Source organism: Haliotis rufescens, unplaced genomic scaffold (genome assembly GCF_023055435.1).
Source record: "Haliotis rufescens isolate VD_foot unplaced genomic scaffold, xgHalRufe1.0.p SCAF_5, whole genome shotgun sequence".
In the NCBI taxonomy this organism is placed as follows: domain Eukaryota; kingdom Metazoa; phylum Mollusca; class Gastropoda; order Lepetellida; family Haliotidae; genus Haliotis; species Haliotis rufescens.
In genome coordinates, this window is record NW_025964223.1 from 44242529 (window position 1) to 44385841 (window position 143313).

The 143313-nt window shown below is 39.4% G+C and overlaps 8 protein-coding genes across 19 annotated transcripts in view; all 8 read right to left on the reverse strand.

The window, feature by feature from the left end:
- LOC124139998 overlaps positions 1-3635 on the reverse strand; it is a 5017-nt gene extending 1382 nt beyond the window's left edge. Inside the window, exons 1-3 of one of the 2 annotated variants that reach the window (XM_046507321.2) lie at positions 3503-3635; positions 2138-2219; positions 1-761 (exon numbers count right to left, since the gene is read on the reverse strand). The exon at positions 1-761 is cut by the window's left edge and continues 1382 nt beyond it. In XM_046507321.2, the coding sequence (XP_046363277.2) occupies positions 1-761; positions 2138-2219; positions 3503-3536 (877 nt within the window). In that variant the 5' untranslated portion in view covers positions 3537-3635. Of the gene's footprint in view, positions 762-1918; positions 1953-2137; positions 2220-3502 lie in introns of those variants that run through there. The other variant, XM_046507322.2, reaches the window with a different exon arrangement.
- Positions 3636-11048: 7413 nt separating this feature from the next.
- On the reverse strand, positions 11049-16366 carry LOC124139996. Its single transcript, XM_048384583.1, has 6 exons — positions 16246-16366; positions 15217-15540; positions 13978-14349; positions 13659-13712; positions 12259-12364; positions 11049-11758 (listed from the first exon to the last, which is right to left on the reverse strand). Exons 1-6 carry the CDS (start codon positions 16322-16324, stop codon positions 11311-11313), a joined length of 1383 nt encoding a protein of 460 aa, XP_048240540.1. The 5' UTR covers positions 16325-16366; the 3' UTR covers positions 11049-11310.
- A 10174-nt stretch (positions 16367-26540) lies between these two features.
- Positions 26541-44183, reverse strand: LOC124139990. The gene is made up of 9 exons (XM_048384465.1): positions 44165-44183; positions 43645-43730; positions 41001-41315; positions 40451-40474; positions 39482-39847; positions 39240-39290; positions 37433-37495; positions 27840-27921; positions 26541-27537 (listed from the first exon to the last, which is right to left on the reverse strand). The coding sequence occupies exons 2-9, from the start codon at positions 43712-43714 to the stop codon at positions 27354-27356; spliced, it is 1155 nt and encodes a 384-aa protein (XP_048240422.1). The 5' UTR covers positions 43715-43730; positions 44165-44183; the 3' UTR covers positions 26541-27353.
- A 4955-nt stretch (positions 44184-49138) lies between these two features.
- Positions 49139-62167, reverse strand: LOC124139987. Of its 9 annotated transcripts, none has more exons than XM_048384453.1 (9): positions 62035-62167; positions 60803-60907; positions 58181-58495; positions 52932-53297; positions 52553-52603; positions 52348-52413; positions 51632-51703; positions 50690-50792; positions 49139-50214 (listed from the first exon to the last, which is right to left on the reverse strand). In XM_048384453.1, the coding sequence occupies exons 2-9, from the start codon at positions 60870-60872 to the stop codon at positions 49611-49613; spliced, it is 1647 nt and encodes a 548-aa protein (XP_048240410.1). In that variant the 5' UTR covers positions 60873-60907; positions 62035-62167; the 3' UTR covers positions 49139-49610. The 9 variants fall into 9 exon arrangements, with proteins under 9 accessions (XP_048240410.1, XP_048240411.1, XP_048240416.1 ...); XM_048384454.1 differs by having other exon boundaries at positions 61856-62167; XM_048384459.1 differs by having other exon boundaries at positions 58181-58353; positions 62035-62162.
- Positions 62168-62572: 405 nt separating this feature from the next.
- On the reverse strand, positions 62573-79250 carry LOC124139989. 3 transcript variants are annotated; one of them, XM_048384462.1, is made up of 8 exons: positions 79008-79250; positions 74245-74349; positions 71687-72007; positions 66475-66519; positions 66286-66342; positions 66024-66038; positions 64908-64998; positions 62573-64411 (listed from the first exon to the last, which is right to left on the reverse strand). In XM_048384462.1, the coding sequence occupies exons 2-8, from the start codon at positions 74312-74314 to the stop codon at positions 63802-63804; spliced, it is 1209 nt and encodes a 402-aa protein (XP_048240419.1). In that variant the 5' UTR covers positions 74315-74349; positions 79008-79250; the 3' UTR covers positions 62573-63801. The 3 variants fall into 3 exon arrangements, with proteins under 3 accessions (XP_048240419.1, XP_048240421.1, XP_048240420.1); XM_048384464.1 differs by lacking the exon at positions 66286-66342; XM_048384463.1 differs by lacking the exon at positions 66024-66038 and having other exon boundaries at positions 64908-64996; positions 66284-66342.
- Positions 74466-76571, reverse strand: LOC125373305 (proline-rich protein 36-like). The gene has a single exon (XM_048384305.1). It carries the CDS (start codon positions 76569-76571, stop codon positions 74466-74468), a length of 2106 nt encoding a protein of 701 aa, XP_048240262.1.
- A 3910-nt stretch (positions 79251-83160) lies between the features above and the next one.
- On the reverse strand, positions 83161-93256 carry LOC124139992. Its single transcript, XM_048384306.1, has 8 exons — positions 93253-93256; positions 92486-92800; positions 88825-89190; positions 87304-87348; positions 85956-86018; positions 85550-85612; positions 85112-85193; positions 83161-84841 (listed from the first exon to the last, which is right to left on the reverse strand). Exons 1-8 carry the CDS (start codon positions 93254-93256, stop codon positions 84658-84660), a joined length of 1122 nt encoding a protein of 373 aa, XP_048240263.1. The 3' UTR covers positions 83161-84657.
- Positions 93257-115316: 22060 nt separating this feature from the next.
- Positions 115317-128443, reverse strand: LOC124139984. The gene is made up of 4 exons (XM_048384585.1): positions 128188-128443; positions 120017-120340; positions 116897-117023; positions 115317-116509 (listed from the first exon to the last, which is right to left on the reverse strand). Exons 1-4 carry the CDS (start codon positions 128264-128266, stop codon positions 115987-115989), a joined length of 1053 nt encoding a protein of 350 aa, XP_048240542.1. The 5' UTR covers positions 128267-128443; the 3' UTR covers positions 115317-115986.
- Positions 128444-143313: the final 14870 nt, after the last annotated feature.

Genomic DNA, 143313 nt, shown 5'->3' on the forward strand with positions numbered 1-143313 from the left:
GAGACAACGGTAGCGTCGGGATGTCATATATCTGAGACGTACTTTCCTGTGGCGGCATTATGGTACCTAATGCATACACGAGATGATTGTCATCCTGATTTAGTTCATCGCCAAGAGATAGGTTATCCTCTTGAAATTCTAATCTGATCCCGGCATTGTTAAAATAATAGTTTTCATCTGTATCAAAATCGGCTTTTTCTTCATCGGAACTGTCGTAGTTCACGTCAGTTTCTGATGGCTGTGTGGCATGACCAGGTCTTTGTATCGTGGCTACGGAATAAATCTGTTGCGAGACCCTCGCAACGTCATATTCATTCCTCAATTGTGGTTGCACCTGTGCTGAACCAAGAATGTTGTACGTAGAACTTGCTGTCGTTGTAGATGGCAACACAGCTTCTTGACTTTTGGGAACGACAACCTCATATCGATGGTTGAGGACTTTAGGCTTAGGTTTGTGGTTCAGGTGGTTATAGCCATAGTTGGTATTGTCTTGGCTGGTATTCATCGTGTTGCTCGATTGGCGTCCTAAGGAGGAGGTATGATCATACACACCCGGGGCGTTACCAATGTGATCATATCTGTCTGTCCTTCTCTGGCCAGATGTTGGCCCGTTACTCTCGCCTGGGTCTTCCACGCTTGCATAGGCGTAGGCGTCGGCGTCGTCAAGGTCGAGCTCCACGCCGTATTCGCTGTGATACCTAGCAACGGGATTCCTGTAGAGTGTGCGTCGTTTCGGCACCAGCCGCGGCAGTTTTAATCCTCTGAAAAAACACATCGAATAGTTCACGTCTTATAATGGAGGTTGATTACAGAGATAGAAATCTCGTTTCGAAAAAGGACGATTCAAATATTTATCTCCGTAACAATGTTACATATTGTAAAGCTATTGTCCATTAACCAGTATTTTAATTCTATTAATGCGCTGGCGATACTGAACTTACACCATAGCAAGTAAAAATGACGCAAATATAGGTAATAATTATTTATCAAACATGGAACACTCCAGTCTGTTGATTTCACCATATTCTTATGATATCCCCATTAGGTACATGTATGTGGCTGCATTGAAAAATACTTCAGATACAACAATAGGAACAATACGAATCTGTCACAGAATGGTGTGGAATACATATTGTAACATAATTAATAACTTTCCGAATTTTCGAATCAAATGTGCATAATATCATTGCCCTTCTGTTATATATGTAAATGTCAAAGTGTAAAATGTGATTCATTTAGGAAATGTACAAAATGCCTAAATATTTCAGCCACTTCACAGACAGACTGACATATCTTTGGACGTATTGACAAAAGTATATTAAGAGTTCAAAGGGCTTAAAACATCCCAATAGACTTATTATCCTAGGAACAGAAGCAGAACAAAAACATATACATTTAATTTGTGTTTCGTTTAATCCTATCATTTTCAGTCACTAGGTGAAAAAACATGTTTGGAATTCATTATCATAATAAAATAAATAGACAGATGTTTCAGTCAATTCGTATTTTGTAATAAATTTTGGAAATGTGAGTCATTTTATACACTGACTGTAACATATATAAGTGTAACACAGTGGTCACCAGGGGACAAGGTTCTTGACTCATGAGGTTCCATTGTAATCCAAGTAGGTCATGCTTCTTTTAAGAGGCGACGTAAAATGTTTTTGCTTGTTTGTTTGTGTGTGTGTGTTGTTTAACGCCGCAATATTCAAGCTATATTCTTAATCTGATGGACAGGCTCTTTGGATAATAACCAGGATAATTATATGTCATCGCACCCAGATGGATAGGATCAATGTCATGCATGCAGTGACGTCTATATCTCGTACAGGTTCGATTATCAATGTGGCACCGATATCTTGCTGTATTGCTCTGTGTGGCAACACACAACATTCACTCACTCACTATGGATACGTACCTGAACCACATGCAGTACATGAGTAGAACGACAACACACAACATTCACTCACTCACTCACTATGGATAAGTACCTGAACCACATGCAGTACATGAGTAGAACGACAACACACAACATTCACTCACTCACTCACTATGGATACGTACCTGAACCACATGCAGTACATGAGTAGAACGACAACACACAACATTCACTCACTCACTCACTATGGATACGTACCTGAACCACATGCAGTACATGAGTAGAACGACAACACACACCGCCGCAACGATTGCTACAGCGCCCTGGACGGCGGCTCCACCTGCAAATTAGAAAACGTTAAGTTACTTTTTAAATAATATATGCTCGACAATATGTTTCTGTTTACTTTACAATGGAGGAAGTATCACGCAGAAAATGTAGTGATTTTACAATATATCAAAAACAAATTAAATTATTAAGCTGAAAGCAGTTATGCGGTGTTTAAAGTCATCTTCCCGAGATATTAAAATAGAAAGGTAATTCGAACCAGATACGAACCAGATACTGGTTTCTCACATACGTGCTATGTGTACAGCCCGTTTGTTATGACCTTTAGTCATGGTATTCACAAATTTGGGGTGCCGCGTCCGTGGTCTTGTGGTAGAGCGTCCGCCCGGAGAGCGGAAGGTCCGGGGTTCGCTCCCCGGCCGCGTCATACCAAAAGACGTTAAAAGATGGTACTTGTTGTTACCCTGTCTGGCGCTCGGCATTAAGGGGCTCAAACAAGGACTGGTCGGCTCGGAGTCAGTATACTGTGTCTGAGTGGGGTATTCATGTTAAACTGCGGCATGGTATCTCAGTGAGCTAGCACTATAAATCAGCATCAGTCCGGACAAGTACAAGCAGCCACACACACACACGTGCATGCACGTCGCTATATAAGTGCAATAGTCTTGGACGCGACGTTAAACCCAATTTCACCTCACCTCACCTCACAAATAGGGAACAAGGAAGCTTTCATAGGATCGGTTAAAATAAATGAGATGCATGAACCGAAACTTGTTCATGGCATTCTAAATGTATCTATTCAAAATCAGAACTAAATGTAATGTCAGCATTATATAACCGATTAGAGTTAAATGTGCCGTTTTAATAAGCATTGATGTGATCAAAAGTCAAATCTCTCTTAAAAACTGCTATAAATCTCTAATTGGGAATGGCAATAACCAGATAATTTATTAACAGGGATTAGAGTTCATTGTGCCATTTTAATGTGTATTGACCGAATCAAAAATCAAATCTCTCTTCAACATTGCTGTAAATAGTATAGTAACCGAGTATGACAATAACCAGATATTTACCAAAACCTTTTCACCGAACAAAATTAGAACCACTCAGAATAAATCTCCCACTGAATCAATACACAACCGAAGTTCAACACCACTACTCCTTGAATCATCAAAGCAGAGGAGACTTGTGAATTAATGTGCTTCTAAAATGTTTTGTTTATATATATCATGATCACAGTTAGTTTTGTTTTAGCACTATAAAATCGTTAAACCCCATTTCAGCTCACCTCACTTCTTTGAGTAAAAGACTCCGATATGAAATAATTCATCTCACCTGTGGTTGCAGCTACCCTGAGAGGGAACATCATGAGCGAGGTAACACCTACACGGTATATACACTACATCACAGCGGTTTCTGGCGGGTATACATTGAGTAAACGTGTAATGAAACCGTAACTTATGTTACTGGGCACATTGTTAAAGGCGGAAACAAAAATGTTCGTAGCAATTTCTTGTTTCGAATTGTTCTTTAAACTTCCTTGTATAAACTGCGTCCCCGTTAACGCTGATACAACGTCAAGTAAATGTAAATGAAGTGGTTTCAGTACATTCGGGATGTATAAATGAATATAATTTAAGTTAACGCAGACTTAATACATATGAACGCCGATTGCCATTCACTTATTTAATTATTATATTTTAATAACTGCCATTTAATGCTAGCTTATCGGGTGATTTTTGCATTATATTCCCTTTCAGACTTTGAAATGTTTTGGGTATGCTTGTATTGGTCTTTATAGCTGGTGGCGGAAATAAGAATTAATATACAATAATTATAATCAAGGGAACACCTTTTCGCGGAATTACGGTATGCTGTACAGGGATCCAGAAGGTTTGCACATACAGGCTGTGTTACAACGTGGCCACGTTCATGAATCCTCAATACAACACGATAATGTTTTTTACCATCTTCTAATCATGATAGTCATGTGGTAACATCCTCTTTCATACGTGGTTTTATAGGAAAGGTGTCAAAACAGTCCTGCAACATCAATAATGATGTCACAGCAAGTGTTGATGAGTTTCTGGCACTTTATAGTCAGGCATATGCAATTACACGTTTAAAAACGTGTACTTCAAGTGTACTACACGAGAAATAGGTTCCCAAATGAGTGGACCGCCTCCGTGGTCTAGTGGTAGAGCGTCCGCCCGGAGAGCGGAAGATTCAGGGTTTCGATCCCCAGCCGCGTCATACCAAAAGACGTTTAAAGATGGTACTTACCCTGTCTGGCGCTCGGCATTAAGGGGCTAAAGCAAGGACTGGTCGGCTCGGACTCAGTATACTGTGTCTGAGTGGGGTATTCGTGTTAAACTGCGGCATGGTATGTCAGTGAGCTAGCACTATAAATCGGTACCAGTCCGGACTAGTACAAGCAGCCACACACACACGTACATGCACCTCGCTATATAAGTACAATAATCTTGGACGCGACGTTAAACCCCATTTCACCTCACCTCACCACCCATATGAGTGACTGAGTGAGTAAGTAGGGTTTTACGGCGTTCTTAGCAATATTCCAGCAATATTCCAGCAATATCACGGCGGGGGACACCAGAAACGGGCTTCACACATTGTATTCCCATATGAAGCACGAGTGTCTCCGTGATGGGTTTCAGCAATTTGGAGCAATTGGCAGTAGTGACGTTCTACCAGAAAGATTTGTGTTTTGTGTTTGTTTGTTTCTTTGTGTTTTGTTTAGCGCTACACTAATCAATATTCCATTAATATGTGATTGTTGTCTGGAACAATCAAGAAACCCGTGAACCAACTGACCGACCAGATCCATTTATTCACCTCTTTCGACAAGTACCAGCGACTGCTTATCTCACCAGGAATCCCAACAGACCAAGGTAGGGTGAACACAGGAAACTACTTTAGAAATAATGATAGATTAATGAAATACACAAATGACCTTCATTACACAACGTTGAAACGATTGACTGGACCGTTAAAACATGATACACAGACCCTCGGTCAGGAAGACGCTCCAATGTGATAAATCCTGATATGAAAGCTGCTGTGAGAAGATGACAATGAATGCTTGATGGGCTGTGGCACAAGGTCCTGAATTTGAGGGTTCAGTGGGTAGGATGGATAACATCTTTCAGTGAGTGAGTGAGTATGGTTTTACGGCGCTTTTAGCAATATTCCAGCAATATCACAGCGGAGACACCAGGAATGGGCTTCACACATTGTACCCATGTGGGAAATCGAACCCGGGCCTTCAGCGTGACGAACGAACGCTTTGACCACTAGGCTACCCCACCGCCCCCGAAAACATCTTTCAACAACATCCAGATATGTATAAGGTGTCAGCAAGGTGGGTACCAGCAACCTTACTGTGCTAGATCCTCACACAGGATGCAATGCATCTAATATAAATGCATAATTATGGAGCTGTTTTTTATGTCTTCAGTTACACTCTTTTCATGCTTAGCCAACGTCAAAAAACATTCAAACAATATTTGTCTCCACTGACAACATGTAAGCTTGTCGTAAGTGGCGAATACAATGAATGACATTTTCAGATTGGGTTTGGTAGTCTAAGCGTACTCACTCGCTTACTCTCGCTCCCTCTCGGACACTCCTTTGCTCTTCAATCCGTCACTCATTCTGTCATTTCATCACTCATTCCTCCACTCACCCTTCACTAAGGTGGTTAATAGCGTACTCCCTCGCTCCCACTCCCTCCCTCATTCACTTACTCATTACCTCACTCACTCCTTTATCACTCATTGCTCCACTCTTCGCACAATCATGCCTTTACTCATCCTTCATTCACTGACACCTTCACTCACTCCTTCACTCACCCCTTCATTCAATTCTTTCCTCCATCACCCCTTCCTTCACTCACTCCTACACTCCTTCACTCAATCACTCCTTTACTCACCACTTCATTTACTCACTCCTTCACTCTTCCCGTTATTCACGCTTTCACCCAGGGGCGGTCGGGAAGCCTAGTGGTTAAGGCGTACGGTCGTCACGCCGAAGACCCGGGTTCGATTTCCGACATGGGTACAATGTGTCAAGCCCATTTCTGGTGTCCCCCGCCGTGATATAGCTGGAATATTGCTAAAAGCGGCGTAAAACCGCACTCACTCACTCACTCACTTCTCACAGTTCTTGTTTAGAAGCTGGAAAGCTGGATGGAAAGCTGAATAGTGGCAGACTCACTCACTTCTTCACTCACTACTTCACCCACTCCTTCATTCACTCACTCATTCACTTACTCATTCACTCACTCCTTCACTCAACCCTTCACTCCTTCAGTCACTCACTCCTCAAACCACCCCTTCATGCACTCACTCCTTCAATCAGCCCTTCATTCTTTCACTCAATCACTCCTTCACTCACCTCCTTCACTCCCTCCTTTTCATACTTCACACACCCTTCACTCCAATCACTCCTTCACTCACCCCCTTCACTCCTTCCTTCTCATACGTCTTCACACACCCTTCACTCAATCACTCCTTCACTCCCCTCCTTCACTCCCTCCTTCTCATACGTCTTCACACACCCTTCACTCAATCACTCCTTCACTCACCTCCTTCACTCCCTCCTTCTCATACGTCTTCACACACCCTTCACTCAATCACTCCTTCACTCCCTCCTTCACTCCTTCCTTCTCATACGTCTTCACACACCCTTCACTCAATCACTCCTTCACTCACCTCCTTCACTCCCTCCTTCTCATACGTCTTCACACACCCTTCACTCCAATCACTCCTTCACTCACCTCCTTCACTCCTTCCTTCTCATACGTCTTCACACACCCTTCACTCCATCACTCCTTCACTCACCTCCTTCACTCCTTCCTTCTCATACGTCTTCATACACCCTTCACTCAATCACTCCTTCACTCATCTCCTGCACTCCCTCCTTCTCATACGTCTTCACACATCCTTCACTCAATCACTCCTTCACTCACCTCCTTCACTCCTTCCTTCTCATACGTCTTCACACACCCTTCACTCCAATCACTCCTTCACTCACCTCCTTCAGTCCCTCCTTCTCATACGTCTTCACACACCCTTCACTCCAATCACTCCTTCACTCACCTCCTTCACTCCTTCCTTCTCATACGTCTTCACACACCCTTCACTCCAATCACTCCTTCACTCACCTCCTTCACTCCTTCCTTCTTATACGTCTTCACACACCCTTCACTCCAATCACTCCTTCACTCACCTCCTTCACTCCCTCCTTCTCATACGTCTTCACACACCCTTCACTCCAATCACTCCTTCACTCACCTCCTTCACTTCTTCCTTCTCATACGTCTTCACACACCCTAACTCTAATCACTCCTTCACTCACCTCCTTCACTCCTTCCTTCTTATACTTTTTCACTCACCCTAACTCCATTCACTCACTTCACTCAATCACTCCTTCACTCACTCCGTCACGCAATCACTCATTCACTCAATCACCCACTCCTTCAGTAACTTACTCAGAATTGTGTTTGAAAAGACAAACCAGAGCGACCGCCACCTTTAAGTGGAAGGTAGTAAGTTCACATCCGTTAATGTCGTGAGTCAACACTGGGATAAGATTCCTGTCGTTTATGCTTAATCTTCCTGAATGTTTAGAAGGCATAAGTGTTACTCATGCTTGTGACTGTGATCGACAGATTTGGGAATTTATACTATTCGCTCGTTTTATATCGAACAAATCAAATGTCTGCATTTCTTGATGTTTCTATTCTACTGCACTCCATGTTAGATGGGTATAACCACGGATATAGAACAATACATTGACATTCCTATTACCTTGATAACGCTTTTTTTTAAATGTACTTTTTATCATCATTATTTGACTATAAATTATAATCATCTTGCTTAATATTACAATGTACATGTATTTCTTGCCCTTTTGTTTCTCAAGTCGTTCTATAACTGATGTCTGGTACACGGATGTTCCGACACTGACAATGCTTTATGAAACCGTTAACTTCCAGACTGGTTCTTATTGTCCAACAATGCCGTCACGATGACTTTCATTCAGGCATTGGGGACACGGGTGACCAAGTCGTCTAAGGCGCCGCGATTCGCTGTGCAGAGTTGCGTCCCTTGGGCACGCCAGAAACCTATGATTGTGGGTTTGAATCCTGGTTCGCCCCGATTATGTTTCTAGGTTTGTCAGCACCATATCCGTGCTCGTGGGTTTCACCGAAGTGGTAAACGTCTGAGACCTGAATCACTTCGGTCTTTCCTCCCACATTAAGCTGATACGCTGCGATATAACTGGAATACTGTTAAAGGTGGCGTTAAACCCAACTCATTCATTCATGCAGGCATTCTCGTTTCGTGCGTTTATGTTCTTCAATAATAGAATCTTATGTCTTGAACAAATTGTTCCCGACATGGGTACAATGTGTGAAGCCCATTTCTGGTGTCCTCCGCAGTGATATTGCTGGAATATTGCTAAAAGCGGCGTAAAATCAAACTCACTCACTCACTCACTCCTCTTGGGACGGGCTTACGAATAATGGACCCTGCTGAGGTCAACAAACAACAAACAAACAAACAAATACAATCAATAGACACGTAGATGTTGCTTCTTGTTTTAATATTCAAGTCGAATATATCAGCGGTGTTACAATGTCCTCAAGGAAGTCAGTTTCACAGGGAAGGATGCAATACGACATGTTTCCTGCTTCGTGGTGTGACCTGGCGAGTCAACACATGGTCCCAGTTACAATGCAGTCGTCCGGCTGTCTGATATGTTTAGGTCATGCCCTTCATGGGCCTTCAGGACATGGGCCTTCAGGTCATGGTCCTTCAGGTCATGGGCCTGTGGGGTAGCCCAGAGTATGTAAACAAACTAAATCCCAACTCACTCACTCTACATATTTTACATTTGTACGTGCATCACTAGCAGTTTTATTGGGTGATATTGTCTTGCTTGATTTATATGTGTGAGTGTCCGATGTTTCCACGCAAATGGAAACGACGATCGTTTCAGGATTTTAAAGCTGACGCCGAGAAATGACCTCCTCCTAATTTTCTGTGAAAATAGCTTGTGAGTGTCTGTGTCTGTGAGTGATGTGTTTGCCTGAATCAACATGTGTTAAGGTATGTTTTGATTTGTGTGTATGATGCATACTTGTTGAACACGTGAGGGGTGGTTGAAAAGCCTAACTCTGAAGGCCTTGGTTCATGGAATGGTTGCTAGTTATTTTCAATCATAATCCCCTCTGAGGTCCACAGCGATGGTGGTGAGCCTGGAGGATAATGCGTGAGTGAGTATTGTTTTACGCCGCTTTTGGCAATATTCCAGCAATATCACGGCGGAGGACACCAGAAACTGGCTTGACACATTGTGTCCATGTTGGGAATCGAACCCGGGTCTTCGGCGTGACGAGCGAACGCTTTAACCACTAGGCTACCCGACCGCCCCTCTAGAGGATAATGAATACAAAGCCACAGTCATGTATTGTAGCGACGGTCTCATGACAGATGGTGAACCTGGAGCGTTTCTGATCAGGAGTCAGAAGCCTTGGAACCCAGCATGCGGAAACCTTTATAATGCTAACTTAATTCCTCAGAATGTTCCCAACTCTCTCATGAGAGATGACTTCTGTATTGGCTATGCCACGTGTGATGTGTCGTCAATCATCAATAATCAGATCATGTATTTTCTCAAAGTTTGCATTGGCGATGGTACTTGACGATGTTCCACTTGCACAAAGCGATCTTAGCGCTACGACTATCTTAAGTCCATGTTAGAGTATGGGAGTTACGATCATCGTAGCGCTAAGATCGCTTTATGCAAGTGGGCCCTGATCTTGGGTCATCTTCGAGGATAACTCATCTGACACCCGGTGCCCACCTTTTAACAATGACAAAGAAACCGTATCCCAAAAACACCATGTCCCAAAGGATGGCATTTAGCCACTTTTGTCCATTCTCATCATCAGAGTGAATGAGTGAGTTGGGTTTAACGTCGCTTTTAACAGTATTCCAGCTATATCGCGGCGTGTCAGCTTATTGAGGGAGGAAAGTCCGAAGTGATGCGGGTTTCAGGCGTTTACCACTTCGGTGAAACCCACGAGCACAGGTATGGTGCTGACAAACCTAGATAATAATATATAAATATAAATATATATATATATATATATATATATATATATATATATATATATATATATATATATATATATATATATATATATATATTATAAGATAGGATAAGATAATCGGGGCGAACCGGGATTCGAACCCACAATCATAGGTTTCTGGCGTGCCCAAGGGACGCAACTCTGCACAGCGAATCGCGGCGCCTTAGACGACTAGGCCACCCGTGCCCCCTTCTCATCATCAGAGAATACCTCTGATGCCTGCCTGTGTATTGGGACACAATGCAGCCAGGAAGCATGTAAACTATTGTACTTTGAGGTAAACTTTGAGGGTGTATCATACATCCTTCGTATTTAGGTTCAGAACATTTGAGCCATCATTCGTCGTATTTAAGCACTTAAACATGGGATGATTGATGTGCGTGTTGGGGCAACTGTACGTGAACCAATTTCAGTCAGTATTCAGTCTTTAATTTTCTGGCCGGACGCCTGACGTGAAACAACTGTTTCGGTTTACATGCTCACGGATAGTGCAATGAAATAGATATCTGAAGACGACGTCAGCATCTAGAATATTACTGATAGAAGGAAATGAAACACTTGTGACAACATAATCTAGAGGAAGGAAAACGTGCTATTCTGACAAGGCTGTTCATAATTGTATCCATCCATATATTTTCGAAACGTACATGTTATAATGGGTACGTTCATATAGTCGATCGGTCGTGAAAATTAAGCATGTCACTCTTAAGTCGAAGGTGATATATTTATTAAAGCAGTATACAATATCTGAAACTTACTTGCTTAAATGTATATAACCATCATTGAAACGCATAATCAGCATTTATCGAATCGCCTTATATTGATCTAGCCCATCAGCCGTATAGCCACACACGCTCTAGATGTATTGTATTAGCACTAAAGATGACACACCTGTGCAATTGGCAGGAGTTTGTTTCTGAAAAGAACTAGAACCTTAAAACTGATCTTCCATCTTGTTATACTAGTTCAGTTTCACATGTTTCTCTGTTACATCATAGTCGTTGCTGACTTTTTCAGTGGGTGTCGCTTGTTTCAGATGATCATAGGCATTTTCATCTTGAATGTCACCCGCTACCTGCAAGGATTTCTCTGCTGAGGCTGTAGTGTCATAATTTCCAGCTGGGGGACTCCTAGATAATCCATCCCGCATATGGTTGTAGTCATCTTCTTTGTTTGATCCTTCATTGCTTCTGAAGGGATGTTCCCCAGATTCGAGAATGAAATATGCATTCGAATTTATCACATCATTGGCAGTTACATAATCATAATTACTCGCAAGATGTTGCCGCAAGTCGTCAATTTCATCATAGTTGCCCTGTTGAGCACTGTCCGCTGGCGGGTATGATGTGTTTGCTTGTCCATCTGGGGTTGTCTTCCTTGGGGTTCTTCGGATAGGCTTTTTATCATTTCTAAAGACATATGAAACAACGCATACATTAAAAAATATCAAAAGAAATGCTTAAACCTGTTAACGTACAATGTGCATTTGAATGTAGATTTCATTTTTGAACACCGTCGTCATGCCATGTACTAAATTTATAATCGGTGAACATAATTGAAGACCATCATGATCCACTTAAGCTGTGCCTATATTGTAATCACATGACTCTTGTTTGAACAGGGTTACATTCAAAGCCATTATAAAGCTTTAAAGAAGCGTTATGTTAGACATCAAGTGGACGTTTACAAATTTGACTCATCAGTGATCATGATGATGTCCGATGCAATTCCCTATGTTGACTTGTAGCATATGTTCGTATTTCTTTTGCTGGAGACATTCGACATCGGATACTCACCGTTTCGCGAAACATTAATAGTGATTCCTTGCTTTCTAGTCGGAATCGTACAAGGGACTCTTTCAGCAGAGATTTCTTATGATTATTGAAATGGTTGTGTCTCTTCTATTTACCTGTTTCTCCAAAACCATATAAATATGACAACTGCTGCTACACATAGAAGTATGCCCACAACAGCTCCTGAAATAACACTGGTTGTGTCGGGGTTGGAGTTGGGGTCTGTAATTAGAACAAAAATCATTATTACTCAGAATAATATCAGACTGTCTTTACTATTAAAACATTTAAACTACTTGTAAATACTAGTGCCTGCCTATATGTTTTTCTTTTTGTGCAAGGCAGGGACTATATATATGTATATATGTATACACCTTCCATGTCTGTTGTATCGTACTCTAGATTTGTGTTATCAGTTTTGTGATCCGGCCTTTGTGTGGCGAGTGAATGTTTTAGCCGCTGTAAGCAATGTTCCAGTCGGTAAATAACATGGCAAACATGGGATTAAAACCATGAGCAGCAATCCACGCCATAGGGGCACAATGACACGCAAACAGACTGATTACAAAGACTGATCCCCTCAATCCAATTTATCGCCCCTTACAACAAGCAACACAACTTTGGGGATATATCCTAATCGAGGAATCCGAGAAAGTGTATAAGAACGCGACAGTATTCTATCTTGACAAATAGTGGATAGTATTTGCTTGTTGTTTATCACCACACTAGGCACTATTCCAGCTATATGACGGCGTAAAGCTTTAAAGGATGTTATGTAAATAACATGGAAAACAGGTGATTGAAACCATGAGCAACAATATTAATCCACACCAAAGGGGCATGATGACACGCAAACAACCTGGTCACAAAGTCTGTTCCCTAAATCCAATTTATTTAAAACAAGTAGACTGTAACGTGACTGCTGTGTGTGGTGTATATTCATCTGTATACTAACTTTTTACATATAGTTATCAATATGTTACTTTTAAATGTGCTAGTATAAGTGTAATTACCTGGCGTGTTTGGACGCACAGTACCTCTCCCCTCCGTCACCCTGGTGGTACATGTAATTGTGGACACAATGAGGGCGTTAACTAACAAGGGCCATTGTACCTGGGGAACATACGTTCAGTTGACATGCTTCAACTGAAATACTGCTCAAAGGGTTTTACTCACTAATTCACTGAGGTAAGTTGTTGTAATATCGAGATACATGTATTTGATACCATCATATATATTTCGTATGTTATATCAATATGTAATATTTCGTTGCTATCAAAAGACAAGGGCTGCTTAAATGTTAATATAGCAATCATTTGGGTGAAGCTATGATGTGATGGATTAACAGGGGCTAGAACAACGACCCGAGTGAGAGGGCATGCCATGCAAATCCAAGTGTGATTTCATGATATTGATAGAACCAGTCACTCTAAAACATCAGACTATATGACTAAAACGTACACACCGACAAACATTATGACTCGTCATGCTTCAAAAGAAGGCAAACCGTACTCACGAGGTCTTCTTGTCAAACCTTTCATATTACAGCTGATAAAGAAAGTGCTGATAGCTGAAATATACATGCACTACTTTAAATAACAGTACAGAATCGGCTATACTCACTATTTGACTGTCCTGGTCTTAGTTTATTCACATTGCATTTGCATTTCGTTACGAGACAGCATATGATGAGAAACAGAATCATATTCATTTGGATCTTGTGCTCTTCAAAAATTGTTTGCGCATACGTTGCAATAAAATGGTTGTTCCAGGTGAAGATATTCATGCAGAAGAATGTTTACCGTAAGGATAGCATGACTTTAGCGGATACTTACACTTGATTCGAAGCCAGACAATTGTATGCGTTCCTTGTTGGACGTCGAGTGTTATAAATACACATGCTTGTTTTTTTTGGAGCTGTACACCATCACATGCATGTTTTATCTGGAGCTGTCTGTAGTGCTGTATCTCGACGCAGTCATACGTGCGTGCTACAATGGTCAGGCGGGAACAATTTTGACTTTCATCCACGGGACCAAGACGTATATCAAGAGCGGTAATGTTTACAGGCATTAGTGACTGAATCATACATGTGTATTTATAATCTTTCATCTTAGCTAGATGAGTTGAGCCACTTTGCTTGTAGACAACTGTGATGTCAGAAGCATTCTGTCCTGAGGCTGTACTGATGTTTACAATGGAATCTCCTGTAACATATTGAATGTTGAACGATAAAGTAGATCAAACTGCAAACAGGCTGGTTAAACGAACTTGTGCTTGTTTCTAACAACATATTTTCAAAACTAGTAGTTGGAGGATTATGTTTTTGTCTGTTATACATCTGTTGAAAACCTGATTCTAATGTACAACCTGGCCTCTTTGGCCAGTGCTCCTGAAGCGAAAAAAGGGAGGTATAGCCACGAAGCCACAGTCAATTTGATTCCTGGCGAATCTGACACACTACAAATGAAATAAGCAAAATATAGGAACCTGGTGCACACAGGAATTGCTGTTAAAACAATCATTTCTTAGAAAGGATTACGGGCAGGAGCAATGTTAGCGGCCAATTGGTGATGAGAAGCAAGAAATATATTTTAACAAGCCTTGTGAAGGTCTAACAAATCCAGAACAAATATGACTCACACAAGGTACATTTCTGTAGACTTAACGAGATGCATCTCCCACATACTTGAACACGGAAGTAGTTACACTTTCGAGAGAATCCCATACTTAGATGTGGCGTTTTACGAGAAATACCAAATAGTTTTGATATTGTGTTTCTTGGATTACAACTCATGAATATTAATATGTCATTTTATTACGTTTGTTGTTATTATGATGATTATTCACTAACTCCCCTTGGCAAAATTACCATCAATACATCGATATTCCAAAACAGAAAAAAACAACAACGTTTCTCCTTCCGACTCGGTCCATGAATATGACATGTTGTATGTGTTGAAAAGTTGATGAAGATGGACGTCATTTCTGAATTGATAAACGTGTAATGTTATTATTATAATGTAATGTAACGTTATTACTAAATTGTTGAGAGTCGAGAAAAACACACTTACTTTCAAAACACTGATATTTGACAATAGAGAATGTAAGAGCTGCACTACGCCGGGGAGCAGGATACACACACTGAGTCTCTGTAGAGCATTTGTTGTAGAGGGAGACCAGTTCAGTGTTGTTGAACCTGTTCATGTTACTTCCATGTTCTGTCACATTGTCTGGGTTCACTGTGCAACTGGAGAGACCTGCACCACACTCTGTATTGCCAGTGTAGTAGGCGTCATAGATGGCGATCTTCTGGGTGCTGTTGCAGCTGATGTCATGTTTAGTACAGGGAAGGCCAAAAGTACCATAACATCCTTTACTTGTCTGTGTCGAGATCTCTACATGAAACAATATTCAAGCTTTTATCAATTTCACAAAGTTGTATTCGAGGTTTATCAGAGCAACGGGTAGTTTGGTCAGTTAGCTAACATGTTTGCCATTAGTTCCGATTAATACCAATTTAATCATAATTCGTAATTGAAAGACAAATACCATCACAACTGATGGTAGTTCAATAAACAAAAAATAACATGATACTGGATCACTTTCCAAATTACTACTACATTGTAAATAATCGTGACAGTGACCTCTTGCCAAAGGAATATATTCATATATATGAGGTGAGAATTTAATCAACTCACGTCGATGTCATCAGATATTTCACACTCGTATTTTATCATGAGCTAATTCCGATTTTAAAACGCAAATGGTCAGGGACAGGCAATTGGCACGATTACAATTCCTGCCTCACATGGATTGACCTGCTTATCTTACAATCACTAGCAAATTGTAATAAAAGTACGAAATAGAGTATACATCAACACGCCACATGCACGTACACATCTTCATGAACATTTTTGAAAGATAACTCATTGCGAATCACATCAGTATGAACAGTGAGGCTGTAGTTGGTATATGTCACAATAATATTGAACGAATGAAAGTGTGGTTAACTGTTTTACGTACATTCGAAGCATTTGTTATTAACATTGTAAATATTTTGTTAAATAGTTGCTTTAAAGTCGTGGTTTTGAAGCACTTACCCATAGGTACCACACCAAGAACAGGAAGACACAGTGCCACGCATACGGCACTCCAGTGGTTGAGTGTTGTGACTGACATGATCAGCTGTTGAGTTATGCTCGTGTTTGTTACATTCACGCTTATGCCCATATGGATGTTATATATATATATATATATATATAGATGAACCAGGATGTGGAACTGTCGTTCTAATGTAGTAGCATGTCGACTGGGTTTCCTGATATGAGTTGTACATGTAATGAGACTAGTTCAATTTGCAACCACATGTACCTCCTTATTTGTTTGATACTGTGGTCTTCCAAATTCCTCATGTCAGTGTTCAAATGTGTACCTTTACCATAAATTATGTGTCGTCTTGAAGATTGACATCATTTGTCTTTTTTTTATTAAAATTAAATTGTCAAATGTATGCCAGGGGGACATACTTCGTTCATCCTATACAATGCACTTGGTCCCGTGGTATGCGCCAGCAACTTGTGCTTGTCGTTCGAGGAGACCTAAAGGATCGCGTGGTCCGGCTCAGTCACTTGATCTCGTACCCCGACAACGTAAGTCATTGATCATTTTATCAGTCAGTGTTTTGACTGGTCGTGACTCGGTTATTTAGAAGCCGCCGTCAGATAGCTTGTGTATTGCTGATTGCAGCGTTCAACAAACAATAAGTGTTGATAAGTTTTCTCCTGACTGGAAGAGAAACTGAAGGAGTTTGGATATCTTGATATTCAGTAGAACTATAATGATGTTCAGTGATTTACGATTACACCTTTCACGGTCTACCAGCTGATATATTTAGTCGTCTCTTACAAGCAGTATAAGGTGTAAGAAACCTAATGTAACCCAGAATCCATGGGTACAATGTGTGGAGGCCATTTATGGTTTTCCCCTCCGTGATATTGCTGGAATATTATTACAGGCGACGTAAAGTCATACTCACTCAGTCATCCCCACTGGGGACAGATCTAAAAGATGTGGTCACAACGACAAAACTAACAAATGTGACATTAAACTACAACATTGACTGGACAAAATGAATTTAAGTGTCCAAGACAAGGAATACACATTTCCCAGAGAGAACACGTGTTGTTAGATAATACCATAGATGTAGCAGGCTGTCGTGTAGACATTGTAGATGCTTCCGGCAGACCAGGACATGCCCTCTCACCACATCATTTTGTGACTGAGTATTTTGGGAATTCTACTTGGAACATTGTTACTCCTGCTTGTGTTATAATGCGTAATAGATCATACTTATTATTTGTCGTCAAACTGTACACAAATGTCAATTGATCTAGAATGGACAAAATGCTTGTATTCACGTTATATCATGTTGGTTTGTTACTTTGTTGTTTAACGCCGCAATAGTCCTGCTATATGACGGCGGGCTGTAAATAATCAAGTCCGGAACAGACACTCCAGTGATTGACATAATCAGCATCGATCAACGCAATTGGAATACGATGACATGCATCAACCAAGTCAGCGAGCCTGACCAGCCGATCCCGTAAGTCGCCTCTTACGACTAGCATAGTGGCCTTTTACGGCAAGCATGGATTGCTGAAGACCTATTCTACCCTGGATCTTCACGGGCCCGATTATTAAGGATCTGCCGTCATGTTGAAATCGCTGATCATTACATCATCAATCGTTACATCATGTATACCTAGTTAATGTTTGAAGTGAATGGTACTGAGCGATCCAGGTATGAAGTGAGTGAGTGAGTGAGTGAGTATGGTTTTACGCCGCTTTTAGCAATATTTCAGCAATATCACGGCGGGGGACACCAGAAATGGGCTTCACACATTGTACCCATGTCGGGAATCGAACCCGGGTCTTCTGCGTGACGAGCGAACACTTTAACCACTAGGCTACCCGACCGCCCCCCAGGTATGAAGATCAAAGTCATGTAGTATCAGTACATAATATGATTATGATTTATATTATTATTATTAAAAATAATGAAAACTATCTAAATATAATCGCGCTACAGTTTGACCACGTACACAAGTGTTATTGTAGAATAATTGTGTGTAAGTGTTTATATAATCAAAGCATTAGTTAAATCATTATATACACGTTTACGTGCAATATGGCTTAATATCTCTCATACCTTAGAACATCACTTCCTAACGAATGCGACTCCGAATGGCCTGAGGATACTGGTTTCAGCTGAATGTGGGATATTTCAGGCAATGGTTCTTAATGACTGACTTCCTTTATTTTACACTAAAATGAGGGTTTCATTAGGAAACGGGTTTTGTTCGCGATTGTAACGAGAATCAAAGGCGGTTACATAACGAATGGAGTCATATTACATTTTAATGACTAAAATCGCCATTGTGCCAATTTCAAATACGATCAGTTATGCCACAGATTCCCCACACCACTTGAATCGTTTCAATAGTAAATAGTCTGCAATGAACTGATGTATATCAACTAATGTTGTGAGGCATCAACTTAATGCTCGGGCAGAGAACAGAAGAATCTCCGAGTGAGAAATTATTGTGTTACGTCCCAGTCAGCATTATCTCAATAGACCCCAGCAACATCACACATATGGCACAGCAACATCACACCAATAGCACAGCAACATCACACCAATAGCACAGCAACATCACAACAATAGCACAGAAACATCACACCAATAGCACAGAAACATCACATCAATATGACATCAATATTACATCAATATCCAAGCAACTTCACGAATATATCACGACAATATCATGGCAATATCACAGCATTATCTCTGCAATATCACGGCATTATCACAGCAATATCTCAGCATTATCTTGGCAATATGACATCAATTTCACAGCATTATCTCTGCATTATCAAAGCAAAATCACAGAAATGTCACAGCAACATCTCTGCAATATGACATCAAAATCACAGCATTATCTCTACAGCATGACACTAATATCACAACATTATCACTGCAATATCACAGCAACATCACAACATTATCTCAGCAGTATCACAACATTATCTCTGCAATATCACAGCAATATCACAACATTATCTCTGCAATATCACAGCAATATTACAACATTATCTCTGCAATATCACAGCAATATCACAACATTATCTCTGCAATATCACAGCAATATCACAACATTATCACTGCAATATCACAGCAATATCACAACATTATCACTGCAATATCACAGCAATATCACAACATTATCTCTGCAATATCACAGCAATATCACAACATTATCTCTGCAATATCACAGCAATATCACAACATTATCTCTGCAATATCTCAACAATATCACATTATCTCTGTAATATCACATCAATATCACAACATTATCACTGCAATATCACAGCAATATCACGACAGCCCTGTAAATAATTGAGTTTGGCAAACAACGTGTAGAGCAACGAGACACGACTGTGGGATACAATGACACAGTTCTATGACAATTCGATCCTTTTTGAGGTCGGTCCTGCGAGGACTATTGAGAACAGGTGATCTTGGGTCCATAGGGATCACTCTTCATCGGAGTGGCGTTGGCGTAGCCTAGTGGTTAAAGCGTTCGCTCGTCATGCCGAAGCCCCGGGTTCGATTCCCACATGGGTACAATGTATGAAGCCCATTTCCGGTGTCCCCTGTCGTGATATTGCTGGAATATTGCCAACAGCGGCGTAAAACCAAACTCACTCATTCACTCACTCGTCATCGGAATCTTACTCTATCAAATTAAGTTCGGAGCAAACTAATCATCAGTTTTAAATAGTCCAGGATGGACAGTATGTTGGCCCACTTGTGTCACAACAACTATGCAAATATAACCTCCCTATTTCTTCCAGCCACATAAACTATTCCGTTGACACATGGGTTAGGCTGTGTACGGCTATTTTGTATCCACAAACAGCTTCCAGGGGAAATGTAACTTGGGTGAGATCGATGAAATTGCACCACACCACTGTGAGAATCATTGTGACGTCACCAGGTACGTCACAATCAAATGACATCACTAATCTCTCTGTCACGGGTTATCAGTGTTCACAAACTGAAAAGGATTTTGGATGACAAATATAATTTCACCCTCGTGTCTCTCGATAAAATATACCAACACCAGTTGATAACATTCGGCAAGCCTTGGAGTTCTAGACTTTTATCGAATCATGCTGATATATTTGATAGTGAAAGACATTCGGGTGCTATTCACTATATATCGCTCCGTATAATAAACGTCAGTTGCCGTGGACCGACTCTTAACCATGTTAGGTCACTGTACCATACCGTAAATACACTTTAAATCATACTGGCAGACAACATGTCCTATCATGAGATTCACATATTATACAGACCTTTAAATTTTATACCTTGATTCCGATGTCAGCCAATCGTATGCGAGTAACCAGACCCCTAATAATGCAAATGATGATTAAGTGATCAGCAGAAGTGTGACGATGCTAAAAGTATGAGTTGAGGCATGGAATGCTTAAACATATCTTCATACCTATTTTACAGGAAAACAATTGTGTAATATGTTACAGTATTGCCATACTCATCAACAACTTTCACAACGCCGCTTTTAATATTCTGATACAATTTTATTCACAAAAAATATTAACAATGTTACTCAGTATAATTTTTTTGTATTTATCCACGCAAATTAGAAGAATATGTTGTGTGATTTATAGACTGGTTCAACCTACATCTAACCGCAGCAACCGGCTCAACAACAGTTTCACGAAAGCGGCAATATTGGGTTCATTTTGCATTGAAATACCAAATGATGTGACAGATTTAGGTGGGTTTAAGGACAATTTGCACATTATTTCAAGGTGTTTTAGTTGAATGTAGGGGGATGGCAAGAGTCTCAGACGTTTACCCTGCTGGTGAAACCTATGAGCACCATAATCAAGAGATCATAATCAGGGGCATCGGGTATTCGAGCCCACTTTCATAAGATACGTACTTCTTCAAGGACTGAAAGACGAACCGCAAATTTTCGAGGCAAACGTTTCTCTATTCTATTCTATTCTATACGTATATTAATAAACTCTATAATTTTTCTATATTTTTCTATATTCTATATTGTGAATAGTAGCAATTGAAACGTTACATCTACAGATACAAATGCGATCGTCACAAAATATATCACGTTATGATTTATGCCCATCTGCTTGGGTGACAAAATAAAGCAGCCACTCGAGTCCTTGACGAGTTCACTTGAGTTTTTGTTGAAATGGGTGTTTCTGAATGATTAAGCACTGACAAGGAAAAGAACGCCTAAAGGCTTTGTTAAAGCTATACGAGGAAATTTCAATTATTAATAGCACCAAACACACGTTACCACTGATGATTAAGAAGAAACAGGCTTCAAGTTTGTGTTGTATTTCGTATTTATTAGGTTTTTTAACATACGTGGATATCAAGCAAGCATAACTCGTTAAAATGAGTCTAAAACCAGACTTTCGTCCATATAATGCTAAATCAAATAAAAATTACATTGCATAGTCTACTTTGCAAAAAGTTAAATCGTTATGCTTGTGCTATTACACTTTGTTCACAGTGCACCTCTGACATCATCTTCAAATGTATGAATAACGCATATACGTCGTGGGCACGGGTGGCCCCGTCTTTTCAGGCACCGCTATTCGCAATTGCGTCAGTTAGTCGCGCTCGGAAACTATGCCCATGCTTTTCATCAAAGTGTAAACGTTAAAGACCTGCATCATTTCGCCCTGTAATTAAGCTGCCACGCTATGCAATAACTGCAATACTGTTTGAAGCTGCGCAAAAGGTCACTCATACACACGGGCATATTATTAAAACAAGTACAATGTTCACATTAAATCATCAAAGTCAACATTAGCTCCTACAATCATGGCCACAAAAACAATCATATATACTTGTTATATGTGATAAATCCGCGGGGATTCCAGGGATGAATTATAGGTCTCCGACAACCTGTGCTTGCCTTAAGGGGCGGCTGAATGGATGGAGGGGTCAGGCTCACTGGCATGGTTCACATGATTAGAAGTCACCGTATCACAATTGCGTGGATGATGTGCTGTGTTACACGTGCATTGATACAATAGATCATTTAATGTTGCACGTGATGGTGATGGTGCTATATCATCAATCAATGTTTTAGTGATCTTGTTCTCTTTCCCGTCTTAAGGTGAGTCATGTTGAGGATATTGGTGGCGTAAAATCAATAGACTTCTAAATAATAGTCCAATTTAGTATGATTTAAGCCTCTGCTATCACTTTAAGATAATACTGTGGCAAGTATATGACACTGATACGATTCCATAAATCGATCTTAGTGCGAATGCGAACTGAACTCGAATGCTTTAACATTGTAGCTCCAAGATTGCTTAGTGGAGCGAATCACTGGTCTGTACCACTGATAGCAGCCAATCTCAACTATCGGGTTATTTGTCACCGTCTGTAAGGTGAACATAGATGTTGTCTTCAATTCAACTGTCCAACTTTACTTCATCTTCAAACGTAGCAGGCGAAGCAGGGTTTCATCTGACAAATGCGATCATAGTCGCAATCGGGGCGTACCGACGTTTCTCTTGAGTCTTGGGTAGAATAAGTTCGATCATTTGACGCGGACTTATAGAACGAAACATGATCTTTCTCGATCGAGTTCTTGTCATTCAACACGTCTGTGTGGCCAGATGGGTTGGCAGACATACAATCACAGGCAGTGACCCGAACAGATGTGTTCTCACAGATGTTTGATACAGTACAAAGACAATTATGCTGTTATTATACGGTACAAAGACCATTATGCTTTGGGGCGGTGGAATAGCCTAATAGATAAAGCATTCTCTCGTCACGCCAAAGGCCCGGGTTCGATTCCCAACATATGTGTACAATGTGTGAATACAATTTCTGATGTCCTCCTCCGTGATATTGTTGGAACATTGCTAAAAGCGGCGTAAAACCATACTCACACATTATGACATCATGCCATTACATAGGGACCCACGAAGTGCGGAGAGATACTCTGTGGCACAATGCGTATTGATTTGTGTTTAAAACGAAACATAAGGAAATAGTTATTGCCTCCACACCATTCAAACCCAAACTTAACAAAAATATAGAATAAATTATGTTCAATCATGGAATGTCCATATCGGTAAAATACGCATGCATCTTTCATACTCTAAATATATGTTCAACAACATGTTGTAAAAAAACATTCCGAAGAATAAATATATGAAGGATAATTCTATTAAAGAACAATTTTTTTTTTTCTGGTAAGGATGTTCTGACACAAGTTAGCGATAGAGGTTGAATGATTGTATGAGCGCATCATAGGTGTCGCCATTGATCAAACCTGTTGGGAGTTCAGAAAGTGAGTTGAAATATACTTCGACGGCTGTAAACCTCACCTGTATACACTAGGATCCTTTACATATATGTGTATATAGCTAGGTAGGGTGTACATCAGTTTGGTTACTATATATTCGGTCTCGAAACTACCGATGCCTGTGGGTGGATACAAGCAGAGTATATACATGTACATGAAGGTGTATTTCGTTTTGCAGTGCTTTTAGCTTGTATTCAGGAAAGCGAATTTTTTTAAAAGAATTGTGCAATGTCAGTCCTCTCTCCTCTCTCTCTTTATCTCTCTCTCACTCACTCTCTTTCTCTCTCTCTCCCTCTCTCTCTCTTCATCACTCTCTCTCTCTCTCTCCCTCCGAGGTTGTGAACAAATTTTATGTGCAAACTCTTATATCACCTGACACTGTATGTTCGTTATTTCTGTTTTTACAAATGAACCCACTCAGGCATATATGAAGAGTGAACGTATGTGTGTGTGTGTGTGTATCAACACGCGAGTTGTATAATCACAAAGCAGTTCTTTGAGTAGTATTATGCTCTTGTTTTCCCCCAGCTGAAAATGTAGCATTAATCAGTACCCAACTGCTGGGTATCTATTCTCGAAACTTTCGTGGCACTACGAATTCTCAGGCCCGAACGACACCATTGGCGATAACTTAAAAACTAAGATAAGAAGTATTCTCGAATCGTTGTTATCGTTTTCACAAGTGTGTGTCTCTTAGTAAAACATTCGTAAGTTAAAATAAGAACTCAGAGTAACAATTCGTCCGTATTTTTTCATGCGAAGTCACACGCACTGTTGAATTCCCCTCGTGCCGCCGACACTCGGCCAGAGTGTCATAGTGTCGCCTCATCAGCAATAGATTGAAATCAGCCCCTACAAAATTCCATGCAAATTGAAACATCTACCGTTAAAACCGGCCTCTGTGCAATCCACCTATAAGTAAGGCGTCTTGTGACGCATGTAACCTAAACAGCTTACCATACATGAAGGCCGCAAAGTTTCGGGTGGTCTCCGCGTTACACGTGCACCATGTTTAGAGACGAATTAAGATTTTACCTGCGATTCACAGCTGATAGACAACGTTTTTGGAGACGTAGCGGCGAGGGCTACAATTCTTGACCATGTTCGGTATGGGGTCGGGAGTGTCATGGTGTGGGGCAGTATTACTCTATCAGTATTATTGCTGAATTGGTTATCATGAATGCCTTGGACATTTGACTGGCCAGGGAAATATTTGGCACAATTTCGCGTCGTTGTTCCATTCGCTAGAATTATCGGCAGAAATTGTGAACTGCAAGATGACAATATTAGATCACATCGTGCCCAGGCCGTCACCTTTTATCTCCGACGAGAAGGCATACGAACATTGGACTGGCCCGCTTAATTAGTCCCCTGATCACGACATGTCCCGATCTGTGGGATGTTCTCAAACGGAGAGAGTACTCAATTGGTCCAACTTGGAGTAGCTCTTCAGGAGGAATGACGGGCAATAAATACCAAGGGCAACTATACGCAGGTTAATCAACGGTATGCCATCAAGATGTCATGCATGTATCGCCCAACATAGTGAACACACTATATATTGATCTTCTCGCCCAAAATGTATTTTACAAACATTCATCGTCATTACACCTTTACTATGATTTCATCAGTTCTCCTGTTTTGTCGGTAGTATATATATTGACTGGTCAGCGAGCAACATATTGGAGAAACTAATACATTGCCAACGACAAAGGAAATGAGAAGGACGAAGTCATGTTAAATCAGATATCAAAAGCCACGTCGATTTACCGAACTCGGCAAATATCTTTGAATACATATTTTCGTAGAATCATTCAGACAATGTCGTTTCTTTGTGTTCATATAGAAAGCGTATCACCTTTGTGATTATGGGATAAATTCATGCGTTTTTCCTGAACACATGGCTACAACAGTAGCGTTCGGCTGGATTGATTGACACGTAACAATATCTGCAAAGATCATAAGGCTATTTGTTGGCCTAATAAGGATTAAATGGTACTACATTTTTCGTAGATTATAAACATATGATATCAATGCGTGCCATCAAATGTAATATTATGCTCTGAATTTGAGGAGAGGCCCATTAATTCTACACAGTGCATTAATTATACACAGATTTATCTATCTACCAAATGGTGCGATTTATAATATAACTCAACTAACAAAAAGGATGCCGCAAAATTATATGCAAGAAACATAACCATATCATATCCTTGCATTATCAACTGTTTTGTAATGATTTATGGCAAAATGCCATTCGCGCGTTACAAGTATGATTCCGTTTAGCTACCGCATTTAAAATTTTCCTGTTGCGATATCGCATTTTATTTTACACAATGTACAGTATACAGCTACAGACAATATTTGAAAAGCCAATGTCTCTATTTTCCTTACACATGTATATGTAGATGACAACTACAATATCGCTTGCCCTGTTATTGTGACGTGTGTATGGCTGTTCTTGATAGGCTTACTTGATAAAACAGCACAATCGTCACAATTATCATTCCCCTTCCTGCTTTATGATAACGCGTGTTTGATTTGCAAGCATAGGTATGGCAAAAATGCACCATGATTTTATGCAACAGATAATTGTCCATAACCTACGTGGCCGCACAGTTAACTATCACTTAGTCTCGAGTACCGCATAAATACGGACTACGTATTTGATATACAAACAAATTATGGGCCGGTTTCGCTGGTTTCTTATATGGTGGTGAGAAGCTTCACTCTGAACACTTCTACCTCTTCTGCTTTAAATTGCATGATGACATGTATCGTCATGCACAGTCGATTGGCTTGTTTACATGCATTATATAGTCAGGGAAGCAAATACCGGCCTGTGTCTGAATGAGGAAAGTGTGGAGATTACCACACAATACTGTTCCTCCTTGCCCTCAAACGACAAACACTGTCATTGTGCTTGAAATAATTGTAATGCTCAGGCGTACATGTAGTGTCGGTATTTATTTCAAGCATTATTAAAAAGGCCGATTACAGTATACATATGGAGTTATAGCCAATATTACAAAAATATACAAATTGTAGAAACAGCTACTGCGAAATGGCGAAAACGTTTAAATATATAATACACTTATATATTGTGATCTCAATAAGATTTGAGGTAAGTCCTTAAAAAATAGTCAAAGGCGCGGCAATAAACTGTAGAGTTGTGTCCCTTACGTCCGCCAACATCCGCATTTCGCGGGTTTGAATCCAGATTTTTTCCTTACTATCCTTATCAGCACCACACCGTTGTTCCTGGGTTTCAGATCAGTGGTTAATATATGGCTTTCCCCCTCACATGGAGCTAGAATATTGTTGCAACTTAAATACTGTTCAATAAATCAGAGCGACAAAATTATTTCCATAATTATACGAAATATCTGCAGTAAGCGAAACCATTGTACGATTCCGACTATATCATGACTATGTGATTCTGAATGACTATAAAATAGTGATGCTACCAGTTTTCGCGAAATCATTCAATTCACACACTGGCTGAGATCCATATAGTACACAATCATAGTGGTAACAGCCTAACAGTAATTTAGAAGAAGAAAATCTAGGGGTGTGACATATACATTTCAAGGGCATACAGCCCTACTTTTCTCTCGGGATTACTCCAAGACCAGATACTAATTGCACATGTGCTGGAGCCAAACTGAAACCAGTACATGACACGAATGAGCATAACATGATTATCATAGAGTCATTATCTTGTCTGTGTTACATTTACAGAATGATTGACTGGTGATAAATCAAAGGTTTTGGTAATCTTGAGTAGCCGCCACCTCATGTGCAGTTTCCCCTTTAAACTTGGAAGTCTGTTCAATAATGTCACAGTTGTTGACATCAGCTCCCGCTGACAGTCCTGAGTAGGTGGGGTGTTCAATGGAAGCTGGGGCGTCTCCTTGTTTCTTCACAGTAAGATCGTACCGACGCCTGAAAAGACACGTAATTGGAAACTATAATCTGTAGGATAAGGGAATGAAGACGTCAGATCAGTTTCAGTTGAGGGTAAAATATCTGATCATCATGGCGAATATCCCATTGCGATTCCCCACATCTGTAAATTGGTAAATCCCAATCGTGGTGTCATCTGCTTTGATATGACAGGAGGGATTTGCAATAGTAAATCACATTTCACAGCTCAGATGGGTGTTATTACTGGGCGTCCTTTCAAAGTACAGTGTTTCACTACATGATCCCGGAAAGGTAGCTTGTGAATGTGCTTTGAAATATACCTTACAACGAAGACGTACACTGCAAGACCGATCAGGATGACAATAACAACCCCGACAGCCACCCCTCCCACAAACACACCGGCTGAAACACGAAATAGACCATGTTTACCACAGAGAACAAGAACGGGAATACTGTTAATAATTCAATGACATTCAATGAAAAAACCCATTTGAAAACAAAACATTTTAGAAAACTTCCATACACTACACTTGATCTTCAATGGATGCATGCAATATCTCAACTTCACAAGTACAAATACCAACAAAACCTGACCAACCATTGAGTACAGTATGCAACGTTGCACGTAGCCAAAACCTTTTCTATATGTACAGGTACAAGTCGGTTTGTAAGTTGCATCGACGATACATTAAGCTATCACAGCAAAAAAAATGCGGTTTCCGGTATCCGGATACCTGCCGGATACCACCGGACACTTACCCAAAACGCGTCCGGGTATCCGGTGGCAGATACCTTGCCGGATACCAGATCCGTGGTATCCGGCATGGACACCTCACCGGAAAGTATGCCACCTGGAATCCGGGTATCCGGCACGGATACCTCACCGGATACCTCAATCTGGGTGTCCAAGGATCCGGCATGCATACCAAGGATCCGGCACCGGATACCTCATTCTGAGTTTCCAAAAACATGTCACAATTTGGGGGTGCATTTTGTTCAATTATGTGTGAAACACCTAAATGTATATTGGAAACTAACCAAGAAAATTGAACATTGCTGAAGGTATCCGGAAGGTATCCGGCAGGTATCCGGATGCAATTTTTCGAGATGTCTTATTTCTGGTAAATAATGTTAGCCTGGGCATAGCAGATAGCTGTAGTAATATTCTGTGTCATTTTAGTTGTAAATATCCCCTTAAAGTTGAGATCTATGGGGATGTACTTTTGGAGAAGACACTTTTTTCAATTTCATCTATAATTCTTTTTAATGAACAAACATCAGTTCTAATACATGTATGATGATATCCTTAAATTTCATGTTCAGACTTCCAGATTGTTCTAAGTGAAAGTATAAACTCATCGACTGTGTGTTCTCTTGGGCCTTTGGTCCTAGTGAGATGATAATATGATTATTTGTAAAGGTACAAGTACTTGTTACGAGCACACCAGCTTCAAGTTTGAAACACAATATGCCTCACTCTGAGGGTGGCATGTACCAGATTTCATCACACTACAGAGAGCTGTTCCTCAGTTACTGTGAAATTTTTTACTGAAAGACATTGAAAGCTAATTTGACCCTCAATATCAGTTGCGACTAATTCAAAAACAATTGTAAATTGGTTCATTCAGTGTAATATTGACAAACATATGACAATGATAAACAACTATATGTATAAGAGTTATTTACACTTCTGCAGGAAAAGGCACATTAGAGAACAAGAGTCATCAGAAAGATGACATATCCCCCCGGCAGCTGTCTGTAAAGTAACCACTAGTAAATGTGCAATTCTGTATGTAATGAGTCAACAGTTTAAAGTTCTTTAAGAAGCATACATTGTTTACCCACAAAAAAATCCATCATGGTCGCATCCATATGAATGCAAAGTTTCAATCAAATACATTGAATGGTTTTCGAATTCTGCCCCAGAAACGAACCTCATCCCCAATTGAGTCTATGTCCAACTTCAACCCATAAAAAGTTAAAAAAATAAAAATTAGAAAAATCCAAAAATATCAAAAGGCACCACTTCAGTATATGCCTGATAGCTTTGCCAAGTTTCGATCAAATACACTGAATGGTTTTCGAATTCTGCCCCGGAAACGAACCCCATCCCCAATTGAGCCTATGTCCAACTTCATTCCATAAACATTTTAAAAAATAAAAATTATAAAAATCCCAAAATATCAAAAGGCACCACTTCAGTATGTGCCTGGTAGATTTGCCAAATTTCAATCAAATACACTGAATGGTTTGGGAATCCTGCCCCGGAAAAGGAAATGATAACGGACGGACAGACGGACTGCCGGGGGATAAAATGTAAGTGTATGACCTTTTGCCAACTTCTATCCCTACCCTAAGGAACAGTTTCGTCATTAACAATTTTTTGTCTGGCTATGACATTGACCTTTGACATAGCAGATCAATGTGTTATTCCAAAGATGTCCAAGCAATGCATGGTTTCATACGATAACTGTGGCTATCAAACTGAGGCAAAATATTGGAAAATCCCCATTTACACAGCTGGCTAAAGAAACATAAACAACAAACAAATTATCAATTTCTTTTATTTATATGCCTATATCACACATTGAACAGTGTTAACATGATGGTTCCTGATGCAGTATGCAATTTCCTCCTTTTCTTCAATACTCATAACACAGCGGGATAACTGTTTGCTTGAAAGCATCAGCAGACCATGCTCACCAGTTCAGAGTTACTTGCCCTCAAACCTCCTTTTCCTTCTATATTGCCATGGAAAAACAGGAACCAGGATGAGGGGAGGCCAGATTGGCTCTATCCCTGTTGCATTGTGTTAGTAGAATTGTGAACATTCTATTTGGTGTTTGGGTCCACATTTATAGACAAGTAGTCGCAAACATCATTCCTTTCAAGTGATTACCACATGGCCAAAGACAATAATTTCTTCAACGTCCTTGAAGGGTCCCACTCCGACTTGGCATTGGTTGGTCTTCTCACATTAGCCAGACCAGCCTTTGTAAGTTTGTCCCAGTGTCAATTGGGATATAACTTCTTGGTAGGACCCCATTGAAATAACAGGACTCTCCTCATCGCTGTCTACCAATCACTTCGGATATCTGGAAGGGGCCTCCCAGACTGTCAACCTGTCATCCGGGTATCTCAAGCTGGACTTCAGTTTCTGCAAAATTATGTATAAAGATTGTAGCAATAGAAAAGAATTGTCGCAACATGTACTTACAGATAAAAGGCAGCAAATTCACTTAATTTATCATCTTTGAGTTTTGTTATATACCAAACACTTGAGATATATATTGTTCCATGCTGATGAGTTGAAACGATCATTAACTGACATCTCTTAACAATGTTCCTAGCAACCTATGCTTGCCATACAAGCCAAAGTAATAGATGAGGTAGCAAGTGGGCTCATTGATCGCTCGTAATCGTCTCCAATAACATGGGATGTTGTCATCATCGGTGCGTCTGGATCGAGCTCATAACATTAATCACTGGTTTGTCTAGTTGAGATTTGATTATTTATAATCCTTGTCATTTAGCTGAACTATTGCTGGATGTGGTGTTAAATGAGTGAATTGGGTTTAACGCCTCTTTGAACAATATTCCAGTTATATCATGGCATGTAAGCTTGATTTTGGAAGAAAGCCCGAAGTGATGCAGGTCTTACATGTTTACCACTTTGATGAAACCCACAAACAAGTGTATGATGCTACCCTCGATTCAAACCCACGACCATCGGTTTCTGTCAAGCCTAAGAGATGCAACTATGCACAGCAAGTTGTGGTGCCTTTGATAATTAGGGCATCCATGCCAACAGGTGATAAAGAACAAGCAAACTGAAGAAATATTTGCAGAATAGCTACATGAACATGATGAACTAAACAGAATAATTTCAAATATTTACCACTCACTGATACTCTTCTCTTGTTCCTCATTGCTTCCCTTTTTCCATTGATGCTGTGCAGATGACTGACTCATTCATTCATCCAGACATTCTGCAAACATAAGTAGCATTCACATTACATAAATATCCAAACTGTACATGCTGTACATTGAATTCAATTGAAAAGGCCCCAGTTGAGTTTCCAACTTAGAACTGTCCTTATTAAAATATTTCATCCCAAACATTCAGAGATAAAACATAACCCCATATTTAACAACTGTCAAACAATTATTTGACAACAAAGCCAGGGTCATTCAACAAAGACTTTACATAGGGAATCACTTGTTGCAAAAAAGATCCTCGTCAAGGTCAGAGTCATTCCATGAAAAATTGAATTATTAAGTTATGAAGCTTATACAAAACAAGGACATAACAGTGTAATTATAAAAATATGTTAAGCGTAAAAAAAATAAAGTCTTTGGTGGCCATTATTGTAAATTATAGTATGTATTAGCATCCCACGAAAGTTTAGAGTTCATAATCGTTCCTAGATCTTTGTACTTTTCTTCACTATCTATAAAAAGCGGATCTAATTTGGATCATCTTGTTTTGACCACAAATCCATTACGCCCCTTATGCAAATCCTTGTCGTCATAACAAACAGTTGACCATAATACTAAAAAAAGGACCCTTGGCGTTTACGGTAAAGTATGTAGAGCAGGAAAATATCTAAATCAATCCGTTCCATAAGATCTCTGCACAGAAATCATAAGGTCACGAAGCCCTGCTACGTACCTGGCATCCGCATTTGCTGCCAATCGCCTTTCCAAATACTGTTGACTTTCGCGTTGTGGATGGCTCAGAGGAACTTCGGCCGGCATTTCCGTGGTGGAGGTGAATGAGAACAATGTATCGATACACGAGGTAAGCTTATCGTAATCAAGCATAACAGCGTATATCGATACACGAGGTTTGTTTACATCCATGTTCTAAAATGGCGCCCTGGACCGTAGGGGAATATGGGTAAAATGGCCTGTTCCGGGTTAACACTAAGCTGGGCCCCCGTCTCTAATATCACAATATTGTTCGGCGCAAGTTGACGACGCGCATAGAGAGCCGGGAACCAGGTTAATACGACATAAGCTGGTTCCCGGCTCTCTATACGCGTCGTCAACTTGCGCCAAGTTATATCAGCGACGAGGCTCAGCTTATACACTGAACACGATCGGTCATTTCGTCAAAATTGGCCAAATATTGAGATTGCAGCTGAGGTCATGCTTGCAGCTGAAGTGACACATTAAGGTAAGGAATATGTTAATATTACAATGAACACTTATCAAAGTAATTTACCACATGTAAGCCTGTCACATGTGACACATTAACTTTTATAGCCAACATGTAAGTAAATGTATAATTATATTTTGATATAACAAGTAGCCTGTCTTTCATATGTTAGTATTTGCTTATGTATATAATGTAGAAATATGTTTACTTTAACTGGATAATTTGTATGCTAATGTGACTCACTGTCTTATTTCATATACTCCCTTTACTCTGTGAGATGATTAATAATAGCCTCAACATATTATTCCAGATGTGAAGAATCAAGAACAGTTTTAATGACAGGGAAGTTTTGCATCAGAGATCATCGTGAAGTGGAAGATAAGACATTTTAAGGGTATGAACATTTTCACTTGAACTAGTTGAACAATAACCATGATGACAACTTTATCCTGGGGGAATTTTTGGTGGCGGGGTAGCCTAGTGGTTTAAGCATTCACTCTTCGTGCTGAAGACCGATGCAGGTTTGATTCCTGCCACATAGCTGCGATATTGCTGAGTGTGGCGTTAAACATCAAACAAAGCTAACAAAGCTAAATGGAAATGCTAAAACATCTCCCAATATTAACCATGCTATTACAGAATCTGTTCACTTGTTTTTGTATGTAAAATATTTTTGAACGATTACATCCATCTAATGATTGTTTGTATGTGTGACATGCCAGTAGACGTATATATGTACAAGCATGTGCATATGCATATACAAATTATGTATGTTTGGCTAGGTACCAGTATATGAATGAGTTGTTTTGTGCGACTTGTATATTAGCATCATCATAGTTTCAACAGACAGTTTATGTATATCAAATGTTAAATGTCTTTGTAGGGAGAATTGTCATTATTTTATTACTTATGAGTAGAACTTTTTAAGTATCTGGCATGATACATTTCCTTGGTCCACAGAAACATGTTACCAGTAAACTGACTTGATAAGTAGCATAGCAGTCAGTGTGGTTGGAAACTAACTAAGCCGTCACTACTCAATTAAGTAATTAACAGATAATTGCAAGTGATAATACCCACCTGACACTAATTGCCCTGTTAATCCCTAATCCACCATGAGTTGACATTGAGTTCATCTTGCTAATGAGCTGTTGTGAGCGTAACGAGATGATAAACATCAAAGGTGGGGCAGGCTTTGATAAAGTGTTCTGTAGAAGAGATTATGTCACTTATTTAATGTTTATTTAGGATTAGCTACATCCCTTGATGCTACCAAGACCATACTTGAGATTATCAGACAGTTTGTCTGGATACAACCTGATGTCTCAGCTGTATTTATTGGATTCTGCCTTTTTGCAAACTATGTGTGTGACAAGGACTTTGACCACTCTGTGCAGATGCATAACAATGCATATTGAACTTGGGGTATGATTCAATTATGTCACACAAGTCAAATATGGGTTCCACTTTATTTAGAAACAGACGATAGATGCAATACTGTGTAACTTTATAACAATCAAATGAGTATTCAAATAGGAATACACATATATTTACAATTACCCTTGAAAAGTTCCAAAACCAAATAGAACTACTTATATTATGATTACACTTGACCAATATATTTGGCAGTTTTTCCCGTTATTGTTAATCTTAATTAACGATAGGATAAATGATAAAAATATGATAATGATTTTACTCATGACTATTCATGGGCCGATACAGCTTTTTTTAAAAGTGGGGGTGCACAATTAAGATCTATTTATTGTCTTTGGTGGTAATTTATACAGAAATAAAGATTTTTTTCGAAATAAAAGGGGGGTGCGCACCCCAGCACCCCCCCTCTGTATCCGCCCATACTATTGCCAGCAGCCGAATTAAGGTCCCTTAAATGTAATATACATAGTTTTTAGTCGATTGTTCAGGTGGTTCTTTTCAGTTGATTTTTTGTATCAGTGTCTATTTTGGCCTACCAATTAATGGTAGATATTAAATATCAATAATAAGTGAGATAATTATTTTCAGTTGCAACTAAAGCAAGGAACGATTCAAATTAAGCCTGATTCAGCTGCTACATTGAAATGTATTTGCTCCTCTAATCAGTAATTCAATCAGTTGTATAGTGACTTGATATTTGGTGAAAATATCTGTTGTATGAAATCCTTATGTTACTTACTTTTGTTTTGAGATGATATTTGTATTTGGTAGCCTAGTGGGTAATGTGTTCTCCCCGAAGCACTGGGTTCTGTTCCCCACATGGGTACTGTGTGAAAAGCCCATTTCTGGTGTCCCCGCAGATATATTGCTGGAATATTGCTAAAAGCTGTGCGGAACTATACTACTTACTTACTTACTTTGGAGATTTAACGTGCGCTTTCCGACTGATGCGTATTTCGCACACGGAACTATACTAACTTGCACACTCATTATATAGTATTTTGATAACACTTACATGACTTGTGTGGCTGAAAGTTTTGATAGTTATGAATACCGTATTCGACGTAATAAGCGTCCAGGGCGCTCTCAAAATTTCGTGGTTTATGCTGGCAGCCTGAAATGTTTATGTATGACAAATATATTTTTCCAGAATGAAAATCCCCATAATTAAGGGTGCATATCACACACGAGTGTGTATTATACGCAAATAAATAAGTCTTGTATACATTGATCAATTGGAAAGGGTGCTAATTGGGATTGTTCACTAGCCAATATTTTAGCAAATATTCCCGTTGGCACTTATTAGAGCGAGGCGCTTATTACGTCAAATACGGTAGTTCTGTTTTTATGTATAAGAACCTGTTTTATGCAATTTGCATTGCCTTGTTTACCCTTCCTTATGTTTTGATGTAATGCAAACATTTGAGAAAAATTCAGGTGAGCCTGCCTTATGGCACTACAGGAATTCTTTTCAGAAGATCAATTACAATTTTGTATTTTCTGTAAAATTTACTGTTTGCTATGGCTTTTTTACATTGGTTAACATGGTTTGGTTAACAGTTGCTTGATAAATTGTCATTACCTTACTCATTGAGAAACCAACTTTTTACCCTTTGTCAATATATGTGTGTTTCTTATATTTTTAATAACAAGCTTTTAAAGATGTTATAAATTGTTTCAGGCACCTGGATTTCACAATGACACCAGATCAGACAAGTCATACAAAGGACTCTCCGGATGATGAATAATCCTCCCCAGAACAACTAACAGGTTCACCTCAGAAAGTGATGATTCTGAATGAATAATGCCACATCAGTGTGATTCTGTAGGTTGTTTTATTACGACATTAATCGTGTCTAAAGGAATTAATACCACAGCAGTGAGACTATGTTTATGTGGTGTACACTGATGCTGACTATACAAATCTGAATGACGTTTGTGGTTTACTGCACAAACATAATTGACTTTAGATATTCTTCTACCTTGAAATTCTTCTGAGATTTGACTAATTTGTTTATTTAGAAAATGGCATTGAAGCATCTGTTTCAGATTTTGAATGTTCTTGCACCTCTGGTTACTGAACCAATGAAATGTCATAAATCAATAAATATGTTTTTTTATCTGAACAATTGTTTTGTTTTGCTTCTTTAAAGAAATATGATATTGATCATTCATAACAAAGGTGCTAACATATATCAAATATACTAATGCCCTGAATGTTTTCCTACAATCCTACAACAGCTCACTGAACGAAGTTTTTAGTTCCATGTCAGTAGAAAAATTACATTGATATTTTTATGTACCAGTACTTTATTAGGTGTTTTCTATGGATGCCATTAGTCTTATGCACCCATTTGGGTTAATGATATTCTGTTTCAAACTTCAACAAAACTCGTCTGTCAAGATGTAACAAGTACTGATACAGTTCCAAAATAATCTTTTAATCTCACCAGGAACAAAGGCCCAAGTGAGCACATAGCCAATGACTCTCAATTTTTTGTCAGAGTGAGTATGGTGTTATGCCACTTTACAAAATTCCAACAATATCATGATGGGTGACACCAAGCAATGTACCGATGTGGTGAATCGAACGCTTCAACCACTAGGCTAGAACAAACTGGGAATATGAAGATGAAATGTAAGGATACCATCATACCAGGACTGAATGCTTTTCATTTAATACACTTAACATCTAAAATGAAATATATATGAACTTGAAAAATGTTTTCAACAAAAGTACATGCCCAACTTTAAGGGGATATTTACAACTAAAATAACACAGAATATTACTACAGCTATCTGCTATGCCCAGGCTAACATTATTTACCAGAAATAAGACATCTCGAAAAATTGCATCCGGATACCTGCCGGATTCCTGCCGGATACCTTCAGCAATGTTCAATTTTCATGGTTAGTTTCCAATATATTTTTAGGTGTTTCACACTTAATTGAACAAAATGCACCCCCCAAATTGTGACATGTTTTTGGATACTCAGAATGAGGTATCCGGTGCCGGATCCCTGGACACCCAGATTGAGGTATCCGGTGAGGTATCCGGTGCCGGATACCCGGATTCCAGTTGGCATACTTTCCGGTGTGGTGTCCATGCCGGATACCACGGATCTGGTATCCGGCAAGGTATCTGCCACCGGATACCCGGACGCGTTTTGGGTAAGTGTCCGGTGGTATCCGGCAGGTATCCGGATACCGGAAACTGCATTTTTTTTGCTGTGTATCTACTGATTACCCTCAGAAGGTGCTAATTTGTTTGATGTTTTAAACAATCGCGTATGAAATCCTACAATGAATAATGCTCACCTGGGAATTGTGAAGAGGTGGATACAGGAGATCTGCCCCCAGTTGACCCAGTGTTGAATCCCACTGTGAAAAGATGGACAAACGTTTATGTGTTGACATGATCAACAATGAGTATAACCGATCGATGCAAAACATACGGATATATATTTTTGCATTTGGAATAGTAGATGAGGTGAGGTGAAATGGGGTTAAACGTCGCGTCCAAGATTATTGCAGTTATATAGCGACGTGCATGCACGTGTGTGTGTGTGACTGCTTGTTCTAGTCCGAACTGATGCTGATTTATAGTGCTAGCCCACTGAGATACCATGCCGCAGTTTAACATGAATACCCCACTCAGACACAGTATACTGACTCCGAGCCGACCAGTCCTTTTTTAGCCCCTAAATGCCGAGCGCCAGACAGGGTAACAACAAGTACCATCTTTGAACGTCTTTTGCTATGACGCGGCCGGGGATCGAACTCCGGACCTTTCGCTCTCCGGGCGGACGCTCTACCACTAGACCACGGAGGCGGTCTTGGAATAGTATATCAGGAACTAGATAATGCAAATATTTAATGAGCTATTATTACAATATACAAACAAAACACATGTGACATTGCATTGATAATGATTAACGTTATGGATGCTAATGATAACAAAGGTCTGAGTGTAGAATGCACTGTTCCAGAATATGTACTTTGCGAATTTGTTAACAATTCCCATCTGGGGAGGAGCCTGTATACAATACGAGTGGAACATAATCGTCAGCAATCTTATCGTGACCTTGAGATCAGATCGAAATAGACTCAAGCTCAGGTTTATGAACTATTATAAAACTTCACTTAAGCAAGAACCTCAACAGAGCTGAACGAAATATAAACTTAGGTTATAGATATATTCTGTACTTTAAGCAAAAAATGTACTCCGTGACAGGTTTCAACGAATAGCATGTTTTATGAATAATTTGAAAATATATAATTTTGTAACTTTAATGGAAATGTATTGCATCCGTTAAACAGGTACTTTTTCGTATTTTTGCAATGAAGAAATAACGTAACTGTTATTTGCAGTGTGAACTAACGTGATGCAAACATTTCAAACATTATATTAAAGACATTATCTCACAATAGTAAGACGTGGTATAATGCCGTTATTACTAACGCATATCTTATTTTAAAAAATGCATCTTGCTTGATCTGCATTCAATATGTGACTCATACAAGGGTGCAATGTATCGCCCTCGACTCGCAAATTCTTAGGAATAACAAAGCTGACATGCAATATGTTTACCTTTCGAGGTAGTTTCTGAATTAGAACCGTAAATGTTTTGGAATGTGTAATAATATCAAAAGACTGTACTGTACATATACTGTATATGTTGCATCCAATGTGACTGACAATGGTACAATTTGTGGAGCCGAACTATTTCAATGCCTGGGCTATATTTTACAAAGTTTAAAGTAATTAAAATAAGTATGCATATATATTGTGAGTGAGTGTGGGTTGACGCTGCTTTTGGCAATAGTCCAACAATACCACGGCGTGTAACACCTAAAATGATCTTCACACATCGTACTCGTGTGGTATGTATTTGTGATATTGAGAACTACACTAAACATTTCAAATGAAGCCACTGATTGTCTTTATCCCCCAACGTTAACCCGGTTGATATACACGTGCTGTCGCCTGTTGTGGAAACAAGCCTGTTTTATTACAGACACACGTTGGCTATTTAGATAAAAATAGTGCGCATGGCAATATCACATAACAGTTTATGCAGCATGTACTTGCAAAAAAAGGTGAACATCTGGACATGGCGCCTACCTGTGCTTGTCACTGTTTCAGTTTCGCACTTCACATTGAAAGGGTCTGATGCTGCAACACACAGAGTAACATATGAGGATATAATTTTCAGAAATTGAGATGTTTGGTAGATTTATTTTTATTATACACAATCAAACATTGTAAATAGATAATGTCATGGTAATGATTCCTATACAACGACACATGCTGTTGCTGGGGGTGAAGTACGAAAATAAACTATATGATACACTACTCATTCTCACCATTGATCAGAAGCCACACTAATGCTGATGGCGGCCTCATAATATCTGAGAAGTATAGCGATACCGGGAGCTCCGCTGTTACGTTGAGTCTCTCAAACGGTATGAACAGAGTTGAACAATTATTTGTTGTGATGACATCCCCAGGTAGGACAGACAACTTTGATAAGCATCGCTCTGAAGTTCCTCGTCCTGACCGCGCGTCAAGAGTATACACTGATATGCTTGTAGCGGTGACATTAGACTTGAAAGTGCACAAACAAGTGTTGGTTTGTGGTGTTGAACTTGGTATCCTTTTATCTCCATGTGTGAGTGAGACTTGAGACAAGCCTACTGCAACCCCTCCACTGATGTTCAATGAATCAGTTTCTGAAACATTCATAAATTCAATCAATAGACACTTCAAGATAAACCTTTATGTCTTGCAGGTACCATATCCTAACCCTCGTTACATAAGTGTTGGTTAGTCTTTAAGAATTAGACACCCTCTGTTCTCCATGGGTGATTGAGACTTGAGACATACCCTGTGCAACTCCTCCACAGATGTACACTGAATCATGTCTGCAACATTTAATGTGTATACGTGCCGTTTGTGCTATCACGTTTGATATAACATTATCTACATGTATTAATTTCACACTTTCTGCATGCGCCTCGAGATTTGTACAAATACATAGAGATGTACGTAATCAAACTCAATGATCAGTTCATCGGTTGACCAGCTGAGTAGTCATGATTACAATAGGTTGATGAATGGGTTACGAAGATTGACGCCATTATGCTCTTTACTCAAGTTAAACAGGTACTGAATAATAACCACAAATTAAATATGAGATAGGTTAAACAGACGCATAATTCAACACATACTTGCAAACATTATATATAAATGATGTACGCATGTATCATATAATAAGTATTCGAGTGACTGTATGCTTGTCTGCCAACGTGTATTTTTATCAATTTTATAATTACCAGACATGTCACGGCGGGCAACACCTACAATGAATAATTGTAGTAATAAAATTACAAAATAACTGCACCCTTGTGGAAGGGGGTGAATCAGGAACTCCTGCCTTCTCTTATATCTTAAAGCCGTTAAAGAATTACAGGTGAACTCTGAAACATAACTAAGTTTATGTCCTCGTTTTTCTGTCATTAGTCTGTTATTGATTGCATTGGTATGTCACAGCAGATCAATACTACACCTTGGTGGGAGGCAGGATACATACACCGATTTTCTGTCGAACAGTTGTAAAGCGGGGCCTGACAACCATGCTCTGTCACAACTATATTTCACAGTTCAAATAGAATAAACGACCTGCTCCACATGTAGTTATCATATCATATTTGCTGCCTGTAGCAATCTCTTACAAACATTCATTGCACACTACACATTAATCAAACATGTGATAGTTCATCACCACTGAATCTGAAGTTCACCCAACTACATATAGGAAGCTTTCCCTAATCAAAACAGTAGCAACAGAGATCAATTATCCATATGCTACCAATAGGAACCTACCTTTAATGCACTGATATTTCACAACAGAGAATGCAAGAGCTGCACCACGCCGGGGAGCAGGATACACACACTGAGTCTCTGTTGAACAGTTGTCGTAGAGGGAGACCAGCTCGGCGTTGTTGAACCTGTGATATCCACGTTCTGTCACACTGTCTGGGTTCACTGAGCAACTAGAGATACCTGTTCTACACTCTGTATTGTCAGTGTAATATGCGTCATAGATGGCGATCTTCTGGTTGCTGCTGCAGCTGAGCACATGCCGAGTACATTGGAGGCCATACTGTCCATAGCATGTTTTACTGGTATGTGTTGTACCTACATAAATGACACAACATACATGTGTGAACACATATTGTGAAAGTAAATTAGTTTGAATGTATTATTTCTGATTGTACCGTCTTTATCTCTATTGTCAATCACTCACTTTTTTCAGGAGTATGCCTACTCATTGATAACCTGGAACGGATGCACACTCTGTATTGTCGGTATTGTATACATCATACCAACTCACTCAGCAATATTCCAGCTATATGATGGCTGAATACAGGAGACGCCATGCATAACAGTATCTGCCCTGCTAGCCCGTCCTTTGGAATCTTCACGTTTTGCCACTTAGTTAATGTTACAATTGATGTGTTTCCAGAAACATAAGGCGATAAATGACACATTAGGTGTACAAGCATATGTCTAATGCAAAATTGGACAATCACCTGTGCTTTGAGTGTTTATAGTGGTAGTGTCGAACATATATATCGTGAACATATGTTATGCCAATATATGACATGAGACAACATCATATATTATACAATTCTGATCAATGCACAGCATATTATAGCTTCACAGATTTCATAGATAATATCCCAATTGTGTGAAACGGAGTATTGCTAAATATTTTGCAGATGTGAAGTTGTGGTAGCTGATGGTGTCTTTTATTGTATGTACTACAAAAGTACCTTTCTGTATATATAACTGTTTCTTGTGTGTAATCAGATTAATGTACATGTAGAGTACATATAGTTTGTTTGCTTTTTATACGCCGTCTGTTATTGCATCTGTACATGGCCCATCTTCATGTGAAATTTGGTTTGAATCACAATAAAGATCATAACTTGAGAACAAGTGTTTCGTATCATGTGAAAATACAACTCCGATTGGAACATTTTCACATGTACGAGTTTTACGCCATAGACGATATCCTTAAGTCTCGGGATCATAAAAATTGGAACCTCATTCCATTAGGAGAAGACCGAGATTTTATGTGGAATTGTGGGTTAGATCACACAGATATTCATGACTTGAGACAAACGTTTAGCATCACTGAAAATACATCAACGATTGGGACATTTTCACATGTATGACTTTTACGCTGTTAGAAAATATCCTTACCAGTATCAGTCTCTGAGGCTTGAAGATTTGTGTGTTATTGCATCTGTACATGGCCGATCTTCATTTTAGATCTGGTTTGTACGACCAAAACAGCATGACTTGAGACACAGTATGGCATCACGGAAAATACATTAACGATTTCAACATGGCGGCGGATTTTTAATAATCGAGTCTGGGCCAGACAATGAAGTGATTTACATCATGTGAGCATTGATCTACGCAACCGGCCACCCGATACCGTTGGTCTCCCCTTCCGACAATCATGGGTTGCTGAAGATCTATTCTAACCCAAAGTCTACACAGACACCCCTCGATACAATGGTGTATGAAATCGGTAAATGGAAATTGATAGTAAATATCCTGTAGTATGAATAAACATTGTATTGAGTGAACCTTCCTTTTATTTAGGATTCAATAATGAACATAACAGTACAGTAAATAGGTAAGATTTAACTGGTAGTCAACGTTCATAATACAAACAGCAACTGTCTGTGTTTCCTAAACAGTGAGTGAGTGAGTTGGGTTTAACGCCGCTTTTAACATTGTTCCAGTTATATCACGGCGTTTTTCCTAAACAGGCATGTAAGAAACATTATAGTGCTGCTGAAACTAGAAAATTAGGAGCTTGAAACTGAATTTAGAACTACAATATACAAAAACAAAGAGATAACTAATTCACTACTATATGTAACTTTCCGCACTTGTCAGTGGAACAATAATACAGTCATGTAAATTTGTTTGATTCTCCACAAAGCGGTATCATGTGTATCATTACTAACTGCAACGTCCAGGAGTCAGGAGGTTATAGTTGCTGAGGAATTTCGTTTCCGTGGGAAGGTGGTTTATCTGAAGACGACTGAAGACGAGATAGGAGAGAAAAAGGTGCATTTTAATGTTAACCTTATGATAGGGGCATGAGTTATGTTGTTTTATTTGAAGGTAAACAAGATTTCGTGTCCATCATATTCCAACATCATGGATCTGCACAGCCCAACTGAAACTATTATATGTAGAACTGATTGAAACATAAATGTCCTACATTCTTACCAACAATATTCTTGGTTAATGTTGGAAATATGAATGATATCATATGAAAGTTGTAAAACTCAAAACATGATTTAGTTGATAGGCTTGGTTGCTTTTTATACAATCTAGCCACAACCAAGCATGATAATATTGCACATACGCGGATTTGTAACGAACGCGCATGAGTATTATATTTACTGAAAGATTAGGGTTCATTTGAATAAGTCCTTACCTGTATAAACTGATTGCAGGGTGTAGAATAAAATGGCTATACCATTCGTTAAGCCCACAGTCTTAGTCATACTAATGTTGTGTAGCCTGCAAAGAAGTCAAAGATGTGCAAAAGTAGCTTTGATCTTTGGTAAATATTCCATACGCAGTTAAGGTTATTCTTAGCCAATCGATATAATTTCACAACACTTGAATGAAATAATGCCGCCTCAGTATCTTCGCCAACACCAACTGTTGAGTTTAATTTTATCATGACTGAATGGAGATAAACACTCTTTTCAGTATAGATCTAGGTTACCTGTAGACACGTAGACTGCGCTATATATAATAGTTGAAACTTCACGCTGTGCTTTCAGTTCTAAATTCAATGTAGCAACATCAAATCTAAAGGTAACAAAGCTCGATATTGAAAACACTGTACAGTTTATCTCCGGAACACTGGCTATTGAATGTCATTAAATTCTAGTTGGTAACGTGGAAATCGGTAAATGTACAGCGATAGCGGTCGATCAAAATCTTACCTCCATCCGTATAATAGACATACACACACCTACCTTTTCCACACAGCACTATGTGTCACACATACAACGTCGAGGTAGGCAGAAAGTGCATTACATAGTATCAAATACTGATGTATTTATGCATGCAGTAGGGCTCTTCGACCTACATATATTGGACATAAGCAGATTTGACAGGAAGGGTTAAACTTCGTGACTCATTCAGGATAACAATAGCTCGCGCAGGCGCACGATGAGTTAAGTCGGCATAAGGAAGTTTCATAACCATCTCTTTTTAGGTCTAGACAGCTGAATGACAAATGAATGGGGGTTTGTAAATAATAGTGTGCGTATTTATAATGAGCCAAATCCACACCCTAATGAATGCGCAAAGCGTTACATTATTACCACGTTTAATGCATCATTGAGCACTCTAACTTCATTCTCAGCTCCCTGAGGAGTATGCAACCCAAATTGATTTCATGCATTAGAAGTTTACCAGTCACATTATCTATGTGCTCTATGTGGTTCAATGTGGGGCACGACCCAAACCCTAGAAAAACTCAGGTGTCAAGCTGCTGAACGCGATCAACCATCCCACTACTCTCCGCGGTCGAAATTGGTAAACATCATCTGATTTGTGACCTGTAGTTCATGATATGTTTCAAAGCAAACTGATCCAACAAAAAATATTGAACATACTAAAATATGTTATCTACCATAATATCAAGTGAACAACGTCGGTGGTTAACAACTGTTGTATGTAAAACGTAAATTGTACCCTTGCAGTCCTAGATAGCTAGATAATTGGTATGATCTGTGAAATAGATGTCTGGACACCCAATGTTGTATTCTGAACATTACAATCTTTATCGAAAGAGGGATTACTCATTGTTTTTAAGTTCCTTTCGATATTACTATGAAGGATGTGGAACATCTAGTGCCATCTATAGTTGAATTTTGACACTTTGGATATCGAAAAACCGAAGTAAGTGTCTTCTTTGAAAGGCATATAGAAGTTGGAGTACTTAGCAGTTAAGAATACAATATATGGCTTTCATTGTATTCTGAATGCTGTGACTTTTGGCCTGTTTGGTTATGGGGGATGTTTCTAGGGCTTTCCCTTCAAGGTGGGTCATAAATATCTCGGTGATCAAGGGTGATAGTGGGGATCCCATGGTGAGGCAATGGGTTTATTGATAGATATTATCTCTCCAGATGAAGTATGTTGAGCTGGTATAGGAGTGTATCAGCCGGATGGTGCTGTCAGTTGTTGGTCTGGTATCTAGGGTAGATTTCATCGATGCGGGTTCAGATGACATGAGTGGCCTTATCCCGGGGTACATTAGTGAACAGGTCGACAGCGTCATAGCTGATTAAGGTGCCTGGTTGGGGAATGTCGTGGATCTTCTTGCAGAATTCAGACCAACCTACCACAAAGGACTTGGCAGTCTTCCCAAAAGGTGAGAGGGGGCGGGCAAGGTACTGGGCAGTATTGTAGTCGACAGTGTCTCTGCAGCAGACTAGGAGACGGGCTTGGACGCTTTTTGTGAATTGTTATGTTTGCCCGGGCATAAGATGGCTTGGGGTGAGGGCGGGGCCGATTTCATTGTTGTCCCAAAGTTAGTTGAAAAGGGTCATGCGTTCTCTCTGTAGGCTGTTGGTAGGGTCTCTCTTGAGCTGCTTGTAGGTGGATTAATCGATCACTGCCATTGAGATAAGGTCATTTAAAGTGTCTCTTTGTCAGCATTTTTTTCAGAGAAACTAGGTAAGTTTTGAATGAAAAGGAATAATTTCCAGGAATATTCACGTTTGAAAGTAGTGTTTCCATCCCTGTGCATGCGGACAGGGAGGTACTATCAAAAATGAACAAGTTATACTATCACAAACTACATCATATCACTGAGTATATCAAGTACAGTTGGTAATCATTAAAGTCTATCTTAGAATTCATGTATAATGAACAAGAACAATCTGCAAATATATCGAAGTATATTTTCTATATCTGACAGGGCTGGTGGGGTAGCCTAATAGTTTTAGCTTTTGCTCGTCACGCCTACATGGGTAGGATGTTTGAAGCCCATTTCTGGTGTCCCCTGCCGTACAGCCATACTCCCCCACTCTGTCATACTCTCTATCTATAAACCTTGAAACTTTGTTCAAGTTTTAGGAAGGTATTTATGAGTGAAATATAAAACATCCTTTTGTCATTGCACATTGTGATGCAGCTGAAGAGAAGGTAAGGCTCCACGACACTAAACATTGCATGCTCTTTGTTAAGACACAATGTAATGTTACCCACTCTTTATTATAATGTTCGCCTGTAAGATCTGTGGAATTCCGGGGTAGAATTTATCTCCAGAAACTTATGGGTGTCTTGCTTACTGGTTGTGGTTATCAGGAGGTTCAACAACTTGAAACGACGTTGGTGATTGTTCATAATATCAACCGCCGATTAAAGACTGCAATAAAACATATAAAATGTTCAGGAAGAACAGTTCACAAGCACTCTCAGCTAACAACATCCCTATTATCCTGAACGTACTTAAGGCATGTGTGTCTTAAATGTTACTCGGGACTACTTCTCTTTCCTCAGGTCATCTGTTATTTAAAAAAGGTTTTCTTTTGGAAACAGATAATCAAGTTCAACACATGTATGTTTCTCACTGCCATGTCGAGGTTGCCCTGCCAGGAACATTGTACACATAGCTCTGATAGGTATATTTTTGGTCCCGTGAAGATCCGAGGTAGAATAGGTCTTCAGCAACCCATGCTTGCCGTAAAAGGCGACTGGCTTGTCGTACGAGGCGACTAAGAGGATCGGGTGGTCAGGCTCGCTGACGTGGTTGATAAATGTCATCGTATATCAAATGAGTGTTTATGATGCTCATGATGTCAATCACTAAAATGTCTGGTCCAGATTCGATTATTTACAGACCGCCGTCCTATAGCTGGGATATTGCTAAATGCGGCGTTTAACCACTGACAAAGACAAAAGACAAACTGTATATTTTTTACGACTGGATCTATAGATAATATTAACACGTGTCGGCGTTTATACTTCAAACGAGTTCTCTGAATTTTAAAGTTTGTTTCTATCCTGACGAAGTATAGTATAGTACATACATGTACTTGTAGGTGGCATACATAATTGATACCGATGGATTGGTTTCATCTTCTTAAAACATCTCCTTTTTCTTCTTGAATCTTATTAGCTTCAGTTGAATATATACGTATATTTAGATGTGCACATGAATGTCCAACAACGTAGGTTATTTATTGAATGCTGTAACAGTTACATATCTTCCACATCGCCATGGCCTTTAGTCACATGAATAATGCTTCAAAAATTCAGTTAGGCAACATTAACGTCACTCTATACAGATGTGTATATCTCTATCATTATTGTCGGATAATGTTGCCTTTTACGGAATCTATTTCGGCGGATAATCGAGGTTAGTTATTCTCTGGCGTTGACGTTTTATATTTAAAGGGGTAATCCATGCGTACACGGAGAAGTAATTCGTATGACTACAGCTGCATGGATAAGCAGACTAATAAAAGCCACGCTACACGTATACGATGGTCTATCCCCAACACGGGAATGCTATTCAATATAGTGGATTCAGCATTTGCAACAATATGTCACGTGGTAAAACAATCACAGCTGCTAATAGCAGGTAAATAGCCTTATGTCGTTCACACTTCCATAGGCATGATCATGAGACATTATTATTGATAATGTTGTGCTATTTGTTGATTTAGGTTGTTATCAATGCAGTGTGGAAATGAATCAAAATCAAAATGGAAATGTCATCATCAATAAATCGCATCAAATAACACACCAAAACACGTTTAACTAAAGTGACTATTGCTCATTTGCGGAGTCTATACCTACTCTTAATTAAAAAGAATCGCAATTGACATCGCTACTTGCATTAACTCTAACTGATATATGCACTGGTCTATTGTCCTTATTGAGCAACACCAAGATCAACATTGTCCATTAATAGTCTGGAGGTAGTCCATGAGTAGGAATATTTCACATTGACAGCTGATGGAACAAGCCTTGCGTTTCTATGACTGATAGTGACTCCAGACTTATCCATGATTTCACAAATCAGCTGTCTCTTCTCTTCTCTTCGTCAAAATGACGTGAATTCTAACTATATCATACGAAATGCCTACTGGATAGGAATATGACACGGGATGAGTCGTCGATCATCTACAATCATATCACAAAAATATGACATGTGAAAAAGACTTCATGACCTTGGATCATCTTCGTAGCTCTATCTTTCCTCCTGAACACCACGTCAGCCAATTTGGTCCATTTTCAACAACAGAAATTACCTAACCACTTTGACGCCACCAGCAATCGGCTGCCTGGTTGTGTATAAGATTGAAATGAGCTCTGTAGGCATGTAAAGTATGATGTGCATGAAAATGTAAAGAGTGTATTATCGGATTTCGATCAGAACGTTTCAGCCACTCCTCGTATTACAAAAGTCAGTGTAGAAGGTACAGTTAGTGTATGACACGGAGAATCAAACGAATGATAAGCACGCGTGATGTATGTCGGTGATGCTTCCACTGTGGCCAAGCAGGATCATTACCATACGGACATGATACATTAATACTGATCATGTTATGCTGATTGATATTGATGTAAGTTGTTACCAATGCTTAATGTGGACGAAGTTTAAATATAACTTGAAATGTCATCTTCGATAAAACACATAAACTACACACTAAATCCTTGAATTTACTTTTGTTCTTTGGTGGAGTCTGCATACTCTTGCAAACAGGCACACGATGTCCGGTACTACTTTGACCACGAAGCTTGAAGGTCATTAACCACGGCTGGTATTAAACGTATGAAAATGAGTACTTAAATTATTTCATTGCCGTTGTTGATATGATGAAGTCGACCCCAAGGAAATGATGGATGTGAAAGGTACTATCCAAAGTGACAGATACAGTGAAGAATTAATACTGTAAAATATATCAAAATTTATTTTCTAATATGAACAAAAAGACAACCAAATCAAATGTCTGTTAAAATACAAGGAAGGATTAAAGTGAAAGTGAGTGAGCAGAATTGCAGCTAATCGCGCAGTGTCATCTTAATATAAGAGAATAGCAAATATTACACATGTCTCATTTTGGCACATCCCCAAAGCACAGTGCTAACAAACCAATAACCATGAATTGATCAGGTTGAAACTGGGGCTTGAACAAATGACAATGGATAGTTACACAGCGAATTGTGGTGCCTTTAGATGGCTTGGCTACCCTTGTACAGCTTTAAACATATGAATCTTACATATTAATTTCCGACATACAAAAAAGTTATGTAAATAAGAAAAGCTTTTAGTGCCACAAATCTATTGTCAAGTTCAAGGTAACAATTTACGTAGATGCCGCGTGAATCACAACACACAAAAAAATTCCCATTTTAGGAATTGGCTCATTTCATTTGCTCCGTAACAGAATGATCATAGTTGTCTTCCATTCCTGATGCAGTATCATACGGTGAACTAACAAGGTCATTGGTCACCCTAGGAAAATGGTCATAGTCGTCATCATCAGTGTTCCTATCGGTCCTAGTCAGTTGTGCCACTGCCTTAGTTGCAGAGGCAGCGGTGTCGTAGTCATTCTGGTGTGTCTGAGGGTTGGTTTTCTTGTGGAAAAGATTGTAACCATAATTGTCTTCTCCAATTGTTCCTCCTGTATGTGTAGATTGAGCCACCGAGGCTGTTGTGTCGTATTCACTGGTCTCTAGGGATTGTTTGTCCCCGATGTGATCATAATCGCATTCGGTGGTAGAGGATGTTGAAAACTGTTCTGTATTTTGCTTCCCAGCTGGTTCAATAATGAAATATGTGTCTGCATTTGTAGGAATCGCTATGCCACCAGCAGTAGTGTAATCATAATTACTGTTCTGTGTCTTCAGATCCTGGATTTCATTGTATTTGTTCTGTGGGATTTTACCGGCCAAACTGTATGTCATGTCAGGCTGTACATCCTGTGGAATCGATGTGGTCTCCTCCATTACTTCACGTTTAGCCTGTCTAAAATCAGTTTAGAGAAAACAGATAACTTAAACAGCAATGCATATGGTATTATGAAGAACACACTTCAATATATTTTTAATTTCTTCAACGAATACAAATTTTTGACTTTTCAGTTATAGTGAAAATGTTTGTTCGCGTTGTGTACATTATTGCAATATGCTTAGTAAGAGACTTTGCTGAGGGAGACACGTGCGTATGTTTGTGTCAGTGCAACGGAAACTAACACAGTATGTAAATGAAAATCCCTATAAGAGCTTTAAATAAATGAGTGAATGTGTTGCAGGACCTCTGATAACTGATGCACGTCTCTTATCTCGTGTCACATCATAAAAGTTAAGCTTGTTCCTTCTATATGTCATAGCTATTACCTTGAAGCGCAATGCACGTTTTACGTTGTTGTTGATAGCTACAATGAGCCTAATTAATATGTCACTGTAAAGATACATGAATTTGAATACAATTGAATACTTACCTCTTCCGTATAAGCCCCACTGATACCAATGTTACAACCAATACAACTAAGACTGTGGCCACAACCCCACCAATAATTGCACCTGTGTCATCTTCACTCTGATCTGAAATCAAGCAAAGTCTATTTTCGGTACATGTAACGTGAATATCAAATTTGGCGCTTATATATAACAATACACATTGTTCATAGGTACATTAACTTTTCCCATACAACTTTTCTGTTGCTAATGGGTTTATTCTTCAGTTTGCACATAAAATACGCCCTCGGAGGTCCGGATAAAATTGAACTCAACACCTACCGGGATCGGATGGTCAAGCTCTGTTTACTTGGTTGATACATGTTATCATATGCCAATTGGTTACACACACACACACACACACACACACACACACACACACACACACACACACACACACACACACACACACACACACACACACACACACACACACACACACACACACACACACACATCTATATCTATCTCTCTCTCTCTCTCTCTCTCTATATATATATATATATAAATTATATATATATATATATATATATATATATATGTGTGATTTCAACGTGGTTTGTTTTTGCTCTATTCCTTGCCTCGGTTACAAAATGTTCCCTAAATTGTTTGCAAACATGTGCAATACAACTGTAAAAAGGTAAGTTAAACATTAATGTTTTTTAAGTTAGTTTTTAATATTACTGCCAACACAATATACATGAATGCCATGCCTTAACTCGGTCGTCTAAACTCGTGTACGATTTTTTTTAATTTTTAGTATCTGCTTTCTAAATGTGTTCTTAAACGTCCAAGTTATGTCCCAAGAAAAGAATCCGGGTATTACTCAAAAGGTTCAAATAAAATTATTAATGATTTGTACTAATCCATAAATAGGTATCTTAATCGAATCCATAAATGTATGGCGCATTAACAATGCATCCTACCTGCTGTGCCAGTGTCGTTCTCCCTAGTCACTGTTGAAACTATATTATTGGTTGTTGTAATTGCACTGGATTCTGCAATACAAGACAGTGCACTAAAACAATACAAGTGGTACATACAAAAACATATTTGTATAATATTTTAGTTATATTTTGGCGTGTAAGCTTAATGTTGGAGGAAATCCTATGGAAATAAAAGCTTTTATTTGGGTGAGTTCTAGTGAGCGTTATCTTGTTAAATTCAAGTTATTCTGCTTGACGGACATACATTGTTATATTGTCATTCACAATATGATGCGAAAGGCTCACACTGGTGAGATATACGGAAGGTATCGGTATTTGTAACATAACTCTTCAATTACATAGCTATATGGGCAGCTTTGCTTTATCTGTATATAATTATGTTTCTTACAAGGATATGATGTATTGGCTGTGACGTGCAAATAAATATGTTTTACAAGCCTATGAATAACAGCTGATGACCTTCCTGACATTAGAATATTCATGGTCAATCATGGTCAGGACTGCTTTTGAGTGCGAAATTTGTCATCACAAGAGAGTGGACAGAAACTGTTGTGCATCCAATAAAAGCTTTACTGGCATTACACATGGCCGCTATTGTGTAAGTTTGCACAATTGTTATACTTTCTGGTATTGCGAACTATAATGAACTACCCAATGGCCGCTACTAATGGTCTCTTTTCAAAAACTTACATTACCTGTTGATACATGACTTCTGTCTTTTGTGGAGGAAACATGATCGACTTCTGTTCCCGTACTTGTACCTGTATGATCAGAGTCACGTTTTTTTATATTCAGATACACATGTTGAACGTGACAATAGAACATTACAGAAGTGACCATGCAACAAGTGTATACAAAAGAAATATAGTGTAAATGCGGATACATTTTGTGGTTGCCTACCTGTGCTTGTCACTGTATCAGTTTCACACTCCATATTGAAAGGGACTGATGCTGCAATATGGTACACATAATATAATACAGTTATGTTATCTTACTGCTTATCAATTCAATAAAATAAACTACTGCTGATGACATTGTGTTGTGTGACTACACAATCAAAAGCATGCGAACAATCAGCAAATGATCAATTGAAAAACTTTTGATTAATTTGCGTGAGGGCCTGCGATTTCATACTCTACAATTGAACACACTGTAATAATTCTATAAATGCAATATCTCAGTTTGCCTCAAATATCACCTGTACTGACATTACTCATGATCAACATCGTGGGTCTCCTTTCTAAACATAAGCATATGTGATTTCACTACTCATTCTCACCATTGATCAGAAGCCAAACTAGTGTTGATGGCGGCCTTATAATATCTGAGAAGTGTAGAGATACCGGGAGTTCCGCTGTTACGTTGAGTCTCTCAAACGGTATGAACGGAGTGGAACAATTATTTGTTGTGATGACATCCCCAGGTAGGACAGACAACTTTGATAAGCATTGCCCTGAAGTTCCTCGTCCTGACCGCGCGTCAAGAGTATACACTGATATGCTTGTAGCGGTGACATTTGACTTGAAAGTGCACACATAAGTGTTGGTTTGTGGTGTTGAACTTGGTATCCTTTTATCTCCATGGATGAGTGAGACTTGAGACAAGCCTACTGCAACACCTCCACTGATGTTCAATAAATCAATTTCTGAAACATTCATAAATTCAATCAATAGTCATTCTAAGATAGACCTTTGTGTCTTGAAGGTACCATGTCCTAACCCTCGTTGTTGTCAAGATAGGAGAAGATTAGTTTAGAACAAATCATGATTGTCGGATCGTACTTTCCACCTTTTTAATATAGTATTGCTTCAGGCGCACAGTATGTCTCATACCCACAACATATTCTATGTGTAGAACACCCCAATTAGATAACATTTGTGACGTTATTCTATTGTTCGGACACTACTAAAGTGACTTGTAACAGGAGGACCACTCGCAGTTCAGGCAGAAATTCGATCGGGTAGAAAGCCTGCAGATTCCCATTTTAGTGAAAGCTGGGAGATGTGGCAATTAATGCTGGGCCAAAATTAGGGCATCTGCACTTGAAAATAGATAACTACAAACATACGATGACATTAAAACATTTTATTAACGATAAAATATTTTGGGTCATTTACTACACACAGACTGAATAAATTGTGCAATTTGTCTTTCTGAGACACCCCACTGTGAACCTCATTGGAAAGGCAACTCGGTCGACTAGAAATTCTTTAGTACGCCTGTAATTGAGTACAGCCATGTATCTATGACCAGTCACTTCACATATTAGCTGCTTGCCTACCCACTGCCTGAGGAAGACAGCTAGCAGCAAACGCACGCACTGGTTAGTGCGGTATCCAGTCAAACTGTTTTACACATTCTAACTTAGTCGCAAGCTTATGTTGCCCCGAACGTTGTTCACAAATCATTCTCCCTAGGTTTATCTAACGGTCGGAAATGAAACGCAGCTGTTTGAGTTGATGATGGACACAGCAGGAAACAGTTCCACAACACATCTGTAAGGGTTGTCAAAACTTTCGTAGGCAACACTATCTGCTATGCTTGCTTACTCCACTGTTAGTTCAAGATGCTTGTTCATTGTACATTAGATACCTTCCATCTCCGAGTTAACCGATCTGAAACTGGTCCCCTGCGTAAGTTCCAATGTTCCTGTCAACCAGGCAATGCAAAGTTAATACCAACACTATATACCATCGCATCCAGCAGCTGCTCATGATTATCGTTTCCCAAACAATATTTCGACCACAGAACGTCTTCTACCCCTGATGTAGCAATCTGAGCTTGTTTCTTCTTTTTGTGGGTATTGCTACTCACCTTCATCATATTATCCAAGGCATTCCTTAGTTGGGCTGAATAGGACCAGAGTAACCTGAGTTTCGATAGACCACATAGTAGCAAGAGGACCCGTAAAGGGTAAAGAGGTAAAGACATGATTTTGTCAAGAGTTTTGGGCGGATGTCGGAGAGGACAACTTATCCTGGTCAGCCGTGGGAATGCAATAGCCTGCGGAGCTTAGCCAAGTAGTGTTTAACATAGGGGAAACCTAAATAGCAAACTAACTATTACACCAATATGGAAGATGTTCGTACCAAAATGCAGCACTGAACATAAGCTAGCCAACGGTATCACTACAGAATAACACCCAGATATGTACAATTATAGGTATATAGGTGACACAAATGACCATAAATACATACTAGAATGAAATATCTATACCTATAGGACAATCGCGATACAGCGTGAAAATCATAGTAACAAAAACATTTTCAACACGGCAATAAGGCACATGTAGGAAACATATGTGAGATAACACATATCAAGAAATACATGACAAAAATGTGCCATTAAGGAGCAAGAGAACAAAATATACAGGTCACCAATTCGCTTACAGAAAGGGTTAAAACACTGGACAACGATGACCGGCAGACTTAGCTGAATTGTAACGGAAGTAGGACAAGTGAAGGAGAAGAGAGCGGTGCGGTCACTGGACGTGACTTAAATATGGTGTTCGACCCGGGGACAGTATCGAGGTACATCTAAATGCAGATGAAGAATGGCTACTGGGTATCTAGAGGCTAATCCAAATCATCAACCGTTTTCACCTCACAAACAAAACGGGAAATAGAGTGGATCGGAACATCTTCCAATTTCGTCAAAATATGACTTAAGTTCCTGTCCTCAGCTAATCTGTTCCTGTAGGTCTTCCACCACTTAAAACTCTTCACCGCCCACCTAATTTTACCGGTGGAGGTTTCAGCGACTCTGAAATGACAAAAAAACACATGTAGCCTCAACAAGTCACAAATTATGCTTGTATATGTTTACTTAGAAACTGAGAAGTGTGACCTGAGTCTACTTTTATTAATTGAAGTAAGTGATCGCAATGCTAATTCGATAGAAGAACTTTGTTTACATGAATTTGCCGTTGCTTAATAAAGACCCAACAGTGTCAAGACCTATAAGTATCGAACACAATATCAGTGGAATCTATTAAAGGGTGACATAAGGTCTTCGAGCAGGGAACTTCTCCATCTTCATATATCTCTTTAACACAGAATATCTCTTCAACACTGAGCAATGACATATGCAAATATCTGAACGAATGACGACCAGGCGAGTGCCGATGCAGAACACGTCTGGTTTACATTTTTCGTGAGGCTTACCAGTTACTCATGTTAACCGGTAATGGCACCAGATTTTCAAGAGACAGAAAATTAACATATATGTTTATTCGATTTAATTTCCTCACCACTAAGATATGCTTCATATTGCTGTTTTGTCTTAAAAAGTTGTCTGAAAGAGTGTTATTAATACATGCTTTGGCAAGAAATAAATCTAGGGCAGATAAATATCTTGTTTGGATACAAAATCACGACAATCAACAGAAAAGGATGTGCTTACATTTTAAACATTACTTAATTTTATAATATGAAATGTCGATTTTGTTCCAAGATTTGTTATAACCTTACTTTTTAAATTATCCGACAATTTGCTAATGGGGATATCAAACAGATGTACTATACCATATTTGTTCACATTTATTCCAGCTGTTAGTGTCGAAACATTACATATTTCTATGCTTAATACTGAACGTAGAATGCTCAAAATGGAGACGTTTGAGTGTTTCACCCTCAAACATATGACGTCACCCAATAATCAGCGTCTGCTTAAATACTTACTCACCAAAATACATACCTTGCCTGTCCCACAGGAGGACATCTCTTCATCCGTTTTATGAACACTATACCAGGCCGACGCAGTAGCAGACAAGGTGTTTCTCAGTCTTCTCAGCAGCTTCGCACGTGGCCATCAGTTCGTCATTAATATCGGACAACTCGAAGTTGTTCATATTTTTTGCCATCTTACACGTTGTGGCTTCATTTGCACGTATGTAGGAAAATAAATTAACCAATTAATAAAATTGGTAATTCCAAAGGTAGACTCAACGTTAGACTATCGTAAGAATACTGTCACTGTCGTGGTTTAGGGCAGAGGTCCGACTCTGGGTAATGAAAATATCGCCTTTGTCAGAGGACTTATTTACAGCCAAAAGCTGAATTTGGAGCCCACTGAATATATACAGTTAACGGGTGCAGGCGATATCAGAGGAAGGGTAAGGAGCACAACTGGTTGTTCGAGTAAAATCTCGAAGTTAATTTTCAAACTGATCCAACAAAATATCAGAAACCATATCTTTGTGTAAACACTTTTCACGTCAATTGTATCACCTTATTATAGTAGTCTTTCCCAAGGAAGAACGAGTTGTTGCTTAAGTGAACGTGTTGTATATTTAGTACAAGTAATGCAGTCACAGATACTGGCTTGTGGTGAGCCGCTTAATGAGATGCTGCTTGTATCTGATTTTAGTTATTTTAATATGGGACGTGTTGTGATAAATTGAAAGTAAATGAACACCAGATATTCCTTCAAAACTATCTCAAATGCACGAAAATCCATTGACCTAAATATCAGTTAAAAATAAGTTAAGCAAAGGAATATTTAAGCAACATTGATTTCTTAAAAATATTGTTCCTGAATTCATGAATGCCCTTCATTATTAAGGAATCGAGCATTATGCGGATATTCTATATGTCTAATAGTTTCAGCAACTGCTTGTTCTTATCGACTTTAAAAAACTGGTTGCATGAGTATAATGTCACGAATTAATTGACTGTTTTGAATGTGATAACATCTCTGTATGTTTATTCTTTTGTTGATTCTTTTCGAAGTAGAAACGTAAAAGGGACGGTGAGCAAGTAATCCAAACTAAATGCATCATGCCAATTGCAACGTTTTCAGTGGGTAGCCTTGCTCTGAATTATCGCACTGTTTGCCATTAAGCTGGCACAAGAAATGCTTAAACATCTTAGAAAGGCATGTTTATGCCTCGTATGTCTTAATACAAACATACTATAATATAAGTAATCAGTTAACTAATAACACATCTTTGCACACACCCCTAAACATAGGTCAAGCCATTCTCACAAAAGAGGTGCCATTCTGTAGTAGACATGGGAGACAAGCTGGAGACCTCGCAATCTTTCTGCACACCGCTTAACTGTCAATAACTGACTTGTAATTCGCATATTTGTTGACATGCCACCATGATATACCCGACGTTGTGTTTGACAGCAGCTATATTGTCCTCCGTCCTGTCCTGTCACACGAGGGCACAGAAGGGAGTGGATAATTCAGTATTCAGTGGAGGTGCAACAGTGAATAGGTGGTTGCATATATGTTCAAACTAGACAATTTCGATGCATGAGGGAAAAGCAGAACACCAACAGCCTTTCTTATGTGTTATTTATCACAACCAATCAGTTATTTTGAAATCAACCCACTCTTACTGTCAATACACTGATATTTCACAACAGAAAATGGAAGAGATGTACTACGCCGGAGAGTTCGATACACACACCGAGCCTGTGGAAAACAGTTGTGGAGTAGCTCAACCAACAACATATATTTTTCTAATCAAAGCATTAGTTACAGAGATCAATTATTATTATATTACCAAAAATCACTTACTTTCAATGCACTGATATTTCACAACAGAGAATGTTAGAGCTGCACCACGCCGGGGAGCAACATACACACACTGATTCTCTGTTGAACAGTAGTTGTAGAGGGAGACCAGCTCGGTGTTGTTGAACCTGTGATATCCTTGTTCTGTCACATTGTCCAGGTTCACTGTGCTGCAACTAGAGATACCAGCATCACAATCTGTATTGTTAGTGTAGTAGGCATCATAGATTGCGATCTTCTGGCTGCTGCTGCAGTTGATGCCATGTCGTACGCATTGCTCGCCAGATCCATAGCATGCTTTACTGGTGTGTGTTGTGGCTACATAAAAGACAGGTCACAAAATGCTTGTATGAATATTTTCCAGGCCTTGAAATATGTTTGAGTGTCTATCAGTTTAGTCTATCATAGTAATCCATTACACAACGTTATCGGATATATACTAACATATTGTTTAGACATTTAATAAATGTGGTAGTAACGTTAGAGAAATTGTAAAATATATATATTACAACGCAAATTTTGTTGTCGTGTTCTGCAGTTCAATTGCGAAATATTTTGAGAATAATTAGCGAATAATCCTTGCATATGCGCGGATTTTTTTCGAAAACTATTATATTGTTTTATGGCACTAATTTGGAGAACTATGGGACTATCACGCCGTCAACGCGTGGCAATACTCTCCATTTATTTACAATATGTACATGTACATGGACTGCTACTCTGTTAATGGATAGAGGATACAATGTACATGTAATGTTTGATAAAATACATGTAAACGCCAGTTTCTAAAATATTCCTGCCATAATAATGCTGTCATTAAATATTTTTTCTGGACATGCATATTTGATTTATGGTCAAGTTGCATTGTGTCTCTTCTCTGGTACAAATCTACCCCATGTCAGAATGATGAAATCTGATTGGCCCACGTGATCTCGATAACATACTTTGTATCCCGCCTAAGGGTGATAAATCTCCCCAGGGGAGAATAAATCCCTTATACCCCGCCACGAGTAGTTGGGGTTTTATGCGTCCCAAGTTACATTTTATTTTTCGCGCCTCCGACTCGTTGTATAAAACCAAAGGCGGGACGCATAAAACGCAATGTACCCCTCGTGATCTTGGTGCAACTTATTATGTATACATGTATTAACTGGGATTATACTTATGTAGTGGTTTGATTCATACCACTTTGACACTGGTTTTATCACAGTTGATGTGTGTTCCTGTACATACTTGGTTAAAAAACACATACACTTACATTGATGGAGGGACGTGCTGATTGACGTGACCACACAGATAAGGATGATAACAATATAAAGTGCATTATATGTATTCCTACAAAACTGTAATCTGTACTTTGGTGCATCTACATGTATACGCATCCTGTCGATTTACTGCTGGACTATTTAATAACGTGGTGAATATCTATTTCATGACTCAGAAACAATAAACAACATGACAAACAATTTCTCCAGTACATTTAGAATGATCAGTTTAAAGTGACAAAAACAGTACAATGTGCCTATATAATGTGCTCAACACCCAAGCGAAAATAACTCTATAGTTATTACGGTTAAATGTGTAAATATGGTATATGATAATTAAATAACCAGGTTTGATGTTTTATGTCGTTCAGTATTTACGTAAAGTGTATAGAAGGAACACATGTGGTTATGACACTAGTGACAAATATAAACTTTCGCATTCGCCCCAATTAAATTCCTTGTTGCCCCGCGGAGTGTTGGCGCAGCTACACAATTTTACAAACAAGCTATCTTGCTTGGGCAATATACCGCACAATAAGCTAGATCACACATCATGAGCACTCCCCTCATTCACATTAGAGAGAGATGGGGGAAGAGAAAGAGAGATGATGGAGCAAGCCAACATTGACATGCACGTAGGTGTAATACAGACCGACACAGAGCAAGATGACCTTATAACTTCTCAGCAGGCCAAACAACATTGGAGAATCACTAAAACGCAAATCTACAGACATCGGAAGATTAACACACCCGCTTTTTTATGAGCGATAGTATCACACTTTAAATAATGGTCGTTTCTGTGAATTTAATGAAGGCATATATGTTACATTGAACATCATCATGTTCTTTTTGTCTTAGTCATATTACATCTTTTAAAACCAACACACAATTTAGACTTAATGCAAGGTCATCCAATTCGTCATACCCGAATTTTGTTTTTCACACAGACAATACCGTCCATCTGGATAATTAGTATAGGGTTTATCAGGGCATTGTGAGATTGGGCTGATCCGTCTGGTTTTACAGATTGTTGTCCTGTCCTTATTCTCACTCAGCGCAATGTAGTTTCCGGCAATTCCACAAGCCGACATTTAGTACACAATAAAGTGAGACCTTATTCTTAACATTAGCTCTTTTCCAGTTCCCTGTACACGTTTTGAATTTGTAACATTAAATAAACCTTTCCCATACTCGCAAATGGCTTAGCTGTGATACAAATGCATAAACTGCACGTTAAAAATCAATATATCCTTACGTTTACTGTCTGTTTGTATACAAGGAACAACATTATTTCACTATACTTCATTTACTATATCTCACCAAATATTTTCCATCTCCATATAAATGTATCATGTCTTACCTGTACAAACTGGCTGAAGAATGTAGCAGAAAATGGTGATACATTGCCAAACTATCACAGACGTCTCCATTATGTTCACACCTCAACTCGCCATGAGGAGCTCATCTGTAAATGAACAAATGGGAGAGGGTTGCATTGTTACAAATAACTTACTTCCTGGTTTAACACCGTCTATATATGTAGGTCATGCAATACAGGTAAAACACGATTTGAATGCAGCCAGCACTCTATCATCAGGGAGATAGTCTGCCGACAGTCTGCTCAATGAGAATAGTCTTACCTGACAACCCCACCCGTGATTTGTCAAGATGTGAGATTAAATCACATAAAACTACGAAATGCCCTGAAATTCACGTAAAGTTAAACAGGCCACTGTGTGTATACTTGTAACCACGATATGGCAGTAAATGATATGTATCACAGTGACGTAAAAGAAAATGAGCCGCCGTGTAAAGTGTCTCGAGCCTATGTTATCGCAGCTACAATACAAACTTCCTAATGTAACTGATAGTTCGTATCTCGACATCGAACACGCAAGTGACCAACCTGCATCTATGAGTGAGGTTATAAATATAGATACATCATAACATTGTGCTTCGACTTCACGTTAACGAACGCAGTGAAGTGTATTGTGTAATCATCCGCCGTTGTTTCCTTTTCAATGTCGTTACATTTACCTTACACCTCGAACCAAGCGTTCATGTATATTATAAAAACAATATGTTGATAAGCGTTACAGTCGGAGTAGATGGGAAAAGATTTGAAGTTGAAAAGTTCAAGGCTTGTTAATATATATTTATTTTCCTGTCGCACACTGTCTAGTATTCTACAATTCAACATGACTATCAGTGTAGTATTCATTATATATCACCAACGAGCTTTAAATGTAACGGGTGGTGTCAAGATGCATTTGACAATCCTTAATCCTGTATATTGAATTTAATCAGGCTATTTCATTACGACAGTGATTTGTACATGTAACCTACGAGTAACCCCTCATCACGATGCGTTGTTCTCTCAAGCAAATATTGTCTTAAACGTGACTTATATTACCTGTTCTTATCAAGCACAACAGTTTGCCGGTCACACATCCACTAACTCTCTGCAGCCAACTTTGTTTAACTTCGCCCGATTTGTGACCTCTGTGTTGTGCACAGGATTATGTTCCACCACACGGACGTACAAACTGTTAGTTATTATTAATCTAAAACACATGCAATCGAAGGCCTTACCTGAATCAACTGCGTTGCGGTTGTCAACAAGGAAGTAAATCTGGCGCGTTCGCTTAGGTCAGCTTGAACGCATATACTTTGGGTAACATTGCCACCTGACATTTCATTCCGTTCGACTGCACACAACAGGACTAGACGTGGCTCTTTCTTACCTCTTCACATAACCACAATGTATGTTGGTGATGTTCTAGTTTAGTAACACAGCAGTCACATAATTTACAGAGCTATATAATGACAGATACATTGACTCGAAATGTGATTCAATTATAGAGGTAATTATACCGTAGCAATATCTAGTTAACACACATTTACATACAATGTAAGACGGTTTTAACAGTGATATGTCACTGACAGTGTTGTCATTGATAGACCGTGTTTGATGGTCATCACTGTGTCATCACAAGCGTGCCCTGCAAATATCTATACTCCTTTTGGTAATGGCCTAAATAAAGATAAAACTTTTGAACTAAACATTTACCAATAATCAAATTCCTTCACCAGATACTGGTTAAATAATTAAGAAAAAAATGTAAAAACATAAAATCAAATGGACCTTTATTCGTTGATCAAACAGGTTATATTTACAGAAGAGTTTTGATATGAAATAAGAAAACGCAGAAAAGAAAAACAAAGAGTTTGTTATTATATGTAGTTTAGTGGGCACACTGAGACAATTAAAATAAGAAATTAACTATTTCCCCATATTGTCAGAGTTGATAGGTTAAGCGAAATTGATCACGACAATCGGCTTGGTATACTGAAGGATCAGCTTGCCCATGGAAAGACCCCACTCCAGTATTTGGATACCACCGGAATGCTATTACAATTGCATTATAATTATTGAGGACTATGTGCTATCTGGTTAAAAGACCTGTGCAAACACTGTAAAATGTTCAAGGCATGAGCGGTGACTGATAAGTTCTGAGCCTAACTATGATGGACTGTGTTGATGGAGTTGGCTGCTAATGCTTTTTCGTCATCAAGGAAATTATGTACATGAAAAGCAATGTCCAAATCAAAGTTACAGAAACGGTGAAGAATTGATACTGTAATATGTATCATCCAATATGAACAAAAATAGCCATAGTGGCCCAGAATAATGTTACACAAACGGTAAAATACTTGGTAGTAATAGCATGAATTGAAGTAATCACACTTATATTAAGAAGAAATACACTGTAACGCTCGGTAAAAAAACGATTATTCACGGGTGAATCATACTTATATACATGTACACGTATTCATTGTGCTTAATTGGTATTTACGTTGAAATTGTATGCAATTACTTAACATAAACTATTTAAGAATTATCAAAGTGACACATCTGATAACGGTGGGAATCCAAAGACTGTTTAAATACATGGAAGGATTAAAGTGAAAGCGAATAAGCATTATTACAGCTGACGTTTCAGATCTATATGGAAGAACAGCAAATCTTAAATGTTTCTCATTTTGACAAACCCCTCAACTACGGGAATAGTGCTGACAATGCTATAATCTTTAATTGACCAAGGCGAAACTGGGGCTCGAACACATGATCATATGCATAGATCGTGGCACTGGGAATTGTGGCGCCTTAGACGACTGGTTTACCCTTGTTCAGCCTTAAACATATGCGTCCAAAATAGTTATTTCTGATATACAAAACAGCGTTATGTGAATACGAAAATGTTTGGTGCCACAACTGAGGACATTGTCAAGTTCAAGGTAACCATCGAGATATTCGGAACACAGCACACAAAAACATATTCCATTTTAGGGATATGCTCATTTCATTGGTCCTGCAATCGAATAATCAGACTTGTCTGCCATTCCCGATGCAGTATCATACGGCGAACTAACAGTTTCAGGATGATTGGTCACCCTAGGGAAATGGTCATAGTCATCATCATCAGTGTTCCTATCGGTCATACTCAGTTGTGCTACTGCCTTAGTTGCAGAAGCAGCGGTGTCATAGTCATTCTGGTGTATCTGCGGGTTGGTTTTCTTGTGGAAAAGATTGTAACCATAATTGTCTTCTCCAATTGTTCCTCCTGTATGTGAAGGTTGAGCCACCGAGGCTGTTGTGTCGTAGCCACTGGTCTGTGGGGATGCTTTGACTCCGATGTGATCATAATCACTTTCAGTGGTAGAGGCTTTCGAAAACTGTTCTGCATTCTGCTTCTCAGCTTGTTCAAGAATGAAATATGTGTTTGCAATTTGAGGAATCTCCATACCATCCGCGGTAGCGTAATCATAATCACCGCTCTGTGTCTTAAGATCCTGGATTTCATGGTAGTTGTTCTGTGGGGTTTTACCGGCCAAACTGTATGCCATGCCAGGCTGTACATCCAGAGGAAATGATGCGGTCTTCTCTTTTCCTTCACCTTTCGCTCGTCTGGAAGTCAGTTCAGAGATACAAGGTGACATAATCAGTGATACATGTACATACAGCAGTATTATGAAGAACACATTTAAATACATTCTTGATTTGAATGATCAATACAAATTTGTCTGGGTTATAATCTTAGGATCTTTCAGTGACGTTCACGGTTTATGAATGCGAGTCTCGCTGAAGTTTATAGGGTTCAACGATGTTCTACGATGTTTAACCCTTTGAACAAAAACGTAGATCGCTCTCGATTTATTTGGCTCAAACGTATACAAGTGTAATATGTAGTCAAAAGGTAATAACTGATGAGACCGTTTTGTATATAATTGCAAGATTCTTGTTTAGAGATTATTTCTGAAGAAGAAACGGGCGTATCCTTGTGTTTCAAAACCGAAGTTTGACACTGACACACTGTATAAATTCTATAGTAGGATAGCTTTACTGGGAATAATTAGTGTATTTAATTTGACAGATATATTTGAATACATAAAAAAATACTTACCTATTTCGTATAAGCCACACTGATACCAATGTTACAACCAATATTGCTACGACTGTGGCCACAACTCCACCAATAATTGCACCAGTGTCGACTGAGATCGAACAAATATATGTAGCTTAATTATTATAATAATATATCATTATACATTATGTTGGGTATACAAAAATTTCACATTGTGAATGCTTGCATTACTGCCTGACGATTAACGTCCTTCCAAAACGTTCTCTGCTGCTAATTGGTATTTACCATTGGCACATACAATACCCTCGTGAAGATACGGGTTAGAATTGGTCTTCAGTAATCCACACTTGCCATAAGAGGCGACTAACGGGATCAGGTGGTCATGCTCACTAACTTGATTGATGTGTCTGATTGAAACCTCATTATAACTGAATTGTTTGGTCCAGATTCGATTATTTACAGACCACCAACAAACAGACATGAAATATATCAACGTCAATTTTGAATTTACCATAACAGACATACATATTTCAATTCATCCTTTATTTGAACATCTTTTTTTTTTCTTTTATCTCTTGCATCAGTTACTGTCATTAAAAGGATCCGTCAGAATCAAGTTTGGACTAACTTCTTTTCCAATACATCGTCGCTGTTGGAATCATATCTATTGTTAATCTATTTGATATCACATAATAAGAGAATATGATCGTTGATGATAATATACTTTCTACAGTTAAACCACAGTTATAACGAACTCAAAGGGACCACTCATTCTAGTTCTTTATAACCGTAGTTTGTCATAAGCATATATACAGCAAGTGTCCGGGACAACAAAAAAGTTCGTTATATCCGTCTGTTCACCATAAGCGTGTTCGTTATAAACGGAGATTACTGTATTTACCAAGTTTTCATATTTGACAAATTGGCTAGGAGGTAATTCATAACACGTTACGAAATGCATACATCACGATGGGGAGATATACTGAAGAGTGGGCATTTGAAACGCAACTCCTACAATATCAATTTATATGTGCATCTTTGTTTTATTTGGATATAAATGTGGATGTAACAAGGATACAACGTATCGGCTTTGAGGTGCAAACTATTATTAATTACAAGCTCTTAGGATTAACAAAGCTAACAAGTAATATTTACCTTTCGATGAAGTTTCTGAAATCAGAATGATCATTGTCTGTTAGATATGTTTTAGTGAGGAGTTTGTCATTACAGACTGGACTGAAGAAATACTGTGCATCCGACTTTAGCGATAGTGGCAAAAGTGAGTGTAGCCGTATGGTTTCAATGCGTTGTTACACAGCGTAAAGCTTAAATTAATTCTCTTTTCTGATAGTCAGAACTCCAATTAACTACACAATAGAATCTACTAATTGTCTATATGCTGCAAAACTAACATTACCTGTTGAAATATGGTTGTTATAATCTTTTGAGGAAATTGTTGTTCCTGTATTTGTACCTGTTTGAACGGAAACTATATTGGATATTTTGATACAAAATATTAAACGTTGCAATAGCATTTTAAGGATGCGATTATACAACATGTATATGAACTCTATACAGTGAAAATCTGGATATAACTCTGGCCTACCTTCGCCTGTCACTGGTTCACACGTCACATTAACAGGGTCTGAAGCTGCAATATATAACAAACTTAATATCATACTGTCAGTTAATCTTACTGTTTATCCGGAATTAGACGTATAACCCATTTGTCACATGTGTATATATGTGTGTGTATTTATACAAGCACTGAAAAAATATATCGTGAAATATTAACTACACAATAATTAAAACTACTGCTGGTGATGCAGTTTCACTCTACGGTCAAAAAACAACATTTTGGTTAATAGAAATACACCTAGATCTTTGATTGTATTGTATCAGGACTGGCTTAGGTACGACTTCTCATTCTTACCATTAATCAGAAGCCACATTAAGGCAGATAATGATCTTGGAAAATCCACGAAGTTAAGAAATATTGGGAGTTCCGCTGTTACGTTAAGTCTCTCAAAAAGTCATTGAGATCTCATTCTGAGGTAGGACAGATAACTTTAAGAAGCATTGCCCTTAAGTTCCTCGTCCTAACCTCGCGTCGAGAGCATACACTGATATGCTTGTAGCAATGATATAAGACTTCAAGCTGCACATATAATTGATTGTTTCCATTGTAGAATTAGGCATCCTATTTTCTCTGTGGATGAGTGAGACTTGAGATAATCCCTCTGCATCTCCTCCACTGGTGTTCAGTAATTTACCTCCTGCTACATTCATAGTTTCGGTCATTAGAAACATTAAGATAATTAACATGAGGGTCATGAAAGCACCTTATCTAATCATCGCCGTTATCTTGCCAGGAGAGGGCACGTTTAGAACAATTCATGATTGTCAGATGATACTTTCCACCTTTCTAATATGACTTGTATGATTTTAGGCGCACACTGAGTCCTTTTCCACATAACATTTTACTTTAGAACACTTTTGTCTCAGTTACGTAACACTTGTGACGTCATTCTATTTTTCGCACACCATATTTTTATTGAATGGAGGGGCTTCCAGTATCGAAGACCGTAGAGCGAATATTATATTTAATGTGACCTGTAGTACTAGGACCACTCGCAGTACGAGTCGAAAATCAAGCTGGAGGAAAGTCAGCACATACCCGGACAAGAAAACAGATGAAATACAAGGATACGATGACATTGACAATTTTAATGATGAAGAAGTACATCGTCATTTAGTAAACAATAATTACATCAATTTCAGTTGCATGCAGATTTATGTTGATCGCAATGTTCTGTGTTTGGATACACGAATCTCATAGGAAGGCTCCGCGGTAAAACTGGTATTTCCTTGAATGACAGTGCTTACAACTTTCATCTGATATTCTGTAGTACGCTTCCAAGACGGTTATTCCAGTGGTTGCAAATAAAAAGCATCTGGTATAGTTGGCGATGAACAGCAAGCGCCACTTTTAAAACAATTTCACAACACTGTGCACATCTGTAAGCATTGCCCGGATGTTCGTCAGCTAACAATGTCTGCCATGTTTGAGCCCTTCACTGTTGGTTTTTTACCTTTTCTTACTGTACATTAGACACCTACCTTCTTCACCTTGACAGGGATGGTGGGGTAGCCTAGTTGTTAAAGCGTTCGCTCGTCACGTCGAAGGGTTCGATTCCCGACATGGGTACAATGTGTGAAGCCCGTTTCTGGTGTCCCCCGCCGTGATATTGCTGGAATATTGATAAAAGCGGCGTAAAACCATACTCACTCCCCTTCACCTTGATAGATCTGAAATAGTGAAGCTGGTCCACTGCGCAAATTGCTGTGTTCCTGCCCACCATGTAATGCAAAGTTAATACCAGTGATACAGCTCATCGTGTCCTGGTTGTTGCTTCGCAAACACCTTTAGACCATAGAACGTCTTCTTCCTCCAGGGTCCCTAAAAGTATTTTCATGGCATTATCCAAAGTATCCCGTATCTGATAATCCAGGTATAACTGACTGCAGATGACGAATCTATACAGAGTGTCTGGAGGATAATCTGAACCGTCAGCTCATCCTTGGCCATGTCTCCGAATTCCGTCAAACCAGGACGTATATAGCTGTCTTCTGCTAATCTCTGCGTTACTTTGATACACCTTAAAACTCTTCACCCACTATCACATTTTACTCGTGGGGCAGTCAGAGGAGTTAACGAAACTCACTCACTCACTTACTCACTCGTGGTGCTGTCAACGAATCTGAAATGAGGAATAATCCTGTAGCCTCAACACGTCATTGATTAACATGTATGTATATGTTTACTTATAAAACGAGAACGATTTAACAATGACATTAATCTTTTATCAACTGGAGTCGATGACTGCGTAGATGCAATAGTCGTTGCTACTAGATCACATTATGGTTATTTTTTTACATAATGCTCACTTAAATTAAGTGATAACGCCGCTAAATTACGCTTCATAGTTTCACTTTGTCTTTAAAACTTCAGTTTTTCATGACATTGTTTTCCTGTGTAATCAAATCTACGATTGTTGAACGATTCTCGATACATTTTTTTTCTAACGTTTCCGATATACATAATGTTTGAGGCTTTGTGAATTAATATATATGTGACATATATCATATAGTAAAATTCCATTCTAACATTTGTTATACACGTTACTACTTACTAAACTATTCGATTATTTGCCATTGGACAAATCAAGAAAATGTATATGATATTTATTCATATTTATTTAAGAGTCGAAACATTACAGATTCTGTACATGTACACAATGCTAAATGAATGCTGACACAAGCGACTTTTGTAATGTTTCGAATAAAAGGAATAATCAACGACTGCTAAAGTTAACTTGCTCAACGAAATACATACCATGCCTGCCTAAAAAGAGGACATTTCCTCTTCAAACCTAGAAGACGCATCTGTGATCAAACTGTGTCAAGTCTTCTCCTCAGCTTCGCACATTGATATCAGCTTATTGTCAGTTTTGTCGGAAATTTCTGGAGTTGACTTCACTATACGTTGTTCATAACTATTTCTGCCTTTTCAAACGTTGATACATCATCAGTGTCACTGATGTAGGAAAAAGATTCAAAGTACGGCTTCTCAGAATCGGTAATGCCATAGGGAGACAAACCATTAAAATTATCCAAACTGTCACTATCGGGGTTTGGGACAGTGGTCTAAGTCATGGAAGTGAAAACATCATCTTCGAAAAAAAATTGGCAGCTTTTATCTTAAATTGATCCAATAACATAAATTCAGCAACTTACACACAAACCACCAGCAACTTCATGACAGTAGCATTGTCGTTTTTACGTTAATCGTATCACCTTAACATTTGCTTTATTTCCCATGTTTTGTACAGGTAATTATAATGCGGGCACAGAAACCAGAATCATACCGACTTAATGTGAGCCACTTAATGACTGGCTGCTTGTTCCTAATTTTTGTTTTGAAAACGTGACGTGTTACGTCAAATTGATAAGAAGTGACACCAGATTTTCCTCCGGGAATATATGAAACATGTCAAGTCACATGATATCAAGTTAAAATTGTTTTGTTGAAAATGTATTTGAAGTAGGGGGGTATCCTTTTAAGTCCCCGTTTCTTAAACACAATGGGTCTCGGTCTCTGTATTCGGCCACAAGTGTGGCCAATGAAAACATTGGAAGGTTTAACATTAAGGATATAAGTGAATCTGATGACGTCATGGTGTGTTTTGTCGTCTGTGGATTATTTCAGAGTGAGTGAGTATTCAGTTTATATAGTATTCAGCTTGGAAGACAGCCAGGAGTATTGCAGGTCTAAGACGTTTACCACTTTGATGAAACCCAGCACTGGTGTCATGCTGCAAACCTAGAAACATAATCGGGGCAAACCGGGATTCGAGCCAACAATATTAGTTTTCTTCCGTGCCCAAGGGACGTAACTCTGCACAGCCAGGCTCGTCGTCTTAGATTATTCCCCCGGATTATTGTAGAAGTAGAAAGTACAGGTAACAGAGACCAGGTGGACCAATCTAAGTGTATTCTGCAAAAGGTATTCACCGAAAAGCCTTACTTCTGGCCCTGTTAGTAATTGATAAAAGAGTGAGTAAGTGAGTATGGTTTTACGCCGCGTTTAGCAATATTCCAGCAATATCACGGCGGGGACACCATAAATGGGCTTCACACATTGTACCCATGTCGGGAATCGAAAATTGAAAAAAGCACTAGAGCCATAAATGTTTAAGCACCCTTGAAGAGTATATTACTTGCGTGTAACTGTATGTCTAAAATATAACGCATAAAGCCCGTAAATAAAGAAATGTCTCTCTCTTTCTCTCTCTCTCTCCCTCACTCTGTCTCTTCCTCCCTCCCTCCCTCTCTCTCTCTCTCTCTCATATATATCATTACATACTTATACCGAGTTCAAGTCGGTCATGTGCTTTTGGGCTGTTTTAAGCCTGTCGTCCGTGTCATGTATGTTTGAATTCCAGTTAATTATCCTTGTCGTAAAAGGCCACTAACGGGATCGGGTGGCCAGGCTTGCGGACTTGGTTGATGCATGTCATTGATCTCAATTGCGTGGATCGATGCTCATGATATCAATCACTGGATTGTCTGGTCCAGACTCGATTATATACAGGCCGATGTCATATAGCTGGAATATTGCTCAGTGTGGCGTTAAACAAACAAACCAAAAAACAAACCAGTTTATTATCCATGTACACACCGATATTCAGATTCTAACTACTTGACATTACCCCGTCATTACAACATATATACTCCGTTGGAAGACCCAGCTAGGAACACCGTAGCCCGCCTGCACACCTCTTAACTGTCAATTGCTAGTTATTAGTAATTGGGGAATGTTGTCGTCATATATTTATCGAGGTGTAATCATGATAAAGTCTACCATGCGTTTGATAGTAGTAACTATTTCGTCTTGCGTGTTCTTTTTCAAGTGGTGACTGAAAGGGACGGATAATTAACTATTCAGAGCACGTTTGATAGTGAATATGTTGTTGTGTGTGAATTGCAGTCTCATTTGTGACGAATATGGATAATTAAAAACTGACACGAATAACATAACTTCAAAAATCGCCACATGACACACATTTGCTACAGAATTAGCCTTTCTCTGCATGATCGCGAGTGGATGCAGGGGGTCGATGCATTGATGTTTTACAACAGTCTACAATAAATGCATCTTGACTTTGAGCAAAATACCAACAGCGAGTCTGATTTGTTTTTTATCGAAACCCATTAGTTACAATTAAATCAATTAGTGTCCATCAAAACACACTTACTCTTGATACACTGATATTCCACAACGGAGAATGCACGAGCTGCACCACGCCGGGGAGCACGATACACACACTGATTCTCTGTTGAACAGTTGTTGTAAAGGGACACCAGCTCGGTGTTGTTGAACCTGTGATATCCATGTTCTGTCACATTGTCCGGGTTCACTGTGTCGCAATTAGAGAGACCTGTTACTGCACACCCTGTATTGTTAGTGTAGTAGGCGTCATAGATGGCGATCTTCTGGGTGCTGTTGCAGCTGATGTCATGCCGAGTACAGGGGTTTCCAGCGGAACCATAGCATGCTTTACTGGGCTGTGTGGCACCTACATGGAGGACACGTCACATCATGCATGTATGAACATTTACTGTGAGATGAAATGAGTTTAAAAGTAGCACTTCTGGTTATAATATCTCTGTCTACATTGTCAAGAACACAATGTTTTCGCAATATACTTACTCATTGGTCAGGCATTCATATACATGTGTTAGTAAAGCATCCACATGGAGGACACGTCACATCATGTATGTATGAACATTTACTGTGAGATGAAATTTGTTTGAAAGGAGTATTTATGGTTATAATATCGCTATCTATACTGTCCACAACACAATGTTTTTGCCTATGTACTTACTCATTGGTCAGACATGCATATGCATGTGTTAGTAAAGTCAGGGAACATGTAAGGGTCGTTGATAACAAATTGATATTATAGAGATACATGTACATATATACATGTATTGTAAGATCGCTGAAAGCACCGTTTATGATATAAATGCTTAAATAAATACCATAAACTTCATATTACGATCCGATCTATATGCAAATGAGGTCGCCTAGCAGAAACTACTTTTCGAGCCCCATACATCAATGCGATGCCTTCTTCTCATTAAACTATTGATTCATATAACGTTCTCGGTTTGCTTGGATATGGGTTTCCCATTGCTACAAACATGGGCCCGTGTCATTTTGCATAATATGGTGGTTCACTCACAAATTGTATTCATACATACTTTCAAAAGCTACTTGAATGAATGAAATTACTTCATAACCGTCCTGTAGATATTTTAAAAATAATATCATGTGATACAGAGATTATTACCATCATGTGCTTCGGTATCATACTCTCTTAAAAAAAGAAACGCTTTGTAGATAGTGAGAATGTTAATTTTATTTACTCATGAAACAGTAATACAAATACAACCGCACCATCGCCACAGAACGTCTTGCAACTGGAGAGTACTAGTCAACGTACATCAGCGCCACATCTCGTCCATTGGATCGGTATACGCGACTAATTCAACCAAGGATCGCCTGAGAAGGGTGGAACAAGAGTCGCCAACCCTTCGCAAGATTGCTACATCCCTTTGAGGCAGCAGGAAATTGGTTTGAGGAGGGCATCGGCCAAAACAATCATGAGTCACCTGCAAGAGGTGAGAAGTTGACCCAGAAGACCGGTGTTTGTCCTTGTATTGAGACGTTTGCATCGACGACAACGTATGGGGCAGAGCAATATAAATGTAAAGACATGAAACTGGCGGCCAGTCTGGTTCAGTGATGAATCACGATTTCTTCTTCAACGCCGAGATGGAAGACAGCGTGTGAACGTTTTGCACCAAACTGCGCTCGACAGGTTGACCGATTCGGTGTCGGAAGTGTGTTGGTGGAGGGAGCCATATCCTACACACGAAGATCTGACCAGGTGGTGGTTTAGGGGAATCTGACAGCAAATCGGTACATCGACCAAATTGTTCAACGTCACCTTCTTCCGGTTATCAACTACCAGAAGGGATGGCTTCAACATGACAATATTACACCACACACAACTCGTGTCACTGTTGACTTCCAACATAATTCAAACGTTAATGTCTTGCCATAGCTTTCCAGATCTCAGGACCTAAACCCGATACAGTATCTGTGGGATGAAGTAGATAGACGTACACCACAACATACACCGCAGACACTTACACAACTGGCCAACGCGTTGCATGAAGTTTGGAGGAGAATTCCAGAGGACAGAATCCGTAGACTTATTCAGCTTGTGCCAAGGATGTGTAAAGCAGTGATGACGGCACACAGTGGTCACATCAGGTACTGATCGGAATGCCCCCCTCGTGGACGTAAGTGTCTTGCGATTACATAGGACAATCAATATTGCCAATTTTTTCTACTGAACAAAAAACAACACATAGTTTACTTTGGACGGACAAAGAGGTAGCCGTCCGTTCCCGTTCGCCATAGCCGATGTTTGTTATTCCCTCGAACAATACTGTCCATGCAAACGGAGTAGATTTCCATTACATCACTATGTTGAATACAATGTCCAAGAAAGTCCACAACCCGTCATTAAGAACACCATCAGTTAAGAACTATTACCGGGTTTCTGGTAACGTTTTGAATTAGATGTTTGCAATGAATATCGCCGCCGTATGTGAGTACACTCATATATGGTTTACATGAGCAAAAATGCATACACCTCAAATATTTTGTGTATGTAGATATGACAAGCTGTACTTATTTCAGCTGCCGATCTCTATATGCATTTGCAAATGTCTGTCTTACCTGTATAAACGGGTTGAAGCATGTAGCCAAAAACGATGAAACATTTCCAAACGATCATAGACTTCGTCATAATGTTGACATTTCACCGCGTCATGATCAGCGCATCTTAAAAGACACAAAATGTAAAGGGTTTAAATTTGTATTGTCAAAAAAAACTTACTTCCTTGTTAAACACCGCCTGCATATATGTGACGGTCATGTCGTACAGGTGGGTATCAACACTATATGAATGCAGCCAACATGTTATCATGAGGGACATAGTCTGATGTGAGAGATAGTCTGGGGTGAGAGATAGTCTGGGGTGAGAGATAGTCTGTGGTGAGAGATAGTCTGGGGTGAGAGATAGTCTGAGGTGAGAGATAGTCTGGGGTGAGAGATAGTCTGTGGTGAGAGATAGTCTGGGGTGAGAGATAGTCTGGGGTGAGAGGTGGTCTGTGGTGAGAGATAGTCTGCTGTGAGAGATAGTCTGGGGTGAGAGATAGTCTGGGTGAGAGACAGTCTGGGGTGAGAGATAGTCTGGGGTGAGAGATAGTCTGGGGTGAGAGATAGTCTGGGGTGCGAGATAGTCTGGGGTGAGACATGGTCTGTGGTGAGAGAAAGTCTGGGTGAGAGATAGTCTGGGGTGAGAGATAGTCTTGGGTGAGAGATAGTCTGGGTGACAGATAGTCTGTGGTGAGAGATAGTCTGGGGTGAGAGATAGTCTGGGGTGCGAGATAGTCTGGGGTGAGAGATGGTCTGTGGTGAGAGATAGTCTGGGGTGAGAGATTGTCTGTGGTGAGAGATAGTCTGGGGTGCGAGATAACTTGGGGTGAGAGATGGTCTGTGATGAGAGATGGTCTGTGATGAGAGATAGTCTGGGGTGAGAGATTGTCTGGGGTGAGAGATGGTCTGTGATGAGAGATAGTCTGGGGTGAGAGATAGTCTGGGGTGAGAGATAGTCTGGGGTGAGAGATAGTCTGGGGTGAGAGATAGTCTGGGGTGAGAGATAGTCTGGGGTGAGAGATAGTCTGGGTGAGAGATTGTCTGTGGTGAGAGATAGTCTGGGGTGAGAGATAGTCTGTGGTGCGAGATAGTCTGGTGTGAGAGATGGTCTGGGGTGAGAGATAGTCTGGGACGAGAGATAGTCTAGGGTGAGAGATGGTCTGTGGTGAGAGATAGCCTGGGGTGAGAGATAGCCGCTGTGAGAGATAGTCTGGGGTGAGAGATAGTCTGGGGTGAGAGATAGTCTGGGGTGAGAGATAGTCTGGGGTGAGAGGTGGTCTGTGGTGAGAGATAGTCTGGGGTGAGAGATAGTCTGCTGTGAGAGATAGTCTGGGGTGAGAGATTGTCTGGGGTGCGAGATAGTCTTGGGGTGAGAAGTAGTCTGGGGTGAGAGATGGTCTGTGGTGAGAAATAGTCTGGGGTGAGAGATAGTCTGGGGTGAGAGATAGTCTTGGGGTGAGAGATAGTCTGGGGTGAGAGATAGTCTTGGGTGAGAGGTGGTCTGTGGTGAGAGATAGTCTGCTGTGAGAGATAGTCTGTGGTGAGAGATAGTCTGGGTGAGAGATAGTCTGGGGTGCGAGATAGTCTGGGGGTGAGAGATGGTCTGTGGTGAGAGATAGTCTGGGTGAGAGATAGTCTGGATGAGAGATAGTCGGGTGAGAGATAATCTGGGTGAGAGATAGTCTGGGGGTGAGAGATGGTCTGTGGTGAGAGATAGTCTGGGGTGAGAGATAGTCTGGGTGAGAGATAGTCTGGGGTGAGAGATTGTCTGGGGTGAGAGATAGTCTTGGGTGAGAGATTGTCTGTGGTGAGAGATGGTCTGAGGTGAGAGATGGTCTGGGTGAGAGATAGTCTGGATGAGAGATAGTCTGGGGTGAGAGATAGTCTGGGTGAGATATAGTCTTGGGGTGAGAGATAGTCTGGGGTGAGAGATGGTATGGGTGAGAGACAGTCTGGAGTGAGAGATAGTCTGGGGTGAGAGATTGTCTGGGTGCGAGATAGTCTGGATGAGAGATAGTCTGCTGTGAGAGATAGTCTGGGTGAGAGATAGTCTGGGGTGAGAGATTGTCTGGGTGAGAGATAGTCTGGGGTGAGAGATAGTCTGTGGTGAGAGATAGTCTGGATGAGAGATAGTCTGGGTGAGAGACAGTCTGGGGTGAGAGATAGCCTGGGGTGAGAGATTGTCTGTGGTGAGAGATAGTCTGGGGTGAGAGATTGTCTGTGGTGAGAGATAGTCTGGGGTGAGAGATAGTCTGTGGTGCGAGATAGTCTGGGGTGAGAGATGGTCTGTGGTGAGAGATAGTCTGGGTGAGAGATAGTCTGGAGTGGGAGGAAATCAATGACATTAGTCCTTCCCCGCGAGACCTGTTATCAAGTTGTGAGATTAAGTCACACTAAACGATGAAATGCCCTAACACGTTAAGCAAACCATTATGGTAAACTTCTTGTGACCACGATATGACAGTAAATGAAATGAATAGCAATGACCTTTACAAAGAGGATCTACCTTGTGAGGTGTCTAGGCCCCCTACTTGTCAATAATGCAAACTTCCTGATACAACAGTATTAATTTAAATTGTTACTGATAGCTCGTATCGAGAAAACGTACATGTAAGTGGCCACCCTGCATTAGAGGAATGCAATTAAATGGATTTACATCGAAACATTGCGCTTCCACTTTACGCTACCAAACGCAATGTTATTTATAATATAATCATCCGCATTTGTTTCTTTGTAATTTCATTACATTTACATCTACCCCTCGAACCAGGATTTCATGGTTTTTCAGAACACATGGCGATGGGCGTTGCACTCCGACCAGTTAAAAACGTTTTTTTCATACATTAAAATTTAAATCTTGAAGTTAAACGTATAAGGCGTATGAATATATATTAATTTTCTAGTCGGCCACTGACTAGTATCACACAGTTCATGGTCATGATTGTATTATTCCCAGCAGCATTACATTTGTACATTGTATTTGACAATCTTCAATTTACACTCCACGCAGTCAGCCTCATCCTTTACGAGAGTAATTGGTAGATGGAATTAATGACCCACATCACGATATATTGCTTACTAAGCAAATTGAAATATAAATGAAATACGCGGAATAATGAATAATAATAATAATAATAATAATAATAATAACGATGACGACGACGATGATGATGATGATGATGATGATGATGATGATGATGATGATGATGATGATGATGATGATGATAATGTCGGAGGATGTCGGACATAATCACAATGTCAATGTTGATGGTACAGAAATGAGTGTCAACCAAGCGAATTGCTGTATCACATCAGGGGCGGTCGGGTAGCCTAGTGGTTAAAGCGTTCGCTCGTCACGCCGAAGACCCGGGTTCGATTCCCGACATGGGTACATGTGTGAAGCCCATTTCTTGTGTCCCCCGCCGTGATATTGCTGGAATATTGCTAAAAGCGGCGTTAAACCATACTCACTCACTCACTGTATCACATCTGTAAAGACTCAGATTTCCAGAGACAGGCTATCTGAACGACAACTGCATCGCGTTTATGTGCAGTGTTTTGATAAGATCAGCAGCCCCGCAGAGTCCTCTCTTTGGATAAAGTTGACTGGCCTGAAAAGTGAAACAGTAGGCTTTCTGTTTGCTGCTCGGGGCCAGCCACTTCCCACTCGAAACCGTCAATGTGAGATTTTGCATCAAAATGTAAATAGGAAATGTAGATTATGAAATGAATTTAATGAGACTATCCAACACGTTGTCAGTGGATACACAGCTTTAACACAAACACAGTATCCTAAGCAAAATGATGGAATGGTTCGATCATTTTATTACCTTCTTCGCAATGCTTGTGGTTTTGATACAAAAGTCCATCCATGACACGACCCTTATTCTTCGGAATAGGCCCGTATACAGCCTCATATCTATCCAGGCCAACAAACCTGATCTTGTCTTTTTTGACAAATCTAAAGAATTTTCTGTCCCTTTTGACGCTAATGTGATTGACAAGATTCAGGAAACACATGGCAAATATGCGGAACTCGCTTTCGAAATGTCACGATTGCATCCCAAGTACCAAGTTGTCCGACTCCCCATTAGTCTCGGTGCCTTAAGTTTGGTACTCCCAATCTGTTGTCTGACATTGTGAGAATACCCGGATTTGCTGCCCTTCTATAAATAAAGCCCTTCTGACAATCTTGATAATGCAGAATGCTGTAGTGTTGGGGAGTCTTCACAAGTTCTGGGTGGGTTTGACTAGTCAGCGCATCTTGGGAAATGTCCCATTCGCTGTCTGAGTTGCGTGTAGAGGGGGCAAGGGCCCTGAGCTGATGATGAGACTAACAAGCCTGAATGTGACAGGATCTCCCAACCCCTCTTTGCTGCATGTTGTTATTTTAATCTGTGAACACTAATTCATTTGTATTGCGTTTTTCAATGTTCGATATCATGCTTACAGTGCACCATTGTTACTCATGATCAGATGTGCCCAGGATCTCTGTTCTCACCGTCCCGGGGAGCGTGCAACCCAAACTGCCTGTGCGGCGCTAGATGTGTAACATACACACTCTTCCAGGTACCAGGTACATATTTCAGACAAGTCACCTCCATAAGACGATAACACATATTATGGTCACCTATGCATCTACTATCCGCGACCAATGTTTCTTAATTTCGCCTGATATGTGACCTCTGTGATGTACACAGGACCACGTTCCAGAACATCACCGTACAAACTGTTAAACATTATTAGGTATTCGTCTTAAATCCATGCCATTAAGGCCTTACCTGTTTGAAGTGCGTTCAGGTCATCAAGGAAAGAAAAAATGTGGCGTTCGTTTAGGTCAGCTAGAAGCTCTACCTTGTTTACATGGAACTGTGTCACCTGACTGATCATTCCGTGCGACGACAACACACAACTGTCCTTGGTATGATGCGTTCTTTCTTCCTCTGTACAAGACAACACAATATGTTGGTACTTGTCACTGCTTTACAGACTACATCAGTAACGTGATTGTCACGTGATTTGAAATATGATGTCTGTTATGCAGATAATAACGTATCGATATCTCGACAACACCTGCTGACATAAGACACTTTTAGAATAATCTATCACCGACAGTGTTGACATGAATAGGTCGTGTTGGATGGTCATACCAGGGACATTACAAACATGCCCTCTTCAAAACATCCCGTACACATACATATATGATGTATAACAGGTACCATACAAAAACACAAAGCTTTGTCACTTTGTTGTTACATGCACATGCAGGTCAATTAGGAAAATTGCATCGGGGGCCCTGGACACAGTTGCGTCCTTTAGGTGCTTAAGATTAGTTCACAATGCTCGTGGGTTTGAGTTCATTCTTCGTCCTGAATATGTTGCTATGTTTGAGAGCACCATGCCCGTGCTCTTGGGTTTCATCAAAGTGGTACTAGTCCGGACTATATGTCAGTTTTATGGTGCTAGCCTACAGAGATACCTTATCCAACTGAGACACTCTATACTGACTCGAGTCCGCCCATTTCTTGGCATATTCCCCTTTCAGCTGAGTTTGGTAACGCATAACATATCTTGATGACACTGTTGGTAGGGGATCAAAACACCGACCTTCCACTCTCCAAGCAGACGCTCAATCCACTACACCATAGCGGTGGTGGTAATGTGTAGTTTCACAGTTTTGATAAAAGTCACGTAACTACATTATTATCGTTCCAAGTGTATTGACCACATTGCAGTTTAAACAGCATATGAGGCGGTCGGGTAGCCAAGTGGTTAAAGCGTTCGCTCGTCACGCAGAAGACCCGGGTTCGATTCCCGACATGGGTACAATGTGTGAAGCCCATTTCTGGTGTCCCCCGCCGTGATATTGCTGGAATATTGCTAAAAGCGGCGTAAAACCATACTCACTCTTTCACTCGCTTAAACATCATATATTTCACGGAATGTACATATCAAACAGCCTGAATACCACCTCGTCCTTATTCTTTTATATCCTTTGACAACCATATCTGGTTTAACGTAAGAATGTTGTGTGCGCTTGATTAAACTTTTCCTGACAGGAAATAACGTAATATGAAATACTATACCTTCCTTCACTGATAACCCGGGACAAAAGGCCCATTGCTCTTTTGTACTGGGACACAAAATGTCTCTCTCCCCTTTTCTAACTGTTCCGCTTTTACTGCCCAGCTATTATGGTGTATACAATGCAGATACCCTCGTCAAAAGCTATAGAAGCTTGATAACAGAGAAAGTACTTCAGGACAGAACTGTCCTACTGATATGAAATTACAGCTGTTGACTGCACTTGGTTACATGTACTACGGACTACATTTGCATTGGGTTATCATGTGCGTGTCAGGTCGTGTTAACTATACACAATGAACCGGCCATTACCAACAGGAACGGGATCGTAAATGTTGTACTTGCATGCATCACGTCAGACTTTCCTCACACGTGAAGCTGAAACGCTGTGATATAACTGAAATATTGTTCATAGCAACGTTAAACTCACTCACTGAAATCACTGTCCCTTTGTGAATTCCTGAACTAAATTGAAAATAATGTTTTAAACGCTGTGCTTAGAGAGAAGCCTTTCTTTAGTTATGCATTTTACTTTTATGTTTGACCAAAGTTACGTTACTTAAGCAAAAGAATGTTCATGGTTATTTTGCAGACACATTGAGTTGTTTGTAAAGTTCGATACGTTGATCCCTAAAGTAGGCTTGTATTATACTTACTTTGGATAAGGTTTTCATTCATTAGAGGATAATCGAGCGATTTATATTCAATTTGTATTTAGTGCTTATATGTGGTTTTGATTACACATAGCACATATCAAAGACAAGACACACTCTATATTTACTTTTTTTCAACATACATTCCAACAGTCAGCAATATTCTGACGGCATGTGGATAGTGTCCGGGTCAAGCAAACCAGTATGGCATAAATAACGTCCCAAGCTGTCGGGATAAATAATCAGCCGTTTCACAGAGCCACCGATCCCCACTTGAATCGCCTGTTACGTCAAGCATGAGGTACTGAACTTCCGCTAGGGCAGATCACTTACATTGACAATGTAAAGATTATATTCACTGAGCAATATATTACTATATAAATCGTAATTAAATATAACATAATCCTATACTAAACACATATTGGTTTCTTACTGACAAAGCGTGGTGGTAAGCGAGTTGAGATGCACATGTACATTGTTCATACCTAGTAATAAGGTTATTACATAATGCTCACAATAGTTCTCTTGAAATCATCGTAATTCATGATATATAAATTTCAAGAACTCCCTCACCACTGTGTAGGCAGTGATAGCACATTACTGTAATTCGTGTCCATTTCTTAAATATTTTCCATTATCTGGTTTTGTCATTTGAGAAACTTCTTTTGATGATTTATTGTCAATCATTTATTTCTAGGCTTGTTGTTAGCATAACTTCGATCTGATACCACAATTTTTCAAACATAAAGGATTCCACTTTGATGAACATGTCTATTGTGTTGGTCTAGCAAAGGTATAGTCACCAGAAGAATCTCTCATATTTCCTGCAGTGTCATAAGGTGAACTAAGTGTGTCCGAGTCGATGATTCCCCTAGAGAAGTGATCGAAGTTGTCTTCGCCAATGTGCTTGTCGATTCTACTTAGTTGTGCTACTGATTTTGTCTCAGACGCAGCAGTGTCGTAGTCATTCTGGAATGATTCCCATGTCGTCTTTTGAAAACAGATTGTAACCATAGCCATATTCTCCAACACGTCCACCTGTGTGCCCGGGTTTGGAAACTGAGGCTGTTGTATTATAGTCACTGGTCAGTTGGAATGGTTTGTCCTCAACGTGACCATAATCGCATTCGGTAACAGATGCTGATGAGTTGGTGCTTGAATCGTGTCTCCCAGCTGGTTCACTGGTGGAATAAGTGTCTAGCGGATGTGCTATACCATCGGTAGGGTCATAACATGATCACGTGAAGTGTTGTGTGCCTTCAGATTGTCTCAGTCATGGTCATTACACTGTGGGATATCACTGGCTGAACATAATGCATTGTCAGTCTTCAGGTTCTTCTTCTCTTATGAAGCTGTATTGGCATATTTATGAACAAATCCATCCATGGTTACCTGACGAAATCAATACTGCAGTCGTATATACTGATACCATAAATATATTAATGATTGTTGAGTGATCCACGAGCGTTTGCTCATCCTACTACATGCAGAATATATTAACAGTAACCCGCAGGTAATTCCGTCACACACTGAGGGGCAATACTTTGTTGTACACAGAGCTGTGTTGTGCGAGCAATGCAGCAATAACACAACACAATGAACGATGAACACGACAGCTTTCCATCAAGTTCAAGTTACAGGGAAGTAACACGGCGTTTGATTAAGAAAGGTTATGTGAATTATATATTATGATATATCAATTGTATGGGGTCTTTACACAGATCGTTACAAATGAGTGTACATGTAGTTAGATGATGGCGACATAAGTATGAGTTGTGTGAGTGAGTAATGGTTTTACGCCGCCTTTACCAATATTCCAGCAATATCGCGGAGGGGGACACCAAAAATTGGCTTCACACATTGTACCCATGTCGGGCATCGAGCCCGGTTCTTCGGCCTGACGAGCGATCGCTTTAACAACTAGGCTACCCAAGTATGAGTTGAATATGAGACCCTTTTTTATTAATGTGCAATATCCAAAGAGTAGTGCTCGCTTAAATGCTATAACTGTATATACTGTGGTTTGTCTCTTTATTTAAACACCATCAAAGACACGTATATATTTAATTTGTTCAATCAAAACCTCTATGAAGGTAAATCTTTAGGATCATAGCGTCTTCTGTAGGTTCGTAACTCTGTAGAAGATGTAGCCTAGGTAACCTTTAGTATAATGTGAAAATAATAATAACCTAAGGGCTAGATAAAGAAATAGTAATTTATTATATGATAAGGCATGACAAAAAGCTCGTGCAGGATTTAACTATATACAAATTAGCTTACAGAACTACTTCCTATGGTTAACTGTTCATTGTACAGTTACGTCCCAGTCCCACGCTGGCATCAATTTTACTCTTGTACCCGTGAATCCACTGATATCGATGTTAAGCAATTAAAGTGGTATTATCTTATCAAACACACAGCATTTTAGTAACTGACATCAAAAAGGATACTAATATTCTATGTGTGTGAATTGCAATTTAACAGCGAGACCAATGAATTCATCCTGTAACTGATATCAAATAACCCGTGAAGATCCCCATGCAACCCATGCTACATCATAAAATTGGTTGAAATCAACTAACCAAAAATGCACCAGAAAACATGACAAAAGATGATGATGAACTATTATTAAATATCCTACCACAACATATATAACAAACTAATGTTATAATCATATTCATTCCTTGGTTGCTTGTCCAATTCAGTTGAACTACCGCATTACCATTTTCCCTGTTGAGATATCGGATTTCGTTTTACACTGTGTACATTGTACAACTACAAACATATCTGACAAGCCAATGTTTCTATTTTCCTCGTCTGTTGGAACTACGATAACTGTGTCAGTGTTATTGTCACGTGTACATGGCTGTAACTGTGAATCACAATTACAATTCCCCTTCCTGCTTCACTGATAACGTATGTGAGAGACGTGTGATTTGCAAACATGTGTATGACGAACATTACGCGGATGTTATGTTACAGATAATCGCCGACAGCCGAAGTGGATGTTCAGTAAATTTTGCTGATTTCTTTTGGGATATTAATATCAAAAGCTCAGCTCTAAACGCCTCTACCTCCTCTGACTTGAACAGCATGATTCCACATTTGTCATGCAAAGTCGAGTGATTTGGTTACAAGCATTACATAGTGAGGGTAGCAAATACAGTGTCAGAAAATGTATAGATCATATAACACAGCAGTCTTCCTCCTCGCTCTGAAATTAAAAACAATGTCATCGTCCTTGACAAAAGTGTAATGCTGAAGCGTAATGTCGGTATTTATTTCAAGCATTAATAGGATACAAACTGTTCAGAAAAATAAATGGAAAAAAGACGAATTGTAGGAACTGCGAAAAGCCTACACCATAATTTATATACAGTACACGTATAGATTGTGACCGCAGGGATGTTTTAAGCAAGTAGTTGCAAAAAAGGTGGGCTTAGTAGTGAAAGGCGCGTCAATGCGTTAAAGGTACAATTTAGAAGAAAAAAATACCTCCTGCAGGTTTTTTTGTGTGTGTGCGTATGTGTGAAATAGAAAGGACACACAGAACTACGTTTCTCTCGGTATCACGCCTGGGACAGATACTACTTTCAAAATAACACGGATAATTATGATATAACATGGTTATCATATAATTTAATCATGTCTGTGTTACATTTACCTCTGATAAAATAGGTACAAAAGTTTTAAATCAAAGGTTCTGGTAATCTGGAGTAGCCGCCACATCATGTGCAGTATCCCCTTGAAACCCGGAAGTCTGTTCAATAATGTCATAGTTGTTGACATCACCCCCAGCTGACATACCGGAGTAGCTGGGGTGTTCAATAGAAGCTGGGGTGTCTCCTTGTTTCTTCGGGGTAAGATCATACCGGCGTCTGCAAGGACACGGGATCTGACATTTGAATCAATCTTTAAGACAATCACTAAAGGACGTCAGTTTCCCATTGCGATTCCCCACATGAATAAATAGGTAAATCCCATGCGTGGTGTCCTCTACTGTGGCAGGAAGGATTTCTAAATAGTAAAGTCACCCACTCCCTCACTCATATCACAACTGAGATGGACGTTATTACTGTCTTTTCAAAGTATATTCCTTCACTAAATGAGCCCAAAAAGGTAGATAGTGAATGTGCTTTTAAATATACCTGACAACGAGGACGTACACTGCAAGACAGACCAGGATGACGATAACCACTCCGACAGCCACGCCTCCCACAAACACACCAGCTTGAACAAGAAAATAACCAGTGTGTACTCAACAAGAACTAGAACATTCTTAATTGCCATTCAATTAAACTAACATTTGAAAACAAAACAGTACATTTGACAAACTTCCATTAACCATGGACAATACGTGATTATAAATGGATGCAAGCAAACGACCAGCAGTTACATATTTTTGCTTAACAAGTACAAATACCAACAAAACTTGTCCAAACATTGTGAACAATACTGAATGTGCATATCTTAATATGTATTAGTAAGCTCCATTATTGCCACCCATTAACACCAGAAGGTAACCGTTTGTACTATTTTGAACAATTGTACATGAAATGGTGAATAATGAAATGAATAATCCATACCTGGGAATTGTGAAGAGATGGATATCGGATATCTGTCCTTATCTGGCGCAGTGTTGAATTCCCCTGTCAAAAAAGTTGACAAACGTTTTCTTCTATTCAAACAGTAAAACCAAGACACAAATATATAGATTTCGACATATAATCGTAAATTTGGAAAACTCAAAGCAAATAGTTAATCACAAATTCATACTATTTAAGACTCATTTTGTCACATCGCATTGATTATGATTCAGGCTGTATATGCTGTTGTATCACCATAACAACTTATGTACCATACGGATATAAAAACATGGTAAGCGACAGTGAAACAAACAAACTGGAGTTTATGACGAGATTCCTGTGGAGGAAGGTACGTATTTGTCTTTTGAACAATTACATAAGAAATTCTGCAATGAATAATGCATACCTGGGAATTGTCGGGAGGTGGATATAGGAGATGTACTATTAGTGGACTCGGTGGTGAATCCCCCTGTTAGAAAGTGGATAAACGTGTATGTGTTATTCATGATCCACAATGAGTATAATCGAACGATGAAACACACCAAAACTATGTAATGCAATGTATATAATAAACTTTTCATACAATCTCAAACACTTGTTGACATCTCATTGACAATGATTAAAGCTATGCGTGGGAATGGTCTCAGTGGAATATCCCCTGTTCCAGTAAATGTACATGGTGAAATTGTACTCATTTCCAAGCTGGCGAGGAACCTGTCTAGAACACAATCGCCAGAAAACTTTCCTCGAGGTTATGATGAGATCGAAATGGACTCTGGGTCAGGCTTATGATTTATTTTAAACCTTCACAGGAGCAAGAACTTTAATAAACGCTGTCAATTTTACGTACAATATGTACTGCGTGACAAGAGAACGAAAAGCATTTTGGTAAATGTAATTCAGAAGAAACCTATAACATTCGTTTGAATTCAAACGTTTTCCATAGAGTGGGAGAAACATATTTACGATTTTTCATGACTTTTTAACTGTACGGATATACACATATGAGTCACCCATTAATGAAAAGGAACCTAATATGTTTAATTCAGCCTTGCTATGCTCTGCATGTTTTACCCATTACTTCAGAAGGGTGCATTCATAATATGATACTACAAGCTCTACATTACATGGTGAAACATACCATGGAGGAGCGAGTATTTGAAATGCAACACAATCTGCACGTAAATGCTGCTCTTACAGACAGAATGTATCGGTTTTGACAACCAAATAAATATCAATTACAAGCCCTAGGGAATACCAAAGCCGACAGGTAACAGGTGTAAGTTTTCCTTTCGAGGAAGTTCTTGATATTAGAATAATAATTGTCAATTAGCCATTGCGGAATTTATCATTTCAAGAGACTGGGCTGAAGATGTATGGTGCCTCCGATTTTTGTCATACTTAAACAGGCGTGTGTAGCCTTATGGTTTCAATGCGAGGCTGCTATTGCTTTAAGCTCATTGTAGATATATTTTATGATCTTAAGAACTGCAATGAACTACCCAAAAGAAAACCATTAATTGTCTCATCCAAACACATGTATTACTTGTTGTCACACGACTGCTGTCTTTTGTTGAGGAGACATGACAGGCTCTTGTTCCTGTACTTGTACCTGTTTGATCACAAACACACTTTGGATATTCAGACACAAATGTTGAACCTGACATTAGCACATTACGCATTATGTACATATACAATAAGTACATGTATATGTACACTTATACAATCAAAATCTGAATTTTACATCTGCCTACCTGCGCTTGCTGCTTGTTCACACTTCACATCAAAAGGGTCGGATGCTGCAATATGACACACACGTCCCAGTTAGCATTCAGACGTTGGCCCAACGTAGGTACTGCCGCGGTCGGATTTCTAACGTTGGCCTAACGGTGTTACACCATTGGGTAATATTTTGGAAATTATATTCAAGGGAAACAACTCTAAATTGAAAGCTTTTCCAAGAGGGCGCTGTGTTTCGTCCGCTTCTGCTCGAGCAGATCACGCGGCACAAGCACAAGCTCGGCCATTGGAGTACTGTTTTCCTCGAATATAACGGTAAGTGATTACTTAATGTGTTCTTATAATGTTCAACATTTTTTTACAAATTATACCCGAGAAGAAATAATCATTGTTCATTCAGAAATGCCAACTCTAACTTAAGGACCGAAGCCGAACAATATGTCGTCAGGCTGATGGCTTGCAAATGTAGCGTACTGTCATCCCCAACAATTCGAGTTGGTCAGTATCATATATATACAGTATAGTTGGTTGTGATCATGAAGAGGGAAAGTTTGTGTGTGCCATATATCGCATAGGTTGCAGTGTCGATCTAAGTTCTAACAGTGGGAGGACACCGAACAGAGGGCGACCACGTGACCATCCAAAAAATGCTAACTGTGGTATTTGGGAATGAAGATTGGTTGTTTTAATGCTCGCGTAACATGAAAAGCAAACTCAACCAAAAAAGGTTAACTTCGCTTTTGCTTGTAACAAGTGTAACAAATAAAATATATAATAATGAAGTTTCTACAAACCCTGAGAATTATGTGGACATGGCTTAGACATGTGTTTTCCTCAAGTTGAGTAAAGGTTGTATCTATCTGACAGTATACGCTATTCTATCTCCTTGATTGAATCTTCATTGATCACCATCCAGGCTTGTTCCCCCAGCCTTAAACATAGCTGCCCAACGTTTAACAGTGGAATAGCTAGGGTACTTATCCCAATTCACTTGTGACATGCGGTCATGAATTTCTTGGGGAGTACTTTTCTCTAAAGCAAAAAACTTGATGACTGCCCGGTACTCGTTCTTTTCCATTATTATGTCCATTTAGACTCCTATCACGTACATGTGGCTGTCACTGATATACAAACGGCCTGAACAGACCAAATACACTTGCAATGAACTACTAAAGAAATTTCCTAAATTGCCTACTTCAGTTTGTTATGGCCCATAGTTGAAAGTTAGTCAGGCTTAGAACTGTTTGACCAGTCTCGTGTATTTGTTTAATAGATGTAAATTGTGAAATAATAGCTGGACACAAAAACAACACTGTCACAGTGACAAATAAATCTGGTCAATCGAAATACACACTGACTTTTGATTTGATTGCATCAGAACTGAGAATTTCATAGTCTACTTTTGAAGCTATTAATGTAAATACAATATCTGGGTTTGTGTGTACCCTCCTACAGGAAGCATATTGAAATTATATAGATACTACGAGCTGTATTTTCTGCACAATAGCATATACACATACACTTCTCATTCTTACCATTAATCAGAAGCCAAATTAAGGTTAATGATGATCTGGGAATATCAATGAAGTATAGAAATGTCGGGAGTTCCGCTCTTACGTTGAGTCTCTCAAACGGTTGGAAGACAGATGAACAATTATTCGTTGTGATGACATCCCCAGGTAGGACAGATAATTTTGAGAAGCATTGCCCTGGAGTTCCTCGTCCTGACCGCGCGTCAAGAGCATACACTGATATGCTTGTAGCAGCGACATTAGACTTGAAGCTGCAGGTATAATTGTCAGTTTGTGGTGTAGAATTAGGTATCCTTTGGTCTCCGTGGGTGAGTGAGACTTGCGACAATCCCTCTGCAACACCTCCACTGATGTTCAATAAATCACCTTCTGCAACATAGTTTCAATCATTACAACCGTTAAGATAAACATGAGTGTCTTGAAGGTACCATATCCTAATCATCTTCGTTATCATGCCCAGAGAAGACTAACATAGTTAAGAACAATTCATGACTGTCGGATGAAATTTTCAACCTTTCTAATACGACTAGTATGACTTTATGTCCTATGCCTTATGCCCACAAAACACTTTACTTTAGAACTATTCTTTGGACACAATATTATATAAAGGAATTGAAAGGCTTCCAAGAAACAAAGAGCTTGTTTATTATTATAATGTGAGCTGAAGTATAACAAGGACCATTCTGGGTTAGGCCAGCAAATACCAATTATGGTTAAACCTGTGAGACATGCCCTCTGTTATAAGGCAGAAATGAGGGCACCTACAGTAGAAAAAAACGAATACAAAGAAACAGTGGCATTAACATAAATTTATTAAAAAATGAAGGACAGCGTCTTTAGTACACCCGGGCTGAATGCATTTTAGGTCAATCCAGCTTTACAATGATCGCAACATTCAGCTTTTCTTCGCCCAGAGACAAACCTCATTGGTAGGCTCCTATATATGGCGAATTGTTTTTTCCTTGAATGACAGTGCACAAAGCTCTCTTTTAGGATTCTTTAAAGACATTGTGTGAGACACTGCACACATGCATGGAGCTATGGCCAGGCACTTTCTTGTTTGACACATTCTTGATAGTGTAGTCACAAGCCTAGTTTTCAAGAGAAGTCATACCATTCAGAACGCAATTAAAGCCACAGGGAAACCACCATTCAGCCGAATCATACCAAGTGACGGTCTGTTGTTCAACGCTGCACTCAGCAATATTCCAGCTATATGGTGTGACGAAATGTCAGCTGAAAATGTAAGTAGGGGAATATTCTATTAACTCTCCATTCCTGATTTAAAATGGGTCTGTCGTCCACTTGACCAATGCCATGTCTGTTTAAGTATCAGTTGTGTATGCATGGCCACACATCAATAACATACAAGTGGATAATCTTTTCGTTGTAATTATGTATAATATCCTCATTTGATTCTGAAAGTGATGATAACCACGTGACACAGGACACGCTATCCTTAGAAAATGTCCTCCGTTCTGTGCCAAAGGCGGTTACTCTCAGACAGAGACATCGCAACCCATCTGCACTCTGCTCCACTCAGTGACAAGTTAGTAATCAGGGGATGTTGATTTCACAAACCTATCCAGATATACTCGAAGAAGAGTTTTACATTTGTCATCTAGTTTGTGCTATGTCACGTAGTTACCGAAAGGAGTGGAACATCCAGTTTTCAGTGCACGAGCAATAAATATAAGTTGTTGCAAAGAATGGAAACAATACCACATGCCGTTTGTAAATTGTCGAGGACAATATAACTTCTAGATTATTTCACAAGATGGTACCACAACCTTCCGATCACGTTTACGTATAATTACATCTTTTCCCGAAAACAACAGTAACAACTAAAGTCCAGTTATTCAGCCAATACTAACAATAAACACTTACTTTCAGTACACAGATATCTGACAACAGAGAATGTAAGACCTGCACTACGCCGTGTGGCACGATACACACACTGAGTCTCTGTTGAGCAGTGGTTGTAGAGGGAGACCAGCTCGGTGTTGTTGAACCTGTGATGTCCACGTTCTGTCACATTGTCCAGGTTCACTGTGCAACTAGTGAGAGCAGCACCGCACTCTGTATTGCCAGTGTAGTACGCATCATAGATGGCGATCTGCTGGTTGCTGTTGCATCTGATGTCATGATGAATACAAGAGAGGCCACGGGAACCCCAGCATGCTTTACTGGTCTTTGTTGCACCTACATGGAGGACACGTCACAACATGCATGTGTGAACACATACTGTGAGATGAAATTTGTTTGAAAATAGTATTTATGATTATAATATCGCTGTCAATATTGTCCAAAACACAATGTTTTCGATTATATACAATCAGACATTTCATAAATGTTTAAGTAACTTTTTGGGAAAATGTAAGGATCGGGCATAGTATGTGGATACCATATTTATGTACATATGCAAGATTGACACTACTGTAACCGAGCTTGGTTATCGATAATATTAGCATATTGTCGGGCAAGATGTCACACAATAAAGAAGGCTACACCTCGTTTCCCTCATCCATGTGAGGGCACCTACAGTAGAAAAAAACGAATACAAAGAAACAGTGGCATTAACATAAATTTATTAAAAAATGAAGGACAGCGTCTTTAGTACACCCGGGCTGAATGCATTTTAGGTCAATCCAGCTTTACAATGATCGCAACATTCAGCTTTTCTTCGCCCAGAGACAAACCTCATTGGTAGGCTCCTATATATGGCGAATTGTTTTTTCCTTGAATGACAGTGCACAAAGCTCTCTTTTAGGATTCTTTAAAGACATTGTGTGAGACACTGCACACATGCATGGAGCTATGGCCAGGCACTTTCTTGTTTGACACATTCTTGATAGTGTAGTCACAAGCCTAGTTTTCAAGAGAAGTCATACCATTCAGAACGCAATTAAAGCCACAGGGAAACCACCATTCAGCCGAATCATACCAAGTGACGGTCTGTTGTTCAACGCTGCACTCAGCAATATTCCAGCTATATGGTGTGACGAAATGTCAGCTGAAAATGTAAGTAGGGGAATATTCTATTAACTCTCCATTCCTGATTTAAAATGGGTCTGTCGTCCACTTGACCAATGCCATGTCTGTTTAAGTATCAGTTGTGTATGCATGGCCACACATCAATAACATACAAGTGGATAATCTTTTCGTTGTAATTATGTATAATATCCTCATTTGATTCTGAAAGTGATGATAACCACGTGACACAGGACACGCTATCCTTAGAAAATGTCCTCCGTTCTGTGCCAAAGGCGGTTACTCTCAGACAGAGACATCGCAACCCATCTGCACTCTGCTCCACTCAGTGACAAGTTAGTAATCAGGGGATGTTGATTTCACAAACCTATCCAGATATACTCGAAGAAGAGTTTTACATTTGTCATCTAGTTTGTGCTATGTCACGTAGTTACCGAAAGGAGTGGAACATCCAGTTTTCAGTGCACGAGCAATAAATATAAGTTGTTGCAAAGAATGGAAACAATACCACATGCCGTTTGTAAATTGTCGAGGACAATATAACTTCTAGATTATTTCACAAGATGGTACCACAACCTTCCGATCACGTTTACGTATAATTACATCTTTTCCCGAAAACAACAGTAACAACTAAAGTCCAGTTATTCAGCCAATACTAACAATAAACACTTACTTTCAGTACACAGATATCTGACAACAGAGAATGTAAGACCTGCACTACGCCGTGTGGCACGATACACACACTGAGTCTCTGTTGAGCAGTGGTTGTAGAGGGAGACCAGCTCGGTGTTGTTGAACCTGTGATGTCCACGTTCTGTCACATTGTCCAGGTTCACTGTGCAACTAGTGAGAGCAGCACCGCACTCTGTATTGCCAGTGTAGTACGCATCATAGATGGCGATCTGCTGGTTGCTGTTGCATCTGATGTCATGATGAATACAAGAGAGGCCACGGGAACCCCAGCATGCTTTACTGGTCTTTGTTGCACCTACATGGAGGACACGTCACAACATGCATGTGTGAACACATACTGTGAGATGAAATTTGTTTGAAAATAGTATTTATGATTATAATATCGCTGTCAATATTGTCCAAAACACAATGTTTTCGATTATATACAATCAGACATTTCATAAATGTTTAAGTAACTTTTTGGGAAAATGTAAGGATCGGGCATAGTATGTGGATACCATATTTATGTACATATGCAAGATTGACACTACTGTAACCGAGCTTGGTTATCGATAATATTAGCATATTGTCGGGCAAGATGTCACACAATAAAGAAGGCTACACCTCGTTTCCCTCATCCATGTGAGGAAAAGGAAGGGTCTGGAGCAAGTCAACATTTCCAGGGAACGAGGAGGAGTGAGTATCACTACAGAGCAAGGTGATGTCTTGAAGCCTCAACTGGCCGAACAGCAATGAATACAAATCTACACATATTAGTAAGTTAAAGCACTCGTTTCTGTATGATAAGTGGTAATTTTAAACGTTAGTTCTTGATCGTTACTGTCAATGTATAGCAGGATATATGCTATATTGAAGAGTATTGCATGTTCTAAAATTAACACACAGTTAACGTTGGACTTCATGAACTACAAGGTAGCGGTCATCACGTTCAACATACTCGATGGTTCATATTCACACGAACAACAACGTCCATCTAGAATAGATAAAAGAAATAATCTGTTAAGATGATTACCAGATTATATTCTTTATCCTGGTTCGTTATATCCGAAGTTGACTATACTCCCATGAATACAATTTCTTCTAATCTGAATTATAAATTAGATCTAATGTGTGTACCTTAGCAAACACGGGTTTGAAGAACGAACATTCCCTGCAGCATCATGATCAATCAAAATGAACACGATCCAACATGATAGCTACAGATAACGCCACTGGAAACTGAAATTATTGTTCCATGTGCGTATGTCCCCTAGAATATATACACTGTGTCATTCGTCACCACTCGCCTCTTTCCGTGACCTGCAAGAAGGCTCGTCCCCCTATCGATGAATGCTATGTGCGAAAATACGACAAACTAATCAGAATGCGCGTATGATTTCAAGTTCTTCGTCAAATAATCCCTCCGAAAATAATGCTTGATTTTGCATATGTATGGCATCTTTACCCAAAACAAAGTAAAATGTGTTCAATCATACTGTATAATTCCGCACGTCCCGATGTGCTTTAAATTGCATCTGAAATATATTATAATATACAGGGAAGTATATGTGAACCATTACGCAACGATTTTTACAATTGTTTTAGGTATGCCCGTTTGCGCTAAGACGGAACCCGGTCGCAGAATTGGCCATGAGCGGGGCACAAGTCGCTATTCGGCTCCCTGAATAACACGAGTTTGTCACGAATGGCACTGTATGCAACTGGCCGACTACAGTGGACGTATTTGAACAGACATCTGGGCACTGTGATTTTGATGTGACAGACATTAAATATTGATCTGGTTGTATTGACTGCCCTTTCCTTATTATGAAACTGGATACTGCATAGCATCAGACAATGGAAACCGATATTTAGTACGCTATGAGGAGAGAACTTCCTCTTGACATCGGCAATGCAAAGTTACCTGTAAACGTATTGACTTGACACTTGAAATAAATCCTTCCGCGACATATGTCTTTACACGTATAGAGCATGTCTGCGACAAAAATGCGTAAACAGCTTATCATAAATCAACAAATCCTTTGGTTTCCATCATTATGTATACATCGAATCACTGTACTTTATGTCAGGTGCTCACCTAATATTCACCATCTTCATTTTGATGTATATCTTACCTGTAGAAACTGGCTGAGGAATGTAGTAAATAAAGATGATACATTGCCAAACGATCACAAATTTCGCCATAATGTTGACAGCTCAACTCTCAACTCTCTATGATCAGCTCATCTGTAAATATACAAAATGTGTGAGGGTTGCATTATCACAAACAATTTACTTCCTTGTTGAATGACGTCTGCCCATAAGACCTAGATGGTTACAGTAATTTGCCTAAGAAGACACCACACGTTACATATATCTCAGTGTGGATAACATCGAAGCTTTAGAAACCATAAGCAGTCAAGTTTGCCGAACACGGTCACATTTCAACCTACATGTATCAATGCGACCATCGTTGCTTAATTTGACCTGATTTCTGACCTGTGTTCTGTACATAGGATCACATTCTACCACATAGACGTACAAACTGAATTACTAGTCTAATGCACATGTGACGACGGCTATACAAGGTTGTCAACAAGGAAGTTAAACTGGGGCGTTAGGTTTAGGTCAGCTTGAACTCCTTGTGTAACTCACCTGACTGATCAGTCCGTTCAACTGCACACAACCGACCTAGGTGTGATGCTTTCTTACAACATCTGTACACAACCACATTATGTGTTGGTAAATTATCACTACTGTACTTAGTACTACTTGAGTAACACGGCTGTCACATATGAAATCTTACGTCAGTTATTTAGCTTAAACCTATTAGATATCGAGACAACACCCGTATACATAATTCAACCCTAAGATACAGCTATCACATTGACATGTATAGTTCGGGTCTGATGGTCATACCAGGGACATCACAAACATGCCATTCATATACATCTGCTATACATACATGCATGATCACAGGCACTATAAATAAACACAAAGAGTTATGGGTGTCAACTAAGTCTTCTTTGTTGCGGATTGACACACAACGTTCAGGAGCGTGTTCGTATATATATAATTACTCCTTTAGTAGTAAAATTGATATCACAGGCAGTTCGGTGTGATATGTATACCTATCAGTTAGGGCTGTTGCCGCGGCGACCTCGTGTAGAGTTGCGTGCCTTATGGGTATCGGAATAGTTAACTATGATCGTGTGTTCGAGTCTATGATTCGCCCTGATTATGTTGCTGTTTGACAGCACCAGACCTGTGCTCGTTGTATCACCAAAGCGGTAAACGTCTCATACATGAATCCCTTCGGGCTTTACTCCCTAATCCAGCTAGCGTGATATATCTGAAATAATGTTTACAGCGGCGTTTAACCAAGCACGCTCTCTAATGGAACTTGCGGCCTATACAGCTGAGCATTTTAATATAAAAATTAAATAATGTCACTTAATTATACACAGCTGGTGTCCATACCCCGATAGAAATGCAACAATTACAATCGACTTTCGATTGTGTCGATAAATGGTAATGAGACTTCAGATAATTCACATCTTTTATTAGTACAGACTTACTGTTCGTTTTGTTACAGAGAAACACGATAATGCTCTGTGGTGTGCTTGCAGCCTAAACGTTTGTAATTCAAGTTATTTCAATCAGTATCATGTGAGAGTTTCGAATATGCTGAGAACAGGTTCAACTTTATAGTTCACTGACATACAATACCCCGTTCAGACACATTATACTGACTCCGAGTCGGCCATTCCATGGCATATCCCATTAATGCTCAGTTTATAACGTCTGTTGGTAGGGGATTGACACACCAGCATTCAGCTCTCTGAGCAAACGTTCTATCAACTACGCCACGGAGAGTGTCTTTGTGGTAAAGTATACTCACCCCCATACACACAAAAATCAACTCACACAATATATGCATTAATAACAATGTTTGGATGAAGGCAATATTGGGAAACTTTCAGTTTCACAGTTTCGAAATAGTAGCGTTACACACTCTATACTACGATCCTTCTAATTGTATTGTCATACATGTACGTCGTTGTGGTTGAGATAGCATATCTTATTTTTCAGTATGTTCGTATCAAACAGCCCGAATAACAGAGTGTCCCAATTTTTTTTTATATGACAACCGTATCTGGTTCAACGTAATAATGTTGTGTGTGCCTGATAAAAGTTGGAGGTTCAAAAAGTTCTGGGCCTGACTAACTTTCAAGTATGGGCAATAACAATGTGAACTAGTCAACATACATGTAGTACATTGTTAAAGTAGTTCATTGCACGTGTATTTGGTCTGTTGAGGCCGTTTGTATATTAGTGACAGCCAGTTGAACGTGACAGCAAGTGTATAGGGATAGGAACCCTATCTATTCCACTGTTAAACGCTGAGCAGCTATGTCTAAGGCTGGGAGAACAAGCCGCGAACAAAGCAAGCCTCCATCAATTAATATTCAATGAAGGAGACTGTCAGATAGACGTATTACCATTGTTGAACTTGAGAAAGACACGTGCACAGGTCTAAGCCATGGATCCATTGAAACTATCTTGAACATTTACAGATACATGTATATAAGATATCTGCTCGTTGGGTGCAAAAGTTTCTAATTCTGATCTTAAGGGAAAAAGTAACTGACATTGCCAGAGAAGATTAAGAGCTAAATGAGGAGGATTGCGTCAAACTCAAGAAGAGATCAGTAACGGATGATGAAACATGGGTTTACCACTATCATCCCGAGTCAAAACGTCAATCCATGGAATGGCACCATTCCACTACTCCGGCACCAAAGAAATTCAAGTCTTCAAGATTAGTGAAGAAAGTCATGGCTACTGTATTCTGGTATGCAAAGGGTGTGATCCTTTTTGATTACTTAGAAATTCAAAAGACGGTTACCGGTCGCTACTATGTTGATATGTTTCATCGCCTGAGAGATTCTATCAACGAAAAGCGGCGAGGAGTGCTGACTGCTTCGTGGAAAGCGCTATGACGACAAGGATGACCTCGAAGGTGCCTCAAATGGGGTTTTCAGGGTGGCTTCAGAAAACCTCTTCCTGACTAGAACTAAAAAAGCTTCACTATCGATATGAGAAGTGTACTGAAAAGCAGGTAGATTATGTTGAAAAATAAAATTTAAGACACTTTCACATAATTTATGTTTGTTTTATTAGTCAGGCTTAGAACCTTTTGTCCAGTCCCCGTATAACGTAATATTTTGAGAAACTACACCTTCCTTCGCTGATAAAGCACATACCTGAATCGGAATATTACTCTTGGTACTGGGACACAAACCTTTTTCCTAACTATTCCGCATTTACTGCCCAGCTATATTTATTGTGTTTTTAATGCAGATGCCTTTGTTAAAAGCTATAGAAGCTTCGTAACAGAGGAAGTACTTCAGAACTACACTTGACGACAAGGAACTACAAAAAGGTTACCATGTGTGTGCCAAGTCGCGTTAACTTTTTTATGCACGATGTCCTAGCGGTATGGAGATCAGTTCTCAGTTTCATACCGGTTGTATAACTGAATTTGTATATGGAACCATGCGTACAGCATGACAATTACTTGCTATTCGTCAGTTTACAACACACATTACACGGTCAAACAATTTTGGGCACCGCTTTTGCAAGTTATTTAGTACAATAATGTTTTATTAAAATCTTTTTCAATTTGTTTTCACCATTTTCCCTATTGACAGTCGTTGTTACGTGCGTCACTAGGTAATTAGTACGGCATTGACCTTGTTGATTGTCGTATACTTTAAGGATTTCTGTGGCCAGTGGCGGACGTAATTCAAACTCCTTCCTTACTGACACCGCATCAAATATATTTGCGTACCGATTACATAACTCTTATGGACAGGGTGGGGTGGTAGTTCACCGGACGACACTGTGTATATTGGGCGGCTCCTTTGATATCTTCTCCAAACATACGTTTATTAAATGACCCCATTAAACGATGATACACATCTCGATGAATATATCCAGGCACTAATTCATCTTTCATAAACATTTTTTCGTCTTTGTGCTTAATGTATCCACATATCAACGAACATTTGTAAAACATGTATCCACAAAAAATAAACATTTTCAGGCTAGGTATTTGCCCACAGCAACACCTGCTTAACTGTTTATTCACGCGTGGTGTGGTAGATCGTAATTGACCGAGAGCAGGTATTGTAGAATCACCTGTGAATAAGGCCGACACTGTAATTAGATACAACGTACTAATGAGAATTATCATAAGAAGGCTGTTGTTTTTTCTGAACTGCTACCATTTTCATACCAAAAGTGACAATGCAGTTAAAAGTTGCTTTATTGTCACAATATTCTCTCACGTTTTCCTCAATCGCATTGAAACATAATTCCCACTGGTCAGTTCGACACCGCCTGTAGTTAAATAATTATTTCGAGATTTCGTTAGAATGTAGGATATTCAGCCAAACGTTATGCAATAAAAGACGAATAGTTTTTTTCATAAAAATACGCGCACGCGTACCTGTATATTGCATACCTAGTGTCACGTAATTTCCCAGTGTGATGTATCAACGGGATATAAAATGGGAAATGAAATAGAAACTAACTAAAATTTAATGTTGTGGAAAATAACTCCAATGAATTGGAGTACACGCACATGAATTCGTATGATAAACTGTCAAAACGTTTTGAGAGTTAAGTCAGGGTTCATTAAAGATCGCTACAATATGTAAAACAGGTGAAATTTGTAGAACTTCTATAAAGGAATCATCCAACCAAATGCCCTTTTTAAATAGTAATGTAATGTTATAATATAAAGTATATTTCACATGATACAATATACTTTGCACACATTTAGTTGATGCTTTAAAGGGACTGACGAAAACATGGGCGAAATATTTTAATAACGCCGTAAAATAGTTGAAACATGTATCATGCTTGTAGACACACCTTTATGTATTTGCGAAACTGAAACTGTTGAGCAAAGGAAAATATTCCCGCCCATGGGCCAAACTTTCTCGTCCAGAGCGAAATATTTCAGTAACGCCGTAAAATAGTTGAATTAAGTTAAAATTTGTTAAATTATGTGACATGAAACTTCTAAGAACACCTTTATGTATATGCGACACTAAAACACAAATTTTGAGCAAAGGGAAATATTCTCGCCCATGGGCCTGCCCCTGGGCAAAACCTTTTCTCGCCCATGGGCGAAATATTTCAATAACTCTATAAAATAGCTGAATTAAGTAAAATTGAGTTACATTATGTGCCATGAAAATGGTAAGAACACCTGCTTTGAGTAAAGGAAAATATTCTCGCCCATGGGCAAAACCCTTTTCTCGCCCATGGGCGAAATATTTCAATATCACTATAAAATCGTTGAATTAAGTTAAAATGAGTTAAATTTTGTGTCATGATACTAGAACAAATACATTTAATGTCTTTGCGTAACAAAAACATGAGTTTTGAGTAAGGGAACATATTCTCGCCCATGGGCCTGCCCATGGGCCAAACCTTTTTCTCGCCCATGGGCGAAATATTTCAATATCGCTATAAAATCGTTGAAATAAGTTAAAATGAGTTAAATTTTGTGTCATGATACTCGAATAAATACATTTAATGAATTTGCGAAACAAAATCATGAGTCTTAAGTAAAGGAACATATTCTCGCCCATGGGCAAAACCTTTTTCTCGCCCATGGGCGAAATATTTCAATATCGCTATAAAATCGTTGAATTAAGTTAAAATGAGTTAAATTTTGTGTCATGATACTTGAATGAATACATTTAATGTATTTGCGTAACAAAAACATGAGTTTTAAGTAAAGGAACATATTCTCGCCCATGGGCCTGCCCATGGGCCTACCCATGGGCAAGACAGCATCTTTAATTTTGTAAATACCTTTAACCGAGACTGGGCAAAGACCGTAGAGTTTCTAGACTTTTGGGTTTCCAGAATTAAAATGGGACGTGTTATACCAAAATGTGCTGGAAGCTCTGAGTTACTATCTGGAGGCCACGATATTAACACTGTAATAATCTCCCATTTTAGATAGAAACCCGCATACATCCACACATATAACGACCTGCATCCCGTGCATTAACACATATTTTTCTTACTACCTCAGATAAGATAACAGGCATGCATAAAGATTATAAGGTGATCGTTCAATTATTGTTTTCCCATTCCTACTTGGGGGAAATATGTTTGTTCAATTCAAAAACTAATTAATGTGTTTGAAACACTATGGGCCTATTGTACATGTGTCACATGAATTTTCAAAGTTCTTTATTCACCGATGAAGTTTGTTCAGATTGGTGCGATTGACAGATTATTGACCACAGGACGAATCTAGGATTCGCACCGAGAACCATGTGATGCCTGATGGACTCAACTGTATAAAACATACGTTATATAAGGTTTTCATGAAGCCACTTTGAACTGAAATAGTTCAGTTATATAATGGCGCGTCAGCTTGATGTGGGAAGACAGCAGGAAGAGATGCAGGTCTTAGGCGTTCACTACTTTGGTGAAACCCACGAGCACGTGTAAGGTGCAGACAAACCGTGAAACGGCGATTAAATAGTAGAACCAATAGTCGTGCATTTTCGATGAAAGGACAATTGTAATGCTTGACATTAAATCCATCTCTATAAAGCGAGGAGATAGACCCACTGGAATTCTTGTCCACATGCAGCACGCAAAGCAAAGTAAGATGTATCGCTAGCTATTCTTATAGAATATTGCATGTCCGTCATCAATCACGGCAAACTATTTGTTGATAACACAACTAGACATGTTCGTGTGGTGCCAGATGACACTATATGGACAATGTGTGTAAGATTCCTATTCTTAAGACTACACTTTACTGTCAAATACAGTAATGCATACAGTCAATGTATTGTGACGTCATGACAAAGAATGATGCGTGGGCGGCAGATAACACAATGTATATGGATCAATAATAACTCCTATTATTTATACATTCATTATATACACCATCATATCATTATTTGATCGGTGTGGAAATGGAAAGTTTTAGATTTAATTTATTAAAACTTCACCTGCATGAGCCACCTGAAGCATGTAGAACACACAGGCGATAGTACTCCAGTAGTTCATGGTCGCAGTGAGAGCATATCAGTCATCGGTGTTTAGGCCGTCTACAAGGAAATGAAATATAGTGTCTGTAAAATGTCACACAGTCTTTGTTCAGCCGGTAGGTAAGTGAAATACAATGGTTTTGACTAACAATGATTTTAACGAACAATGACATCACCAGTTTTCCATTGATTGATTTTCGTCAATTATAATGCACATATTCCTGTCACTACGCCCAGAGTAGAGTAGGGGACGCGGTATTATCTTACGTGGATGATCGTTGGATAAAACAGTTATGCTTCATCTCCCCATCTTCTCTCATCTTTCCTCGTGTTGAGCTGCTGCCCTGCTGTCAACTGGCAAACCACGCTTAATTACTTAATTACCAGTCGTCCCACCTTCAGCGTATCCTAAGCATACAATGACGACATAATTGTTTGTGTTAGAAATATTTAATTTTCAGACCTTTAGACATTACTCTTATATATGCATTTCACCCTGCTGTGAACAGCTACGTCGCATTAGTCCCGTGGGTGTCACGTGTCAGGTTATTTCCAAAGCGCCCAATATTTAAGGTTTTGGTTTGGTTTGGTTTGGTGTTTTTACGCCGCACTCAGCAATATTCCAGCTACATACGGTCCGTAAATGATCGAGTCTGATTGATATCATGAGCATCAATCAACGCAAATGGGACTGATGACACGCATTAACCAAGTCAGCGAGCCTGACCACCCGATCCCATTAGTCGCCTTTTACGACAAGCATATATAGTCGCCTTTTATGGCAAGCATGGGTTGCTGAAGACCTAGTCTACCCCGGATCTTCACGGGTCCAATATTTTAGGATGAAGATTGAGCGGTGACCATGTGTGACCTTGTCGATAGCGTGTCATCGTAACCGGACGGCGTGGATCGTTGCACACGCGTAAGATACAGGTTGCCAGACCGCCGGGATGTTGCTGGTGTGAAACAATATTCACTCTCTCCTCGGCCATTCTGACTACACTCTTAGCTGTGTGATTTGTGACTCAACACACTTGCCGTAGTTCACCTGGCGTAAAACGTCCCGTCGCATTAGTCCCGTGGGTGTCCCTGATCAGGACAGTTGAAAAGCGGCCAGTATTTTCAGGAGTAGGATTGGATGGTCACAATATATATTACCTTGTCAATAGCCTGGTCATTGCATATCCTCAAGATACAGGTTACCAGGCCGCCGTGATTTTGCGGTCGGAAAACAACATTCACTCGCTCTTCTACGCTAGGAAGTTGTTAGAGGCGAAGGAAAATCCTACTGGAAGTACCTTGTGTTTGTCGAATGTTTGGGCCCACCTCATTCTGGGTGTGCAAAGCAATAACTCAAATTTAATTCCACTCAGGGGACGAGCGCGTCTCTATAGTAAGGCCCTTTTAGGAAGTAGCCCAGAAGTCGGAAGCAACGCATGGATACCCCGAGGGAATATTTAAGCTTTATCACAAATGTTCAGCTTTATGCGGAAGTACAGCAAGTAAAAAACGTTTACGACCTCTAGAAACCCACCAGCACGTATACATTATGCCATGGGAGCACCTAGTATAATAAGGGAGAATAGGGGATTCAAAACCATGATGAGGGGAATTCCCCATCTTCCTGTGCCTCAGCACATGCAGGTGAGGTGAGGTGAAATGGGGCTGAACGTCGCGTCCAAGATTATTGCACTTACATAACTTCGTGGGTGCACGTGTGTCTGGCTGCTAGTCCGGACCGATGCCGATTAATAGAGCTAGTCCACTTGGATACCATGCCACAGTTTAACATGAATACCCCACTCAGACACAGTGTACTGACTCCGAGCCGACCAGTCCTTGTGTTAGCCCCTTAATGCCGAGCGACAGACAGGATAACAACAAGTACCATCTCTTAACGTCTGTTGGTAGGACGCGGCCGGGGAATGAACCCTTGACCTTCCGCTCTCCGGGCGGACACTCTACCACTAGACGACGGGGGCGCCCCCTCACACATGCAGAGAGAATAGTGGCTCATACTGTGCCCCTGCCCCATAATATAGTTATAAATCGGCTTTATCACCCATTTGATACCGAAACTGTGTTACAGGAGTGCGGACAATATATATCTAAGATCCCTTTGTCTTCTACTACCCCAGCAATACATGATTTTCAGATAAACACAATCTTCCTTACCTGTATTAACTGACTGAAGGGTGAAGCATAAAACTGGGAGCTGAAAACTTCCAACAGCTCATACACGTAGACATTGTGTTGACATTTAATCCGCCATGAAGTCGCCTACAAGGAAGTAAGGAGACATGAAAACTCCTATGTCACCTTACTAAGCAGGTACATCTATACACCTGCATGCACATCCAACCGGAACATGTTTTTTCTCGCTTGTACATATATGACAAGGACAGAAATGTAAAGACATTATTGTAATGAAGGTACTTCTCACATTATATCGACGTTATAGACACCGCCGCCTCCGTGGTCTAGTGGTAGAGCGTCCGCCCGGAGAGCGGAAGGTCCGGGGTTCGATCCCCGGCAGCGTCATACCAAAAGACGTTTAAAGATGGTACTTGTTGTTACCCTGTCTGGCGCTCAGCATTAAGGGGCTTAAAAAAGGACTGGTCGGCTCGGAGTCAGTATACTGTGTCTGAGTGGGGTATTCATGTTCATGTTAAACTGCGGCATGGTATCTCAGTGAGCTAGCACTATAAATCGGCATCGGTCCGGACTAGTACAAGCAGCCACACAAACACACACACGTACATGCACGTCGCTATATAAGTGCAATAATAGATTGGACGCGACGTTAAACCCCATTTCACCTCACCTCACCTCGACGTTATAGATAATAAAACCCGGAAGCTGTGATGAGAGATGATGAACGAGTTCGCATCTTTGTAGTGCTGACAAGCCGTATAAGTGTTCATGTAGAAATGATCAACGATCAACATTTACATGTTTGTACGCGTGTGTGAGACCAAGCTTCACTACATCTAATCTATAAAAAGAGAAGACACAACACGATATCCCTTCCACAAGTTTTATAGTAGTTGGCTCGATTAAATACAGTATGCTCCATTTTTTAACGATATGTATATAAAATATTTTGGAACTCAATTACAACAATGCTGATGCTGATTTAATTCCAGTGAGCCAATAAGGTGATGAGAGTGCGAAAACTGAAGATTGTAACCCTTTGTCAGTGTTTAATTAAAGGATCGTCACTCTCGTTCAAAGGCTAGAAAACGTCCTCTGCCGGAAAATGACGATGTAAGAAGTCGCTCCGCGTAGACTACACAGAAATTGAGGTTTATGTGCTGTCACTGACGAAAACAGATTAGACATCGACATGTCAACATGTTATAAATCTATGGTAAAATCGTTAATAAGAGAACCTGATACTATCTGCAAAGCGTCAGATGTTATAAAAACACGTCCCATTTTAATTCTGGAACCCCAAAAGTCCAGAAACTCTACGGTCTTTGCCCAGTCTCGGTTAAAGGTATTTACAAAATTAAACATGCCGTTTTCATAAGAACATACCAAGGAAGAAAAAATGAAAAAAAAATTGTTTAAAAACTCAATATTTAGACTATGTCGCCCATGGGCCTGCCCATGGGCGAAGTGTGGCCCATGGGCGAAGTCTGGCCCATGGGTAGGCCCATGGGCGAGAATATGTTCCTTTACTTAAAACTCATGATTTTGTTTCGCAAATACATTAAATGTATTTATTGAAGTATCATGACACAAAATTTAACTCATTTTAACTTAATTCAACTATTTTATAGCGATATTGAAATATTTCGCCCATGGGCGAGAAAAAGGTTTGGCCCATGGGTAGGCCCATGGGCAGGCCCATGGGCGAGAACATGTTCCTTTACTTAAAACTCATGATTTTGTTTCGCAAATACATTTAATGTATTTATTGAAGTATCATGACACAAAATTTTACTCATTTTAACTTAATTCAACTATTTTATAGCGATATTGAAATATTTCGCCCATGGGCGAGAAAAAGGTTTGGCCCATGGGTAGGCCCATGGGTAGGCCCATGGGCAGGCCCATGGGCGAGAATATGTTCCTTTACTTAAAACTCATGTTTTTGTTTCGCAAATACATTTAAATGTATTCATTCAAGTATCATGACACAAAATTTAACTCATTTTAACTAAATTCAACGATTTTATAGCGATATTAAAATATTTCGCCCATGGGCGAGAAAAGGGTTTGGCCCATGGGCGAGAATATTTTCCTTTACTTAAAACTTATGTTTTTGTTTCGCAAATACATGCAGGTGTTCTTACTATTTTCATGGCACATAATGTAACTCAATTTTACTCAATTCAGCTAGTTTACAGATTTATTGAAATATTTCGCCCATGGGCGAGAAAAGGTTTTGCCTTCGAAATCCTTGATTATTATATCATGCCAGAGTTCTGAAATTCAGTGACAATGTTGCTGAACAGTAGAATCTGATGGACGTATTGTGCAGAACCTGTTTGACACTATGGGTTCCAGGACCACTAACACTCTGAGCTGAAAAAGTTTGGTCCTAACCGCACCCAACATCTTTAATGAACCCGGCCTTATCTCTCAAAACGTTTTGGCAGTTTATCATACGAATTCATGTGCGTGTACAACATTAAATTTTAGTTAGTTTCTATTTCATTTCCCATTTTATGACCCGTTGATACATCACACTGGGCAATTACGTGACAGGTACGCGTGCGCGTATTTTAATGGAAAGAAACTATTCGTCTTTTATTGCATAACGTTTGGCTGAATATCTTACATTCTAACGAAATCTCGAAATAATTATTTAATTACAAGCAGTGTCGAACTGACCAGTAGGAATTATGTTTCAATGCGATTGAGGAAAACGTGAGTGAATATTGTGACACTAAAGCAACTTTTAACTGCATTGTCACTTTTGGTATGAAAATGGTAATAGTTAAGAAAAACGTAACAGCCTTCTTATGATAATTCTCATATTCTCATTAGTACGTTGTGTCTAATTACAGTGTCGGCCTTATTTACAGGTGATTCTACAATACTTGTTGTCGGTCAAGTACAATCTGCCACACCACGCGTGAATAAACAGTTATGCAGGTGTTGCTGTGGGCAAATACCTAGCCTGTACATGTATATTTTTGTGGATACATGTATTACATATTTTCGTTGATATATGGATATATTAAGCACCAAGACACAAAAAGTTTATGAAAGATGAATTTGTGCCTTGATATATATATTCAACGCGAACGAAGCTTGTATTTTCTCCGCGATCCTGATGTGTATCATCGTTTAATTGGTCATTCATTAAAAGTATGTTGTGAGGCGATATCAAAGGAGCCGCTCAATATACACAGTGTCGTCCGTTTCGCGTGAACTACCACCCTACCCTGTCAGTAAGAGTTATGTAATCGGTACACAAATATATTTGGTGCGATGTCAGTGTGGAAGGAGTTTGAATTACGTCCGCCAGTGGCCACAGAAAGTATAGTACCAATCAACAAGGCCAATGCCGTACTAATAACCTAGTGACTCGCGTAACAACGGCTGTCAATATGTCTGCTACATCTACCATACCATCATCCCTGTCACAACTGGCTTATTAACGGCTTATTCAAAATATTAATTGTAGAAATGTCGTTACCAGACTAACGTACGTCGTATTCAGTCCTCAACTGGATGTTACATTCCTTATATCAGTTAACAGCCCTGTTTGTGAAAATATTTACTAGACATAAGATTTAAAGACTAATAAAATCAATTGTAAGACCGCATAGACCATGAAACCGAATAAAATATGTCTTGGTATAATATCTTGTGTATTAGATGATGGCAATGACCGGAAATGTTATAACGTTAGATTAAGAAGGAGAAACATCAAAGTGTTTTACAATACTTGGAAACATGAGCAATAAGATGTAGCAACATAAACATGCATGGAATAGGGGAAAAGGATGAAAACAAATTGAAAAGGATTTTAATACAAAATTATCGAACTAAATAACTTGCCTGAACAGAAGGGGTACCCAAACTTGTTTGACAGTTATTCGTGTGTTGTAGACTGTCGAATGGGACTCATGTGTGTACGTAGGGTACGCATATCTATTGCAAGTTTTAGTACTCATACACTTTCTCTTTTTGTGTTTTGTTTGTTTGTTAGTTGTATAACGCCACACTTAGCAATATTTCGGCTGTATGACGGCGGTCTGTAAATAATCGAGTCTGGACCAGACAATCCAGTGATTGACATCATGTGCATCGATCCACGCAATTGGGATACGATGACATGCATCAACCAAGTCAGCGAGCCTGACCACCCGATCCTGGTAGTCGCTTCTTACGACAAGCGCTGTCGCCCTTTTACGCCAAGAATGGTTTGTTGAAGATCTTCACGGGTCTATTGAATGCAGGGATTTGTGTAAAGTCATTCAGACAGCATACAATGCCAACTAAAAAATTATACTCAGTGTCTCCGCAAAGTAATATAGTACGGTACTTAGAGTACATGTGAGATTATACTCAGATTAGGGAGATGTTTAATCCATATAACGTGTTATTATTCTACCTAACAATGTATTTAATGAAATGAATGCAAAACAAACTCAACGGCTAAAAGGTTTCATTGAAAAAACTACCCCTGGTCTTGACTAATAAAACAACTGCAACCCGACACAGATTAAACGCAACTTACAAACACAATCATAATCTGGTTAGTCTGTATCACTCTACGAGGCCGCTTACTCTGCCCACAGTATGACAGTATTGGGCAGTTCAGTAATTAGGAGCTAAAACCAGGCAGGTACGCTGGTCACACTTGACTGGTCTGACTGATGATTAGGTCGTCTGACAATTGGGAGTGAACCATAGCAAGAAGTATCTGCGAAACTATTTGCTCCTTTTATGGGACCGATTAGTTTTATGACCATGGGCCTCGGCACAAGCGTGGTGTTGGAAGACAAGTTATACATGTACATCCGATATGGTGACTGTTTTTCGCTATTCATATTCTAAATACATAGATAATACCACAACATTTTAGTACTCCTTGAAACTTTACAATCACTTCAATATGTACAATAGATTGAACGAGAACACTTGATATATTGCAGATTATTAAATCATTGTCTCTATTATCAGCCGCTACGTTTGTATCGTTTGCATTGTACAAAGAAATATTTTATCTGTCCTTTTGCAGATTTAGCCTCAGAATGTGTTCATTCGAATTAGGAACGAAAATAATTGCTTATCATGAGTTACAGTTAAAAGTTACTTGTACACTGTAGACGTATTCACTTTAAAGTCGCATACGACCTTCGCGAGCGAGTTGAATGATCCAGGTTAATTGGAACGAAGTCTAGAAAGGGTTATAAAGTTTTGTATTTGGTAATGTGTAGGTTTGTTAAATATAATTTTTTAAATTCCTTTTATTTCAATATGTAAAAAACATAACTATGCGCTTAAAAACAGAGCTGACTTGATGGGAGATAGCCACCTGAGATTGTCTGTTGGACACGGTTTAACCTTACTGTGTCCTCACCCTGGTTGTTGTTACAGTTGTTATAAGGGATTAAGAGCTACGGCTCATTGCATTTTTGGTTACAGTCTGTATCACTAAAATGGACATGTGCAGGTGAACTCTGTTCAATTAGTATATGAAATGCCCCAAAATGTGAACTCCAGACAATAATAACCTGAGGGTAAATCCACGTGCGTCTGCCTTTCCCCTCGTTCACCTTCGAAATCCTTGATTATTATATCATGCCAGAGTTCTGAACTTCAGTGACAATGTTGCTGAACAGTAGAATCTGATGGACGTTTTGTGCAGAACCTGTTTGACACTATGGGTTCCAGGACCACTAACACTCTGAGCTGAAAAAGTTTGGTCCTAACCGCACCCAACATCTACAAGTTTGTAAGCTTGTAGACATCATTAAGAAGTAATTAACAGTCCCATGCTGAGACCTTTCTCAAAATTCAGACCGGTGGCAGGCTGCCAACAAAGAGAAGAAAATATCGCAACCCCGACACGAGTGTGCTCAGTCAAACAATGAACTTACGACCGGCAGAAAACAACTCCAGTTGAGTATGCCGATGCTGTATCTCAGCCGTGTTGGCCTGGAAATTTAAACATGCTAATTAAATCCAAAATCGTATAATTATTTTTGATAGAAACCGTATCTTAATTTGTTCTTGCACTGCATCATATCGTGTATTTCATCTGTATATGTGTAATGTGTATATGTATCAATGACTACACTTATACCGCATATTCTGCAACAGACTATAATTAATCACCTTATTATTGTCTCTCCATTTACCATGGCTGACTGCACTAATACCCTTTTAACAGTGGACACCGATATCAGTATACATGTAGGCTTATTGTTCAAAAAGGAATATGCAGGAAATTATATGTAACAATTAACTGTGTACTAATTACATGTTTGAATGTTATCAGTTTTACGTTCTGAGATACAGTGATGTGAGCATCTTCTAAAATCTCCTAAAAATATAATAAAATACAAAACTCTCTGCCGTAATTTTTTTGTGGAAATCATTCGATCAAGTAAAAATGACTGCGTGACAAGACGAATCAACTATTTATACCCGATAAAGAAACTGCCGTATTTTAGGAACAGTGCTATAACAAGACATTTGAAATTTCTAACAAGCAGATACATTAGAGACAGTGACTAGACTACAGGTACGTAATCCGTATCAATCAAAGGTGTAAAAAAACTGAAAATGATATCTGTCGGAGACCTACCAAATTACCAAGTTTTATCATTACTATATTTATTACAATGCAAGTACTTTAGTGATACATTTTTTAGAGGAGAGGGCATACACACAAGTATATTGCTTCCGTGTGTGAATGCAGGTTGTACTTGGTAGCTCAGTTCTCAGTTTCATACCGGTTGTATAACTGAATTTGTATATGGAACCATGCGTACAGCATGACAATTACTTGCCATTCGTCAGTTTACAACACACATAACACGGTCAAACAATTTTAGGCACCGCTTTTGCGAATTATTTAGTACAATAATGTTTTATTAAAATCTATTTCAATTTGTTTTCACCATTTTCCCTATTGACAGTCGTTGTTACGTGCGTCACTAGGTAATTAGTACGGATTGACCTTGTTTATTGTTTCTATACTTTGAGGATTTCTGTGGCAAGTGGCGGACGTAATTCAAACTTCCGCACTGACACCGCATCAAATATATTTGTGTACCGATTACATAACTCTAATGGACAGGGTGGCGTGGTAGTTCACCGGACGACACTGTGTATATTGGGCGGCTCCTTTGATATCTCCTCCAAACATACGGTTATTGAATGACCCCATTAAACGATGATACACATCTCGATGAATATATCAAGGCACTAATTCATCTTTCATAAACATTTTTTTGTCTTTGTGCTTAATATATCCACATATCAACGAACATTTGTAAAACATGTATCCTAAAAAAAAAAAACATTTTCAGGCTAGGTATTTGCCCACAGCAACACCTGCATAACTGTTTATTCACGCGTGGTGTGGCAGATTGTACTTGACCGACAACAAGTATTGTAGAATCACCTGTAAATAAGGCCGACACTGTAATTAGATACAACGTACTAATGAGAATTATCATAAGAAGGCTGTTGTTTTTTCTGAACTGTTACCATTTTCATACCAAAAGTGACAATGCAGTTAAAAGTTGCTTTAGTGTCACAATATTCACTCACGTTTTCCTCAATCGCATTGAAACATAATTCCCACTGGTCAGTTCGAAACCGCATGTAATTAAATAATTATTTGGAGATTTCGTTAGAATGTAAGATATTCAGCCAAACGTTATGCAATAAAAGACGAATAGTTTTTTTCATTAAAATACGCGCACGCGTACCTGTATATTGCATACCTAGTGTCACGTAATTTCCCAGTGTGATGTATCAACGGGATATAAAATGGGAAATGAAATAGAAACTAACTAAAATTTAATGTTGTGGAAAATAACTCCAATGAATTGGAGTACACGCAAATGAATTCGTATGATAAACTGTCAAAACGTTTTGAGAGGTAAGGCCGGGGTCATTAAAGATCGCTACAATATGTAAAACAGGTGAAATTTGTAGAACTAAAGGAAACATCCAACCAAATGCCCTTTTTAAATAGTAATGTAATGTTATAATATAAAGTATATTTCACATGATACAATATACTTTGCAAACAGTTAGTTGATGCTTGAAAGGGACTGACGAAAACATGGGCGAAATATTTTAATAACGCCGTAAAATAGTTGAATTAAGTAAAAATTAGTTCAATTTTGTGTCATGATACTTGAATAAATACATTTAATGTATTTGCGAAACAAAATCTTGAGTTTGAAGTACAGGAACATATTCTCGCCCATGGGCCTGCCCATGGGCCTACCCATGGGCCAAACCTTTTTCTCGCCCATGGGCGAAATATTTCAATATCGCTATAAAATCGTTGAATTAAGTTAAAATTAGTTAAATTTTGTGTCATGATACTTGAATGAATACATTAAATGTATTTGCGAAACAAAAACATGAGTTTTAAGTAAAGGAACATATTCTCGCCCATGGGCCTGCCCATAGGCCTACCCATGGGCAAAACCTTTTTCTCGCCCATGGGCGAAATATTTCAATATCGCTATAAAATCGTTGAATTAAGTTAAAATTAGTTAAATTTTGTGTCATGATACTTGAATGAATACATTAAATGTATTTGCGAAACAAAAACATGAGTTTTAAGTAAAGGAACATATTCTCGCCCATGGGCCTGCCCATGGGCCTACCCATGGGCCAAACCTTTTTTCTCGCCCATGGGCGAAATATTTCAATATCGCTATAAAATCGTTGAATTAAGTTAAAATTAGTTAAATTTTGTGTCATGATACTTGAATGAATACATTTAATGTATTTGCGTAACAAAAACATGAGTTTTAAGTAAAGGAACATATTCTCGCCCATGGGCCTGCCCATGGGCCTACCCATGGGCCAAACCTTTTTTCTCGCCCATGGGCGAAATATTTCAATATCGCTATAAAATCGTTGAATTAAGTTAAAATTAGTTAAATTTTGTGTCATGATACTTGAATGAATACATTAAATGTATTTGCGAAACAAAAACATGAGTTTTAAGTAAAGGAACATATTCTCGCCCATGGGCCAAACCTTTTTCTCGCCCATGGGCGAAATATTTCAATATCGCTATAAAATAGTTGAATTAAGTTAAAATGAGTTAAATTTTGTGTCATGATACTTCAATAAATACATTTAATGTATTTGCGAAACAAAATCATGAGTTTTAAGTAAAGGAACATATTCTCGCCCATGGGCCAGACTTCGCCCATGGGCCTACCCATGGGCCAGACTTCGCCCATGGGCAGGCCCATGGGCGACATAGTCTAAATATTGAGTTTTTAAACAATTTTTTTTTCATTTTTTCTTCCTTGGTATGTTCCCATGAAAACGGCATGTTTAATTTTGTAAATACCTTTAACCGAGACTGGGCAAAGACCGTAGAGTTTCTGGACTTTTGGGTTTCCAGAATTAAAATGGGACGTGTTTAAAGTTATACCACTCAACATTTGCTCACGACCACACCTGTAACAAAAGCTGACTATTTTAGCCTTAGCAAGTGTTGAGTAGTATTCAAGATTTATCATTAAATATGATGAAAATATTTAATCTGGCCGAGCACATAAATCCGAGTGGTAATGGATGCCTAAATGAATACCTAGATCATGTTAAGACAGTAATCCCAGAGACCCTCTTAGTAACAGATATGTAACACTTGTATCCATAATATCGAAGATATGCTGATGCTATCAACCGTTGATTGTTCAAATACTTAGATATGGAAGATATAACAAAATGGAGTCAGGAAAGGAAGATCATACCTCGTCCACTCGTACAGCATCCACACCAATGCCGAGAACCGAACGAATACCAAAAATACTACGTTTGCTTAATGTGTTGCTGACATCCGAAAGGCGTCCGTGAGTAGAAACCTGGTGTGGTTTAGACTTGTATAAAAGGAGATACTAGTTATGATAACGTGTCTTGTTCAATGGAATGTAACTACTTACAGGCCAGTAAGGGTGTATCTTGCTCTTTTCACTATATACATAATGACTTGGCTATGCAACTGAAGTACACTAATTGTGGAATACAAACTGATACAGCTTCCAACGCTTACATGATATCTTACATAAATGCCAAGAAAGACGGAGGAATATATCACAATGTGAACAGACTTTTATGTTGCGATAACCTTAGGTTAAGGATGACTGGCTGTAAAAGGGATTTCTGCTGCACAAGTAATATTTATGTAGAGATTGGCAGTACAAGGGTTTTACTAGTCTCTATGACAGTCTTGTACAACCAGTTCTAACCTACGGTTCAGACATATGGGGTGCCCACAATTATAAGGAGATATTTAGAGCCTGTTGAGGTTTCCTGGGCGTTTCCAGATATGCACATGGTGTCGCCGTCAGAGGAGATATGATCTTGTTACATCCCCATTATGAGGTGACCACAATGACATTATGGCCTTGGTACAGACTTCAGAGAATGTCATACAAGACTCATACCAATAATCCATTATTGGTTCAAACGTTCATGGGAAAATAAAGTTTTAAGAGTGTTGTTTTTTATTACGGATATTCGTGACGTGAAGATAAGTCATCAGGATTAATTTTGAACCAAATTCCTGTAAGCCTCAAGGAAAAAGATTGAAATGCTAGGTATGAAATAATCCAGTCGATGCCCAAATTAAGAACGCACAGAAGCTTTTTATTTTGTCTTTTGATACAGAACCTTATCTTATGCTATCCCATTATAATTTAAATTATTTAATGTGTGACTCAAAAATGCTATTACGAATAGAAACGGGTATTGCATTCCACGAAATGAAAGATTGTGTATATTTTGTTTGAACTGTATTGAAGATGAAAAAACATTTTCTTCTACAATGTTCATTATATGATGATATTTGCGATCGTTTCCCTGATTTACCAAATATGTTTTTTAATAATCCAGCTTGTTCAATAACACCCAAGATGTTAAAATAAAATTATGAACACAAACTGATGTCATTTTTGGAAACTTTGGGTTAAAAAATGTTCTTGTCGTAAACGTACAAAAACAGTTTAATACCAGGTATATATTTTAGATGTATGTATATATTTGTTAGAGAGGCGACTAACGGGATCGGGTGGTCAGGCTCGCTGACTTGGTTGATGCATGTGATTGTATCCCAGTTGCGTAGAACGATGTTCATGATATCAGTGACTGGTTTGTCTGGTCCAGACGCGATGATTTACAGACCGTAAAGCTGGAATATTGCTGTGTGCGGCGTTAAACAACAGACAAACAAACTAAACACTTCATATAATATACCACAATGCTTTTACTAGATATCGCATTTTGTGTATGCCACTTGAATAACCAAATCATTCATTCATTCATTCATTCACAAATATTTCAACATTACATATCAAAATTAATGAAACATATGGATAGTCTTTAGGTACAGACCATTTCCTATGTTGGAAAATATATGCGTTGTCGGTAAAAGCAAAATATTTCTCACCTTCATTGAAAAAGAAAATTGCTGTCTTGAAAAAGTGACAGAAGAAAAACATCAGTGATTCCATTTCTTATTGACATATGTAGGAGATATAACGAACAATGCAAGTTGACAAATGTTTATAACATGACGCCAAATTCCGCGATGACAATACAAATGCTTATTTGAATTGATCCTGCAACGACCTTGTCACCAGAATAATCTCTCACTTTCCCTGCAGTGTCATTAGGTGAACTAAGAGGCTCCTCATCCATCTGATCATGAGTCTGTACTGTCTTCCAACAACAAAATGGCAATACCGTGAACACTGGTGTGATACCAGCTACATGTAACATGTAACTGACTAAAACTTAGTTGATTAAACGTAAAAAATAATCAGCATATCTATATTTCAAAGTATGATTAAAAATAAGTGTTTTAAGCAATATGATTCAACATGCCTTTTCTTGTAATGTACTACAGTAAACTACGTTTTATAACGGACACGCTTACAACGAACTGACGTTTATAAAGCATATAAATAACATATTTTTTTATCCCGACAATTTGCTGTTCAAACATGTATATATGCTTAAAGCGAACTACGTTTACATCGAACTAAACTCTGTGGTCCCTTTGAGTTCGTTATAACCGTAGTGTACTGTTCTTTGAAAATTCATCTGATGATAACCAGAAATGTCGAAAATATAAAGGGAGTACTTATATGCTCACTGCAATGGTCCAGCAAATGCATAATCATCAGAACGACATCTAACTTTCCCAGTATATGAACTCAGAGTTTCAGAGCTAGCGTGTTGTTACGGGAAAATGGTCATAGTCGTCTTCAGCAGTCTTTTCCTCAATCTTTCCTAACTGTGCTACTGCCTTGTTTGCAGAAACGGTAGTGTCGTAGTCATTCTGGACTGTTTTGGTGCGTGCTGCCTCCTGGAGAAGATTATAGCCATAGTCGTCTTCCCGTAAATGTGTCCCACTGCCTGCTGATCGGGCAACCGATGCTGTTGTATCATAGTTACTGGTCAGGACAGGTGGTTTGTCTCCGATGTGATCATAATCGTCTTCAGTGGCAGAAGAAGAAGGATTCGGTGTTGTATTTGGTTTAGTGATTGGATCGATTGTGAAATAATTGTTCATATTTGGTGAAGCCGCTATACCATCAGCAGTAGCATAATCATAATCACTCATATCTCCACGTGTCTTCAGGTTCTCTATCTCCTGGTAATGGCTCTGTGACATATTACAGGGAATGCTGGGAGCCTTTTGATCACTACAATTGGTTGACTTCTGTTCATTTTTACCTGTATTGTCTCTCCTGAAATGTTGAATGAGAACATTAGGTCAATTAGAGAAATGAAAGTGTAGCAAAATATATCATTCAAAGTGCCTGTGTAATCACCTCAGGTTTCATTTGAATTGCGCATAAAACAGGATTCAAGTGGCTGCATTCATGTATCGAAAGTTACTCGGTGTTTAAGATATGATAAATCACGTTGTTACATGTAAGAAGCATCTGTTTTTCAAAACAGTTCATGGTAAATATTCAACATAGTTTGAGTAAATATTTATCCATGCTATTCCTGTACGGTCAATGAAAAGGCTTATTATTTAGAAGCTCGTAGATGAATATGTTCTAGAATCATTTTGAAATATCAATTACTATTACACGTGGCTGCTGAAAATGTATACGCGTGATCCTTACCGTTTTCGTAAATACCACACTGTGACTAATACTATAAGCAGCACAGCCAGGACAGAGGCCACAACTCCTCCAACGGCTGCACCAACACTACCAGTTGCAGCAACAGCTCCATCGGTTTCATTCAGTCCTTCACCAAAATATCATAATACATTCATATTTTTCCTAAATATGTTTAGTTAAAGTATATACTTTGAATACATAAACTAATAAAATAACAAACGCCGACTGAAATTGACCGATTTTTGAAACTTCTTCCTGCTTCCACGTGCACTCTACGAACACATTTGGTATGGAACTGAGCATGCGTGTCTGTTAAGTACACAGTACTTAAGTTCAGAATCACGCGAGTACTTTAGTTCAGAATCACGCGGTTGTTAAGGTTTTAATGCATGGATAGAAAGCACTATTATTGTAACGTTCAGTGGACATATCACTTTTGTTCACAAAATCTCATTTGATCGCGAAAGGATAAATGGGACCATTGGTGAGCTACTCGAGCCAATCCGTGTCAATCCGAATTAAGACCCCCCCCCCCTCCCCCCCCACACACACACACACCTCAAAGATTCCGTAATGAAGAAATCATATGTAATGTATATAAATGAATGAATATATAGAGCATTTAGTACACAAGCCAAAAGACATACCCCTTACGCAAGTCAGATCTACGAATTCCGTTAAAAATATAAATGACCTGAGAAAATACCACCTTCTCTTCTTTCAATAGGGTCTGTTAGAAACATACATATCTTGGTTCGCCCCTGTTAGTGGGCAGATTTTTAGACGATTATATCTTCTGGCGCGTACACGCTCCAGTCGCTTGCAACGTTTGCTTATTAACACTGTTGGAATAACACAGACAAGGGTGTTAATTCAAGCATTGGTATTGTTCACCAAGGTTTCTGCATGCCATCTTCTAATCTTGAATATTTAGCTTGTTTTGCAAACACTATACTGTAAATTTTGTATAGATATACGGATTTATAATGTCAAATGAAACACGTGTTTCAACATTGCCAAAACCGTCTATCATATGCTATCTCGCATTCGTACATTAATGCATTATTGATGGAATAATGACAAGTGCCTCACATTAGATGAATTCCATACATTTAAACAAATATTTTAAATTTCAATTTGAAGAAAGGTATTGTTTCATACTGCGTATGTTCATAAATCTCGGGCCGTGTACATTTGCATAATTATGTTTAACCTGTTTTAAATATTACATCTGTACTTAAGTAAATTATCCGTCTGTTTTTCTGCCAAAATTTCAGCTTAAAACAACAAAATGGTTCAGTACAAAGCTTATCCCATGCCGCAGTTGGCAAGCACCTCTCATCACAGAAGGAAACAATATAGAGCTACCAGTCCTTTGACTTAATAATACTATTTTAACTGACATAAATTTGACCAGAAATGAGCTTCAGTATGTCCTATTATCAGCTGACACAACCAAAGCTTAGTAGTAAACTTTTAGAATTCATGGCACTTTCCATATGTGATCCTCTTACCAAAGTTTACAATTTTTCCTCACGTACCTCTGTTTTTCTATTCATATGGAAAGAGGCTTCAATCATACCTATTCATAAAAAGGCAGTGTGAACGAATGTTCAAATTAGAGACCATGGCCAGTTGCTCTGACAAGTTGCTCAGCAAAAGTATTTGTAAGATGTGTGTTTAAATACGTATTTAATTTCTTTAGAGATAACAATATTCTGAATAATTTGCAATCGGGATTTATGCCTGGTGATTGCACAACTTTTCAGTTAACGTATCTTTATGATTAGCAAAAACAATCGATAATGGTAAAGAAGTAAGAGCTGTATTTTGCAATGTTAGAAAAGCTTTTGATAAGGTATGGCATAAGAGCATTGTGGAATCCGCGGACACGTATTAAAATAGTTTAATATAGTTACCTTGAAGATAGAATACAGAGAGTTGTTATTCAAGGTAGTATATAGTATATCTAACTTGAAACCTGTAATGGCTGGAGTCCTACAGAGGTCAGTTTTGGGGCCACTGCTATATCTTGTATACATTAATGATATCGTTATAGGCAATAAGATGTAGAATGGAATGCTATGTAAAGCATATCGGATACCATTAATCATTGGAATACGTTACCTGATAGAAGAACTTAATTAGTCTCAGTTGCAATGCGATGTGTGGGAATTATTCAAGTAAGTTTGCAGGCTTTATCCTATTAAAACATTCAACGTGACTCCCATCAGGAACATCGAAATACATTTTGTATATAGCCATGAACGTTTAACTTAATTTCCTCTCATTATTGATATTAAATTGTTCTTTAATCATATATAACATGAGTGAGTGTGTATGGTTTTACGCCGCTCTTAGCAATATTCCAGCAATATCACGGCGGGGGACACCAGTACCCATGTCGGGAAACGAACCCGGGTCTTCGGCGTGACGAGCTAACGCTTTAACCACTAGGCTACCCGACCGCCCCATATATAACATAAACAGTTTTGTGATTGTTACTGGGGGCATTATTATTTTGCAATCCATCATGACCTCGAACACTGCAGACTGGACAAAATGACTTTGGTTACCATAAAGCATGGTGGGCCTGTCAATTACATATATAGACAGCTATGTGGATGTCTACAGGGAGAGTATATGTTTGTTGAGAAATCATTAAACAGAGCGTGCTCTATTTTGTTGTTGTTGCAGACGCATGATTTACTGAGTACATTTTAGAGGATATGTATATATTGAAATACATATAGCCTGTACGTTTCGGATTTGTTGAAGAATTTGACGGTTTGATCTGTAAAGTAAAGGTCGAAACATCAGACAATGATGCATTTTGCACTGTTTGTTTGTTGTTCGATGTTTAACGCCGCACTCAGCCACATGACGGCGGTCTGCAAAAATTCGAATCTAGACCATACAATCTAGTGATTGACACCATGAGCACCGTTCTACAACCCGATTCCGTTAGTCGCATCTTACGACAAGCATAGTCGCCTTTCACGGCAAGCATTGGTTGCTGTATTTTGTAACCCAGATCTTCACGGGTGATGCGCAAATGGGAGGCTCTGAAAAATTCTAAAATGTGAATCAAATATCAATCTTCTTTCAAAACACACTTACTTTCAATACAGTGATATTTGACAACAGAGAAATTGGGACCTTCGCCTCGCCGGGGAGCAGGATACGCACACCGAGGTTCTCTTGAACAGTTCTTGGAGAGGGGTGCCAGCTCGCTGCTGTTAAACCTCAAATATCCATGTTCTGTCACATGATCGGGGTTGTTTAGGCAACTTGCGATACCTGTCGGTCCACACTCTGTATTGTTAGTGAAGTATGCGTCACAGATGACGATGTTCCCGGTACTGTTACAGTTGATGTAATGTGTAGTACAGGGAAGTGTGTTGGCATGGGTTCCAAAGCATGCTTTGCTGGTTCGTGTTGTGTCTACACAAAAGACATGTCACAACAAACATGTATTAAAATATGACGTAGGATCAAAATTGCTTAAACCTAGCATACAGTGTTAAGATTATGCCGGAATAACACGCTGTTTTCGGGTATATATAATAAATTGAGATTACTACACGAGTGTCTGTCAGATACCATTGATCTTACAACGAGTTGTTTCAAAACGTATCGAACGTGCGAAGGCGAGTTGTATCTGACGGGCACGAGTGCAGTAATCTGTTTCTTACACACCCTAAAATCGAACCATTGTAGCATCGAATCGGTTTCTATTGAATTTACCACACCATTGTAATGTTTACATTTGAAATTCCATAATTAGTGCAAGGATATTCGTCCTAGAATATTCTCAAACGCGTGATCGAGCCAATGTATGCAACAATTAGACGAAAGTACCTCTAAAATGCTACACAGTGTAAAATCAGTGCAAGTACAGTTTTCCGAGCACTGTGTTCGTTTCCGCACCTAATTTATTTATCGTAATAAATAATAATTTGCATTGGTGACAAAGACCATTTGTCATTTGTTTCTAAAATGTATGAGGAATTCAGGTATGCATGTACAGCAGCTGAGTTTGAAATATATCTGATCGAATAGGCGTCTCATAACCGGCATTTTGTAAATACAATCCAATATGGCGGAACGTACACTTTGGCGTGCGTGTATGCGTATTTTCCAAAGCATTCTAAACGATTCTAGGCTTATCAGCGACGTTTCAGAATTATCATTAGTGATTTAATACCCGTGATCACTAATATGTTAGTTTCTACTTTAATTATTCGAGTAAATATCTGATATTTAGATTTTTAAACACACAGTAAATAACGCCGTGAATTGTGATTTGACGAGATTTACGATGTACCCAATTTTCAGAAGTCGCTTTCGTTAGTTCTGCTTTGTCTAAAAAGATAGTAAATGATAACCAGAAGAGGGAATTCAAAACTGTGATTTGTATTTGTGTGCCTGATGTATTTTGAATTTTATTCGATATCGAAGTGAGGTTTAAAGAGGAGGGACATATGTATCGCTGTGGCATCCAGGGAATTCACACTCTAAAAAAGGATAACGTTGACATAACAACAGATAATGTAACTGTAGCGGACGGGTTAGTTTATTATTATTATTATTATTATCATTATTATTATTATTATTATTATTATTATTATTATTATTATTATTATTATTATTATTATTTACACTGTCCCGTGGTTCAACACAGACGTAGGTGAACATTCGTCTGAAGCACGATCAACTTATCAATGACTTGCAATCAGAAAAGTAGTCCGTCATCATCTGACCTCAGGTCATCACCATGAAGTAGTCAATCACGGGACTGGAATTCGATCTCACACATATGTTTGATGCCAGTTATCTCAAATGTGTTTCTCACCCACAGGTGTGTAATTAAGAATTATTTAAGTTTAACCAACGCTTTGAAATCGTTCACACTTCCATGAACCCATCCAAACTGACGTTCAATTCTTATAATTTCAGACTTTGTATTTTACTGGTCTCGCCGAATAATATTGTAACAATGTTTTCTTAAATTTGAAGTTCTCTGGTTTCGCCGAAGAACATTACAACAATGTTACTTTATCGCTATTTGCCGGTGTGACATTGAAAATGGACCCGCGTTGAAAAGTGACCCAGGAGTCAGTATTCAACGTTGAAAACATACCCGGTCTCACTTTTCAACAGACCAGGGTCAAATTTCAACAGTTGAAAATTGACCCTGTCAGCTTACCAAGTCGTTAAATAGTGACCCGGGCCTCGCGTTGAAAAGTGACTCCGTTGAATTGTGACTTGTGGTTTATTCTGCTTACCAGAAGACACTTTATAGCATGTCTAAATTGGTGCAAATATTTATCAGTGTGTTCGGGATGAGGGTTGGAGGTGACACGCATTTATAGGCATGTGTTAACGTATACATATACAAATTGCCATGGTTCCTGGCTTTAGAAATGATCGTCACGATATGGCTGAAATATTTCCGATGTCCCGTAAAGCATTAACTCACTCACTCACTCACTCACTCACTCACTATAGAAATGTCCAAAAATGTGTGTGCATGTACAATGGTCCAGTGACTGCCTGTGCGTACGCTTGCTCGTATGTTATGTTTGTTTGATTGGGTTTTACGTGGCTTTGGGTAGTATTTCAACCATAACGCCACAGTGGTTACAATGAGGCTCCAGTCTTCGGGCTGAACGAAAGTGACCCGGTGGGTGCATGTGTGTTAGAGCAAGTATGTGGGTGCAGGGTAGTATTATATATGTATGTATGTGTGTGTGTGAGAGAGAGAGAGACACCTTCAATCTGGAAGCCGTAAATAGAAAGAGGCACACCGAAAGCGTTCTCAACCTAAAACGTCCCCACGCATAAAATGTTCATGGTGGTGTTAGGAATAGCGTTTAATGATTATATTTTCGAAGTGTTAACATGATGTCAAGTATATTTCAGTACAAGAATATATAAATGTTGTAATCTGAGGTCATTCTGATATAATTATATTGATGCAAATATATATTGCGTTGGCACGCAAGTTGGTATATTTTTATACAAACTTCAACCCCGTTTTATTTCAAAATATAAAATCCAAATTCACAAACGAATAAACAATATTGTGAGAAGTTAGTATCAATAAGATTAGTTAAAAAACACTCACATTAAAAGTACCATTCGCATTCGATGCGTGTTGGTCGTTTTCGGTCGAACTCAAAAGAAACCATTAATCTAATGCATGACAAAGGTCTGAAAGGACAGACTGCAAGTGTTACCAGCTACCAAAAGGACGTGCCCACAACATTGTAAGAACGTTACTTTGTTTAAGCAGCGTGACATTGTCGTAATATTGCTACACCGTATTAAAACAGCCAATAAGTCGAACGTTCCACAGACGTTGCATGGTTCCACAGGAACGTTCTCGTGACTTAACTGGGGGTCTACATAGTAACCAAATAGTAACCTACGAATGCAACGTTGCCTGGACCCCCTGTGTTAACTGGGTTATTAGCATCTCTGTTGGAAGGGTGGATCACATCATCATCAGGATTAGGAATAACAACGGTTTATGCAAGGCGGGTAAAGCAAATCAGAAATGCATAGTTTTGTATTATAAACCCTAGTAGTTTATGATCACATATGTTACATTGACCACTACCATCATTTACAACGTGAAACAAAACTGCAGACCAAGCGATGGCGGCACCAGACTCGCCAACAGCAAAATACCAAGTTTGGTTTCAAAAGATTAAACTTTTTTACTATTTCTGAAAAGGTCAAACATTCAAAAGATCACACAAAGGTAAGGATCAAAGACACATCTGCATACTATAAGCATTTCAAGATAAGAAAGCTGAAAACCTGACCAAAAGGGCAATGTTCTATTAAGTCAGTGAACTGTTTCCGTATGGGTGTGGCAATGAAGGCAAATCTTCGAAGAAACACAAAATCAAAGCGATTGAACTCGTTTAAGAAATTTACAATGATGTTACACTTTACACAATTCCCATAAAATACTGTTTTAATTGTGGAAAGTGGTGTGCGCAATGAAATGAAAAGAAACAAAACCAGCACTATTTAAGAAACTTCAGTAAATTGTAGTAACATCCGTGAATTTTGCCGAATTTCAAAAATGCACAATGAATTTTGGAAATGTGGACGTTATCAAATGCTTTGAGCCTAAAACGCTTGTAATAAGAAGATAACGACGAGCATTCTCTATCACATTAAGCGACTCTATACAATACAATGGAGAATACCCCAATACTGGTACCTGTTCTAGATTGTCTAACAAGACAACGCACCAGTACACGGCGGCTGGGTTGTGATGGATGCTTTTCGAGAACGTGGGTTCGACCTGTGACCTACAGATCTAGCCCCCAGTGATTTTCACTTGTCCCCTCAATTGAAAAAGCACCTGTGGGGTTGAAGATTTGAGGACGGCAACAATTGACTGCTTGACTTCTCTATATCGGACATAAATGATTGGAAAACCATATGGAACATGTGAGTGAAACTGGAAGGGGACTATGTTGAAATATATTTGTAAGTTTAACCAGAATTTCAACATTAAGTGAGTGAGGCTCAAAACGTTTTTATATCCGCTCGTAAAAGTACTATGTTTATTAATTAAATCTTAACAAAAATGAAGATTGAAATGTAGCTTGGTTTTTGGTTGTATAGTTTTGGCAAGTAATTCTTGAATCTGGATTTTCCCCGTTTTAATAAAACATTAAACGCCACCACCCTTTCCTCTACCGCACTCAAAAAGACATACTTGTACCGAAAACAACTGATGCAAGCTGGCAGATACGCATTCAGAAACACCCGGATAGAGACACTAAAAAGATTTAATCGATGGTAACATTAGATCTTTTTATTTACACTAGAAGTCACAATTCAACGGAGTCACTTTTCAACGCGTGGCCCGGGTCACTATTTAACGACTTGGTAAGCTGACAGGGTCAATTTTCAACTGTTGAAAACTGACCCTTGTCTGTTGAAAAGTGAGACCGGGTATGTTTTCAACGTTGAATACTGACTCCTGGGTCAATTTTCAACGCGGGTCCATTTTCAATGTCACACCGGCTCTCGGTCACATACGTTTCCCCACTCATACTCAGTTACGCAAAGAAAAATAGTTCTTTGAATATATACAGCATAATCTAGAAATATGTCAACATAGTTTCACTCTCTGAACAAATTCACAAACAATATTTGGGATAAATCAAATCTTAAAAATAGGTTACAGGAAGTTGAACAAAAATATAAACATGACCTCGATGCACCGACCGAGGCGAGGTCAATTTTCAAGCGCGGATTTATACATGACGTCACATAAGTTTGTAAAGAGGTGTATTTCGAGTCGAACGGGAGCATGATACTTACTGCTGTTGAAAATGACGTTCGTGGAGCAGTTATGGAAAACACCCCGACGCGTGAACCCTCTCATGGCACTAGCAAATTGGGAATATGACCGATTTATGAATGTGTTGCTTCTGTTTGGATAATCGCAAACCTATTCGGACGATGCGGAATGGACTGGTGAGGGTTGAACCGAGTGCTCTGAAACTTGTGTGTTTTGTGATAATTTTCAACGTCAGGGTATGTTATATTTGGAGTTTGGGATTTGTCGCGTGTGCTGTAATACTTTGCTTAGCTGGCGTTTATTGTCACCTGAGATGGACCTACTGTATGACCTGATACCAGTTTCATTTCTGTGCCCCGTCATTCCTCCTGTGACGCCGCTTCTCGGCCTAGAATGCACGGAGAAGGTCGGCCAACTCGGAAACCGGAATAGTAGATTTATAATTCCGTCTACGGATATTTTCTCGACTCCGATGACCAATCGATAAAACAGGTAGGCAAGTTTTGGGGGTTTTTTAAATGTAAATTTCTTTCCTTACCTTTTTATGTTTTATGGTTTCTCAAAATCGCGTCGCGTTTGCTCTGTCAGCGGCCACATCTGAGCAGGGTACGACATTGTTTTCATTGGTGCAAAATTCCTGTTATTTCCGAAATCAGGGCATCAAAGTCAGTATCGCTCAATAAATCAATTTTGTTTACCTCAGTAATTTTACAGAATTAATTTTCTTCACTTGCGTTATTAGTATTGAAAGATAACCATTCCATATCCAAATCATCGCAAGGACAATCCATTTTATTTCACGTAGCAGCTAGACGACATAAATCACCAGAACCAAAGCATTTATTTATTTATAAGTCAGATGAAACAGTACAAGACCAGGCAAAAATACTAAATTAATTATTTTGCTGATAAATGCAGGTATTAAAAAGAAAATAGAACAACGAGTTGATCGTAAACACCGATCGATAATTCGGGGAAACCCCGGAAAGTAGTTCTGGCAAAAGTTCACACGATAAATTTCACAAAAAATTGTTCACATCGTGTGAACTTTTTCTGTCCGTTCACAGGTGTGTGAACTCCACATATCAGATCACGTGACTACCCCTTCAGCCAATCAGCATAAAAGAAACAGTGTAAACTTCAAAGTATGAAATTATAAACACATGTACCTACCCAAATTAATATAGATTGGACACGTGTTTGAGTAGTGGATAGTACATAGTTGATATAGGTACAAAAGTACAAGTAGATCTTTGATGCTATAAAATATTAATGACGTTTTACGCAGCAGCCAGCAATATTAAAGCCAACGGCGAACTTTAAATCGAAACTAGACAAACCAGTTGTTTTCGGCAATGATTGACTTACCAAATACAAATCGAATAAGACCATTTTGATTATTTCCCATATTAACCCATAATCAGCCCTGGAGATACATGTAAGTAACATCGCTCACATGTTCACAAATGCAAGTTGAGACTGCAAGAGGGCGTGTAAGGTAATACTCAAGCGGATAATGTAATATGAGTGGTAATACTCAAACGGAACAAGGTCAGTTGATCATACCACCTTGTGTCAATCCATTAAATCCCCTTTGTAAATATAATACCATTAAAACCGACAATCGACTTAACCCAACAAAACACGCATGTTCGTTATGTGTGTATACCTTCCAACTTCTATTACCACAAGCGCTGGTGATTCATGGACACTGTCTACTTTAATATTACTTATCATGATCATGACGTAGGCAACATATCAAGAAATCACTCAAGTGGTGCTTAGAATATATGCACAAAGCTCCACGGGAGATGTATTATGCAGTGTGATGTCTGTTAGATTCCAAATGCATATATTACATATAACGAAGGGCCATACCATACATGTATATACTTGGATCATACCCACTTTCATTCTCACTAATGTCTCACCTACGTAAACTTCCCAAAGAATGCAACCCGAAATGACAATAAAACAATAAATAATTGATGATTGAGTGCGTTTACGCAGCTTTTAGCAATATTCCAGCAATATCGCGAAGGGGAACACCGGAAATTGGCTTCACACATTGTACACATGTGGGGCATGAAACCGGGCCTTCGGCGTGACGAGACGACGTTTTAATTACTAGGCTACCCCATCGCCTCCAATGATTCATGTTTGTAATGCAAGCATTTTAGTATACTAGGAAGTAACATATTGTGCCCTGCTATGTTAACTGTAATACACATCCTTGTTTAACACTGTCGCCCCGTTGATTACACATGCGACGGGAAGACCCACACTGAAGCGCTGCGGGTTTACAAAACAGTGTGACTTCAACGCTCTGTTTACTTGATGAGTTGCACACGTCGTATTATCCCGTGCACAAACAGTCATCCTTTAAAAATGCAGTCGGATCACTTTGACATTTAATTTTCGGCGGGAAGGCACTATTTGTCCTGGATGAGACACAAATAGCATCTATAACATTCAGTGTTGAGTATCTCGCGACATTCTACCTGTGACTTTACCTGCTTGTTTACCAGGCCATAGAAAACGTGTACAGGGTTTTGCAATGTTGGAATATATACATGTATGGCAGGGCATGGAGTAATTGAAAACCCCCAAGGTCTTGGTAATATTAATTGATATATCACAAGAACAAAAGAATCAAAACCATGTACCATTATTATTTCCAGAAGGTGTCCTCTGATAATGACGAAGGTATCATATTACAGTAAAAGATTTGACTTTAAAGGGAGTCAAAACGCAATCCTACATACAAGAAGCTAAGCTAATGATCAACGTGAACAGTGATGACACCAGGTACGTATGACCTACCCTACTGTAAGCACCGCCATGATATGTGCTCTTCACGTAATCATCAATAGTATAGATTTCGAATGTCCTGTTTGCCATGGTCACACTGTATTTCGCTTGGTTATATCCAGTATTAACGTGTAGTTATGCTTACCTGTATGAACTGTATGCAGAATGGAGAACAAACTGGCGATCAAACTCCACAAGTCCATTTTTATTTGTAGTGCGAGCATGTCAGTCTTCCACGTTCAGGTTATCAACCGGGAAGTAACTTCAGGACCCTGTGTGGTTGTACATCGTAAATCTATACGCACGGGGCTTGGCTAAAACATAATAGACTGGCGAAAACTGTACCACATAAGTGAAAAGGTGATCTACGCATAACCTTTCTCAGTCAGCACTCCCACGTTCTTGATTTCTGCATGCAATTTTTACTCCATATACTCATTGTCACTTCTTCCCATAATTTGTATGGTACTTTTATAATATGAAAAGAACCCCTCTCTCAATATCGGTTTCTAGGTTTGTCAGCACCATACCCGTGCTCGTGGGTTTCACCGAAGTGGTAAACGTCTGTGACCTGCATCACTCCGAGCTTTCCTCGCACATTAAGCTGCCACGCCGTGATGTAACTGGAATACTGTTAAAAGCGGCGTTAAACCCAACTCACTCACCCACTCACTCTCAATATCGACGTTGAATAAGAAGGTGTGCCTTATGTGCAATACAGGCCTGCAAGCTCCTTGAACAATTGAAACAACAGCAAATATTATCTTCTTCGTCTTTAGGCGACTTCAGTCCGGACTAGCACAGGCAGCCACACGAACACACGCACACACGCACACACACACACACACACACACACACACACACACACACACACACACACACACACACACACACACACACACACACACACACACACACACACACACACACACACACACACACACACACACACACACGTGCATTCACGTCGCTACATAAGTGCAATAAATGGACAAAGGAGTCGATGCATAGTCCAATTAAAATCGCGTATCGAAATCGACATCCGATTCGTAAGACTGCAGATTTCGATCGATTGGAGGATTCCAAAGCATGTGTACCGCCAACCCGCCAACGTGAACCGATTTTTTTAAAAATCTTTTCAATATTTCAATCAAGATGTTCATGTGATTTGAGGCACTTCGCGAAGTAAGACCCGTTTTATTACAACACAGATTTTGATTATAATCAATAAGATCGTATTTTGTTTGTAGCAAATGCACGTGATATGAGATGGAATCTGATTGGTCAATAGGAGGGATATAGAAGGGACATAGAAGGGTCATTACTCACAATTGCCACTGGTGGCGCTGCGATCGAGCCCAGAAATTACAGCCTAGTTCGAGAAAGGTGGAATATGGATTCAGATACTACCTTGCCCCGGGAAGATGGCATTTTGTATGTGCATCAGCAGTTCTCCAAATCCAGAGTTATCTCCCATATGCATTCTTCTTGCTCACACGCTGTTAAACGTTCTCCTGCTCTGCTGTCGTTGTCTCAGACTGTATGTGGCCTCGATTCCACTGCAAAGCCATTGAAACCAAACTTACATTAGTTATGAATCTGAATAGGTTTTATTCATTTCGCTGTGTTGATCTTTGCTTGTGTGGACCACTGATATAAAATTCAGTCCATTGTAAAATCTCGTGGAAATAATTGAATTAATTTTAAAAAATGGCAATAATGTCATCCTCTGACAGGTCAAATATGAGCATAACCTGCATCAGTTCCACAAAGCGATCTTAGCGATAAGGTGATCGTCGTAGCCCCACACGCTTTGTGGAAAAGGGCGCATGTCTGTGGAGTCATATATGAATCAGGAGATGGCGTGTCCATTTGAGTTTTGAACGTATAACCTGTGTGTCATGTTTTGATAAAAAACTTTATGACAGTTTGCTTCAACCAATGTTCAACCACCAATTGTTGCTTTTATTATTGAATCACTTAAGCACCAGACTTATGCTTCTTACCTGCTTTATTAAAAATCAACTGGACATTATTACTCGACCTAAAGCAGTGAGAACATACAACATACCTTGCAATTGTGTAGCAATAATAAAAATTAAAAAAAATATAAAAAATATAAAAAATAAAAATGATGATCATCATCATCATCATCATCATCATCATAATAATAATAATAATAATAATAATAATAATAATAATAATAATAATAATAATTATTATTATTTTTATTATTATTAACTCTATCTTACTGGTATAATTGTTTTGGACCTTTTCTTTATCCCCGTGACATACTCATTCAAGGCAGAGTACCTGCATTTTCCTTTTAATGTTGACAAAGACGGATCGTGTCCGACTGGCCCTGTGACTGGACCAAAACACTTTATGTAGACTGTCAACATCGAGCACCTGCATGTCACCGTTTGCAAGCACCGTTATAACAATTATGTCTAGATCTTGAGTCAACTTATAACACAATGCCATGTATCACTTCTGCAAACATTTCTCGTAAATGGTAGTAATGAAAGTTTCAAATTTAAAAACAACTACTCACAATACTGACTATCCAGTAGTGGGGTGTGTTCCGGAGCTGTGCTTCAGGGACCAAGGTGTCATCAAACAAGAATAAAGTAATCATGAAAACGTGGTAATAGATTCACATGTTTATTACTATAAGCAAATCAATACTCGACATTGAAACAGATCAAACATTGATCACTGATTAATAAAATCAGAGTAAACACGCAAGCTGATTAACTAAGCAACTGTACAAAAGTGATAAAAAGAGAACACAAGATAATGAAAAGATGCAAAGGCAGACAATTAAGTCGGCTGCGACCAATAAACAATTAATTAACCCAACATTCTAATGAGTAAATAACCTCGACAGTGTTAAATAGTGGGAAATAAACATAGAGGGCTGATCTCTAAAACAAGTCTCTTTGACAATGAAATAAACAATGTCCCCTGAATATCCAAATAGCCTTACAGACTAAAGCATCAACCACTTTGACTGGGAATGAAAATTCTAAATTTCCCAGATATATAATGGACTTGACCTAAGCTAGGCAATCACGGACAAGTTGGTTATGTACGGATTACTAGAAAAACGGAGTATGAAAACCCTAGCTAATAATAACTAGAGTAACTCAGTAAGTCATTAATAGATAAAGCCTGTCCCGTAATTATTAACGAACGAATCATGAGTTTGCAATGACCACCCAGTAGCATGACGACGCGTTCACGGTCAAGCGTCCCTGCTGCTGCTAATGGGGTTGGAAATTTAAAGAGCGCTTCCGGAAATTCCGATTTCGCTGCCAATAAGGACTCATGACTTTGACAAGGGTTTCGTCAGCGATGGGAAAAGCATTAGCCTGGTGGTCTTAACAAAGGGTGTTTCTCGACGTAGGAAAAAACCCGAATAGAAAACTAACAACTAAACCAATACGGAAGATGTAAGTTCCAAAATAAAGCGCTGAACATAAGCTATCCAACGGTACTACTGAAGATTTATAACCAGATACGTACTATTGAGGTGGCAAAATGACCATGAATACATGAGTATGTGAGTATGTTTTTTTTAAGCCGCTTATAGTAATATTCCAGCAATATCACGGCGGAGGACATCAGAAATGGGCTTCACACATTGTACCCATGTGGGAAATCACACCCGGATCGTCCGCGTGACGAGCGAACGCTTTATCCACTAGGCTACCCGATCGCCATACATGAGAAATATCTACAAATACTAGATAATAGTGCTAATTCGCGAAAATCAAAGTTACAAAAACACTTTCAATACATGAATAAGGTAGTAAACATATATGAAATAACATATATCAAATCAATACATGAAAAAGGTTTGCGTTTCTACAGCCAGAGAGTAATATCTGCGGACCACCAATTCTTAGTCAATGTACGTTAAGATACTGGATTACGGCGTCCGCCGGACTTTGCCGAATGGTGACGGACGACGGACGACTAAGAGCGAGGGAAACGGTGCGGTCTCCAGACCGTGCGTCTAGACCGGACATGTGAGATCTGTGTACGCCATTTTGAATCGGGGGGTCCAAGGTACCATTTCCATAACCTGCAGTGTACCCGCCAGGAAACAATATCCACCGTGCATCTTTACGAACCTGAGTGATGTAAACCTTCGCTGTATTCACTGAATAACTGCCGACAATCAGTAACATACTAGAAAGCGAAACTGGCGTAAGTTTTTGTCACTCATCGAAAGGCCAGTCACGTCTGATATGAATCAGAAACACCAAATCACCACATGTTATAACATCTTCTATCGATGTATCTATGGATGTATTTTTATCCGGGCTTAAGTCATATGAAAATATATAAGTGAATGAGTAGTATACGACGTTCTGGACGAAGCATGAAGAAGAACAGCTCGTCAAAACACATTCCTAAAAAAAATTGTGAGCGAAATCGCTAAAACGCAAAAATTGCGTGCACATCATGGAAAACGTGTTTTGTTTCACGGGAAGCATGCAGAATAGGGCTATAAAAGACAGACTTTTAAAAGCCACATTACTTGTTGCTGCAGACGTAAAGGGTCCTGACACAAGAAATGCCAAGATTAACAGCAGAGGAACGTGAACGTGCCGTGGGCATGCTTCCAGTTGGTACGTCAAGTAGAGTCGTTGCACAACGGTTTCAATGCCATCATTCAACAGTCCTCAGGCTACTGAGCAGATACCAGCAGACAAGAACCACCAGAGATCGACCACGTCCGGGTCAACGTCGTGTAACTACACCACGTCAGGATCGCCATATTGTTCGTCGGCATCTTCGTGATCGTACACTTCCGGCTACCAGGACTGCAGCAACCGTACAAGGCCGACGGAATTGATCAGTGCTGACACCGTACGTCGACGTCTCCGCTCAGCAGGGCTACGTCTTCGACGTCCATATGTTTGACCCATACTCACTGATCGACATCGAAATGAACGTCTGCGTTTGGCCAAAAGGCATCGTCATTGGAGATTGCGGCAGTGACATGGTGTGCTGTTCTCTGATGAGTCCCGCTTTCATTTAAGGAATGCTGACGGTCGACTGCGATTGTGGCGTCGACGTTGAGAACGTTACCACAATGACTGCGTTGTACAGACAGATCGATGGGGGTTAGGGAGTGTCATGGTGTGGGGCGGCATCAGTCATAACCATCGAACAGAGCTCCATGTTTGTCGTGGAAGAGTTAATGCCTTTACTACAGGAATAACATATTGGCAAATCACGTCATCCCATTCTTTCATCAGCACCAGGATATGCACACCTTCAAGCAAGATAATGCAAGAGCGCACACAGCACGTGTTTCAACACAGTACCTAGCGAACAATACTGTGCCTCTGCTTCCATGGCCAGCCCTGTCACCCGATCTATCGCCAATTGAACATCAATGGGATTACCTGGGTCAACTCTCACGTCGTCCGCAAGTACAGAACCTGAGAGAACTTGAAGATACACTACGTCAAAAGTGGAATGCCCCAGAACACTATTCGCAGACTTATTCGATCAATGAGAAGACGTTGCATGGCCTGTGTTGCTGTCAATGTCAAAGTCAAAGTCTCTAAACAAAAATTATATCGTAGGGGCGGTAGTGTAACATAGCGGATAAAGCGTTCGCTCGTCACACCGAAGGCCCTAGTTCGATTCACCACAACTAATAACCCTTGTGGCTGAATGTTCGGTAAACCAGGTGACTATATCCACTGACTACGGATTTGTGCACAATCAAAGGAAGGGTGACATTTCGCTATTTATTTTGTATGTGGTAGTGTTAGAAGCTTCGCTCTTAAAATTTCTACCTCCTCTGACTGGAATAATAATATAAGTTGTAGCAGGATCTCGAGGGGTACATGGGTTTTATGCTTCCCTCGTTATGTTAGAAACCTAACGAGGGGCACATAAAACCCCAAGTACCCCGAGTGATCCTGCTACAACGAATTTATCTTACTGACATTCGACTGCCCTGAGGTTACCTGGCGCACTGTCACGTTACTTGACTCGGAAAAAGCGTGCGGCTTTTTGCTTTGAAGCGGGTTATAAGAGATTTAACCTGTCTCTCAGACATCCACGTGAAGCCTGATTTGCTCGTGGCGGGGTATAAGAGATTTATTCCTCCACTGACAAATCTATTACCCACCAAGGCGGGTTACACCGTATTTTATCAAGATCACGTGGACCAATCGGATTTCATCATTCTGACATGGAGGTATGATAATGCCATATATAGTCATGAAAAGTCGATTGACGTGTTTACGTGCATACACAGTCAGGGAAGTAAGTATCAATGTCACAACCAGGAAAATGTACAGATTAAATACCACAATAGTGTTCCGCCTTGACCCGAAATTAGACATACTGTCATTGTCCATAAATTAATTGTAATGCTGGGGCGTAATATCGGTATATATTTCATTGATACCAAAACATGTTTGAGATAAATATGTGGAATGATATCCAGTACAACATAAACGACGAACAATATCAGTTCGAACAGGTTATACCATGCATACAAAATACTTCTTGATTGTGAAATCACTGAACTTTGGGACTGACTACTTGTATTTGAAAAAAAGATGGGACTAATGGTCTACGGGGCGGCAATGTCGTGGGCAAAATTGTATCCCTTACGTGCGCCAGAATCCGCAGTTCATGGTTTCAACTCCCTCCAAGTTTCACCCTCCTGGTAAGCACCAGCACAACGGGTATTGTCTACTTCCTGCGGAGGTGTGACACAAAGGACATCTCACAGACATACAACACTATTATTGTTCCAGGATCACTCCCGAGCCAAATACTAGTTTATTAAGATACACGGATGACTTATCGATATCGTAGATTTCTTATCTTGTCGGTGTTACATTTGCAGAATAGTTGCCTGATGAAATATTTATTATCGTGGTAAATCAAATGTTTTTGTATTCTGGAGTTGACACCAAGTCATGTGCCGTATCCCCTTGAAACCCGGAAGTCTGTTCAATAATGTCATAGTTGTTGACATCACCTCCAGCTGACATACCGGAGTAGGTGGGATGTTCAACAGAAGCTGGGGTGTCTCCTTGTTTCTTCGGGGTAAGATTGTACCGAGGTCTGGAATGACACGTAATGTGTATGAAATATTGTTTAGAGAATGGGCACACTTAATGTTAAAACCGATGATATTCCATTGCGATTCCCGTCAATAGTAACTAGGTAAATCAATTCGTGGTGTCCTCTGTTGTGATATGGCAGTGGGGTTTGCAAAAAGTATATTCACTCACACACTAAACAGCTGAGATGGGCCTTAATTGGATAGACGTCTTTTCTAAGTATGTTGTTCACTAAATAATCCCGGAAAGTTAGATCGTGAATGTGACTTTAAATATACCTGACAATGAGGACGTACACAGCAAGACCGACCAGAATGACCGTACCCACTCCGACAGCCACGCCTCCCACAAACAGACCGGCTAGAACAGAAAATAACCACTGTATACTCGACAGGGAACAAGAACTAAAAGTAGATTGTTCTTAATTGACATTCGATGAAAAAAATACATTCCAAAGCAAAACATTTGAGCAAACTTCCTTGCACTGTTACAGATCATCAATGGGTGCAACCAAATGACCAACAGTTACAAATGTTTCTACTTCACATTTACAAAAAAAAAACAAAAAAAAACTTGACAAGAGAATAACAACAGCTTAGAACAAAATAAAACATACTCGGGTATGTGCATGTACATGTGCAAACCGTTTTGTAATTAGGTTGCAGTGACAATAAATTAAGTTATTGACGACACTTATAAATGTATGAATGTAATCACGTGTATTTGTTTTATCTTTGAACAATTACATATGAAATAGTTGGTCCAGTGACGTATCCCCCTTTTAAACAAGTTACAAACATTTTCAACTGGTAAAACTGTTTAAGTAAACTTAAATTCGGAACTAGGAAATGCCAATATGTAATCATATACGCCATTTTTTTAAAAGCATAGTTTGTCGCATCGCATTGATAATGATGGTTGCTATGTAATAGCCTTAACTACGTATATGTACCTTATCGGACTGAACAAATTGGCAAACCACAGTGAACTACCCATAACTGGTGTTAAGGACGAGATAGCTGTGGAAAAACGTAGTTATTTGTTTTATCTTTTGATCAGTTATATTTAAAATCCCTTACGTAAATAATGCATACCTGGAAATCGTGAAGTGGTTGATACAGGAGATATGTCCTCAGTTGGCACAGTGGTGAATCCCGCTTCTAAAAAGATTGTACAAACGCGTAAGTGCTATACATGATTAGTAATGAGGATAGGTGATGGATGCAAAACACAAATATAATATTTTGTACATGAACCTTAATTCGGAACGATGTAATTCTAATATATAATTCTAATATGCAACGTTACACCGCATTGATAATGATTAATGCTATGAATGCTAAACAATAACAAGGGCATATCGGTGGTTATCGATGTTGGAGCAACATTATGTCGGTTGTACATGCCCATGTGTGATTATAGATTTTATTTTTGAAGGAATATGGATCATAGTTGCTCGTCTTCCACGTATAGAAATGTGTACATGACACATAGGGGGACAAACCGTGGAAGGCACAGCGCAAGCACGCATGCACTGCACGTTCTGTGGTAGGGGAAATGACAGAGCGTTAGAGGGGCCGTCTCATGATAATTTCAGTCGCAATCTGACTCGCTCATGCCATAGATCTCGTCGTCGGAACTGCTGGTGCCTGAACCGACTGCCACTATTATAGGTTGGGCTCTTGCTGGCCGTAGTCCATCTCGTGACCAATAACAAGGCTCTATCTCGTCATCGACTGTGGCCACACAATGCCTCCATGTTTCTACTGTTACCCGACCAAGGGATTCCTTTACGAGTTATTCAACGTCTCGTAATTTGAACGTTGTGTTCGATCGTCCAACGTCACCCTTGACGATGCCCACTACCAACTCGATAAGATTCAGGTCGCAGTTATAAGGTTGCAGACCCTGACCCTTGATCTAACTGTCAACTTTATACACAGGGTCAGGTTTCATAGTTTTGATGATTTCATAGAGCTGTGGTTTCGTCGCTCGAGAAGGAAAGGTAATGTTCCTCCGTTGCAGCCAAGTAACCATGTCTCCTTTACGGTTATTAGAGGTTGGAGTCTTGCTTTCTGGATCCTGCACACTATGATACGGTGCATTGTCCATGACAATGAGAGACCTGGTAGGCAGAGCAGGGACTAATTTATCTTTCACCAACTCCAGAAATACATTGCCGTTCATTTCTGTGTGGTAGACCCTGTTGTCTTTGGCCTTGGCTCTAAAGACGAGGTCACAGTCTGGGAGAAAACCTTGACTAGCAGAACCAGCATGGAGAACTATGAGTCTTTCACCCTTTCCCATTGGTAACTTTCTACCAGACTCCTTACAGTCATCACTGGGTATCCACCGACTGCTGGCTGTGTGTGACGCATTTACCCATGTCTCATCTAAGAAGACGGGTTCATATCATTCTTCACGTTTCTGCTTGATGGTACGAAGGTAATGATTTCGGAAACGAACAATGTCAGACCGTTCTCATAACCTATTTTCTCCAGTTATCTTTTTGTATATGTAAACAAATGTATGCAACAGCTGCCATAGTTTGTACTTTGTAACATGTAATTCATGGTCAGTTTCAAGGTGTTTCTTCAAAATTCCTAGGGACAGGTACTTATTTTCTGAGTGCAGTTTAACAATTGCACGTCTGACTTGATCCCTCTGAAAACCGTCTAATTTATCAACTTTGCGTGGTTTTGACATGTTCCCTACCTCCTTGGCCTGACTATTTGTATCTCGTCGACTAACAACATTTTTAAGTTTCTGAGGGGACATACCAAGAGCTTTTGAAGCTCGTTTAAAGAATTTATTAATTGCATAAAAATACTTTGCTCTTTCTGCTTCACTTCTAAAGAAATCATACACATTCAACATCGAATGTTTAACATCTGCTGAGTAGCGCATCTTGTCATTGAATGAACACGGTCACTGTGTAGCACGTGCAGACCGTGCTAGCGCTGTTCCTTCCACGGTTTGTCCCCCTTCGTGTCATGTACACATTTCTATACAAAATTACATGATAGTTTCTTAAAGAACTTCATCCGTGTTGGGTCTTAAATAAACAAAATTCAGATTTTGTTGGGTACAGGGTATTCATGGTCAAGTACCGTATTGATGTTTCATACACTTTTCTGGATTTCGAGTTATTTTGCAATTCATCGTTCTCATTTGGAGTCAAACGGACTGTAGATATATGTATAATCCAATAAAATTGTGTCAACACACTATCGTATCCTTACCTCCACTGCATTCATATCTCACAACAGAGAATGTAAGAGATGCATTTCGTCGGGGTGCACGATACGTACAACTTGTGGAGCAGTGTCTTCTTAGAGACGACATCTCGGTGTTGTTGAAACAGTGCTTTCCGGATTCTGTCACATTGTCTGGGGTCACGTTCTTGCAGCTAGTGAGACCGTGTATCGTACAATTCGTGTTGTTAATGTAGTAGGCATCTTTAATGTCGGTCTTCTGGGTATTGTTGCAGCTGATTTTATGTTCAGTGCAGGGAAGGCCAGCAGCTCCATAACATGCTTTACTGGTATGTGTTGTGCCTACGTGAAAGACACATCAAGAACATATACGAACATTTACCGTGAACAGCTGGTATAGCGCACAGTGCTTGCGAGAAAAAAAATACCACAATATGATCTGCTGATAACTGAAGTTTTTCCTCTCCTTGTAATCATTTCTTCAAAACAAAATGTGCTGGAAGCAGCTGCTCTGAGTTTCTATCTGGAGGCCACGACATTAAGACTGTAATAATCTCCCATTTTAGAAAGAAACCCGCATACATCCACACATATAACGACCTGCATCCCGTGCATTTACACATATTTTTCAAACTACCTCCAATAACATAACAGGCATGCATAAAGAATAAGGTGATCGGTCAATTATTGTTTTCCCATTTCTACTTTGGTGAAATATGTTTCCTTCTCAATTCTTAAACTTGTGTTTGAAACAATATTGGCCTATTGTACATGCGTCACATGTATTTTCAAAGTTCTTTATTCACCGATGAAGTTTGTTCAGATAGGTGCGATTGACAGACCATTAACCACAGGACGAATCTAGGATTCGCACCGAGAACCATGTGATGCCTGATGGACTCAACTGTATAAAACATACGTTATATAAGGTTTTCATGAAGCCACTTTGAACTAAAATAGTTCAGTTATATAATAGCGCGTCAGCTTGATGTGGGAAGACAGCCGGAAGAGATGCAGGTCTTAGAGGCGTTCACCACTTTCGTGAAACCCACGAGCACGTGTATGGTGCAGACAAACCATGAAACGGCGATTGAATAGTAGAACCAATAGTCGTGCATTTTCGATGAAAGGACAATTATAATGCTTGACATTAAATCCATCTCTATAAAGCGAGGAGATAGACCCACTGGAATACTTGTCCACATGCAGCACGCAAAGCAAAGTAAGATGTATCGCTAGCTATTCTGATCGAATATTGCATGTCCGTCATCAATCACGGGGAACTATTTGTTGATAACACAACTAGACATGTTCGTGTGGTGCCAGATGACACTATATGGACAATGTGTGTAAGATTCCTATTCTTAAGACTACACTTTACTGTCATATACAGTAATGCATACAGTCAATGTATTGTGACGTCATGACAAAGAATGATGCGTGGGCAGGAGATAACACTATGTATATGGATCAATAATAACTATTATTATTTATACATTCATTATATACACCATCATATCATTATATGATCGGTGTGGAAATGGAGAGTTTTTGATTTAATTTTTTAAAACTTCACCTGCATGAGCCACCTGAAGCATGCAGAACACACAGGCGATATGACTCCAGTAGTTCATGGTCGCAGTGAGAGCAAATCAGTCACCCCTGTTTAGGCCGTCTACAAGGAAGTAAAATATAGTGTCTGTAAAATGTCACACAGTCTTTGTTCAGCCGGCAGATAAGCGAAATACAACGGTTTTGACCAACAATGATTTTAACTGACAATGACATCACCAGTTTTCCATTGATTGATTTTCGTCAATTATAATGCGCATATTCCTGGCACTACGCCTAGAGTAGAGTACATATCATTAGGGGACGCGGTATTATCTTACGTTGATGATAGTTGCACACGCGTAAGATACAGGTTGCCAGACCGCCGTGATGTTGCTGGTGTGAAACAATATTCACTCTCTCCTCGGCCATTCTGACTACACTCTTAGCTGTGTGATTTGTGCCCAAACACACTTGCCGTAGTTCACCTGACGTAAAACGTCCCGTCGCATTAGTCCCGTGGGTGTCCCTGATCAGGACAGCTAAAAAGCGGCCAGTATTTCAGGAGTAGGATTGGATGGTCACAATATATATGTTACCTAGTCAATAGCCTGGTCATTGCATATCCTCAAGATACAGGTTACCAGGCCGCCGTGGTTTTGCGGTCGGAAAACAACATTCACTCGCTCTTTGTTAGTTGTTAGAGGCGAAGGAAAGTCCTACTGGAAGTACCTTGCGTTTGTCGAATGTTTGGGCCCACCTCATTCTGGGTGTGCAAAGCAATAACTCAAATTCAATTCCACTCAGGGGACGAGCGCGTCTCTATAGTAAGGCTCTTTTAGGAAGTAGCCCAGAAGTCGGAAGCAACGCATGGATACCCCGAGGGAAAATTTAAGCTTTATCACAAATGTTCAGCTTTATACAGAAATACAGCAAGTAAATAACGTTTACGACCTCTAGAAACCCACCAGCACGTATACATTATGCCATGGGAGCACCTATTATAATAAGGGAGAATAGGGGATTCAAAACCATGATGAGGGGATTTCCCGATCACCCGGTGCCTCAACACATGCAGGTGAGGTGAGGTGAAATGGGACTTAACGTCGCGTCCAAGATTATTGCACTTACATAGCGACGTGGATGCACGTGTGTCTGGCTGCTAGTCCGGACCGATGCCGATTAATAGAGCTAGCCCACTGAGATACCATGCCACAGTTTAACATGAATACCCCACTCAGACACAGTATACTGACTCCGAGCCGACCAGTCCTTGTTTTAGCCCCTTAATGCCGATCGACAGACAGGGTAACAACAAGTACCATCTTTTAACGTCTGTTGGTAGGACGCGGCCGGGGAATGAACCCTTGACCTTCCGCTCTCCGGGCGGACACTCTACCACTAGACGACGGGGCTGGCCCCTCACACATGCAGAGAGAATAGTGGCGCATTCGATTACTGTGCCCATGCCCTATAATATAGCTATAAATCGGCTTTATCACCCATTTGATACCGCAGCTTTGTTACAGGAGTGCGGACAATATATATCTAAGACCCCTTTGTCGTCTACTACCACAGCAATACATGATTTTCAGATAAACACAATCATCCTTACCTGTATTAACTGACTGAGGGTGAAGCATAAAACTGGGATATATTTCCAACAGCTCATACACGTAGACATTGTGTTGACATTTAATCCGCCATGAGGTCGCCTACGAGGAAGTAAGGAGACATGAAAACTCCTATGTCACCTTACTAAGCAGGTACAATGTACAACATCTATACACCTGCATGCACATCTCACATAATATCGACGTTATAGAAACCGCCTCCGTGCTCTAGTCGTAGAGCGTCCGCCCGGAGAGCGGAAGGTCCGGGGTTCGATCCCGGCAGCGTCATACCAAAAGACGTTCAAAGATTGTACTGGTTGTTTGCCCTGTCTGGCGCTCGGCATTAAGGGGCTAAAACAAGGACTGGTCGGTTCGGAGTCAGTATACTGTGTCTGAGTGGGGTATTCATGTTAAACTGCGGCATGGTATCTCAGTGAGCTAGCACTATTAATCGGCATCAGTCCGGACTAGTACAAGCAGCCACACAAACACACACACGTACATGCACGTCGCTATATAAGTGCAATAATCGTGGACGCGACGTTAAACCCCATTTCACCTCACCTCACCTCGACGTTATAGATAATAAAGCCCGGAAGCTGTAAGAGTGATGATGAACGTATCTTACAGGCCAGTAAGGGTGTATCTTGCTCTTTTCACTATATACATTATGACTTGGCTACGCATCTGAAGTACACTAATTGTGGAATACAAACTGATACAGCTCGCAACGCTTACATGATATCTTACATAAATGCCAAGAAAGACGGAGGAATATATTACAATGTGAACAGACTTTGCGATAACCTTAGGTTATGGCTGTAAAAGTGATTTCTGCTGCACAAGTATAATTTATGTGACAGTCTTGTACAACCAGTTCTACCCTACGGTTCAGACATATGGGATGCCCACAATAATAAGGAGATATTTAGAGCCTGTAGAGGTTTCCTGGGCGTTTCCAGATATGCACATGGTGTCGCCGTCAGAGGAGATATGGACTTGTTAGATCCCCAGTATGAGGTGACCACAGAGACATTATAGCCTTGGTGCAGACTTCAGAGAATGTCATACAAGACTCATACCAATAATCCATTATTGGTTCAAACGCTCATGGGAAAATAAAGTTTTAAGAGTGTGTTTCTTTATTACGGATATTCGTGACGTGATGGGAAATCATCAGGATTAATTTTGAACCAAATTCCTGTAATCCCCAATGGAAAAAGATTGAGATGCTAGGTATGAAATAATCAAGTCGATGCCCAAATTAAGAACGCTCAGAAGCTTTTTATTTTGTCTTTTGATACAGAACCTAATCTAATGCTATCCCATTATAATTTAAATTCTTTAATGTGTGACTCAAAAATGCTATTACGAATAGAAACGGGTATTGCATTCCACGAAATGAAAGATTGTGTATATTTTGTTTTAACTGTAATGAAGATGGAAAACATTTTCTTCTACAATGTTCATTATATGATGATATTTGCGATCGTTTCCCTGATTTACCTAATATGTTTATTAATAAACAAGCTTTTCATTAACACCCAAGATGTTAAAATAAAACTATGACTACAAACTGATGTCATTTTAGGAAACTTTGGGTCAAAAAATGTTCTTGTCGTAAACGTACAAAAACAGTTTAATACAGATGTATATTTTAGATGTATGTATACATTTGTTAGCGTATCATTGCCCTAACACCCGTGACGATCCGGGGTAGAATAGGTCTTCAGCAACCCATGTTTGCCGTAAAACGCGACTATGCTTGTCGTGAGAGGCAAAT

Coding starts and splice junctions, on each gene's coding strand:
- LOC124139996 (XM_048384583.1), bottom strand. CDS start 16,324: ATGTCAGTCACAACACTCAACCACTGGAGTGCCGTATGCGTGGCACTG. Junction 13,713..13,977: donor TGTCTGGCTTCGAATCAAGT/GTAAGTATCCGC, acceptor TGTATATTTCAG/CTATCAGCACTTTCTTTATC. Junction 12,365..13,658: donor AGGTTTGACAAGAAGACCTC/GTGAGTACGGTT, acceptor TTCTAATTACAG/ACCCCAACTCCAACCCCGAC.
- LOC124139990 (XM_048384465.1), bottom strand. CDS start 43,714: ATGACTAAGACTGTGGGCTTAACGAATGGTATAGCCATTTTATTCTAC. Junction 39,848..40,450: donor TGCCCGCCGTGACATGTCTG/GTAATTATAAAA, acceptor TGAATGTTTCAG/AAACTGATTCATTGAACATC. Junction 27,538..27,839: donor GTGTACGTCTTCGTTGTAAG/GTATATTTCAAA, acceptor GTGTCTTTTCAG/GCGTCGGTACGATCTTACTG.
- LOC124139987 (XM_048384453.1), bottom strand. CDS start 60,872: ATGGAGACGTCTGTGATAGTTTGGCAATGTATCACCATTTTCTGCTAC. Junction 58,496..60,802: donor TCTTCAGCCAGTTTGTACAG/GTAAGACATGAT, acceptor TCTTTTATGTAG/CCACAACACACACCAGTAAA. Junction 52,604..52,931: donor AGTTTGGCTTCTGATCAATG/GTGAGAATGAGT, acceptor ACCATATTGCAG/CATCAGTCCCTTTCAATATG.
- LOC124139989 (XM_048384462.1), bottom strand. CDS start 74,314: ATGACGAAGTCTATGATCGTTTGGAAATGTTTCATCGTTTTTGGCTAC. Junction 66,520..71,686: donor GGAATATCAGTGTATCAAGA/GTAAGTGTGTTT, acceptor TATATATTGCAG/CTTCAGACCCTGTTAATGTG. Junction 66,343..66,474: donor TGAACCAGTGACAGGCGAAG/GTAGGCCAGAGT, acceptor CCGTTCAAACAG/GTACAAATACAGGAACAACA.
- LOC125373305 (XM_048384305.1), bottom strand. CDS start 76,571: ATGTCATTGATTTCCTCCCACTCCAGACTATCTCTCACCCAGACTATC.
- LOC124139992 (XM_048384306.1), bottom strand. Junction 89,191..92,485: donor CAGATATCTGTGTACTGAAA/GTAAGTGTTTAT, acceptor ACTATGTTGCAG/AAGGTGATTTATTGAACATC. Junction 85,613..85,955: donor CACCTCCCGACAATTCCCAG/GTATGCATTATT, acceptor CTTTTTTGACAG/GGGAATTCAACACTGCGCCA.
- LOC124139984 (XM_048384585.1), bottom strand. CDS start 128,266: ATGCTCGCACTACAAATAAAAATGGACTTGTGGAGTTTGATCGCCAGT. Junction 120,341..128,187: donor TCTGCATACAGTTCATACAG/GTAAGCATAACT, acceptor TCTTTTGTGTAG/ACACAACACGAACCAGCAAA. Junction 117,024..120,016: donor CAAATATCACTGTATTGAAA/GTAAGTGTGTTT, acceptor ATTTTGGTGAAG/GACTGAATGAAACCGATGGA.